Source organism: Fringilla coelebs, assembly GCF_963513975.1.
Source record: "Fringilla coelebs genome assembly, chromosome: 6".
In the NCBI taxonomy this organism is placed as follows: domain Eukaryota; kingdom Metazoa; phylum Chordata; class Aves; order Passeriformes; family Fringillidae; genus Fringilla; species Fringilla coelebs.
In genome coordinates, this window is record NC_140034.1 from 16814379 (window position 1) to 16958557 (window position 144179).

General features: G+C 37.8%; 3 protein-coding genes across 11 annotated transcripts in view; 2 read left to right on the forward strand and 1 right to left on the reverse strand.

Annotated features, from left to right (window-relative positions):
* Positions 1 to 1485: 1485 nt before the first annotated feature.
* DGLUCY (D-glutamate cyclase) lies at positions 1486 to 49640 on the reverse strand. Of its 2 annotated transcripts, XM_084207853.1 has the most exons (16): positions 49548 to 49640; positions 44349 to 44417; positions 32980 to 33053; positions 29544 to 29619; positions 26140 to 26249; positions 23827 to 23980; positions 22955 to 23153; positions 21213 to 21363; positions 19682 to 19804; positions 17310 to 17498; positions 15027 to 15287; positions 14475 to 14574; positions 12710 to 12858; positions 7791 to 7910; positions 6832 to 6977; positions 1486 to 2345 (listed from the first exon to the last, which is right to left on the reverse strand). In XM_084207853.1, the coding sequence occupies exons 5-16, from the start codon at positions 26246 to 26248 to the stop codon at positions 2202 to 2204; spliced, it is 1845 nt and encodes a 614-aa protein (XP_084063979.1). In that variant the 5' UTR covers position 26249; positions 29544 to 29619; positions 32980 to 33053; positions 44349 to 44417; positions 49548 to 49640; the 3' UTR covers positions 1486 to 2201. The 2 variants fall into 2 exon arrangements, with proteins under 2 accessions (XP_084063979.1, XP_084063980.1); XM_084207854.1 differs by lacking the exons at positions 44349 to 44417; positions 49548 to 49640 and adding an exon at positions 44186 to 44270.
* A 223-nt stretch (positions 49641 to 49863) lies between these two features.
* Positions 49864 to 118795, forward strand: RPS6KA5 (ribosomal protein S6 kinase A5). Of its 6 annotated transcripts, XM_084208473.1 has the most exons (17): positions 49864 to 50347; positions 61060 to 61131; positions 71963 to 72181; positions 75645 to 75760; positions 76543 to 76650; positions 87260 to 87343; positions 91169 to 91272; positions 99862 to 100012; positions 101186 to 101347; positions 102571 to 102696; positions 103438 to 103571; positions 106619 to 106712; positions 108900 to 109070; positions 112417 to 112608; positions 113208 to 113367; positions 114355 to 114518; positions 115478 to 118795. In XM_084208473.1, the coding sequence occupies exons 1-17, from the start codon at positions 50284 to 50286 to the stop codon at positions 115715 to 115717; spliced, it is 2361 nt and encodes a 786-aa protein (XP_084064599.1). In that variant the 5' UTR covers positions 49864 to 50283; the 3' UTR covers positions 115718 to 118795. The 6 variants fall into 6 exon arrangements, with proteins under 6 accessions (XP_084064599.1, XP_084064601.1, XP_084064604.1 ...); XM_084208475.1 differs by lacking the exon at positions 71963 to 72181; XM_084208474.1 differs by lacking the exons at positions 49864 to 50347; positions 61060 to 61131 and adding an exon at positions 65553 to 65573.
* An 11046-nt stretch (positions 118796 to 129841) lies between these two features.
* TTC7B (tetratricopeptide repeat domain 7B) overlaps positions 129842 to 144179 on the forward strand; it is a 121702-nt gene continuing 107364 nt past the window's right edge. For all 3 annotated transcript variants that reach the window (XM_084208757.1, XM_084208758.1, XM_084208759.1), the window contains exon 1: positions 129842 to 130076. In XM_084208757.1, coding sequence (XP_084064883.1) covers positions 129956 to 130076 — 121 coding nt within the window. In that variant the 5' untranslated portion in view covers positions 129842 to 129955. The remainder of the gene's footprint in view (positions 130077 to 144179) is intronic.

Here is a 144179-nt window from a genome sequence, read left to right on the forward strand (position 1 = left end):
CAGTTTAAAATCAGATGGAAACTTGTGTAACACAGGGCAGCATTCTGCTCCAGTTCTCAGCACTTAACCTGCTAACTCAGAACAGAAAGGAGGGATTTTTTTCTTCTTTTCCCCCTTTTTTCTTGAAGCCAATATTTATCAATTCTTTCTGTATTGTAACTGCATGGCTTAGGCTGCAGAACTGTAACCGACAAAACAGGAGGGTAACTCCCACTCAGAGCTTTTCCTTCCCTCTCAGTCAAAAGACATTCACTCAAGGGTCCTGCTAAGGTTGCTAGAGACATGCTACACATGCTATTGAAGTAAATGCCATGCTTGGGACTGCACACAAGAAAGCATTTTAAAAGCACACACTCGAGAAAAAGAGAAAAAAATTATTACATTTTGTATTTCTTAATGAAAACTGACTGTTAAGACTTGTATTTTGGGGCAAAAAGCTTACTAAATGAAATTTTTTTGAGAAAAATCAGTGCTTGAAAATGTCCATTGCACCTGTTAGTGTAACATGTCAGTAGCACAGAGAGAATAAAATCAGCTACTTCTTTTAAAATGATGCAAATTTCATTCTGTGACTTCTGTGCAGCAATGAACATAGGCCATCCTGCAGGGTCCTGGCTTTGGCAAAAAGTTCAAGCATTCATATGAAATATTTTACTTAATACTTATAGTTAGGAGAGTTTGGAGACTTCTAAAGGAGATATTTTCTAATTGTGAAACTTCCAAGATACTTTTCTAGAACATCCTTTGAGAAGGTTTTAGATAAAATGAATCTTAAAAAAGAAGACTGATCTACAAAATAAACATTGGGATATTTGGTGAAGCTGAATGTCTAGCAGAAGTCTGGCATTAAGATTTCTTTCTGCCATGTGTTCTACTGTTTTTTGTCTTTAAAGGCCCCGTATCCTCAGGGACTTCAGGAAATTAATGTTCAAAATATGCTGGTGTTTGTAGTATGAAATTATTTTTCTCATTCTGAAAAAGTTGTTTGTCTTGAACCGGGAAAATAAAACTCACCTGCCAGGAAGGAAAAGATATGAAGTGTTGCTCACTGCTGAAAGTCCAACTAAAGGCAGCTTCCATTTTATGACAGCTAAAGCACCAGTGCTCTAGGGTTGGTGTCAAATGTACCCTCCTCTCTCTGCTGGGAGGGCTGACAGCCAGCAGAACTGTAGTCCTGCCACTCACCTGGAGTTAAGGTAAAATTACAGCTTTAAATGACAAAAGCTGGGCACAGTTCACAACCATTTGTCATGTACTGCTTCAGGGTTAGTAATCCTATAGATAGAATTCAATGTCATTTCACTTGGTCTCGTCAGGAGCTGAACTTCTACAACAGGAATTCATGCAAAAGTTTATTTACATAATGCTATACTGAATGCAAGTGTTTATTCATTTCTAATCATACTTTAATTTATAATAATTAATTTTAATCATTATTTTTGTATTCAATTAATTTCTTTGTAACAACAGGATACTCTGAAATGTCTACAACTTTTCTCTATTATCCATAAAGTGGCAAAATATTTAAGTGGCAAATTACTAAGATGACAGGTGTTAATGGCACAGCCAACCCTTTACACAGAAGATCTGCAATGCTGCCCTTATTTTCATTAGCTCAGTTAAAATTTTCTCCTTGTCTCCTCACGCTTCCACAAACTATCCCCCACCATAAGAACACAGTGTTAGAGGGGGGCTACAGGAAGTGTGCGGTGGAGCTCTCACTACTGTAACACTGCAGTTTTGTTTTGAATCTTCCCTCTCTACTGTAGATGTTTTCCTCACCACAAGTATTTTTAAATCCAAGTTGCTATGAGAGTTACTTCCTGTTGCAGTTATGAGGTTAGTAAAAAAAGAACAGCAGTGCAATAATATCTTATTGTAATTTCATGCTTTCTTTGTAAAAGCCAGATCACCTCTTATTATATATCATTTAATATTAATTTTCCATTATAAAATTATAAAATTATAAAATTACAAAATTCCATTTTCTATTATAAAATTACAGAAAAGAAAGGTAAACCAAGTGAATGATATCCTCTTCTTGTTCCACAGAGATGTAAGGATAACAATGAAAGGCTGTGTGTGGTCAAGACACAAGAGATGAAAAGCTATCTTTTTCTGATCTTTTACACCTTGAGAGAGCCTCAAAAGTAAGGAAATTACATGGGAGCAACTCTTCATGTAGAAGTCATTAGGGGCAGTCACAGCTGTGCTTCCTGCAGCAGCTTTTCAATCAGAAGTGAGTGGGTGCTGTAGAAGGGCAGCCCATCCACTTCCATCTCCAGACTGGCAGTTTTGCCACTGCGGACCCCGAGCTGCACAAGTGTTTTCAGAAGCTTTTCTTCCTTGAAAAACAAAAAAACAGAGTACAATTAAAATTCTGAATCAGACAAAAGGCAGTCATCAAGATCTTTGTTTAAATTCTGGGAGAGACTGACCATATTCTTCATATTTATTTTGCCATCAACTTGCAAGTACTCTCTTGTCCCAAAGAATATGTTTAGCAGCTGGAGCTCAGGGAGTGTCAGATGGTTTATAATCTTAACTGTTACTTAAGCACTGAATATTATTTTTCTCCACACTGCCTCCAACAGAACATTAGTGTCAATTCAGAAACATCATTTTTTGCTTGTTTTCAAGTTCCTATATTGCACAAATCAGAATCAGAGGAACCTCCACCCAAAGTATCTCAAAAATCCATCTGTGGTTTCCCCAGCCAGGCAGCTGGCTGCAGTTGCATTTTTATAGAAAAAGACAGAAAGGAAGGAGGGTGCACCAGGAAAAAAGGTTACAGAGAGCACCTGGATGGGCTGCACACTCACTTTCCTTTCCTGCAGCTTCTCTGATCTCTCTGTGCCTTTGGCACTCTCTTACCTTTTCATTTTTGATTTTATGAGAATTCTGGTTGCTTAGGGAAGGAGTGGGGAGAAAACAACCTCGGAAATGGTGCTTCCTTGGCATGCTCTGAACTAGCATATGCTTTGTTTAGAACTACAGTTATTTTCTTGCTTAACTAATATAAGCAGATAACAAAGCATGCTCCAAGTTGAGCTGTAAAAGTACACAGAGGGAAAAAAGTCCTTTTTTGTGAGCTATGGGCCAGTTAGCATTGTGAGATGAAAAGACAGGATAAAATGAGCTCTGAAAAAAACACAGGGAACAGTGAAATTTGAAGATCTGGTTTCAAGTGAATGTATGTCTGGCATAAACTGCTCTGCTTTTCATTTACCATGAAATGTACACAGTAAAACTTCCTAATTTTTAGCATTTACTATAATGAGAATTTATTCCTTGAATTCTGTTAATAAGAGTCTAAGAAAACTAAAAACTTGGTGACTTTTTAGCTTTCCTTATGCCAACCCTGTGATAGCTTATATAAGACCTTCAAACACTCCTCTGTCTTTTCCTCTCTTTTTTTACTAGGAATGCCCTTTCTGGGCTTTGTCTACTGTGCCACTTCCATTTCCATGCAAATTGCTACTGCAACAATCCTACCAGTGTCCTTGACAAAGAGTTCTCTGGGTTTTAACACTTCATATTTGACATTACTACACAATAACCTAGCAGAAGTCCTTTATCTCCTGGACACAAATGAATGATGAAAAAAAGTAACGTTAAAATATCTAATTTTCTCTTATCAAATGTTAGCATTTTTTCTAGGAACACGTCTAAACCACAAAGAATACAGTAGCTGTGGATCTGAATTGAGACACAATATGGTTGTATTTTACCTAATGGTAAAATGGCCAAAATATAATCATTTCTGAATGAAGCAAAGCATGCCCTGTGTGATCAATTCTGTTTAATTTTGTAGCCTGCTCTCTGAATGCACTTTCTAAAGAGCTTTTATTTCCAGGTAAATCATCCTAATTCTTAGCTGCAACAAAATTAAATGAGGCTCTGGCTTTCTACTAAAGGAAAAATATGCATAGTTACATGGTGTCAGCAGTGCCACAGCTATTTAGGGAAATTATCTGCATACACTAGTAGCATAAAATTTGCTACTTTATAATTAATAAAATTATAAATGCACATCAGTTTATATCATATGGATGATCATATACATAAATGCAAATATATACAACTGATCTTTCTGCACAACAGAGGTTTCTCTTAGCACTGAGTGTATCTAAAAGGGCAAAGGAGATCTGTCACAAAAGAGACACCTAAATTGGATACACAAAATGTAATCTCTAATATGAATAGTTTGTGCTATGTATTTACATATTAGAGCTCTCTGATCTGCTTATATGAGGTAAAAAAGTTTGCTTGCTTAATACTACATAACTATGCCTGATAAACCATAGCCTGCCATAAAATGCTACAGCTTCCATTTGTAATAAGCAAATACAATGTATAGCACACTTCCTTAGCTGTACAGTGCTGCAATTTGACCACAGCTTTCTCTTTAGTAAATAATTATGTTGGGAGTGGGGTAAAAATAATCATATTAATAGAAAAATATCTCGTTAGTTTGTGCTTTACTCAAGGGGGAAAACTTCCTTATGAATGACAAAGCTAATAAAACACGCTAAAATATGTCACACCTTTATATATTTATAATATAACTCATATTCTTATAGTTCATAATTAAAAATACTATACATCTAATAGGTTGCCATTTATAAAGAGTTCAGTAAAAGAACAAATGCTTGATATATTAGCCTGTTTGTGAGATGCAATGAAATGCAGAGTTGACTGTAGGATGTTTAGCATTAGCTACATTTGGATATGTATGAATGAATTCATTTCATTACAGTCCCTTTGGTGTAAAAGCACTATGAACATCTGAAAAAAAAAGCCAATTCCATAATCAAATTATTAGGTAAGCAAAGATTGCTTAGGTCCAGTTGTTTCCTGCTCCTGCAGTTCTCAGCACAGAACAAATGCTTTGCAGCATCTCTTGCTATATTGTGTGGAATGGCTCATCCATGAAATCAGAGCAATCTTAGTTTGCTGTTCAGTGGAAGAGAGAGCTCTGCAGTTCTGGGGTTTGGCAGTGCAATCCTGCTCAAACACTGCTCAAACACCAGCCTGAAGGGAAATAATATTGGTCTTTCAGGGGAAGTCTTCACTTAGTAATTATGACCTACAGCATTCATGGAAGTGCCATTTTTTGCAGAAAAATAAAACACATTATAAGAAAGCTGTCTGGTACTAAGGGACTCCTTCAAATGTCCTCTTTCCAGTTACAATCACAAATATAAACACCGAGATGGATCTGTGTGGTGCTGCCCTTTATCTCAGTAGGGTAATTATTATAGCATTAAATGAAGCTGAATTTTGCAGAAAGTAGCCATATAAACATAAATGGTCTGATTTTTTTATACTAATGGAGTATGTGAATACTAATGTATTCAATCTTCTGCTCTGTTCATTCTAGTGTGATTTATAATTAAAGATATCATATTTTCTTGTCAGACATTTTGTCATTTTCTCTCCTCCACAAAACTGTTTCCATTAATTTTATCTCAACAGATTTTAGTATTGCACTTTCAGTAGCCCATTATTGGATCATTAATATTCCCAGCTGTATAGCTTAGTAAAACAAAAACAAGGTTTTCCTGTACACAATCTAACATTTAATTACAGTATCTCATTACCAGGAATTTGGATCACAGTCATTTTAGGATGCATTAATTTAAAGGTCAAAAACCAGTAGATGCAACTGGAAAACACATTGAAAACTGAAAAATAATTAATCTGTTTTATATAAAAGACTGTGCTGAAAAGGGCCATATAAGCTTTGTTAAGCTATATGGCTATGCCAAGTATTGGGATCAGTTTCAGTTTTATGACCTTTAGATGAAAAACTAAGATAGCAAGAATTAAAAAAAAAAAAAAAAAGTGGGATCTACTCTAAAATACTTGAAAGGTGCTTTGTTGGAATTTCATGCAGAATGTCCCATCATCTCAGGAGAAAAACTTCTTTGTTTTGGGCAGTAGCTATGGTAGATGGATTGCATTTTGCTTCGCATTCTTGGACATCACACACTTAATGGGTTTGTCCAAATCTCTGCTAATAAAGCTGAATCTTGAAATCTTGAAGCTCCTAATTTATTGCAAAGTTGTGGAACAAATTTTATTTAATCATTAGAATCATTGGGGTGTGTGTGTGTGCGTGTGTGTATAGACAGATTTTTTTTTAACCACTGTCAAGTTAAAAATAGAGGCACGTGCTTCACAGGATGAGCACAGATCAGAGTCATTTCTCACCCCTCTCAGTTATTTTACTTTTTCTCAGTCTGAAACCTTTGCATTCCCAGAATATCACACTGTACAGAACTGCATTAGTCAAAACATATTTAAAAATATTCATGTACAAGTTTTTCTCCAACTTTAATTTAGAAACATTCAAAACTAATTGTAGAAAGGTTCCAGCAAACTAGAAAAGGGGGAAGATCAGAAGTAAGGTACAAAGTATGGAGTGGCTACTGCTAAGAACTGTGACTTTTGATTTTGGAAGCAGACATCTAAAGGACACTACGACAAAGGGCTATAAAATCATGAATGATACTAAGGAAGCAAGCAGGGAATTTTAATCACTGTATCTCAATCCAAGGATTTCTTGCATTGCCCATAAAATTGTAGCACTGTTTTCCGCTTGAAGCCACAAGACATGAACACATTCATATTGGAGGACTTTAATTGCAATCTGTCTCCTTTGTGGAAAACAGTCTAAGCACAGTGTGGCTGCTCCTTGACAAGGAATCCCCAGAAGCACCCAAAGACCTTGTGAAGGTGAGGCATTGAACCGGCCAGGACTCAGCAGCTGCTGGCCACCTCCATGCCCCCGTCCCAGCGAGTGCCCCCCCTGCCCACAGGCGGTACCTTGGGGACGGAGGGCAGTGCTGGCAGCCAGGGCCTGTGGCTGGCTGGGCGGCCGAGGGCTCGGCGCAGGTAGCGCTCGTGGGTGTCACAGCAGCGCAGCACGTGCAGGGCACAGGCTATGGCGTAGCCACCCCAGTTAGAGACCCCTGCAAAGAGCGACACTGTGAAACCAAACCGCACAAATTGGCTGCTCACTGTCCAGGGTGTGCCAGAGACACCTGGGTTAGACTGGAGAAACCTGAGCCCAAGGACAATTCAGACCATCCAGTTCAGAAGCTGGTCTGTGCTGAACGTCTCCCTCTCACTGTGCATTTTATTTCATGCTGGTGTAAAACAGAATTTTAACTATAACATTCAACTTTTGTTGAACATCAAGAACATTAAGAACATACATTTGTCCTTGAGTGATTATTGGAAAAAGCTATCTCTTTGTAAAGGGGCAATATGACTAATTTATGCCTGATAGGGGCACACTCTAAACAGAAGGTTATAAATTATACTGAAAATTTGTATATGCACAGCCATTTTAATCCCCACGCAGATAATTTCTGCTGTCTTCCTTATTAATATTTGTTATTGAGTAACCTGGTGTAGTGAAAGGTTTCCTGCCCACGGGAGGGGGAGTAGGAACTGGATGATCTTCAAGGTCCCTTCCAACCCAAACCATTCTATGGTTCTATGATTTTATAAAATGCATGATTTTTCAAAAATATGCAGGATTTTCCTAACTATTTCCAATTAAGTGCACTTTGCTCATGGAACATTCTCAATTTTCAGTCAGTTCTTCTGAAGCAACATGTGCTAAATTCTTCAGAAAATGTCCATAATACAGAGATAGATCAGTTTGCTGAGGATGACTTGGAAAGGGCCAATAAAAATTCCTTGGAAAGACAAATGTTTCCTTGTCAGTTCTATTCTCAAACATCAGCTACTCTCCCACCCCACCAAAAATCCCTTACCAGCTACAACAGTAAAATCAGCTTCAACATCACAAGCTATAACATCTCCATTTTTTATGTGCTTCTTTACAGCATCTTTTACTTTGCCCATTCCTAATTCATTTCCTCCATCTCCAACACCTTTATAAAAGGGAAAAAGACAAAATTAGTATGAACACATCATATAACTGACAATCCCTTTAGAAAACATCCGGTTTCTTCCCACAGTTGCTGTGATAGTTCAAAGCTCCATATGAGATGGTTTATCCTTTTTCATCCACAGCACCTAAAAATGGAAGACTGTGAATGAAATAGCTGAAAGAATCATCTATTACATGCCTCTAAGTTTATCATGCAATGTACACTGCAAAAGCAATCACAGTTATCAAGTGGTTGTGAACTGCAGACAAAATCAAGACAGTGAACTTTGCTTATGGAAGGCCTTACATGAGTGTTCTATTTAATGTGTTATCACAAATACATCAGCACAAATAAAGAAAGAAGATAGAAAATTAAACCCAAATCAACCTGAGAAATCAGCCAGCAATTCTATGATAAAGCAAGCATAGAAAGCTTTGGCTTGTTACAAGCTTTAACTGAAAAAACCAGAATAGATGTAACAATTATTGCAGAAAGACAAGCAAGAATATACATAAGGATTTGGGCAGAAGCAGGCCTGACTGCACAGTCCATCTGTTTGATACAGATCACTAACGTGCTGCAGTACACAAAGAGCCCAGCCCCATATACTATTGCTATTTTCATTTTCCACAGTCACTTACCAAAAAAAAATAGCTAGTCTTTATTTATCTTCATTTTCTTATATACTGATGTGGGACCTTGATTTTTGTTGCACAAATAGAAATACTGTGTATTTGTCTTAGTGCTTTTAGTGAAATCAGTGGGATCTATGGAATTTCAGGAAAATTCTAGGCAACCCAGTATTTAGGACATAATGTTGTCAGATGTCATTTAGATACCTGGAAATGAGCGTAACATATAAACTAGCAGTTTACATAAAAGCTGGATAGTTCCTCAAGTCTCTTACCAATATATAAAAAACATATTAAAATTATTTATTATTTATAATTATTAATAATTTATTATTACTATTTAGTTGAAAATTAAAATTTCTCTTTCATCTGTTAGTCTGAATGGCATCTTTTTCAATTTGAAGATTTTACAGAAAAATCCCCTGACCATGTCTGTGAAACAGAACAGTGAAGAGTCCTCACTGCGAAGTATCAGATTTGAATTTGAAATGTGACTGTGCTCTAATGCATAGTATGTGTTACAGAAGAGAAATTACAATATTTATAATTTACACTTCAAGGCCTGAAAACTGGTAAATTTAACACTTTTAGTAACTGCATAAATACCTCATGTGTCTGTAGCAAATTTCTTCTCTAAGCGAAAAGGAAAGTTATTCTCGGCAGCAATTTTTATTTGATTCCTTAAGTCTATCCAGTCAAGTAGGACGTAACTGAGTGACACATAGCTTACATAAAGGGATTTGCCATGGAACAGCTACTCTTTTTTGACTGCTTTAATAATCTGCTCACATTCATTTCACCATTGGGAGTTAATGGGGCTTTCAAAAATCTCTTTATTGGTAGTATTTTCAAACAGGTATTGATATAATCCTGGCACTTCTATCCTAACACATAAATATGGAAGTTCTACCACTTTGTAAGAATCACACACAATGTTCTGCTTTTTCTTATACTCAAAATTAAAATTTTTGCTCTTAACAAAAAAGGCTGAGATGAATTCTTGTCCCATGAAAATAGCCAACAGTTTCTTTAACTGAAATATATCCATTGCTCAGGGCTTTTTCTATCTGCCCTCCTTTGCTTCTCCTGTCTTTGTGGGGGTCCTGTCACCAGGATGGCTGCACAATGAGTAGCTCTATTGCTGTGGATGGATCCCATTTGTGGGACACTGGGAGGAAAAGAACACCCCACTGAAAAGTCTCCTCTCCCATCTGTTTTCTTCTTCCTCCACACATTGCCAGAGAACTGTGCTTTACTGTAGATCTCCAGAGTGAAATTCACCTGCGCAAACGCAGCCATCCATACACGAGCCAGTCAGCTATGCTGCTTTTAAAGTCAGCAGAAAGAAACACTCCCTCCACACATTCAGTTCATCTCACCCCAAGGCAGACATCTCAAATATAGATGTCTGAAAATAGGCAAGATGAATCCTCTTCTAAAGGCCCAATTTCTTTCCAGGCAAAGGAAAAATAGTTCTGCTGGATCTTCCATGCAAGTTCCCACTGACTACATTGTTTTCTGAAACTACATTCATGAAATATAGAGGAGATGTCAGTCTTCTGTGCTAAAAATCTTTTGTATGAAAGGAAAATGTGTGACCCCATTTTTTCATGCAGTACTTTGGAAAGCTTTTAATTAGCTCCTATATAAATAGCATACAGCTATGTCAATTGTATGACAGCTGAAAAAAATAATATGTGGTTCCAGTAACATTTCTTAATCTTTTATTTCACACTTATGTGGAAAATGAGTCCCTTCTAAACTCAGCCTTTCATGTCTTCTTACTCTGCGAATTCCTCAAGGCTGCTCTTCACTCCCTGAGCTTTTAGGATGTCAGTATCCAATTGCAGGCATTGCTCATGCTTTGTCTGTGGTCAAACTACCAGATCAGATTTAAAAAAAAAACCACAGATCTTGTTTTAAATGCAACACTTGACAGCAATTAATCAGCATGTAACAAATGTTCTAACATTTCCCCTCTCCACCTACTGACACAGTGCTTCTTGCCACAGAGCACACTATATAAAGAATTTCTGTAGGCTGAAAACTTGATCTTTCTGGTACCCCAGCCAATAAGGTTATTCAAGTACTATACCCTAATTCTGTACAATATTTGCATTTATTCTGGAACTAGTTATATCCCTCCAAATTCCTACTGACCATAAAGAAAGTTGAAGACAGCCTCACCAGAAAAAATTTATCCTCATCAGTAGCAACAAGTTGCTATCAGTAATGGGAGACAAAACACAAAGGCCACAGTGGCTAAGTTAAACTACACTTGGCAGAAACACATTGAAAAACCCAACATCCAACCCAAGAAATTGCTACCCAATTAAAATAACAGACACAAAATTTAATGTGATAAGCAAAACAAGAAATGTTAACTGGATAACAGACAATGTAAGAAACAATTACTGTGCTTTCTTAGAGACACCCAGTTAGTTCTCCAGAGCAGAATATCCACTTACACAAATGCCATGTGAGAACAGAGCAGATCCCTTCATTGTCCTTTAAAGCCTCTGACTTGTTAAACTATTTTCTATGCAGAAATCTCTTTAAATAAAGTTCACAGCACTGAGACACAGTGAATCTGAATAACTGCTTTTCTTCTTTTTCACAAGCCTGTGGTATTTTTTATTAATGACATTTCATAGTATATTTGAATATTTACAGAATGTTTGAAACAAACTGCATTCTGCTGAATACATTCAAATTCTCAGCTGGCATAACACTCCAGAAAATGAATAAAATACTTTGAGCTGCTGTGGGAGATATTTGAAGAGATGAGAGTATTTTTACTAAAGGAATCAGGTTGTGATGTTATGTAAGTAGCTGGAGACATCAAATTCTTCTATCAACAACCTAAAATCAGGGACAGGAGCTGAAACTAACAGCAGCAGATGAAGCTCTGAGGCATGGTGCTAGACATCTTTACAAAACAGAGCTTTTCCTATATAATACTTATAATACTTATTCAGTCAATCTTTGTCCTCTGTTGAGACTGCCAAGACAGTGCCATCTAGAGTGCTTCCTTTTGAATGTTGGAAGGTACATCTTAGGAATAGGAAAAAAATCTAAATACAAGGTATTGCAAATTTTACAATAATAACACATATCAGTGAAGTCCTCTGATGATACACAGCTTTTAAATGACACCAAGAGAGTGAAATCCGACTATGCATTGTGTCTGCAGAAGCTCTCTAAATTCTGTGGAAACATTTGAAAAACAACAAAACTGAGAAGCCAAAGTTCCCATGCTTTTGGTAATACTTAGGAGTGAGTCCACAGCACTAAGAAGAAAAAAAGCTAAATCAGCAGATGTGTTCTGAAGTGACAAAAATCAGTCTGGCATGGATCTTATTTCTAATTTGATTTCAATATTTACAGAGATTATAGATCTCCAAAATTCTCATATGGGCCACACATGGTAGCAGGAAGCATTTGATTGTACAAGGATATTGTACAATGGTCTAATGGCGTATTTTTTCCAAACCAGATATAAATAAGTTTTCAAGAAAAAAAAGTTTGTTACCCAAAGAGAGGAGCAGAATGTTGACAAAAGCATTCTCATTCAAAGTATTAGCAAAGGCCAATGTTATTTTGGTGGGAAGGACAAGGCATTCCTTTCAAGATTCTTACTGTACTCACAGATTTTGTTGGAGAAGGCACTATTTTAATAGATGCAAATATGTAATCCCTGCTTAAAGGAATGTGCTGCTAAAGACAATATAAACAAAGATTCCATCCAGACTGCTGTTTTAACTTAAGTGTAACAATCATAAAACCAATACTTTAAAAATGAATGTTACCATCCAACAACAATTTATGTTCTATGTTGCCTTCAACACAAAAAATACAGAATAAAGTCGCTATCAAAAACTGCACTTAGAATGTATGTACATAGACTTGTGTATAGGTAATACATCTGGGCTTGCTTTTTTGTCCTTAAACAATTCTGAAATAAAATCTCTTTTTTTTTTTTTTTTGGCTGTGACAATCCTTCAGTAGAAACCTGTAATTTTTCTTCATCAACAATGTCTTCAAATCCAATCCCAGCAAACAGCTGTAGCCTGAAAGCAGCACTCAGCACTTGCCTCCTGCTCCCCTTCACTATCAGTAAGAGTTCCTGCTCTATGCTTCTCTTGCTTCTGGGAACATCACACTTACCTGTTGTTGTGATTCCTGGAATAGTTTGTGCAGCTAAAAATAGTTCATCTATGGGATCCACGAGATGTTTAATGTTCACTTTCCTGGCATTGTAATAATTGCCATCAGCTGCCATCCCAGCACGCTCTATTGCTACCAGGTGATCAAATCTGGTTAGAGGTGAGTGAAAAAACAGAGGGAAGAAGTCAAAGCCGTGATTTTCACATGAAAAATACTTCTGTTGACTGCTAGTGCTTGGTTCTACTTTTTGACCATTTGGGATTCAAGGTAAAACTTGGACACTGTTTTGTTATTTCTGAATGTAGTTGTCAATGTTTTTTTTCCCCAAAGGTTAGTTTAGGGTTTTTTTAATAGCTCTAGCGCAGCTCCCCCAAACCACATTTGCTACCAAGAAATTGAGAAGTTCCTGCAATCCTCCTAGCCAGCAATTCTTTGGGTCAGCCATCTGGCCTGGCTCTGTTTCACATTAAAGCAGACAGTACCTTGTAAAATATTAGTCTCTGTAAGTGCATTCAAAGAAAGCAAAAAAGTGGAAAATTAATGATCATCTAAATCCTTGTTAGTGCAAATATATTCTCTGCTTAAAGTACATTGCTTGGCAAATATTCATCTGTTTCTAGTTAGACAATGTTTGGGTCTTTAGATTTGGAGGATTTATTTTTAAGTCCATGGCTGCTATGGTGGTTATGAAAGTAGACAGATGTACTGCAGCTGTCCTACATTTTAAGAAGAACTATAGTACTCAGTTCTGCCACTGCATGTTAGAATTAAGTTATTTTGCTTCTGTTTCTCTGATTTTACTGTTAAGAGGTTACTAATAATGCTGAATTACTTAATGTTCTTGTGGGTGGGTATCTACAATGATTCCAGAGACCTTTAGCAGGTTAGTGGTATACTTTAAAAAAATTCTTACTTTAGCCTTTTGGGACTAAGGGACCAATTTAAATATAATATGCCTGTACTTAAATTAAGCATAGCTATAAAAGACATTTTTAAAACAACACATAAAAAATGAAGACAGTATCATGCAAACTGTTACAGTACCCACTAACCTGTGGAAAGAAATGGGAATTCAATAACTTAATGAAGCAAATACCGAGGTGAAAGACCTTTTTAGTAAAGAATGCAAACTGAGAGCAACTATATTAAAATACTTTACAAGGGAAGATCAATAAAAATGAGCAATGTATGCCTATATAAGCTGCATGCTAAGTAATGAAATGAGCATACAGCTACTTAGCAAATTCTCCAGTGCATTTACCCTAATCACACCATTCCGAACACGACATTTTATTAAGTCAGATCAGGTTCCCTAGCTGTCAGACTAGAGCTAAAGCTCTAGAAAATGCACACTTTCCACAGCACTTTTCTTAGCTCTTTCACTGACTTTGATATAATTTTCAATCTTCTCACTGATTTAAAAATTGGTAAAATAATATATAGTGTGTGTATATATATTTATACAATAACAGCTGAAAATATGTTAGAAATTTTTTGGAGGAAAAGAACTATTGATATATGAAGAATTTTTTTTTTTTTTTACTCCAGAAGTAAAAGGAATTGCATAGTAATTGCAGAGTAATGTGGAATTCTGTACCCTGTGTATGCTCCAATAACAGTGTTTGGCTTCAAAGTTCGTTCTATGCATTTAAAGCCTTAAGGATTTACTTGCAGCCATTGTGCTTTCTAAGACCATAGTCCTTATTTTTTTTATAATTTTGCACAGTAGAGGTGTGGCCCATTCTCAAAAACTGAATCCACACACCTAGGTCTTCCAGGATTCCCATTCTCACACAAAAATGTTAAAGCTGAATTGGCACTTTCCCTTTGATAACTCAATAGAGGGATGGGCTTCTTCAGGATTCCTACAGGAAAGCAAAATGAAATTCAGATATTACATTTTTTAAAATGTATCCTTGAGTAACTTTAAAAAAAAAAGAAAGCAAAATTGCTAGAACAGTAAGAATTCAAGGTCTTTACACAGTTCTTCATGCGTTCTCTATATCCTTTAATTTAAATTTGTTTAGATGTAAATACTGGTGAATGGGACCTTGAAGTAGAAAACAGGTCTACAAGAATAAGAACAGACATCCACAATTTATCACATCCAGAATCAGTACTCAGCTATGTACACATTAACTTGATGCCAGCTAGGTTAACAAAATGTCATCATAGCAATGATGAGCAGAGCTTAGAGGATGAGCTCTGATTCATTCTCGGGGGAAAAAAATGTCCTGGACTAAGTGACAGATTAAAATTGAAGCAAACCATGGCTCAAATTAGCAACATAAAAAACTGAAAAACCCATGTCTCTTACCTAGTTGAACAGCTTCCTCAACAATCTTTCTATTCAGATCCATGGCTCGCTGATCTGTAACTATGGCAACCTGTTTCCCCAAGGCCTGCAGCATGGCAGCGATGGCCAGGGCTCCCGGGGGGCCGTCGTTCTCCTCGGGCGGCTGGTGGCTGAAGTGCGTGGGGAATCCCGTGGTGATGAGCACGGAGCGCGCGTGGGACATGGCCAGGCAGGCCCGCAGCAGCTCTCCCTGCCGCTGCAGGTGCCTGATCCCCCGCTCTCCTAGACAGGTGGGGTTAAAGAGAGCAGTACACTTCAATCTATCACTCTCCTTTCGAAGTTTCCTCTAGGTGAAAGTACATACTTTAGTGACATAAAATGGGTTTAAAAAAAAAAAAAAGAGAGAAAAACCTCTGGTCAAGGCAGGAATTGGGGTAATTTCCTCAGGAAACCTAAGAGGATCTAGGATATGAGTAATGAAGATAATGGGCCATGCTTCCAGGTTAAGAATGTCAGGTTTTGAAAATTATTATACCTAGCATTTCTATGTATAAGTGTAAATAGCTATTTCTGAGAGCTTATTGCATATTGTTTCCTTTCCTTAGGCCCTCTGTTTTCCTTTGACAGTCCTGCTAGACCATGTTTAGCTAGTGAAGATAGATTGCAACTCAAGTATCCCAGACCTTACAGAAGTTCTGATGCAGATTTCAGATGTATAAACTGATCCTTTGTCTCTATGTAACTCCACCCCCTTCGGGAAGAGCTAATTCCCAAATAAATTTCACTTAATGAAATTATTAACCAAAAGTGAGGTTTCAGAGACATTTCAAGTTTCCTGGGGACTTCATAAACTCAGATAATACAGTGGTATCCAGGTGACTACTAGAAGTTCTTGTAACACTTCATGTAGCAGAGTACCATGTTATCAGACCTTGAGAAATAGGTGAACATTAACAGGAGTCTCTTCTCATGGGTCAGTCCCTAAATAGGCAACACTATTATCTGAGTATGGCTTTCATTGTTCAAACACTTCCTATAACATATTCTTTCCCTGTCACTTGGAAAAAAGTTCACAGCTCAGCTCTTTCAATTTGCTAGTACTAGTACTCAAGAAAACCATGAGTACCAGCATGATGGGCTTACAGAGGTAAGCCGTCACTGGTGTTTTCCAGTCTCCTCATAGATTCGTCCTTCTTGCTCCCCTGACCCCCACATTTTCCTCTTTTTGTCCTCAATTTCCCCTTTGGCATTCTTCCCTCTGTTCCTCCTAAATAACACACAGGCAATACACAGATAATGGACATTAAAAAAAGTTCAGAAAATGTACAGTTAACATAAGCAGAATACAAGTCTCTGAGAAGTGGGGTATATTAACTAAGACAAAGTACTGTACTCTCCTCTAGCAATAAAATGAGCTAACTTTTAAGTTAGGTCCTGAATTTCTGCAGAGCATGGCATCATGCCAAGGCAGCTCCAGAGAGTGGGAAAGGAGAAGCCTTGTGAGTAAAAATAAACAGACCCAAATGTATGCACACAGCCCAAACCCAGAGCTTGGGAGTGCTGGGCGTAAGCTGTTTTCCACTACTGCCTACAGAGGATTTCAGAAAATTTATGGCACACTGAGCTCAGACTTTACAGCAGCCAGAGGGGACTAACTCAGTGTGTATTTTAGGAATGGTTGCACTACTCAGTGTGCCTTTACTTCCCTCTCTTCCTTGCACTTACAGGCAGCCCCACCGCTCAACCTTCCGTGGTGACCTGGTCACTTTGGTCCATCATTCAACACCTCAGTGATGGATATGTCAGCAGAAATTAATGTAATTCCACCCATCAGAGAGTGGTGTTTGAAAAACACATGCAGCTACTAGAATGCTCTGGTAGGACCACAGTAGTCATGAATATATGTAAAGAAATGTGCTATTTACTCCATAGTGAATACCCATGTAGCTGTTACCAGCAAGCTGAGGCACCCTGTACTTCACATACCAACTTCATTTCTACTCAGTAACAGTTCTTATTCCCTGTGGACTCTCCAGTCTGCTTCTGTGTACTTAAGGAGCATATAGTCATCAAGATCAGATAGTCCATTGTCCACAATGAATGAATTTGGCCAGATTCTGATATTAACCACAGTAAGAGAAAATATAAGACCTAGTTATATAAACTCACTGTATTCCATAAAGAATTCTTAAAATCCCCTTTAGATTCTTACTGTGTTCTTGAATTTAAAATATCTAAAAAGGCTAGATAGGTGGTATCTACCCCATAACAAATCCATTAAAGGGAGACAGTTTTTGTTTATACCTGGATCTGTTCCAATTAGGGTCTCTAGAATATTTATCTTTCGGGCTGCTTCTGCTGACACAATGCTGAAATGCAGAGGGTCTCGAGAGATGCAGTGGACCAGTCCTCCTCCTGAGGATCTGACATTACCTTTCTCTAGGTCGGTAATGAACGTGCAGTCAGGAGAATGAGTAAAAGCTAATGGAGCTCCTAAAATGAATGAAAAGACTTCAGTTAAATGTTATTATTGCAATGTAACAAATCACAGGCATGATAAAATTTCAAAAAGCTACTTGATATAATAACAGAGTCCCTGCCTGATGACACAAAAACAGGTGATACTTTAAGTTACATTAGAGTAATTAATACACTTTGAGAAAGAAACATATACATGTACATCAGAAAATTTTTTCACTTTTAAAAAGCTCATGTGGGTTGAGATCAGTTTTTTCCACAATATCCTCTTTGGTCTAAACTTGAGGCAACCTAAGAATGGAACTCTGGTACCCTTTCAGAAGGTCTGTTGTGGTGGCATTTGTCTTCCCAAGTCACCATGACCTGTGATAGGGCCCTGGTCTCCTGGAGAAGGCTGAACACCTGCCTTCCCATGGGAAGCAGTGAATTAATTCCCTATTTTGCTCTGTTTGCATGCATGGCTTTTGCCTTCCCACAAAACTGCCTTTATCTCAATGCATGAGTTTTCCAGTTTTTACTCTTCCAATTCTCTCCCTGTTCCTGCTGGCTGGGGTTACACCGTGGCAATTTCAACTGGCAAGGAGTAATGACAAAAGTGGACGAGTAAGCGTTAGCAAAGGAAATATGAGTAGCCTCTAAAACCCTGGAGAAAAATAAGCTTCTTTAGACCTGACAGCATAGTAGCTTTCTAAACTGAAAATACTTCCTGTCTTTATACTGACTCTAAAAATCTGAATCTAGGTAATGCTTGATTTGGCAAAATTGGTACGTTGTTAGGTAAATCATAACTGGTATGCTTAAACAAGCAAAGCTTTCTGTGTTGGGAGGGTGAAAGTGGAGAAGATGTTTCTTTACTAAGTACATATGTGCTTGGTTTGAGCTACATCTGTTGGGACTCTATGGCTAGCAGTTTAAAGCACCTGGGGAACATGGTTGTTGAGGTTTACTATACCTCATCAAACACTGTGAGCAGAGTTTTTTGTGACCAGCTAGCAGATTCATCTGAAGTATGGATACTGGTGGTGTGGCAGATTTTAAATGTCCTACCTGAGAAAGTAGCACAGCAAAAAAAAAACTATCCAAAAATTTCCTGGAACACACTAATGACGACTGGTTTTAATACAGAAAATGGAGAAATAAACAAAAGTGAAAGTCTGTTCCAGGCAGGACAGGATAGATGGCCACTTGTGCAAAAGACTGGAGAAACATTGGCAATTTTTTTCTCTCTTTTCCCTACAACAAGGATGCACAAGGAAGATGAATAGGTTTGCTGAAGAACCCAGGGAAGAGTAGGATTTTCAGCATGGATTTGGGACTGGAGAAAAGAGATTGTATGTAAGAAAGAGCAAGAAGACTCTTGTTAGAGCAGGTGTTGAGGGAAGTTCAGATAAACATCTATAAGAAACCACAAGGATCCTGCAAGGAGAGAAGAACCTCCCAGGGTTCTCCCAAATATATTGCCTATGATTTTTAAGCTACTTTTTCAGTAAGAATGAAAATAGTCTTTAATTTCACACTAGTGACTTAGAGAAGTATATAATACTATTACTGTGGTTTTGTTGCATTTTCTTGCCCTTTGTGATCATACATGCAGAAATGACTGCACACAGTACAGAAAAACTGTACAGAAGAAAAAGTTTCACTTATGTAAAATGTGTCACATTTACTTAATTTTGGAGAAAACTAAAAGTTCAACATTCTCCATGAGAAACTTCAGAACCCTTTTCCATGTCAATCAATTTGCTAGCTCTTGACAACATTTTGGAAAGATTTCTGACTTCTCTCTTTTTATTCCTTCCTTTTTTTTTTCTTTTTCCTTTACTATTGCTTTACTTCAATGTAGCACAAAATAATATTTTAAAAGAAAGAAGCTTAAAAATTAATGCCTTTAAACTTCTTGTTTTTTTATAATGCTAAAAAAGATGTTTTGATGTTGCCAGAGCTGTAGATTTAAACACTTAAAATACACAAAACTGGTGAAATTTCAGTAAGAATTTTCTTTAAAGTAGACCTGTCTTTCACATCAAAAACTCTCCTGCCAAAGGCTTTTTGTTGTTTGGAGTGTTTTTTATCTTCCCCTAAAATCAAGCCTGCTAATCAGCCAATTGAGTATCCTTTTAAAAAAAGTAAAATAAAACAGAGAGAGAGAGAAAAGAGATAGAGGGATAATTTAAAGAGAGTCTCTAAGCAGCACATACGACTGTTGATAATTGCTTCCACTCCTGTTACTCCTGAGGCCCAAAACACTGGAATGTCACCAGGGTGAAGGTGAACTGGATCTCCATAGTCTGGTTTAGAAAGATCTTGTATTCCCAGCAGACCTGGAAATGATCAAAAATGAAATCATGAGTGATTCTAATTAAGCAGTAATACTGCAAAGCTGGGGGGTGGATCCCAGACATCATTCAGTGACACTGACTTAAGAGTTCAAGAGTATCAAGTCCCCCTGAAGTGGACCATTTAGTTTGCCTTTGAGTGCACATCCTCAGAGCCTGAGCTGACTTGATTTCCCTTTTTTGTACTCAATAACACCAGTAAAAATGTAGTCACCTTATTTCTGCAACAAAATGCAGTTTAGACATCTATGCTGAGTTCCCAAGATAATATAAATCTTCTGGATCAACAGAAGAACTCTATTCATAGCACTGGCAAACAAGAATAAATGATTGCAATGCAAAATGAGTTCTTTCTAGAACACATTTTCTACTGCGTTAACTTCCTACATTCTTTAGCTAGAGAAATGATCAATCTCTCTTTTCCTCTGTCTTAGATAAATACATCTCACTCTTGCCTGCCTTTCATTAAATTGTCTTTTGCTTTATTCTAACACCTACTTGTAATAATCTGGGTCATTCTAAGCACTTGCTATCTTCCCTTGGTTTTAAATTCTTCAGATGCTTTAATATACCACTCTCTTTTCTGAAATTAGTTTATATAATCTGTATATATGTTAATTTACTCTTTTGTAATGATTTATTACTAGTTTGTCAGGCTTAAGTACTGAGATATGTTACTCAAGTACATTACTGGAGTGTTGTGTCAACCAATGACATCTCCTTCTGTGGATGTAGCCCATGATTACCAAACTTCTGACAGCAGGGGGGAAATTATTGCAATCTATCTTCATATTACAGGTGTTTGTTTGGTTTTGCTCTTTTTCAAACAGCCTCCTCTCTTATTTTTTTTCATTTTTGTTCAAACTAGATTTAAAAAAAATCTTGTCATATTTCTATTCATTTTGTCTTAAGTGTTGTGCTCATTGTATGTTATTTCAGTATTTTTTAAAATAATGCAGTATTTACTTTCACATTCAACCACTAAGACACAAAATGCCTCCACATATACTTCTCCCCATGCTGTCAGTCATTGCTATCCTGTCACTGGAATCTCTGACAGCAAGAAAGTATTCACATATACATGAAACTGCACACATTTCAGAAAAATGTGATTACACTTCTTACCAAAACCACCCCGCCAGATAACTTATCTACATCTGACAACTATCTTTTATCTAAGAAATCTGTGTGTTCAGCTCACTCAAAATCTTCTTTTTTCTTTTTTTTTTCTTTCTTCCTTTTTGCTTTTATATTTTCCTGGTTTGTGACCATTAGAAAGAATTAAAAGAGATTAAGTGGTGCAGGTATTTCAGTCCTACCACTTCCCATGCTTTCCCCCTTCACTTGTATACACAGTCAGGTGCATGCAGAATGAGAAATGAAAAGCACTGACCAGGGTCACCTATGTGAATTGGTGCTCCATGGGCTTCTTTTAATTCAGACGTTGCTAGCACAGCTTCTCCCAGCTTGCTTTCAGGAATAGGTCTCATTGTGACTACTAAGTTGCAGTGAAACATAGAAATGCTGTAGCAAGGCACAGATGTCTGGCAGTTCAAAAGAATCCAGTGTTAGCAGGAATATTGAACAATATTTCTAAAATGTCAGAATAAACAAAACTAAATCTTTGTGCTGCACTTGAGTTTAGAAAGGTTGCATCCTAATGCTCATTTTAAATCCTTATTAAAAAAATTCTTGGGATACTGTATTTTTTTCCTTTAAGATTCCATCATTTAGCTGCATCGTATAGATCACTAAAATTTTCAACTTAATGCATTCCTTGTTTTGGTGCTCACAACAAGATGAGCTCAGTATGTTGAACATTGTCTGAAAACAATGGTGTGTCCCCCCTACAGAAGGTGAAAAAGCTAATAGAAAATTATGGCACACCTACAAATCGACTCAGACTGACTCTACCCTCTGTAGTTGAATACAGTGCCCTGTAACATGCCAGGGTCAGCAACTGCTGATGGTAGGACCCTCTTGTACAGAAGCTGCATGACAGTTCCATACATACAAATAGTTCATGCCTCTACAAAGGCTCTATGGAATTCATCATTCTCACCAACTGAGAGGCTGAGGCACCTTTCCTACTTAGAAAGAAAGCAGGTCAGCTTTTTAGGAAAAAAATGTCAGATTCTGAGTTGCAGTTGAACATAAACAAGACATCCAGAGAGCTAGAGCTGTCGAGAAAATTTTCATTTAAAGACTTTATAATGATAATAATAATCACACCTGTCACTGAAGAAACACACTGTGCAGTTCTTCACAGCATTAATGTGCTATAAACTATAAAATTTTCCTAATTCTGAAATTCTAGAAGCAGATACATAGTTGTATTTTTTTTTCTTAAGCTTGGTAGAAGCACTCACATATGAGATATGCTTGCACCTTCATTTTGACCAGGAGCACAGCATAGATTGTGTAATGATAACACTGAAAAAAACAAATAACCTTTCTGCAGTAGCACAGCATCTGAACTAAATGAAAAAGGCATGCAGATGCATACTTCAATGTTCTTAGTATTAAGGGGTTTATTTACTAGAGCCAGAATTATTCTAAGACTTCTGTTACCATTAAAATGTACACCACAAACTTTTTGAGCACAGTCATAATTTTCAGTGCTATGGTAGACACCTCAAGTCTTTGGGAACATCTTCTGGGTTTGTAGTAAATGTGCAGTTTAAAGGCTCTACTGTCACAGGAAAAATCCAGAATGGGCTGTCAGGCAGAAGAAACCACTATTGTCATGGTTTATAAAAGGAATTCTCCAACTGCAATCAGGAGCTGGTATGGAGAGCAGGACACACATAAAGACATGGTCAGAACAGTGCATGGATCACTGGGTGAAACAGAGAGGGCAAACCAGAACAGAATCCACATGAAATAGCTGCCACAGGAAACAGGGAAAGCTTTGTCACGGAAAATGAATAAAAAAGGAGATTGGCCTTACACTGAGCTGAGGCTGGGAATATTTTACCCTGTATTTTCAGCACTAGCACATGCCTTAAGTTACTGTGTAGGTAGAGAAAAAAAGTTCTGATTTGAACAATAGGTATATGCACCTAATCTGAATATGGGAAAAACTCACAGGCAAAAATTACAACAAAGATTATGTGTGTGTGAGTGTATACTTACTTTGTACATGCTTGCATAACATTTTTGCTCAATGTTTCTGATAGGAATGCCAGCTTTTTGGACTGCTTTTTCCAAAGAGAAGCTGCAGCCTAAATAAAAAGTCACCATGTCCTTGAGTTGTTCAGAATACTCCTTAAGGCTTTTCAGTGATCCAGTACAAACTCCATGCTCATATTTTCTGTACTGTAGGCAGTCAGTTCTAGTGAAACAAGAAGTTATCACATCTTTGTCACACTTTTTAATAAACAAGGTGAATTGGTTGAATTGACATAAACCCAGTGTGAAACCACATGATACAGCCTGCTTTATCCATTTTGTTCTTTCTGACTAATAACGAAACAAATACAGGAAAAACCCCCAGAACATCTTATTCTGCACAAAACCAAGCTGGCAGACAGAATGTTAGAGTTTGAGATTTTTTAGGTTTTATAGGTAAAGGCCCCTTATGCCTTATATCTTGTCTCAGGCTTTCAGAAATTAAGGAGCTGGTTTAAACCTGCTTTTAGTGTTTACCATAGGAGTACATATTTCAAATTTCAGAGACTCTACAAGGATCATGCAGACACCATGGCCATGTTTCTAGTAAATAAAACAAATATAAAACCCTATTATTGAATTCTGCAAGCTCAGATTGCAAAATATTTAAAAATAACACAAAATTTCACCTTTGGATTAGAGAAATTATCATAACATGTGGCTCAAGAACAAGATAATCAGGCTGTTATACATGGTTTTCACTCAAAGGTATAACTCCAAGAAAAGAATGTTGTTCAAAATCTTCAACAGTGTAACCAGGCTGTTTCCTCAAATTCTCCCAATCACCACCAGCATTCACTTCAGAATATTGGCCAGCAGAGTTGGTCTGTAGTTACCTGCTCTCAGAATCACTACTCAGGGGAGGACATTTCCAGTCACCTGGCTGGCTTCTGTACAGCAGTGGCAGGGGTCCATCATTTGCATGGCAGAACTTCTCAAAGTCATCAGCCAGGGACTTGTGCAAAATCACAACACTGGCCCGTCCATAGCCTTAAATTGTGGAAGGTAGGAATGGCTGGTTATTAATTCAGCTTTTTGTTTGTGAAACAATAACTTTTCTGTATGAATTTCTTTAGATGCTTTATAAGAATTACCTGAAGGAAATTTTTATTCAGAACTCCGTAATTAGATCAAACTTCTTGAAATGCTTTAAAAATCATAGCTAGGCCTACTCTATGTGTGAAGTAATTCAGCTAAAACAGTTGGCAGACATGGGTAGTAGCAGAATATGAAGACACCATAATTAAGAAACATTTATATTCATTTATATATAAACATAATTTCTTTTCTAACTGGGTACATTAGCATATAGGAATATGCTTTATTTGCAAATGTTAGCTCAGAGCCAAAGAAAGGCCATCACACACCACATTTTCACAATTCTTTTTCACCACACCAAGACAGAAACCAACCCAAAAGTAAACTCCTGGTATCTTGGTGTTCATAGCACATTCTTTAAAATTTCTTGGCTAGGGAATTTTAATGTGGACTGCAATTAAACAGATTACAGCTCAGAAATAAACTCTTGACTGTCCACTGAATCTCAGTAATTTCTAATTAATGTTTTGATTTAATTTCTAATTAAAAAAAAACAAAACTAAAACAGAACTGCTACACTTTCTTCACTTGGAAACAACTTTGATTTAAAAGTTCTTGACTACTACTATGAAATAGCTTCTAAAGACATTAACATTTTTGCAATGAGTACCACGAAGAAAGGTCCCATTGAGCAAAAATTTATTTTCTTAACAGTAGTAGTTAATACCAATGCCTGGTAGTTAATACCAATGCCTTAAACTCTCCTGCATGGAAATATCAACAGTTCAAATAATGGGGGGAAATCTGGAGTACAACTGGTCTGGGGTGTATATACCCAGCAATTAACAACCCCTAAATTCTGTACTGATTCTCTCTTGAAGGGTTATTACTGTCTGATATCAGGCAGGTGAGTAGGAGGCTGCACAGAAGCATTTACTTTCTTAAATACTGCAGTAGTCTGTCATCAAAGAGGCAATAATTTAGTTGAAATCAATGAGCTCCCTTCAAAGGCTGTAGAAAATGAGCCAAATCTTACTCTTGACTAAAGCTAACAAAGACATCCAAAGAGCATTCTATTCCTGATGGAAAAATGCAAAGCAAAGGCTGAGGTAAGCATGCATTTGCATACTGAATTCGTCCACAAACTGCTCTCTTGGGAGTAGTCAGCACAAAAAATCATTTTATTACTAGCAGAAGTTACTAAATACAGAACAAGATTCTTGCTAAATACAGAAAAATATTTTTCCTAAATAAACATAGAACATTAACCACTGAATAAAACATTAAGTTTGGTTACCCCTCAATTTCATTCCCTGCCATCCATAAGAAATCCACAGGCACATTCTGCTTTGCTGGTTATATTAATGAGTTCTTAAAATTATGGGTTTAGTCAGGGCATTCAACTGACAACACTGAACTTCACATACTAGTTACAGATGAGAGGCTGAATCTTCAGGCAAATACTCCATAAACTCAGGAAGCTTCATTATAACACTTTGAGAACTTTATTGCTCCTCCTGATAGCTCTCCTTACTTTTTGTATAGAACCCATATCTCCTGATGGATTCACTTGCATTATGGAGCCATCATTATGAATGTGTTCACAAGCAATGGTAGTGGAGCTGGATGTGTTGAAGCAAGGCATTAATTCAACACACTCATGTCCAAGTTCAGAGAAGTTTAGAAAGAGCTTTTAACTTCTATGGTGAATGGCAACGAGGGCAGCAAGAAAGAATTGGTTAACAACAACATAAGATAATTTGTTACAATGGTTCTTTTTGTATAATGAAACTGTTTGTTCATCAACTTGTTTTATATGTCATCATTTCTCAATGACAATTGGAAGCTGAGGGATGCACTGCAGACACTGAAAACAAAGTCTGTGTACATTACTCGGGTAGGATGGTGCATTTCCACTGATATATCTTTATGATTTAAAAAACAGAGTCAGATGCTTACAATATGATTTCAAAAACACCTAAGAACATAACATTTTCTTTTGTTTTACTTTGGTGCTTTTGATACTTCTTCAATCCTTTACAAACAAAAACCACATAGTTATGAAACTAAAATAGAATCACTTTGCACAGAGGGCTGTTAGGTTTACTTACCTTCTGCCATTCCAGAAGTATTACTAATACTTAGTCTGTTGCATCTAATTATTCTTCTTAGCACACAGGGAAGGAGAGATTTCAACCCTCCTGTCAAAAGCGTTTTCATCCTTAAGAGAAAGAGAATTATAAATTTAAACACAAAGCACCTTCACTCCCCCCACCCCCCCCACCATTTTAAATTCTGATTTTCTGGAGAACTTAGTTTACATTTCCTCCTTGTATTCCACCAAAGTCATTATCACTGGGAAATTCTAAGTTGTAGCTCAAAGGGGAGATCAGATTCAAAGGGTTATTTTACTGACATTCTATGACTATATGCAAACTGAATCTTTCAACAAATTAGCTGGAGACATGCACTTTAATATTTGGGATAAAACACAAAATTTTGCTGCCCTATAATATAAGAAACATTTATTTCCTCCCTGATAAATATTAATTTTCTAGAATATTCAGTTTTCCAAAAGTCATTGTAACTTTAAAATTGCAAAAGCACAAGTGGATTAACCTACCAGGGTATAATATCACTTCTCTAATCAAAATACTTTTAGGCAATTAGCAAGGCAGCCTTGTGGTAAAGATAGAGCTACATTCAGAAAGTGTCACTGTAATACGTTTCACATGTACTATGGTTTTCAAATATTAATTATGCAGAAGTGAATACTCCTGTGGCTATTCTTCCACTGGGAAAACACATATAGAGATGTTTAAGTCACTTGTCACACACTCTGGAGTAGGTACAGATATAAGTTTCCTAATTACAATCAATTTCTGCCTCTTTTTACTTCTTTTGAAGAGTTAAGATGTCATTTTTCTGCAAAGTTCACACTAAGCTTTTCTCTCAACCTCAACTACTAATAACTAAAAAGGATATATTACATCACTATTAGGAAAAAGTAAGAGTTAAGTCTGGCTAAAATAATAACTTGGCTGCAAATGATTTTAACCTTGGTTACTTTTAGGTAAAAAAACTGAATTATCCTCCAATCAAATTACCAACCTCCAACTTTTTCTTTCATTCAGAACAAGCCATTCTTAATGTCATTCAAAAGAAGTAATAAATATGAGAGAAGCTGGGCTGCTCTTTTTAAAAGAGTTACTAAATTAATAGTTACTAAATTAATATGTAATGAGATGTTACACCCTTCTAGCAAAAGTTAACTTTTCTGTTAAAAGTCTACAGTTTTTTGTTCTGTAACTATGATAGTACAAAGTTTCACTCTCACAATGGGAGAGTAGAGTGGAATAGTGTGAAAATTTATACCTCTGAGCAATCATTTTGTAATTTAACTTGAAGAGCAGTGATATAGTGTGACTGAAATGATACTTTTATCCTAGTCTGTCAAAAATGTTCCCCAGAGTTTGCAGAGCTCTGAAGTCGGGTGCACTGAAATTCAAAGTAAACTTTGTATCTATTCTTAATTCTGAAATCTTTATATAACATTGTCAGCCAGAAGAAAACAGTCTTTCTTCTAAACTCCAGCTTACTACTTTCTAGCTCTTCTTTTACATTATCTAGCTGCTTTTACATTATCACTTTGTATGCTGTACAAAAATAGTCTTCATTACAAAATCATGAACAATTCCAAACACACTTTAAAGATAACAAGAAGTTGGATATAGAGATGTCACCGAGCACTAATTCAGGCCCATAAGTATCAATTTAAGATACCCTATTCTTACTGTAAAGAGAATTTCTAACACCAGTCTGGAATGATTAATTCAAGAGATTTCAAACTAAATACAATGATCCTAATAAAACATTCCAGATGTGTTCGTTAGATTTTTTCAGATAATTCTTCTTTATTTCCAAGGATCTTTAGAACAACCTAAATAATCTGTAGGTTGATGGCCTGCTACTGATGAACTACTAGTTTACTTGGACTTGAAAGACAGTCTGAAGTTCAGAAAATTAGTCTGGACCAAAAGCTGTCTTTAGCTAAGTATTTTGTCACAAATGCCCTGTTCTGATGTTGGGAAAGCCTGATTGACCTCTTATAAAATGTGTGCCCAGCAGCAGAAATGAAAGTACCTAGGAGATTTTATCAGCAAACATTTAGGTCCCTAAAAGCTTTTGGTTCATATGACAGCAAGTGACTAGCAAGCTACAGGACGATGAATATCAACAATGCTGAAATGTCACCTGTAGATACCACACCGAAGCACTTGGGCCTGTTGCTCCTACTTGTGAACACATATACTATTGATGATGACTCATTAGAAAGTAATTTAAACATTAACTTTGTATAAGCGCAGTGAGACAAGACTCATCTTCCTGGAGCGATTTTATATAGTAACAGGAAAAATTCAATTTGATTAATGTTCAGAGTTTTAACTTTAGATCACTGTATTTGCTGTACAATATCTGTGATAGATTGTGCTGTTATTTTGTTTATTAATTACTAAATTTGGATAGACAATAAAACCAGTGAGATGCTTCCAGTAAAACCCAGCTTTTGCTATATGACTTGCCCACAAATAGTTGGAAATGCAGTATGCTATTTCTCTAAGCGAGGAGGCATAGTCAGGTTTAAATTTCCAACTGTCTCTAAAACTTCCCAAAAAATCTTTGAAGCTATCATGACCATGGCATGTCTGGAATGACTGGGGAGAAGTATAGAGGTAATTAGGATCTTAAAGCATCTTTTCCCTTTTTTCCCATCAGGATGCCTAATAAAGTGCACAGACTGACTTCATAGGGGCCTCAAGCAGCACTCTAGGTTAACAGTTTGAGACAGTGGTTAATCAGTTAGCAGGATCTGTTCTTTGGCAGAGGTTTCTTAATTCCTTTACTTTGTTTTGAGAAAGTTTCAGATAATGATAGTATACACCTCATGGGTGTATGCTGGATCATGACACAAGACAACAAGCAGGGTGTTCAAAAGGCCTTAAGAGAAGAGGCTGACAGAGCTTCTAAGATGGCTGTTGTTCCTGAAGGCATCCTATGTGGTGTCCTCCCAAAGAGCTTCTAAGATCTGGCTTTCCAGTGTGTTGTCTTTAATGAAATGAACATCTAAAGCAGACCAGATAGAATCCTGTGTAAACAGTGTTTGAAAATCAGGTCATTGACTGGCTACATAATAACAAATTTCATACTTAAAGCACCCAGTCTGAAAAAAGACGTTGTTCTAAGTCATGCTGCTCACATCAGACTTCCTGACTTTCAACAACAACAACCAATACAGTAAAGCTTCACAGCACTGAAGCATCAAGTTCATTCTTGAGGAACACTTTCTTAAACATCTGCTTCCACATTAGAAAGCACAGTAACCACTTTTCTTTTTAAAGTTTTCTTGACTCTAAATGTTCAATGTATTGCATGTGTAGCTTGAGTTTTACATACTGAACTTAAAGGGATAAGTATTAAAATACATTGCTGTCTGAGACATTAAGATGGCACTTACCCACTACTGATTTGTGGGCACTTCCATATCCTGAGCTGCACTTCCAGATCTTGACAAGGATGATAAAACTTCAAAGCTGGAAAGAGATGAAAATTATGTAGGGAGATGTACGATCAGGCAGTGATGACAGTTTAGCTTATGCTAGATCAGTAGTTCAGAATAATGAATCAATTTGTCAGGAACAATATTGTATTGAAATGACATTATATTATAAATCTTTATAATAAAAAGATTCAAGAAATATAAATAAATATTAAAGGGAAAAACTCTCTTTGCATCATAGTGGCAGTCAGGAAGTACAGTTTGGTAAAAGTACAGTACAGTTCTGGTAAAAGTTCTAACAGATCTTGGGTCTGACTATAATAAGTAGCATAAAACTGTTAGCTGACATCTTCATTCAGTAAATACTTGTGCAGCACGACTTCAGTGTAATTAAGCAGTTACCACTATCTGATCAATTTGGCCCAGATGATTTTCAAAATATCTCATTACCAAGACAATAACAATTTCCAAGAAAGCCAGATATGGAGGGTGAATATTTTTTTCATTAGAAATTCTGATCCCTGGTTTCCATATGAAGCTCTAAGTCAATAACCATTTCTACATGCTGTTCTCAGAGCACAGTTGAACACAGGTGACTGAGTGCAATGCTGTGCTGATCTTTGCTGAGATGACTGGAACAGGACTGGTTCTAAACCTTGTATTTGTAACTGATTGTAAAGAATATGCTCTACTTCCCCCAAACTCCACAATTCATGCAAAGAAAAAAGCATGTTGAGAGGAAGACATGAAGCAAGAAAAATGTAGTTACAGACAAGATAAAAAAGATCTTGCCCTGCATTTCAGATTACTTGTATCATGGACAGAGTAGCCTCTTTGCGTCTTCCAGGCTATTCCTTATTTTCTTCCTCTTTTTCTACAGTGTGCCTTTATCTCTGCATCTTTTCCTCCCTGAGTTCAGACCCCTATCTCCACAATTCCAAGCTGGGCTAACCTTTGTAACACTTGCTTCCTTGGTTTGTCTGACTGCATCCTCTGGCAATATGGGAGTTTAAAAGCCTTCTCTCCTCTCACTGGCTCTTTTTAATTCCTATAGTTGATGTATCTCTCAGTTGCACCTTAACATCTTAATTTTTAATCTTAAACGAGCTTTTTCTGTTCCTAGTGTGAGACAAAATAGTCTAACATCAGAACTCATAATACACATAAATAAATAAATTTACAAATGTTTTCCCAGACTTAGATTTAAGATTTAGACTCCTCTGACCCCACCTATACTCATAGGTGAATATATGTTTATATCAATATATCCCTTTAAATATTACAGACAGGCTTGGTTTAAGCATAGTTTTTCTATTTCATTCTTAATTTTTCTATTTCATTTTTCTATTTCATTCTTAATTTCTGACAGTGGAACCACCAATTGCCTTACAAAGTTATATATCTTACAAGCTACAGTTTATGAAGTGTTTTTGCAATCTGCAGAACAAAAGCTCTTTATGGAAAAAGAAAGAATGCCAGTACATGAAACATTTTCTATTACCTTAGAGCTTTCAAAATGAAAAAGTGAATCTGTGAATTTTGCAGATATTTAAATATGAACATAGATTCTTTACAGGCCCACATTGTAAATTATTCATCATCCAAGAAAATGGAAAAATGTCAGTTAAGTGTCAGAGAGATTACACTTTGAGATGCAGTGGGTGGGTCCATACTGCTGTGCTAAACCACACCAGATAAAAACGAATCAAGAAATTATGTAATAACACAAAGGATTAAAACATTCTTCAGAAGTGTCAGTGCGACTACTTTGCCTTCACACATATCAAGTGAATTAATGAAACTGAAGTAAAAAAAAATAGCATTTCTGGGGTTTCAAAAATGGAGCACATGAGAATACACAGCCTGTAAAAAGTATGGGTGGTAAGGGTAATAAACAGGTTTGAACACTGCGAAGTAGTTAACACCAGTTTCTGGTGTTATGAATTACAGGTCTGTTTCTCCAGTGGCACTGATAGACTCGTAAGAATATGGTTTGGTGCAGCATAATCTAGAGACTTGCTTGCAAGGAGCCCAAAGACTCTTACGAAATATAACATTGCATTGCTCATATCACTTTTGTCCTATTTTCAGTGTAAAGTTTGATAATAAGAATGGGTGGTGGCATGTACGGGATCGTGGGCCAAAAAAAGTGCAAGGGTCACTACTTAAAACTGCTGGGCAGAGTTTTTAGATAATTGTCACTCAGATACCTTACCCAGAGCTACTGCTGCACGAACAGAAACAGCAGAGTAACCTGAAACATGAGCCAGCCCATGGGCTGCCTTTACCAATACATAATGGAAAGTAATCTAAACTAATTATAATCTAACAAACACTATGTGTACTTTGCCTTGCCCTAGAATGAATATGGTTATCAGAAGCTTGTTAACGTAAACACACTTTAAATGACCTGCTGTTTAATCATCAAGCTGATTTGAAATTCTGCCAGCAGACTTCTGTGAAAAGCAAAAGCTCTCTGAAAATTTAGTCCATTTGATTTTCCAACAGGATCTCTCAGTTACACTTGTGATCTTTTATTTGAAGAATTAATTAATGATCTTTTTCTTCCCATCTGCTATGAATCATTTCAAAGCACAGAAGATCTTTGTGTATCATTCCAAAAGGGGAGTGTGTTGTGTATTTTCAGACAGTAGCTCATCCAGCAAATTATTATTTAACTTTACATTTGAAATATAGGGTATTTGTGTTTGAAGTTTATGCACCTCTAAATGAGGGCTGCAAATAGAAATTTAAATTAGCTTCCATTATTGTTCAGTCTGCTGCTTAAAGCAGCCAGCATATACTTGAGATCCTGCAGATTATGTCAGGATGAGAAATTGATGGGATCAATATGTCTTTGATGCAATCTTGTTTATTTGCAAAAAAGGTACATAACATCTAGTTTCTCTCAGTATATTAAGAACAAATAACAGAAAGCAATTACCAGTTTCAAAGCAGCCATTTCAGACAGCACCATATGCTGCTGCAACCACTGCATTGGTATAACTTTACACTCAGCTTTTGCTCTGGGACAAAACAAATTGTTTTGCAGGTGGAGAAATATGGGCAGAGACTAGAGAATAGTTCACATCAGACCCTGCCCTTGCATGGGCACAACCTATTCAAGATCCCCGTTGTTCAGGCTTTTTTATCCTGCAAAGGATGAGCCCTTATGACTTCACGCACCCTTCCAACCCCTTGAGTCATATCCTAATACCCACTTTCCTGCCTCATCACCTTACAAATACATATGATCAACAAGTTTTGGAACAGCCACCTCACTTACATGCACCTTTGGCAAGATGCAGCATACACCTAAGAGGAGACTAAGAAATTCATCAAGATTTCAAACTGCTACATTCATGCCCTGGACTTTGCTGACGGGAATACTCACCAGTGGCAAGAAGAGACTGCAAATGATCCACCGAAGGTTGTTTTCATATAAGATGACAAGAGTCGCTTATTCAACTTCAAGAAATTGAAAGAAAAACATGAGGATAGTATTTAAATACTGTTTCCCAATCTATGCTGAGCTACAGATTTTAAGAGTTGCTCCACAATTTTTTGGGCTGGGTCCAAATACTATTTCTCTATCTTGGCCTCTTCTGGCACCAAGACAGCACATGAATGCAGGGGAACCTTGCTGCAGACCACCAGTGCCAGCCTCTCCCGTGCCCCTGTGGCAGCACTGGCCAGCTAACACTGCACACAGCAAAGGTGATGGGCATTGGCTGGGTAAAAACTCCTAAAGCGAGGGAAATTTTTTTTCCAGTCTTATTCAGAAGGAAAGAAAGTGGAGTCCATAGGACAAAGTACAATTACTTGTACTGCTTTGTTGGCAAGGCAGCAGCCACAGGTGCTTGTTTTGATAAGAACATATGTCACCACCTAGGTTACACCCAGTCACATCATGCACGGTCACAGGGCTGATGGGGTGCTCATACCTACCAAGGAATTCCACCTGAAGGTAAGCAGATAAGTGATGTTCTGCTACCTACACATCATAAAAATAGAACCATGCTCACAAAAAACGTGCCACGCTCTTGCTGTCAGGTCTTTCAGGCTACCTCCGGGATTATGCCATTCCTTTTTTGTTCACATCTGTCAGCAGGTGCTGTCACTGCACCCACCACTGCTCACCAAGCAATTCGCCTCAGCAATGGTCACTTAAATTATTCCAGCTGATGTGTTTACACAATGTTAGCGTCCTTGAGATGTGGGTGTCTCAGCAGGCTGGGTGTGGAGAACTTCTAGTGAATTGTACCTCTTCAAACTACCAAGAACAAATATCTCCATCTCCACACATACCTGTGATGAAGAGATATTAACTTTCATTGTTCCACTGCTTCCTTCAACTCCTAGACCAAGAAGTACTGGGAACAGCTCAAAAGGACAGAGCATCATTTCCCTGATGAACCTCAAGGCTTAAGTAGTGCTATATGAATGATCAGATGAATCTGTGACAGGATCTCCAAGAATACCTCACTGCAACTTTCAGGAGTAAGTATAGGTACATTGCTGTTAGCAACTGTACTATGTGGTAGCAAATGGTCTGCATTTGGACTGCTTTTTTGTCTTGGAGCATCCACACTGCCCCCCCATAATAAATGTTAATTTGCATCAAGGATACCTGGACAGCTCTGTTCTGCAGCATCCATACTAACTTGAAGGATTCCAAGTTATGGACAAATTATGGCTGCATTACTATGCTTTCACTAATGCATACCAGACAACTGTGGTATTACGTGGTGACTATAGTTGTCATGATGATCTGGAAACTGCCCTCACTGGTCTGTTTGGTGGAGCCAGGCACCTGCAGATACATCTGTCCTCTAGCTGCAATAGCTCAGGGTGTGTTTGACCAACACTTAGTACAGCAGGACAATGAGAAGGAATAGCAACAAGCAGTGCTAATAGTAATTACACATATATCAGTGTAATACCAGTCCTTTGGAGAATACCAGTCCTTTTGGAGAAGACAGTGCTGCTTTGTCACTAGTGAAGATGCCCAAGCTCTGAAAACCACAGATGTTACTTATTTGGTAGACTGCATCACAGACTCCATAAATAATCAACGATAATCGTCACCATCCCTAAACTTGTGAACAAGAACATGTCGAATGAATGAATTATAATCCTGAACAGTCAAAGCTCCTTCTAGTGGGCTCAAATGAAGATCTCGACATCATTCCTTACTCTTCTTCCCCTGCCTGTACAGAGAAAGTATGAAGCTCTACAACATGTGAACCTTTGAGGACCTCAGCTGCACAGTAATGTGACTGATGGAAGACCTGGATGATGTGGCAGTTCAACCAAGCTACACTGACCTGATTATCCAGTCATCTGCAGGAACCAGGAATTAACTAATTTTATAGGCAAGTGGCAACCATGATGACCATGAGAAGAGACCTTCTGCAAGCGGTGCGTTGGTGCTGCAGTGTCAACAGTTGCCCTCACCATTTCTGAACTCAAAACAGTCATTCAAGACCAGCATATGATGTAATTACTCTGGGCAACTGTCCTCATCCACCACAGCAACCCTTGGCAAAGCAGAAAATGTTACACCATAGCTAGAGGCTGCCATAGGGCTTACTGCATAGGAGAAAGGTGGGCTTGAACTGAAGCATTGTGTTCTCAAAAGAAAATTCCCAATTACCTTACTTTTAAGGGCCTGAAAGGATACAGGCCCTTACTGAACCGTCCTGGGCAGCCTGATCTCACAGCATGTGGGTGTTCCTGATACAGTCACTCTGTCATGGCACCCTCGGGGCATCACCACTAGTGGCAGCAGCACCATGGCTGTGCAGCAAGTACAAGGGAGTGTGACAGATACAGCCACAAATGCAACAAGGGAGCAGCTCAGGAGCTCTGCTCTGCTGTTGGTCCCAGCACAGGCCACGTGAAGAACTTCACATCTAAGTTCCTGCTGACAGATTAGATCAGGTATCGGTTGACTAAACACTCTCACTCTGTAGCTATTCAGTGCCTTACACAATTATGTACAATACACCACTGTGTCCAGTGCATTTACAGCAGGCAGACTGAACATCTCAAACCGCTGTGATCATGAGCAGTATCAACAAAGAGCTCAAAATGTTGAAAAATGCTAGCTCATAGAGTTAATCTTGAACTTTTACTGCTTTTCCCTGCTTTTCCCTATGTTCATTGAATAGAGTAAGATCTGCACATGTATTGCCCTCAAATCTTTTCTCACCATCGAATTTTTGTTTAAAAAAGCAGTTTGGTGTTAAAAGAGATGACTCATAATGCTGCAGCATAAGTTAGCTAGCTTGAAAGGGACGCTGATGTCATAATTTTGATTTTCATTACCAAGGAATATGAAGGTAAGGGCTGAAAATGTTTTACACTTCTATCACCTCATTTTATATTTTGAAGATATAAATAAGCTATAGTGATTGGTATCTTGGTGTGCTTTAATTCAAAAATTGAGCCTATATTTTGTATAGAAGCAGCACAAAAGTTTAAGCTTTTACTATTATTATTGTTTTTTAGAGTTTTGTCCCCAGATGTGGTAGATGTAAATATGCATAAAACCTTACCACAGAGCTTACAGTTTAAGGACTCAAACCTCTAGTACTTTTATGAATATAAGTAAAAGAGATAAGCAGATAATTAGTCCCACTGAGCTCATGGAGAGATGAAGTGCTTTAACATTTGCTGTAATGTACTTCAGTTGCAGACATGTTTGCATACAAGCCATATCCTATATGCAGAGCTACGTAAAGAAAGACATGACAGAAAAGAAAGCATAAAGACAGAAAAATATATAAGCTATATGCTTGCTTTTTAGAAACACATATATGAAACAAGCTAACAATATAACTAGTACTGATGAACCGTACAGTTCAGAAATAAGGTCTAGCTCTGTTTTTGTCTGCTTAGCAACCATTGATCCTTTTTCCTGGTTTCTGTACACATGCCAGGTAGGAAATTGTAATAACATACCTTAAAATACCATATCCCACATTTGGAATTGGTAGGAAAAAGGGTTATATCTTTAAACTGAAAAAGGGTAGGGTTAGGTTAGATATTGAGAAGAAATTATTTCCTGAGAGGGTGGTGAAGCACTGACCCAGGCTGCCCATCTCTGGAAGTGCCCAAGGGCAGTTTGAAAGGGGCTTTGAGAAACTTGGTCTAGTGGAAGGTGTCCCTGCCCATGGAAGAGGGATTGGAACTAGATGATTTTCCAGGTCCCATTCAACCCAAACCATTCTCTGATATTCCTATTTAGGAGGCTCTTTTAAAGAGTCCATTTTTGTTCTTGGACTTTTTTTCACATATCTTATTATATATCCAAAGTATGGGGAGTGTGCTAAGTTTTGGTTTATTTTATATTCAAATAAGAAAAGAGTCTTGGCTTGTTTGAGCATTAGTTTTTGATCTGGCTAAATTTTCCTCCTCCATTGAAATGGATTTTCAATTGACATTACATCATAGAGACTGAATAATTTCATGGTACAGTTAATATATACATAAAGTCCAAAAAATCAAAATATCATTAAAACAATATTCTTCAGAAGATAGAATTAAAGCTACATCTAGCCCAGTATCCTGACTTTGACAGGGATCAATAATGTACACCCTAAGGAAGAGCTCAAAAGCAGAGAAAACATTCACAAAACCTAGCTGTCCTTCCAGCATTTCATGACCTCTGGTTCAGAAACTTTGGAGCTAAGGGAAACTTCTTTGTTTGTAGAAGTTAATGTAAAATCTGATATCCAAGTGGACTTTATCCCATGTAACTGCAGCTTGCAGCATTTCATATGGATTTCACCAGCTACCTCCTAAATTACTTTACTTGGAAAACTAAATGCAACTGCTAAGAATTTTGCAGGGACTGTTTCATTAGGATTCCACTTTCAAAGCCAATATATTTAAAAGTAACAAAACTGTCTTTGTATCAGAATGCAATCTACAAACACAGGCATTCCTTTGATCCTAATTCCATTAATATATTTCCTCTTGAGGCAAGCATCTTACATGAGTCTTCCAGCAATTTTCAGCAGTATCTTCTCCCAAAGAAAGGTCAGACTACATGGTATATGCATTGACAAAAGACAAGACAAATTAAAAGCACTCAGCAGCTTGCATTAATGTGCTCCAATACTAAATGTACAATTAAAATAAAGCATTCACATTTGAAAAACAACTCTGAAAAGCTGTGAGGTTTGTCTCCAAAAGATTAGTCAAATGTGTGTGATTTTGATTGTGGGGGAAAGGAAGCAATGAGTTTGGTTCAAACCTAGACTGATTTAGGTAGTTTCTCTTTTAATATAGTTAGTATAAAGACACATTTTTGGGACCACCTGGAATTTTGAAGATGGAGCATATATAGGAACAGCATTTCTGGAGAGAAAAAAATAAACCTGCAGAATGGATAATTGTTCAGCTACCTAGAAATATAACCAAGCCAAAATCATATACAGCAACGTGTATTTTGTCATATATTGCTGTATCCTAACTACCAGGAAGTATTTTTACTAATATGCAAAGATAGAAGAACTGATTTGAATTGTATTCCTGATTTGAATACAGGACCAAGGTGTTTCTCATTACAAATTGAAAAGAGAAGACTTTAATCAGTCAAAAGGAAGACGAACAGGCATCAGTTACTAGAAACTGCTGTGATTTTCAGTCAGACTGATGGAGCAGTAGGAGACTGGTATAAAAAAATAGTTACTACTACTAAAACATTTGAAGAGATGATGGTACCTAACGACTTTCAAACTCCATTCTCTACTGACAGATTTTCCTAATGGAAATTTCTTTTCTAGTCTCATAATACTTGTCTTTATAAATTAGCTGAGTTTGACATAGAAAGCTTGCTATACAAGGCTGATTTTGAACCTATTAAGCACTTCAAACTGCAGATATATGAGATATACAATAATTGTGTCCATGGGAAAATTTTCAGAAGTTATGCAAGCTCACTGAAGCATTAAATTATAAGCCTGGAATGAAGTGAGACTTTCTGCTAGACATCAAACATACCAGATGTTTACCAGAAAGTGTATAAAAGAATATGAAACCATATATAAAAATAAAGAAATTGATGTCCTTTGCATCAAACAACAAACATGGTTCTCTCCCCACCCCTCGCCCATTTAGTGGAAAGTTTAAAAAGCAAGCATTCTGAGTAGATCCAGCTTCAGTTTGGATAATATTACACAATATTTTCCACTCCTTTAGAAGGAGGAAAATATTGTGATCTCTACTTGGTTTCAAAATCTAGGCAAAAAAAAAGTGTGTATATATATATATATATATGCATTATATATGAATATATATATTCACTCCATGGTTGATCACATAAAGCAAACTGCTCCCAATTAAACACTTATTTTAAGACTGAGTAATTTAACAGAATAAAAGTCCAAAACGCGTAACCTATAATTCAAAGAATAGAATGATCAGTATGTGACTCTTCTACGGTTACTAAGTATACAAAAGAAAATATGTGAAACAAAGTGCATTAAGTGGGCATTGTTTAGGATATAAACTATGTATATTAAAAATAGCTAAGAATATTAACAGAAATGCATCTAACTTCAGTGACCTTGGGTTCAAGAGCTCTGCAGAAGTCAAGTATCTCAAATCTCTTTCTTAAAAATAAACAGGAATAGAGAAGATATCACACATATAGATGGCTGATTATGTACCTGATAGACACATACTTCTGATGTGTCTATCAGAAGACAACCAGTTTTTGACCTTTATAGTATTTATCAGCTTCCATGAAAAAATAATTTTCCCAGTTAATAGTTGTCTCCTAAGGGCTTTCATCATATCACATTAATAAGAAATTTTGGGGGGCAGCTGTTTTTACTGAGTCTGCATCCTACTAAGCATGAAGTCTGTATCTTGCCCAGCTACAGCAAGGGCTCTTTAGTATTATTGCATGGCGATGTAATCTCTCCTCTGCACTGAACACTTGTCCTGTTGTAAAGCTGTATGTTTTCAATTAGAGATTGAAATTTTTGCTGAATATAGCCTTGATACCACCTATAAAAACATTTAGAATTAATTAATTAGATATTTTTGTAATAAATCAGAATACATTCATCACTTCTTTGAAACAACTTATGAATATTGGGGGTAATTTGATGGCTGGAATATTTTATTGCATGAATATGTTGAGTTAATAGGTAGATGTAAGACAAGCAAATAATCTAAAAAAACAAGAGATAAGTTTCTCCAAAGTAAATAGATGAGGATTAGCAATGGCTATTCTACAAACAAGGTATGGTATGATTATTAAAATGGATAGGCAGACTTTCTTTAAATGTTTTGGTTTTACGGTTATTCTAGAAAAGGCTCTGGTTTAATAAGAGTATATAACTTCTATATTAGTCACACTTAAGAATTCCTACAGGAATAAAGTTTACAAAACCAAACAGAACAACCAAATCCATAAGGCCAAACCAGATTAAATTGTAGCCCAAAGCTTCAACTACCTAAGAGGATGCACTGTGAAGCTTCAAGATGGAGGGGTAAAAGCAACAATAGGAAGAGACAAGTGATGATGCGAGAGACACTTAACGTCACCTTCAGCTGTGACAACAACATCCTTAACTCTGTAATTAAAGGCAAATGGATGTCGCAGAGGCAGGGAGTGGGGGGAAGGATGCTCTCCTGGGGTGTGTGGGTGGTGTGAAGGCATTTACCTCTGCAGACAAAGAGAGGCACTGGAAAGATTAGGCAACTGCTGTCTTAGAGGAGGCATGATTACTTTTACATGGCATAGCTGAAGTCCGAAAGAGTACATAAAAGGCTACAGAAAACATGGGTATGGTCTGCCCTGTGACACAAGATTAAATAAGGGATTAACACTTGCTGTTTGCCAAAGCAGTGAGGCTCTGAAGATTTCCTCAGAAATCCTCTCCATCTCCTCCTTAAATGTCCACCAAAGGATAGTGTTCAGGGACTGCAGTGGGTTCCTGTCCAAACTCAAATGATTTATAGTTCTGTTGTTTTGGTACTTGTTATCAAAAAGTAATTATTTTATCTTATGCATAAACCAAACTAGTATCTCTACGAGTCACAGTTTTCTAAAGAAAAATACTGTCACACAGTAGAACAGTTTAATCAACTTGTTATCTAAAGAAGCAGGAAAATAATGGCAAGCATCTCACAACTGCCAAAACCAAATTCTTGGGCAGGAAGATATTATAAGGCCACACCACATTGTAGATACATGTTTATGTGCTGGTGTGAGAAAGTGGAAGCATTGCTGGCTCAAAACCTTTCACATGTGTGTGGAAGAGGCAGGTTAGGCCTTTCCCTGCTGAGGCAGTGCCCTGCCCCATACACCCCCCGGGCCTTTATCCCTGCCCCACAGCAGCCACCAATCCCCAACACACCGGAGACAACACTCCACACCTGCCCTGGAGCTCCCAACCCAGCTCCTGAGTGGCCAAATGACTGAAGTCCCACCTGGGGAAAGGGCCCAGGAAGGCCAAGGTGTATTTAAGGCCAAACATGAGACAAGAATGTCTTGACCTTCCTCCTCTTGGAATTTCTATTAGTTGAACACTGCTGGAACCCAGGAGTTGGTAGCTATATTTGTTCTTTTCAGTATCTTTTCTCTCTTTCTTCTGATTCCTTCTTGATAGAATTCTGAGTAACTTGAAATTGAATGGGCTTTGAGTTTGCTAAATTGAATGAGTGAAACTAATACTTTGGCAAATGGTTTATGTTGACCGAATGCTACTATAAACTTTTGGTCAAAATTATTTGATTTTCTAGAGTTGCCAGTAAAGTTTTCTTTGTTGATCTCTTGAGAAAATCTTGTCAGTATTTCTCCCATTAATCTAAATCAAAATCCATTAACAACTGTAAGCCCTGTTTAAAGTCTCATCAAGTGAGTTGTTTGGGGCCTTACAACTGGTTTTGACTGGGGTAGAGTTAATTTTCTTCACAGTGGCTGGTATGGAGCTGTGTTCTGGGTTTGACTGAACAGAGTGATGACAATAGAGAAGGTTTTGTTATTGCTGAGCAGGGCTTGCACAAAGCAAAGGCCTTTTTCGCTCTTCCTACTGCCATGCTGGCAAGGAAATTAGAAGTGCATGGGAAGCTGGGGGCAGACACAGCAAGGGACAAGTGACCCAAACTGACCAAAGGGATATTCCAGACCTTATGGCATCATGTTCAGTATATAAAGTGAGTGAAAGAAGGAGGAAGGCAGGACACATTTGGAATGACAGATTTCATCTTCCCAGGTCACTATCACTTGTGATGGGGGTCTGCTCTAGTGGAGATGGCTGAACACCTGTCTGCCCTTGGGAGGCAGTGAATTAATTCCTTATTTTGCTTTGCTCGTGTGTGTGGCTTCTGCTTTCTCTATTAAACTGTCTTTATCTCAACCTATGAGTTTTCCAGCTTTTACCTTTCCAATTCTCTCCCCGAATGTGCTGGTGGAGCAGTGAGTGAGCAGGTGGTTGGGCTTGGCTGGGGTTAATGCAAGAACAGTTGCCCAGAGAAGAAGTGATTTAGTCAAAGTCATACACTAACTTCTCTGCATATTACAAGAAATTCTAAGAATCTGTGGCATTTGCCTCATCTGACATCCAGTCTGAAGATGCATCTCACTAGAGTTGCAGGAAGGCAACACTGAGTTGAATGAGAGGCAAATAATTTACAACAGTTTCTGTAATCAGTGTTTGGTCTGGAATAAAATCTGCTTGAATAGGAATGTGTTCTTTTAAAAATGGAGAGAGATGTGTTACTAGTATAAATCTTTATTAAAGCTCAAAAATGCTCGGGGGTGAGAGGGTTGAAATACCTCAGTTAATGGAGTTATTTACAATGTCAATAATCTGCATTGCTGTCATGCTCCCCCCATCAATACATTAAGAAGCAGTCAAAACAGAAAAGTAAGCTTGAATGTGACATGTTGTAAGAAGGAGGATGCCAAACCTCACTCTTAGCCAGGCTTAATAAATGACAGCCAAAGGAAAATTGCTTAATGGGGCACTTGTTTGCATAGAAGTCTTTAACACTTCAGACAAAATGCAAATCCCAAGGAATTTACAAAAGGAGTGCAAAATGCTTTCTGACCAAATGAAATTTGACATCCTCTTCAAAGACTGTCACAGCACACACTTTACATTAAAAAAAAAATTATTAAAACTGAGTGTTCTAACATTTAAATAACGTAGGTTTCCCCTAGAAGTCCTCTACTTAAGAAAAATGAAAGAAATTAGGCTGTGCATGGATTATTGGAAGCTCAAAGAACTCCAAGTGCCTAGTGGATAACCTCTACAGCAGATCATCTACAGTAAATATTTTACTGGATATTTTTAGGTGGTGAAGTTACTGCTTCATATTCTGGGCTTGCCTATGAAATAGGCAATAGGGACAGATGCAACAAAATCATGGAAGAAATAAAAGGTAACAATTCTTCTTTTGTAACTAAATCATTATGGGTCATCAGATGAAATTAGCAAATGGCAAAGTCAAAGCAAACAAATGGATGTCTTTATTTAGGAACTGCATTGTTAAATCAGAGACTCTCATGATACTATGCAGCTGCTCCTGGCCACCGTTGGAGACAGCAATGCTGAGCTAGAGATATCCTAGTTTGCATCCTGTATCTAAATAAATCAGTATGGGTTGAAAAAATTAAGAAAAACAGTAATGAAATTATAGAACTGGTTCAATACCAGTTACCTGTTATCTCTAGTCCCAAGTCACACAATTTACAGTGCCAGCATCAATTATGCAGGTAAATTTAGAAATCCCCATCTTTTGGATGTATTGAAAATTTGTAATTCACTCTCATAGATTTTGCTACTTGATTTTTCACAATAGCATTTTATATCTAGGCCATATTAATGCAAATATATTTATCTACTGGTTTTCTAACACATTTTAGTTTCTTCTTGTTCTTTAAAACTAAGGGTAATCTTTCATCAAAACATTCTCCTGGTCCTTTTAAAGATGTTTTTAGTTGTAATGCTGATTATATTAAATCATATTGTATTACAAAATATTATAATACTCTATGTTAAGAGGTGCCTTCCAGTCACCTAATATAGTACTTGAAACTAATGGGAGTTTTCTGAGGAGCTCTAAGTTCCTTTCAAAATCCAGGAGATACACAAAATGAGTTTGAAATATATTATCTTAATTTATCCATTTGTTTCCAGATTTTCTTTTCCATTATTTCAATGCATGGAGCCATCTTATCTTTTTAAATATCAAAGAATAGGCTCAAAATCAAAAATCAGACAGCTTTTCTCAAGATAAAGGGAAAGGAGCCTCTGTAATAATTGTTCACTGCATTAAATCTCTTTTTGCTCTGTGGTAATTTAACAGATGCAATACCTTTAAATACATCATTAGAAGAAAACTTATGGAAATTAATTTATTATTTTTCATTTCTGCTTTTCAAAAATTGTCCTTCCCCCTTCATTTTATGTGGCACTTCTTTTCACTCTTTTTCTGCAGGCTCTCATTAAAAACTACAATGCACAGCTTTAATTTCTGCCATTTAAACACTTTTTATCTCATGTTTATGCTTCCTTTTCTGGGGTAGGAAAACAGAACCATAACTTCTGCAACTATCAGAATGTACTCACAGCCTTCATGATGAGTTAAGTTTTTTATTTTCATCATCACTAGCTTTCAGATCACCTTGATTAACTTCTCCTTTCTAAAGTCACCTTCTTCAAAGTTGACAGTAAATTTTCAAAATAGTGAGGAATTCACATGTAGGTCTTTTGAAAAGGACTTTGAGCTTACTCAGTGAGTATTACTGAGGTTTAAGGACACCATTATGTAGAACAGTCCTCTGTGTTCCCTCCAACAAATCTGAAAAAAATTCAAATAATTGTGAGTGAGGATTAGAAATCAAAAGTCAATTATTTTTATTAAACAGAAATTCCATTTCTGCCTACCTTAAGAAGCTTTAGCAGTTCAAAAAGTGAAATAAACCCCTATTTCTGTTTCAATGGCTAGTACTTCTTTCTGTCAATGGCTAGTACTTCTTTCTGTCCCCTATGGACAGCATTCATTCATTTTCCTCTTCCTCATCAGAAACTGAGAGCACATGACAATTCTTTTCCCCTCTTTTATAACCAGGCAGACTTTTAGTAATTAAACTTACGAAAGTGTTGCCTGTAATAATAGTAGTTGCAACTGTACAGTGACTGAAGAAAAAATAAACAAATCACTTTTCAGTGAAGAAATTAATACTAACTGAAACAGGACCCTAGAAGCAGTAATGCTTAAATGCACTCTTTCAAGAAATGATCCACTTCCTGACAGAGTTGTACCACTTCCGTTAAGAGAATTATTAGACTTGGATGCTTAGCATAACTTCTCCTTTCATGGTAAAAACATTAAGTGGTTTTAGAGAGATAAAACTGTTGCCCAGAGCAGTTTCATAAAAAATACTTTTAACAGCAAATATACCTACCCAGTCTACTTTTCTGACAGTTATCAAGCACAGAGCGTTCAATTAAAGGTTCAGATTAAACAAAAGATAAAAAACACAGAGAAGATATGCAAACTAAAAACTAGAACTAATACTAAACTTTCTCACAAAAGCTGTTTCATGTCATGTTTGTCATTCACAGTGAATCCTTCCCTAAATTAATTTTGTGATTTCCAAAATTTGATACTTTTTTCCTTCTGCTGTGCAAATGTTCTCTGTGGAGTGATTAAGGGGAACATTTTGTATCATCTAGCTTTCCAAAATGTGTTCTTTGAAAATAACACCTATTTCTATAATAATTCAATTGACCATAGGAAAGCACCAAACACCTTCAACTTTAGCTCCATAGACACTACAATTTCCATAAGCAGCTCCCCTTCAGAAACAAAGTAAATCTACCTCAAAACTGGCACCCTGGAAATATCCAGCTCTAGCACTCATGTTCTTCTTTTTCTCTCTCATTTCCTCTCAGACGTCTGAGCATTTCAACGTACACTGAGCATTTCAATTTCACCTCAGAATCAGCTTGGCACACCACCTCTTTTAGAACCAAAAAGAAAATGTTGTGACACTTTTTCTTTAATGAAGCTCAATAATATCTTTCCATGTGGGAATTTCCCACAGCATTTTTTTCCTCCCTCTTTTGACAATTAGGAATGGCAAGTAAATACACATATTTTTGAACAGTTGTGTTGTGGGGTAGAGAAGGGACATCTATCTTTAGAATGGTGTTACTCCATATTCCCAAACTTGCAGCACACGCTCAGCCCAAACACTGAACTGTTGGCTGACTGACCTGTCAGATTGTGTGCATGAATATGAAAATGCTGCTTAAAAAACAAAAACCATTGACACTATGGAGCATGAGTAGCTCTGCACTGCCCCATAGCTTTTAATCATTTAAACATCAAATATTTTTCCTTTTATACCAGAGGGGTATATTGTATGCACATCATACAAACAGTAGATTTTTTTCAGTGTTGCAGCAGACACACAAATGTATTTAAATGCATGTAACACTTTCTAAAAGCACACTTTACATACCAACTGTGGCTTTACTTCTCCAAACTAACAAGAAATCTCTTACAGACCAGTCTGTACTCCCTCTGGGTCTAAGCCCATCACTCTTCCTGGACTTTCTAATGCTGCTTTGACTGCAGGCTTGAGCCAAATTTCCTCCCTCATCTGACTCTGTGACAGTCTGTGCAGTGATTTAAACAGGACAAAGGCCCAATCAGTGCTGGCACCTGACTATCCATACTTCTGACTGCTGGTGTGCTTCCAGGAATGGCTGGGTCCCTGGCCAGTATTCTTCCAGGCAATGTCTTTGTACATCCAAGCTGGAGGCTAGCATAGCTCAGTAATGGTATGCTGTCTCGACAAATCCAGGAGGCAGTGCAAAAAAAGGCCACTGTTTTGAAGGGGAAAGAATTTAGCTGCACTATGCTATGTCATGCCACTTCCCTGACACCTACAGAATGAGTCCTAATCAGTTTTATTTTCTGGTACAGATGTAGCCTGTATACTTCCACTTATCTGTAATTCCAATATATCCTTAAGGCTGACAGAACTCTGTCCTTTAATAGCCACCCACAAAGCCATGTGATACTGCTGTATGATGGAAGCAATGTCACCAGCCCACTATGCCTGGACCATTCTACTGAAGGTAGATCTACTCTTATGTCAAGTATGCAACCAAGTCTAACCCTCCACTGCTCCCAAAGTTCAGCTGAAAGGAAAACTTGAGCACAGTCTTGTACTCATGGACTACTGACAGGAGGTTTAGGATTTCAGTGCAAGTATAGCTCTTTTGTCTGTCAAAAGGTGGGATTCTTTCCAAGCATTCAGCAGGGCCGCTTTGCTGTTTCTGGACATGACACAAGAATCACACTGCAAAACATTTTAACGCTGGAGAAACTGTTATATAAAAAATATTTTTTTAAATGGAATGATCATGTTTCAAATACATCAGGGGATCCCTCAGTGATAATAAAGAGCTTTCAGTTAATGCAGTAGTACTTTACAAGGCCAGTCACATCTTAAACTGAAATATACACAATAATCACTGTGTTTTATAATATACATCATCAGCATGGATCAGTATCCTTGGTTTGCTATTTTAGGGTTATTGCCCCATTTTTTAAAGCTGCTTTACCTGAAATTTGAAAGGAGAAATTTTCAGCACGGGGCAAATAAGCAGATACAGCCTGTCAAGCTTTGAACATATGAAACCAAGGCTATTAACAACTACTGGACTCAATGCCAGCACCTCTCACATTGAGTGCTCGTAAATGGAGTCAGATTTCAGCTTCTCTCCTCTAAGGCTGCCAGGGACAGTTAGTCCAAGTGTAGGCTAGTAGAGCCACTGGATGAAATATAGCACCAGGCTCTTTAAAATCTAGTATATGGGACATGGAATCCTCAGAAGTGGTTGTTACGCCTTGTAACGAGTAAGTAAATCTCACAGTCCCCACCAGATGTACACAGGAGCCAGCAGTCACAAAGATGCAATAACTTATTAAATTAATAAGTTAATAAATAATTTATTCAGTTTAATATTTCAATTTTACTTTTTATTGTTTACTATTATACTTTTTATATAATATTTACTTTCTCTGCAACAGTGATGCTTCTAAAAACAAGTGACAAAAGTTAGGGAATCAAGTATTTTCTAGTTTAAAAACATCTCCCATGTTTAGACTTTCTATTTTTATAGTCTTGATATAATACTGGTGGAAAGGCAGTAACTGGATGGACATTTTTGGAGGAGTTATGTGCGTACCATACACCACAGGGAGATACCTCAACAGAACAGCTGCACTGCTTGGTACAAAAGTTTTACCAAAAATACTATGAAACCCTTAGGTAGTATTATTAATTTCTGGGATGACAACTGCAAAGGCACCCTAAACCTAAGGTCTCCTATAGAAACAATTGCAAAGCAGAAACTCTTACTGACTTTGAATAGCCAAACTCAATCTCTCCACAGGAAACTGTAGAAATGTATACATGTATGTTGTTATTATATTGCAAGAGTTCTACTGTCATTATATTGCAAAGGTTCTATATTGCTTAGAGTTTCGATGTTTCTCATAGGCAGCTCCTCTAAGCACTGACTCTTCCTTCCTTCTTCTCGCAGTAGCCAACTGACTCCAGTTCCCCCTCAACCACCCAACCCACTCTTTTATAACACTCTTCTTCTTTTTGGCTACAGCTGCAGCCTGCTAAAGTCAGGCCTGTTCCTAATCTCTAATAATTGACTCAACTGCAACTCCTTAAGGGGTAAGATTACTTTCTATACTACCTTTATTTTCTTATATTGTATCCCCCTACACATGTACATGCATTTTTTAACATATATGTGTATAAACACACAAATATTTAAAACTGGAATGGGTTAACATAAGACATTTTATTTCATCAATCTTTGATATCATTTAATTAGATTCTGTGTGAACACTACTGCTGAGACATGGCATTGTGAATTAGCAACTTGTGTGTAAGGATAGAAGCAGTGGCATTCAAGGGCAACAAGTCAGAAATTACTGTAAATAAGAAACGGAGAGAAAAGTAATTTGAGTTATCTGTGGCAAGGAAATGAAGACAGCTTTAGAAATACTAGATTGCCTCTAAGATGTAACAGACTGAGTGGCTTAACTGAGATGAACAGACCCGATGTGTTTTGAACCGTATTTCCCCCAAAAACGCTGTCAAAGCCCTCTGCGAGGACAGCCTCTCCCTCGCAGCTATAGGGACCAGACGAACGCGCCCCAGGTAAGGCAAGGTGAACCGGGCACATGGATGTACGTCCCCAGCAACCTCGCCCACTCCCACTTTATCGTAATAAGCAAGCCCTTGCCAGGCACCTCCCGAGCTGCGATAACCCTGCAGGCCGTGCGCCTTTCCAGCGATTACCAAGGCTGGTTTCACTTCAGTACATGCGGCCTCTTCGACCTCCCAAGAGGCCACCACGCTCGCCGCCCCCTCCACGGCCCCGGCCAAGGGGAAGGCGGCACCAGGCGGGGCCTCTGCGTGCACCGGGGGCCGCGCCACCCGCGCCCCCGTGTCGTGGGGCCCCTGAGCCCGGTGACCCGAGCGCGCCGTGGGCTGCAGGCGGGCCTATCGATGTGTGTGCCGCAGCTCTCCAGCCCGGCCGCGCCGCCGCCGCGAGTCCGCACGCACCGCCCGCGCCTCCCGCGCGGGGAGGCAGGGACTCAGCGGGCGGGCGACGGGGCCCTGCGGGAATCCCCCCGTCCCCTGCTGTGCCTCGCTGCTCCTGCCCCGTCGCATCCCCTCTCGGGCATACCCCGCTTCCCATCCCGCTGCCGCTTCCCCCGCGCTAGGCTGGAGCCCAGCTTCCCCCTGGCCGCCACTGCGAGTGGGTCAGCCCACGGCCGCTCCCCCCTTGGAGTACGATGGAACGAGCCCGTAACGCGAGGAAGGGCGCCATGGCCCCTCCCTCAGGTGATTGCCAGCTCCAGTGGTCAATCAGCGCCTTCCCTTACCTCTCGGCAGCCCAGCGCCCGCCCTCCCGCGGGGGTCGGGGGTCAGCGAGAGAGGCGGGCGGGAATGTTTACAAACAAGATCGGGGAGTAGAGGGGCCGGGGGGAAGACGGGGGGCGGAGCCGGCGGTTGGCGCAGCCGCCGAGCCAATGGGGGCGCGCGGCGCTCGGCGGAAGGGCGGGGGCGGCGCGCGGGGAACGTTCTCTGCCCGACGGCCGCCGGGGCTCGCGGGCGCGCGCGGCCAATGAGCGCCCGGCCCGGGGAGGGAGGGGGCGCGCGCGCCTGAGTAGGAGCCGCTCCCCGCGGCGCTCCCGCCTCCTCCCCCCGTGCCGTTCAGCCTATCCCGGCCGCGCTCGGCTCCGCTCGGCTCCGCTCCGCTCCCCGCTGTCGGGCGGGGAGGGCGGCCGGAGCCCGGGGGAGGGGAGGCGCAAGGACATGGGCTGGTTCTGAGCGCTTGGGGAGGGAAGCCGTCGTGCGTGTGCCTCCCCAGATTTTAATAACTGTTTTTTGTTGGGTGGTGTAGGTTTGGGGTTTTCTCCCCTCACCTCCGCCCCCCCTCCCACCCCGTCTTCCAACGAGGCGGAGGGGAGAGCGGCAGACCCCAGCGCGCCCGCATGGCCCCTCTGCCCCGGAGCGCCCCTGGAAAATAGAACCCGTCTCGGGCCAGGTGACATCCCCCCGCCGCCACGCTTACACACTCACGGGAGCGGCCGGGGCGGGGGAGCCGCCCGTGAGGACATGGAGGGACCCTCGGGGGAAGCGGAGCTGCCGCTCCTCACGGTGAAGCACGAGCTGAGGAACGGTGAGCGGGCGGGCCCGGGGGTCGCGCGGGGGCGGAGGGCACGGGCGGCCCGGGCTGAGGAAAACACGGCTGAGCAGGGAGCGCCGAGAGTTGGTAGGGAAATCTCAGTGGCCGGGGGAAAAAGAGGATGAGCTGAAATATAAGGGCAGGAGTGCGCACGATGGGGGCGGGGAGGGGGCCTTCTCTTATTTCTGAAAAAAGTAGTTGATTTCGACTTCTGCTCCATGCCTGGCTTCCCTGTCCCACTTCCTGGTGGTATTTGACGCTTTTGAAGGAGATAAAGGGTAGCCACGCTCTCTTATAAACATTATAAACATTATTTTTTTTGTAAGTTGTGTGTGTGATCGACTTCTATGGCTGCGTTGGGGGTCCCGGTTTGTTCCAGTCCTAAATGAAGTCGTTTTATGTGACAGCTTTTCTCTGACCTCGGTGAAATGCCGGAATTGTAGGGAGGGGAATGTGCCAACACGTAACCACAGAGTTATCTGGGTTTTCGGTCTACGAATCTTGTAGCTCGGTAGTTACTTGACGACCCTCTGAAGAGGTAACTCAACATGTGAAATATGTATGACCTTTAAAGATACAACAGAAGTCCTCCGTTGTAGGTTTTTGTGTTGGGGAAGAGCTTTATTTCTTTTTAGTAGGGATTCTCTGCTTCTCAGAAGTTTCCAGGCAACTTGAACACTGCAGTAAATCTAAATTTTAACGTCAATTTAGAAGAGCGTGTAAAACATACTCAGAATGTATATTCTCTGTATTGATTAACAATGAAGGTGCTGTTAACCCGTGTCCTTCATTTCTTTTCTGTCATCATCTCTTTCTCCATGATGAAGTGAGAGTAAGCATATGATGCCGTTCACTGCAAAAGTTTGGGAGGGCTGCTCGCCGGGTTAATGTAGTTGACATTCTCGAGTGGGCCGGTGTGAAAGGCAGGTGGTGGTGCTGGGTCTCCTCGGTGGCGTTCTGCCTCTTGTCCCGCTGTCCCTCGGTCCTGGGGTCGGGGGAGCTGCCCCAGAGGAACACGGCTAACCCTGCTGCTTGGCGGGAGGAGGAGGAGGGGGGAAGGAAGAAAAAAAAGGCGGTCTCTTGATAGCTACAGAAATCGAAGGACTGTAGTTTCCTTCTTTCAAGAAGCAAAGTAGCTGCTGCAGAATATAGTTGTCTTAATAGGTGTTGCTACATTTAAGTATGGAAGAGGAAAAGGTAAGGGCGAAGGAAATGGGACACATTTATTCAATATATTTACATAACCATGTCTCTTTTTTTCTATATTTCTTTTATAAAGGTTGAGAACACATATCCCTGAGGGGTCATTATTTAAAGATAGTTTGAGGAATAAACAATGTAGCATAATAAGCAACTTTGATTTTAATCCTGATCATATATATAGCTGTATGAAGTACCAATTCTCACTTTTATTTTAAAAATTCTCAATCTTGTTTGCCTTTTAAGCTTCTGAAATTCAGTTTAGTACGAATAAGTTGCTTCTCCCCTCCTTGTTCTCTTCTCCATATTCAGTGTTTAGAAAACTCTGCTTTCTGAAAAATGCTTTCTAGCAATGACTTGTCTATTTCTGGAGCACTAGGGTGGAGGAGGGAGCTGCTCTGTCATGTACTCCTGGGAGACTCCTACTCCTGAAGGTGTCAATAGTGTCATTGCTATGCAAGAGGCATGGAGATACTGTTTCAGGACTTCTCTATACAATGCACAGAAATACAATAATTTGAGGAGAAAAGTTGCAGTCATCTTCTGTTGATACAGAAATATATAAAGGTATAGGATACTTTAAATGTTCAAAGGCTTTTTTGTACTGAGTCTGGTTGTGTGGATGCTTAGCTGCTGACTAGGGTGAACCCACCACATCTTTAAAGCGTATGCAGCATGTCTATTTAATTTTGCTTCATTTTGGGAAAGAGAGGACAGGCAAGAACTAGAATTTGGAGCAAGTGGATCTTTGTCGTTCCTAAATATGTTCTGTCTAATGAATATCCTTTATTGTGCAATTTGTTTAGATTCCAGTGTTTCCTTCATCCTTGTGTTCTTTCTTTGATGCTGCTAGCTCTGTGACTAATTTAATAATTTAGAATTACAGATTGAAGGTAGCTGTCAGTTGGCAGATGAAAAAGAGGTTAGTCTCCAGAGTGCTTTGAAAGAATTTACTACTGTAGTAGAAATAGTGGCTTCTTTGAGAAGGGAGTATCTTTTCATATTTTGGAAGCTGTTACTTGAACCTCATGGTAACAAGCTGACTAATTCAAATCAACTGAATGCAGGTAAACCCACAGTTACACTTTGCATTTGCAATTACTTGGTCTTGGGATTGCTTTAAAAGTATTAAATGAGTTAGGGACAGGCATTTATTATGGTCAAGTGAGTAAGTGAACATACTTTAGAATTTGAATTTAAGATGAAATGAGGATCTTAAAGAATGAAAAAGATGATTGTTGTTAGCTCCAAGCAAGTATGGAGGCATATGAAAATGCATTAAGTTAGAGCATATGCGGTGCTGTTTCTGCATAGACCAGCTGATTGTTAACGCTATCATACCACGGCTTGACTTCTTTTAAACTTTGAAATTACAATGCTGGCTTTGATATGTAGGGTCAGGTTTAATTTTAGCTTTTTATCTCATAGACTTAGAGCCCTGAAATTCCTCTGTTGTATGACCAAAAAGTAATTGCTGGAAAAACATCACTTGATAGGCATGTAGATTGGGTCTGTGATAGGGAGGGAACACTTGAGTGCCTCTGTGTGATAGCATGTGTTGTGCTCTGTTACAAATACTGGGCACTGCTCTGTGTGTATATATATGATGTTTTGCAGGTAAGACAGAGCAGTGACTTTTAGGACACAAGTCATTTAATAATTATTTTCTTCTAATTGTGTTTTTTTTTTCTTCTCCTAACACCAAACGATTTTTCTTCTGAATAGAAGGCTCACAATTCAGCCACTTCAGAATAGTTACTGTCTTTCTTGTCTCACTTTTGGAAGGAAAATTAGTCTTTGGGGAAAGTGGAATCTCTTTTCAGGAAGTAGAAGCAAAAATATGCCAAAGTTGAAACAGTAGGAAGTGGTGACTGTCTCTGATTCTCACTGAAGCTCCCTAGTGAAAATAATGAGAAAATGACGTTTTCTTTAGCATTTATTTCTGGAATCTTGTAAAGGGAAAGGTTTTATTTTTTGAAGGCTAACTTTCAGAGTTAATGCAACTTTTAATCTTTTTTCAGACCTTAGAAAATACATATTGTTTACACTGAAAAAAGAACGTTGCTGCATCTTAACGCTTCTGTTGCTTGGTAATGCTTCAGAACTGAACAATGGCAAACATAAAGCCTATGAGAGGAAACATTTTACATGATAGAGAAGGATATGGAAAGAGAAAAAAAGGCTTGTAATGTCAGAAGATAAGAAGGAAACAGAACAGTTAAGAGTGAGATTTCCTCCCCACCTCCTCTTTTTTCTGGAAAAAGGGATCAAAGGATCCTATACCTTAAGAGTGCGTGAGTGACTCATAGGAGGTTGCCCATCTTGTGGCATGCTTGTGAACTCCCTGCTTTGCCCAGGGAGAGGCAGAGATTACCAAAACTGGGATCTTGAAGGGACCTTGAGACATTCTGTGGATGTATGGGCAATGGGGTCTAAATGCATTGTTTGTTTTGCTTTACAAAAGTGAAGTGTTGTTCTTTTCCTTTTAGCAAGTCTATTTTGAAGAGGGGACTGGATTTGTTTTAATGTTACCACAATCTTTGGGCTAAAGAACTTGCTTTAGTTTTCAGTTTGGCAGACGTGCATGAGAAAAGGCATATATAGCCCAGAAGTTAATGTAGCAACAGCCTGCAGAACTGCAAAGGCACAAGAATTTTGAACTTCCCCTTGAGTCAAACTTACAATTCAGTATGAAACTATAAAAGGCTTCAGAAAATAAATATGTGGATTATCTATAGAGTTTAATATTGCAAATTCATGGTTACACCTTCTAGAATGGGATCATAGAAATTAGAATTGATTTATTTGTAAACTAGAAGGTTCATGTTACATTCTAGGGAATTGTGAAAATTCCTATGACTAAAACACATGATGGATCATGCACTGAATAGTGAATTCAGCCTTCACTGTGGAGGTACATCTGGCACCTGTAGAGTACTTTATTTTTTATTTTTTTAAAAGAAAACTTTATGAGACTTAAAAGATACTTTTAAAATCAAATTTTCTGTAAGACAGATTTTTCTTTTTACTTACTTACAATATACAGATATATTTTATTACATGCTAAACAATATATATAATAAAATAATATTAATAATTTTGTATATTGTTTAGGGATCAGGAGGCACTAATAGTTGGCTATTTCAAAGGTTGAATTGCTTTTGCTTCTACTTTTCTCTTTTGAGCACTAAAATATATGTTTTATTGGATTGTGGGAACTGCAGAATATTTTAAGTTTATTAATCATCTTTAATACCACTTAAATCTCTGGATTTTACTCTTTACACAATATTTTCTAAAAATTCTTTGTAGTCCAAGAATTTATTGTTTTTTATCTTCTGGTAGCCTTGATTATGAAGAAGGACAGCTATGGATCTTTCCTGGGTTGTGTTTGTGGCTTTTTGTTTGTTTATTGACTGGCATTTTTTTGTTTGCTTGCTTTTCTCCCTCCAAGCTTTAGAATCCAACAAACCTGGCTAAAATGATCTGTACAAGGGTCTGGTACAACTGATCATTTTGCTGTCATTGTTTCAGTGATGTTCTGTGAAATGTGTAATATAAATGAGGACTAATAGATGCAGTCTTCATTGTCAGCCTGTTTATTAGCTCTGATCCAATGTATTCTAAATGTGATGGTTGAAAAGCTCGTGCTTGATTCCACAAAAGAAATAGGAGTCTTACATGCCATATTAATACATCATAAAATTTTATTCAGAAGGCAGTTCAAAGAACACTTGCTGAAATTGCTTAACCATATGACACGGCCTGGGTATCTGAGGGTGTTTTCCCAATATATTTTTCACGTAAATATTTCTGTTGTATCCCCATCACTGCATAATTTGGTATCTTATGGTAAACATGCTGTCTCCTCACCCCTACAGAATTCCAGCAATAAGGTGCAAATTCTACTGAGATTTCTTTGCTTCTGACTCAGTCTGTAGGTAGGCAGACTGGTTTGTGAAAGACTCACGTTACATGCAGTCAGTTTATTTGGGTTTGTGTTTTGTTTTGGGGTCTATTGTGACTATTTCCTCTTCTCACTTTCCTGGACACCTGTAAATATTTTATGCCATCTTGGATAGATGGTTCTAAAAGCTTTATCTGGGAGAGGATAATTCTTAAGTTTTCTTAAGAAAACTTTCATTAAGTTAATGTCTGCATAACCAAATATGTAAATACCTTCCATCAACATGTAAGTTATCAGTTGCTCTTTTTTTGTTTTTTTGTTGATAAATTAATTTGTACTCTGTTACTTTTGATGCTGTGTCCAGGGTACCTGTGACTGATTTTTTATAAATTATTTAATTCATTACTAATGACAGAGAAACCTGAAGTTGAGTCATGTCTTGTATTTAGATATAATTTTTGGTTTGAGAAGATATGTGCAATCTTTAGATATCTGATTGTTTCAACTCTCTTCAGCATTAGATTATCTGTAGCAATTTTATTCATTAGCATCTTGTCTAATTACATTTTGTTTGGTTGGTTTTTTTTTTTTTTTTTGCAATTATGTGACGTAGAGTGTTGCTACACATTAAGTTTCTAGCTGACCATAGAGGTGCCTCAGGGTTCAATCTTGGTGACCTCATAGTGATTCAGCTGACAGTAATGATAAACCTCATGAAGTCACCTCTGTTGGAGAAAAAGGGCGGCTGCTGAATGCAAATGGATCTTAACATGGAGCAATTTCCAGTTCAAGTTTGTGTCGTTAATCTCAGATGTCTAGACTGTTATATTTATTTTAGCTTTCTATATATGAGTAATATCTTTGGTGGGATAGTCTTCTATCATCTATTTTCATGATGGTAATGACAGTTTCTTACTGTGTTTTCCACAGCATTTTATGTTTCTGAATTTCCACCGACTGTGTTCCGTGCAGTATACATGTATGCTGTTGTATATACATGTACCTACCTGTATACATACTATATTAGCTAGTACTTCAGAGGTCTTTGTCATCTTTGGCTGTGTAAAGTTTGGCTTCCAAGCCTTCTAGAATGGGATCAGCAGCTTTGTGAGAGCTTGAATTTTTTCCAAATTTTTTTTCAAGTTTTTAATTTTTTTTTCTCAGCTCAGGTGATCTTACCCTTAAGCATCTAACATTCTAGAGAATCAGCCGTTACCAGCCCAGTTACCGCAACTGATACGCTGGAGTTCAGAGCAACATGAACTGCGTATTCTTTTCTTTCACTGAGTTCAGAACTCTGTGCGTGTTTTTTTTTTTTTTTGCTCTACATTCTTTCTTTTGCCTAAGAAAAATATTCTTAAGATGTTGTGGTTTTTAAATTCCACTTTAAGCTTGTAAGACAGTACCCTGTGCTGATTAAATTGTGCTCTTGTTCAATGACGTGACACTTAACTTGGTGGCAATGGTCTTTCAGATTACAAGGACTTTAGGATACTTTTACTTCCTTCAGAAATAGTTCTAGTTGCTGTAAACAGTAACAAAATATAACTCTATATAGCAGATAAACAGTATAGCATATGCATTATCTTCAGTGTCTAATAAATAATAGTTGCATAGTTTCTGTTGCATGGTGTCGGGGGTTTTTTTCCCCCAAAAGGAGTGTGCACCCTCTCTCCACTCTGAGTAAGGCATAAACATAAAAGTTATAAAACAACATGTGTTCTTTGATGCTGTGACTTCAGTAGGTCTGATGGGCCATTCTCTGAAGTAACAGTTTAAGATCAAGTTGATACTGATACTAGACATTGCAACCTAATATTTGGAGTATTGCAGAATGTCTTCTGTTTAATTTTCCTTCTTGTTTTCTCTGTTCTTAAAATTGCCTGAGGTTCATTGTTCTGCTCAATGAAACTGAAGAACTGGTCTTGTGTTCCAGAGACAAGTTTCAACTTTCAGGCAGAGCTCAGTCTAGTTCAGTAGAGGAAGATCTACTTGTTTGTCTGCTTCAAGAGCTGTATGCAGTAGGGTCCAGAAGCAGAGGACAGAGCACTTTTTAACCTAAAAACAAACACTGTTGAAATGTTATTTCTCAAGATCTTAGAAGTGTAATTAAAAGCTTATAGAATCATTGCACAGTACCAGCTTGCACAGTTCTTAGTTCAGTCTTGGCCTTCTCAAAGTTCAGTGCAGTGCAGATGACAGTCATGTCTCTTACATCATCTGGAGATCCTCCATCAAGGAGAACAGGTAGTCTGGATAGACAGGCTGCCCTGTTCCCAGGGGACTGAAAATGACAGCGCTGGTTTTTGTGCATTGGTGTCCCTGCATGGAGAGGGAGGCTTGTCTTTGCAATGGTAGTATTTCTAGCAATTTCCTTTCTTCCTGCATTCAGAAGTGATGATGGTGGCTCATATTTCTGTTTCCTCTTTATTTTTATGCATACTATGATGTCCTGGCCTTTCCATTTGCTATTTATTTCTGAGTTGATGTGTTATCTCTTGCTGTTGCCCTCAGCTGCATACTCTCTTTAACCATGTTGGTTCAATGCTGACTGGTGTGGACTACAGTAGTATATTAGTAAATGCAGGATTCTTCTAATTGTGCCAGTATGCCAGTATGAAGCTAATCTTCAAGGGGATTTGTTAGCTTTTTTCCTTCCCACTATGTACAGCCATCCCTTTTTAGTGTCATATGTAGCTTCATATAATTTGTGGAGAAACTTTTGTTGACTTGGGCAGTGCTTCTCTTCCCATCCAAACTTTGTTCCATTCCTTGGCGCACTTCTTCAGATGATGTGTCCAGACACTTGAAGGAGAAAGCGCATGGAGTAAATTTTCTGTTTCTGAAACTACTTTCTGTTCACCAATGTACATCCCATTGCAGTCTTTACAGAGAGGCTGTGCATTTTGCATAGGCAGTTGTTGGGTTGGGTTCTGATACCATTTCCAGCACAGTGATGTCAGTGAGGTGTGAGAAGCCTTTCACTATTCTGTCAGCTGTAGTGGTAGTAGTGGTCTAATTGCAGTCCTTTAAAATACTCAGTTTTGAAACAGTTTTGTAACTGCAGAGGGCATCCCTGGTTAAAGGTCCTCAAGGAATGGCCATTCAGCTTCCTGGGAGCGATTGGTGAATAGAATAATTGATCTTTTGAGATTTATGCTTCCAAAAGCAGGTTGAAGGAAATGTTGGAATGACATCCTGGAGGAACTGCACTTCATCTCTGCTAGAGTGTCAAAGTGCTGCACCTGCTTTCAGCAGATGAAGGCAAGGGACTGCTCTAGGGGGGTTGTTAGAAAATGGCAGAAAGAGGCTCTTCAGCTTGCTTTTTTTTGCAGTATGACTTCAGAGATGGACTGAGCACTGCAACTGAGCCTCTTGAAGCAAAACCATTGCCATGTGGCAACATTGGGAGGAGCACTTTCTTGTTCATCTTTTCTTATAGCTTTGAAGATTTGTTATTCCTATTTTTTAATGAAGGATAATTTTACTTCTTGCTTTGTAGGGAGTAATTGTGAGAGAGTTTGTCTGGTTGTATTATGCAGCATCCATTAGGTGTCTTGTGTGATGGCTTTTTTCCTCAGTATGATGTAAAAGGAATGAGGTGGGTCTTATTTTACAGTTATCATATGCTTATTTGTGGTGTAATTTTCTCCTTTTACTATGAAAATATTACAGTAACCTTCAAGATTTATTATGTTTTTAGGATAAGGCCATTAAACATCCTGAGTGGAAGTAAAAATGGAATTAAGGGAAAAATGCAAAATTACAATTCACATTGAAACAAGTACATAATTCAAACTAGATAGCACTCAGCTTTTTATTGTGTAGCCTCATGAAAGTGGAAAAGGTTTTACTAATGTTATTGAATGTGAGTTTATGGTACAGTTTAGATTAATAGATTGAGTTTCAAGACTTAATGTCATTTTAGGATCACAGCCAGCACTGCAAATCTTCAGCACGTTACTGGAGAAGCAGCATTTCTCTGGGTTCTACTCTTCCTATTCAGTTCAAAGAATATGATAGGATTAAGTAACTCTTACACTTTCTAGAAGGGTGTTTAATTGAAAAGTCTTCTGCTGATGATCTTAAAGGATGTGAGGTAGTAAAACCTTTCTGGAGTAGTCCTTTGTGGAAGATCCAAATTGGTGGATTTTGAAGTGAAAACTTTCTTCCCACCCCGAATTCAGCACTTACTTAACTGGTATCCAGAGAAGTTCTGTGTCCTGAATCTCTTCAGTGATGTCCACGCATTCATTAAAAAATGGATAGTCTAGCCCTGGTCTCTTTAGAATAGCCTGTGACTTCTGATGTCCCTGGCAGGAAAGACAATGTTTTAAAACTGTGTATGTTGAGTACCATTTTCAGTACTTCTTAAGAAGAGTAATATGTAATATTAAATTGCTTGGAGACAATTTACCTTCTGTGACAGAACATACCCTAATTGTATAGACACTAACTCAGTCTAGGTTTGCCTTACTTGCTATAACTCCTTTATTGGCACATGAGAATGGCTTCCTTACTGCTGTCTTCTTACTACTGTGATGTAGCTCTAGCAGGAGTATTTGTTCTGTGTGCAATCAGGAGCAGTACAGCAAGCTTCAGTTCAGCTCCTGTGGTGCGTATTGACTCACTTGCTACTTGATGCTGCCTGCATCCTTAGTTGTGCTTATGAAGCTGCTCAGTAAAGTGGATCAGGGAACTGAACTTGTACATGAATTATCAAGCTTAGTTACTTTTTTGTCTTGCTGCTTTTCAGCCTGGATCATTTCAGTGAGGGCTTTTGCTGAATGGTTTGTAGTCATGTTGATGCAAATGGATGCATAATAGTATGACAGGAATCAAAGATGGAAAAATGGCAACTGCTTAAGGCTTTCTTATAGGAGCTTAGGAAATGGGAAAAAAAAGGGTGATAAACAATAAACCAACCCTGCACAATCCCTTTTTTCAAACAGAGGTCTTTACAACCCTGCTTTGAAAACGGTATGTTAGACAAAATAAATACCCAAAGTGTTACAGATTTGTATAAACATAGAACCTCCTGCTTCCAGACTGTGCAACAAATGACACAACTTTGTAGCAGCTTAGCTTTTTCCGTACTTATGAGTTATGTAGACTTAAGGTAATTTCTACTTGATACTAATGGAGAGTCTTTAACAATCCTGTGTTCAATGCATGAGCAGCTGTTGGAGCTCTGTTTGTCATCCCACACACTATATCATCCAAAAAAATAGAGTATTCGGGGTGCTAGGGCTGAGAGATGGCCTGATTGCTGTCTGTAACTATGTGATTGGAGATCACAGACAAGGTAGAACTGGACTCTTTTCAGAGGTGGCCAGTGATACACTGGGAGATGGTATATACAGACTAGATGGCCTTCAATTACTGTTCTGTGATTTTTCACCTTTGAGTACACTGATGGCAGCATGAAAATTGCTTTCCCTTGCTTTTCAAGTTTGAATACAGTATGAAATTGGGATGTCTTCTCAGCACTGCTTATTTAATTCAACTGCTAACTTGGTTTTACTGGGGCTGTAGTAAGATGTCAGTGATGTTTTGGTGTACTACATATCTGATGTGATTTTTTTTTTTTCCCCTTCAGCAAATTTGACAGGCCATGCAGAGAAAGTTGGCATTGAAAACTTCGAGCTTCTGAAAGTTCTTGGAACAGGGGGTAAGATGCACTATTTTTAAGTAAAATGTTGGAAGCATTTACCCTTATGTATGATTTTGTTTTCTAGCTGGAACATTCTTTAGGAAGATAGCATTCTGTATTGCATAGCATATTTTATTCAATTTTTTTCTTTAGCAGATATGCAAAATTGGAGGTCACATGTAACACAGCACTTTTGAAGATGCATTTTTTTGGAAAAAGGAAAACATATGGTTGAAAATTTGGGACAATTTAATGTAGTTTGTGAAAAACTTAATCTGCGTTAAGACATGGTCTTGATAATTATGTTGAGTTTTCAGAGTGTGTTTGGGGGAAAAAACCCAGTAATTTTGATACATTATTAAATAAGATGTTCCATTTTTAAATTAATCTGTTTTAGGGTTCCTGTTGGCTCCATAACTCTGTCTTAGTCAGATCCTAGTATTTTTTAAGATGGATAATGTTCATTGTTGTACTGTGGCTTTCAGCACAATGTTGGAGATTTTTAACATGTTGTAGGATTACTGACTGTAATGAACAAAATAACTGTTTCTTCTTTGCTAAAGGGATACACAGCCCCATATACAGACAAGACTAATGGCTTTTATTTTTAGGGTGTTTATGCTTTTTTATTTTTTGGTCAGTATTAAGTTAGATGCATTGTTGAGTAGGTTGGGATAATCATGAATGTGGACTGTCATCAAGGTATGCAGGAGTTTTATGCTAGTTAAATGATATTAAATTTTTGGGTGTTATCTGCCATTAATAGCTAGCAGTGAGGCTGTAATTAATATAGATTCTTTTAGAAATTAATTCAGCTGTTAAATCACCTGAGAGGATATTTTTCTGTTTCTTAAGTAAAGTTTTTAAAGTTTAACATGCTAAAAAATTGAAGCCTTGCTATTAAATTTAAATAGAGGTAAATACAAGGAAGCTTTAATATTCATAGATAAATGTTGCATATTTCTAGGTAGAAGTCATCATGATTTTCTGAAATGGTCAGTGTGGATCTGAGTGTGGTTGACAAAAATGAAATTATAAACAATTATGCATTTATGTGAGGATGTCTTTCTCTCCTGATGATAGAAACATTGGCTGGATTTGTAAATTTTTTTGATTTTGTCTGTTACCTTTGCCATTGGTCTGAGATCAAGCTAGTGTTACAACTATTGCATTTGGGGTACAAAGTAAGTTGGTGATTTCATAAGGGTCAGTCTTCAAGTTCAGACTAGCCTGACCTTCTCTTGTCTTTAGGCAGTACCTCTGAAATAGCCTGTCTTACTGTTAAACTGTTGTCAGTCATTCATTGCTACCTCCCATGCCTTCTTTTCTTCATGAACAGATTGGACAAATTTTTCTTGGCCCAGAATACTCTTAACCATAGCAGGTAATTGTTAGGCTTGCAATGCAAAGCTATTCTATTCACTCAGGTTAACATGAGTGAATAGAAGTCTATTCACCCAGGTTAATTTTTGAGGGACCCCTTTCAGAAAAGGCTTCTTCAGTGGGTTGACAGTGGGGTTGATTCTGTGTGTGTGTGTGCGAAGTAAAAGAAAGACGTCAAGTAAGCATGACTGTCTGACTTCATCCTGCTCTAGTAGTCTTGTTGCTCCAGTAATGTCTTTTGTCGAAGATGATCTAATCTTTGTCTAATCTAAAAGATTCCTCAAGCTTTAGGAATCCAAGGATTCCTTGAGTATCCTGGAATGGCATTTGTAGGAAGAGTAGGTGGCATTTGTTGTGGTATTTGGTTTTTTGGGGTTTTTTTCACTTTTTTGATATGCAGTTTTGCTCATAGCCTGAGGTTTTTGCTTCAGAAATCTAGACCATCAGGGCAGTCAAAAAGCTTTGTTCAGTCTCAAGCCTATGATAGCTAAGACTCATGCACTAGGTGTGTCAGAGTTTGCTGCTTGCTAATTACTGGATGGCGTTAAATGCCAGTGACCTGATCAGAATGGTGCAAGTTCTCTTTGCTTTGGGTAAGTGACCATCTGTCAGCTGGCAATGTTTGCTGCCACATGGAATTGCTGAAAACAGCATTCTGAGGAGGTCAGACCTCAAAGAGGTCCCTTAATTGCTTGGCCCAAGACACAGTCAGTTATACCTGCATCACTCCTGGTGGTGACTCATTCTTAAAAGCCTGCAGCAGTAGAGATTCTGCAACCTTCCTAAGGTCTTCTTGCTGATGAAGTTTAATTTCCTAACTTGAGAAACATTCTGGTCATTGCTATAAGCAAATAGAGACAAGCCACCTTTACTCTGGCAGTGAAAGCTTTTTCCTGGTGTGAGCTTTTAGTCGCATTCCTAATGCTCAATAGAAGTGTGATGCTGTTTTAAAATGTTTCTCTGTGGAGTTACGCAGCATGCAGTGTTTTCAAACCAATACTTAATCGATCGAATGCAAGGGAAAATGTGTTGAAACCTCACAGTTACATTAAGTGATGACTGTAGATGCTGTTGGAATTAATTACAATATTTTAAATACAATATTCTGTCATGAAGCAACTGGAATAACCACAGAAGATACTTAAAACATGTCAAATTATCCTTGCTTAAGGATATGTAATTGTGATAGTTTCTTACAGACGCAGTGGTGATTCTTTTCAGGTAACAGCTGTGCAGGTTTATTTAAATCTTCATTTTTAAGCTTTATGTTTTAAAAATACAAACATTTAAGATTATTAGAAATAGTATCTGTGTGTGCTGATTTTTCTCCTGTGGAAGCCATTTTTTGTCATAACTTTTTTCATGCTATGGCTTAGCATAATTTAATACTTACTATTTTCTTTATTTGAATTGCTTTTTTACATTCTTTTGTCTGCTTTCTTCTAATGTATACACTCAGTTGGAAGCATGCTTGTTATATTTTGCTTTTTGGTATAAAATTGTATCATACTAATGCTTTCTTCTTTTGACCTGAGTCTCAGTGGGAAGACAAGAAAACAAAAGTCTGAGTCGGATCCTTTTATGTTGCATAAAGGGGGTAGTAATAGAATAACCTTATTCATTGAAGAAATTAGTAGCACTTTACATCAGTAAAATGAAAGACAAGACACTGTTAATAAAGCTATTAATAGTGTACTTGTTGCTTTGGGAACAAAATCTTACTGGCTTGACTTCTGACTGGCCTGTGTTTTAGTCAGTGTACTGAGTAGTATATTGAAATGGGATAAATCCTTTTCGCTTTCTCTTACTGTTATAACCTTGCTAATGTGGAATTTTCAGATTTCTTGTCCATGTTCCATCCAGCTTGTCCCTCCTATCTAGTTAAAGCTTTTCTCCCTGTGACAGAGAAAACTAGAGTCTATTCGATAGAAGGCTGCTACTTTTCAGCAGAGTAGTCTAATTGCTTCCCAAAGCCAGGAAAGGAACAACAGGAGAAGGTGGCTGTGTTGATTTATGCACGCCCACTTGTTTTATTTGCTTTATTCTTTGAAAATGTGTTCTTAATCACTTGGCTTATTTGCTTCATTCTTTGAAAATGTGTTTTTAAAATAAGAAAAACACTGTAAATGCATTGTGGTTTATACATTTTCCTACCAATGGATTATTCCCTTTTTTATACTGAACTTTAATAAATGCCACTTTTGTTCACTCTTTCAGTTGTGGTTAAAAAGAAACAATACAACTGGTTCTTGAGCACGTGCACTTATAATCCATTCTACCTTTTGAACTACAGTCCACTAATGAAGACTAATAATAATGAGAAACAAGAATCTAATTACCATGTATGAGAGAATGTTTTATATGTGCTCTTCTGGATTTAAGTGCTTATGTGGGAAGGCTATTCACCTTATATGTGGAAGATCCTTAGGATCTGAAGGATTTATTTGTATGAAGGGAACAAAATTAGTGAGATGAATGTCATATTTGAATAACCATCTCAAAAATCCTGTTATACAAGAACATATAATGAAGTTTCATCTAAGAGGTCAGAAATTATTTTGATAAAGTTAAGGCTGTGAAATGGAGTTAGTGCTTTCAAAGCATATTGAAGAAAATATAAAATATTCTCTCATAAAAGGAGGAAAAAGAAAGAAATGGGGATACTGTGCTCAGGAAAGTGAAACAGAATTAGTGAATGTCTAAAAATAATTCCAAACTGCAATTAAATATTTTACTTCAGTTTCTGCTGAGGACAGCTAGAATGTATACTGAATGGTAGGTGGGATGGCTAATTGGAGACAGGGCTTGGAAATGGAAAATTGGTTTTCTGCATGAAGAACAGTCTGAGAAGAGGGGGCTGTGTTTAATCTAAGAACCTGGACAAATTTTTCCTTTTCATACACCAGTGAATTCTGAAAGAATCTCTACATTAAATTGGAGATCAATAGCAAAGATTCTTATTGGAGCTAATGCCAGAGAGAATAGCAAAACCAGCCTTACATTTAAGAAGGAAAGGAGAAAGTAAGATGATGATCCGAGGCAGCTCTTGGTTGTTCTGACTTCATCAAACTTCAGTGGTATGCATTACCTTAAAAAAATTTTTTTAAGAAAATTACTTACCTAAATTTTTTTAATAATTAAAAACTAATGGTATCCATATCCAGTGGGAGATTGTCTTGCATTTGAGAGCTGCCTTCTAAAAACTGACATCCTTTAAAAATTAACAAAAAAAGTTAGGCATGTATTGTCTACCATAACTATTTACTGTAAATTTATTACAGTATGTAGTTATGGTAGACAAAAAGGTAAAAAAGAAACAAAATCAAAATGCTGACATAAAGTACATTTTAGGACGCAACCTACCCTTTCCTGTCACTTTTTGTCTTTCATATTAATCGTCGCTCACTTGTTTAATGGGAGAGGGAATTTATTTTTGGAGTAAATAATAATGTTGAAAAAATTCCATTGATGATTCTTGCCTGTCTGATATCTAAGGAAAGATGACAGAGAATGCTTTGTTTTTAACAGTTTGTTCATAGACAATAAATTGGAAATATTTAGAATGCTGCTATTTGAGGTTTGTTAAGGATTCTGTTTGACTTTCCCCCCTATTTTTAGCTGCTAGAACTATATGCTTTTCTAACTTTGTCATATCCCAATTTTTAATTCTTATGGACTGATACTAGCACAGTAAGAGTTCTGCCTCCAAATTCCTTAGGCTAAGGCTAAGACTAAATCTAAATCCAAATTGCAGAGCAAAGATGTCATTAGGCATATATTGTGCAAAAATGCAATGAAATTTATTCAAATCCTTAAATATTTTGTACCTCTGAGCCTTTTCCTTTGTAGTCTCGTGATTATTCTTACACTGACAGTAAAAAAAGTGCTTTAATAAAGAGGTGTAGTTGATATCTGCACTTGAAAAGATGAATTTAAAAATTATGGATGCAAGTGTAAAGTTTTAATGAATTTAGGAGTCCACAGAAACCATCCAGTGTGCTATAAACAATAAAAATTGTGCTCCTTTTTCTCTGTAAGAATCAGCTGGTGTGATGCAATGCGTTAAGGTGCTTGCATTTGTACTGAAAGAGGAAAGAAGCAAAGAACACTTCATAGTTTTAACTCATTGTCTTTCAGCAAGTGTGTATTTTAGACTATTGTGATGACCTGTTGAATTGTTACTTAGAATGATATGTATTAATATGAATATAAATATTTATATATATAATTATGTTTAAGTGTACTTATATGTATGCTTATATATACTCATGATATATTACTATGAATTTGTATTCATGGAAAGGGCAGTAGTAAAAGGGAAGTTTTAGTACCCAATTATATTTTTCTATCTCACTAATTGAGTGCAAATTTGGTATAAATTGCTGGTGAAATCTCTTAGTCATCATAAAGGCTGATAACCATTCTTTAATTTTTTATTTTGTTTCTCTTAAGCTGTCAGGTCAGTCTAACAAAGTTTGTGTCTGTGTATGTAGTTTTTCTATCACTTAATGTATTTTCAATGAATTTGGGTGGTGGATATTTGGTGATTGTCTATGTTTCATTATGGGGCATATATTGCTGGCTGAATACTTCTGCCTGGGCAGTAGATGAGATGTCCATGAGATTTTTATGAGAATTAACATTAAAATGTTGCTCTTTGAGAAATTAAAAAAGCTTTACTGAAGTACAATTTTCAGGTGAGAGTATTGCAGTTAGCTTATGTGCTCTCTCCTTGCTGCCACTCAAATAAATAGCTTTTGCAGTGTTGTCTTTTAAGTAGATTTCTTGTGCTATTAGAGATTCTGGTGTTGGATATATTATGAGTAATTTGATTAAAATAGTGCTGCTTAAGATTTATTCTCATAAAAAATGCTGAGAATCGTCATCATTCTGTCAGTCCTTTTCAGATTCCTGAAGAAAGAGTTTGTACCATGGCAAAGTTCTGTGTTGCAATGTCTTTTATAGCAATAAAAGTATGGTTTTTAGAGATTCTTACGGCTTTTACACTAACCAGGTAATTTTCTCTGATACTACATGAAAAGCTGTAGTAGGTACTGCATTCTCTCACCTAAGATGCATTATTATGTTTTTATAAAATGTGATTAAAGATACAGGTAGCTGAGTGTTACAATCACAAGGCTTTGTTTATTTCAATTTAACTTGATGTTCTCCAACATTTCTGATGAAATTCCTGTTCCCTGGGGATGAGTACCTGATGACCATTCTGGCTTATGTATGCTCCAGATCTCGTAACTGCGAAGCTGGAGAATGCAACACAAAATGCAAAATCTTGAAAGACTGTCCTGCATATCTCACAGAATAGAAAGATGTCACCTATTCTGACTCTATTTGCCATTCTTGAGAGATATGTTATGAAAACTTATTTTATGAAAGCTCTTTTTGCAGATAATGAGTTCTGTAAAGAACGGAAGCATGATTCCTTAGGGTGCCATGAGTCAGGTAAAGAACTCCTTAAAAAGAGTTGTTCAGTATATGAGCAGTATCACTGAAGTAGAACTCAGATCTAGGAAAAAAGCTCACATGTAATTTGGTACTTAAAAACCCTGTATTACCCATCTGGAAAAAAAAATCCAGAAAGAAGTCTGGAGTTACACGTAATGCTTATTGGGAGCTCTGTATGCTATAGCTTTTTTAAAGGCCACCTAAATTTGAGTGTCTCACCTCAGGACTGTATACACTTGTCCAGTGTATTTTCAGGTTTGAGATATTTGAGCATTCTCTTTGAGAAGGTAGTGTGAAGGTAATTACAAGGGTTGGACAAAAAAATGAGCTGATTAGTTTTTCTGTGTCATGATGGCTTAAGGAGAGGCTTACCATGATGGTTTCCTTAGTGAGCTGGTAGCAGCCTACACTTTGGGGTCTGCCTGAGCCAGAGATTCTCTTTAGAGTTTGGCAACACTTGCTGTGCTTTCCTCTCCCTCAGGGTTTTATGTAATCTTTTGTAATTCATCTGCATTTTTGACAGCTGCAGTATCATGTAACAGTAGTTCCACAGCTTAACTGCGTATTTGTTTGTATGCTTTCCATACGTTTTAATGCTGATACCTAAAGATTTAATTTGTGTCCTTAGTTATTTTGTTTCTAAAAATAATGAAAATTTCTTCTTTACCGACCTTCTTAGAGTTTTTATTTTTTTTCTTTAATTCTCTGTTAGAATCTTCTTAAGTATTCTACTTTCTCAGGCTAAATAAAATATGGCAGTATGTTTAGTACCATTCACGTGTAGAGGAGTTCTTTTATAGTTTCCTGCATAAGGGATTTCTGGGTTTGTGTTGAAGGTGTGGGTACACTTGTATAATTTCTTCAGTACTTTCCTTGACATTTCTAACATTGTGTTTGGGGTGGTCTTTGGTAATTTCAGCTGTTTTTATCTTCTCAGTTCTAACACTATGTGCTATTATGATATTCACATGGATTAGGTGTTTACTATTTGAAATTTTCTCTGCCATTTTATTTTTTCATCTGCTTGGCATTTTGATACTGTGGTAGAGTTTTTAGCAATCGGCTTCAATATCTGTTGCATTGGATAGTTTACTAAAACAAGAAAGTTTTTTTTTTCCTCACTTATTCATATATGGTTGAATCAGGCAGGATGAATTCCTTTGGTGACTTGCTTTCTCTGAAAAAGCTGAATATTTGTTTTTAAGCTTTTAGCTTTTTGTCTTCTAATAGCTCTCAGTTTTTGAGAGGATTCCCCCCTTTGCACCCTTTTAGTGTTTTAAAGATCTTTTTTTTTTAAAGAGAACTTGTTAAGTACCTTGATCTAAACAAGTTAACCATTTCATAGTTCCTTTCTCCTGATTCTTTGAGCAATGGCTATTGCCATCTACAAAAGTAACACTCATTCTTTCACATAATGTGCTGTTGTGTCTACTACAGAATCACAGGATGGTTGGGGTTGGAAGGGACCACTGGAGGCCACCTAGTCCAGCCTCTCTGCTAAAGCAGGCTAACCCAGAACATGTTGCATAGAATTATGTGCAAGTGCATTTTGAATGGCTCCAGAGTTGGAGACTTCACACCCTTTCCCAGTAGCCCATTCCAGTGTTCTGTCACCCTCAAAGAAGTTTGTCCTCATATTCTTACAGAACTTGATGTTTTCAGTTTGTGTGAGTTGCCTCTTACCCTGTTGCTGAACACTGTTGAAAATGGTATGGCCCCATCCTCTTGACACCTGTCCATAAGATATTTGTACACATTGATGAGATTCCCCTCTGTCATCTCCATGCTAAAGAGAAGAAATTGACTTCTTCTTATTTCACGTAAGAAATACTCCAGTTCTCTAATCATCATTGTATCTCATTCTTCATGGAAGGGTGCCAGATTGTTCAAGCATGATTTCCCCTCGGTGCATCCATGTTTGCTATTCCTGATAACCTTCTTTTCCTCCACATGCATACATAGGTGTTCTGTCACCTTTCCAGGCAAGAAGGTGAGGCTGCTTGGCCTATGGTTTCCTGGATCTTTTTTCTTGCCTTTTTTGAAGACTGGTGTGGTATTGGCTTTTCTTCAGTCCTCAGGAACCTTTCCTGTTCTCCATGACTTTTCAAAGACAATGGAGAGTGGTCTAGCACTAGCATCTGCTAAATCCCTCAGCATTCATAGGTGAATCCCTCCAGGGCTGCTGAATTTGTGGGTGTCAGGTTTGCCTAACCCTATCTTATATCAAGGGAAAGCCCCCAGAGCCTGGGATTCCTGAGGGCCAGCCTTAGCAGTGACTAAGAAGCAAAGGTGCTCTGTAACTCTTTCTCTGTACCTTTTGTCACCAGGGCACCTACTTCATTGGGCAGCGGGCCCACATTTGCCTAAGTCTTTCTTTTGCTACTGATACCCTTGAAGAAGCCCCTCTTGTCCTTGGTATCCCTTGCCAGATTTAATTCCAAGTGGACCTTTGCTTTCCTTGACACATAGCTGCCATTTTCTGGCAATGTTCCTATATTCTTCCTAAGTGGCCTGACCCTTTTTCCACATTCTGTAAACTTCCTTATTGTGTCTGATTTTTGCCAGAAGTGCCTTGCCCATCCAGTCAGGTCTCCACCCCCCCCCCCCTTTGCTTAATGTTTTATTCACAGGGATGTCCTGATCTTAAACATAGAGGGAAGTGCTACTTGAATATTCACCATTTCTCTTGGACCTGCCCTACCTTCTAGAGACCTAACCTATGAGATTTCTCCAAGTAGGCCCTTGAAGATTGGTGCCAGAGTTGTTTTTCCTGAATTTTCCAGGGCTATAATCCTACTTACTGCCATGCTTTTTCCATGCAGAATCCTGAACGCCGCCATCTCATGGACTCTGCAGTCAAGGCTGCCTCCAGCCATCGCATCCCCAACCAGTCCATTTTTGTTTCTTAGTACAAGGTCCAGCAACACATCTCTCCTTGTGGGCTTCCCACCACCTATGTCAAAGTTATCAGGAACCTCCTGGGCTCCTGGTGTGCCAAGCTATGATGCCTTTCCAGCAGCTGTAGGGGTGGTTATGAGAACTCTGGGCCTGTGATGGTGACAGCTGCTCCCTGCTGTCTGTGGAAGGCCTCATCTGCTTCCTCTTAATAATCAGTTGGCCTGTAGTAAACACCCATAACGATAACACCCATTTTAGCCTATCCCTGAATTCTTATCCATAAGCTCTTGGCTCCTCCTTCATCCACTCCTAGGCAAAGCTTGGTACATTTTGGTTGCTGTCTTACATAAAGAGAACTCCACCACCTTGCCTTTCTGGCCTCTTTCCTAAAAAGTATGTAGCCATCCATGACAGTATTCCAGTTATGCAAGGTACCCCACCATATCTCTGTAACTGCAGTGAGATCCTGGCCCAGCAACTGCACATTAATTCTAACCTTTACTGTTTCTACAGGTTTGCCTGGTAAAGATAAAAAAATTATTTATGTGGAATTCCCAGGAGTCCTTTTAAGTGCAGTATGAGAGCCTCAGAAAGCTCCTATGTAGGAAATACTGATGGGAAGAATTCATTGGCTTTTCTACGGCTTTTTGTAATTTCAGTATTATAAAACCAGTAATGAAAGTATCTGAGTTGTGCAAATACGAGCAGAGTATTTTAAGAACAAAAAATAGCATCTCTTACTTGGAACTCTTGCTTAATTCTAGGTATGGGTGTTTTAGGTTATTACAAAGGACGAAATCATCAGCTTTTAAAATTGTTTTTAAATACTGAAGAAGTTCAATTGCTTTTCCCACTCTTGCAATTTTCACTTAGGAAGCTCATCTGTTTGAAATTTTGCTCAGAAGAGGTCAGTCTAAAAGAGGAAAAGTATTTTAGTAGATTTTTAGCCTGACTACTAGTGACTACTGTCTGCCATAACAATGAGTAATTGAAAGTAATAATGGCATCGTCCAAATCTGTAGTACAAGTAGGTAACTTGTGGTTTTTGTCTCTTTTTTTCTTTCTTTTCTTTGTTTTTGGGGTTTTTTCCTCCCCAATTTTTAAGCCTATGGAAAAGTATTCCTAGTGAGGAAAGTAAGCGGCCATGATGCTGGGAAACTGTATGCCATGAAAGTATTGAAGAAAGCAACAATAGTTCAAAAAGCCAAAACAACTGAGCACACAAGGACAGAACGACAAGTCTTGGAGCACATTAGGCAATCACCGTTTTTGGTCACGTTACATTATGCCTTCCAGACAGATACAAAGCTTCATCTCATTTTAGGTGAGTACTCTTCAGGATTCAACTTCTATGAAAAAAAAAAAGAGCCCTTTTATCTCAATGTTTTGTAAGGGTTTTTTAATGTGGTCTAAAGTACAGTGTGTTTGGAGATTGCATGAGAAAGCATAGGAAGTAAAATACTGTTCATCTTCAACAGTGTCTGTGTTTGTGGTTTTCCTGTTTGAGCTTGAGTAGTGTGCTACTTTGACTTGCAGAGGATAGTGGTTATCTGTGACTTATATGCAGCAAAAAATGTTTGAGTATTTATCAATAACTGGAAGCATTTGGTTCTGTTAAATGTTTTGTTATGAGATAAAATTATCTTTGAGTATTGAGATATTTCAATTTTTGGGTGCTAAGAGACAGTCCAAAATCCCACATTTCTTTGCTGAAAGTGGAACTTGTTCATAAGGTTTGGTACTACTCTAATTTTAGAAATATTTCTGCCTTTCAGATTAGCTGCAAATTTTATTGTTTGATGTATGAGGTGTATTTGTTAGAAAATTGCCAGCAATTTTTAAAACCTTCTTACATAGCGTATTTTAAAAGAATTGTAAAATGAATGATTAATATAAAGCTTGGTTTCATAATATGCTTCTCTAGTGAAATGTTTGAGGAAATAAATTGTCTTTTAACTGAAGTGCAAGTTTTGCATTCCTTTTTATCCATAATTTTTTAACCTTTATTAATAGTCTGAGTTACATCAAATTAGCAAAATTTTTTTAACACTAAATGAAAATACACTTCTAGCTGTCAATTCTTAGGTCTATGCACATACCTTAGTTTCATATACTACCATGAAATAATAAATATGTAGAACTGAAATGAAGTGTTCACTAAACTCCTTTTGAAAATGAGAGTTGAAAATTGTAATAGTTTCTTGCAAATTCCTCTGATTAGGATATTAAAGAATTAAATAAAAGATTGTCACAAATAAATAGAAATATATTGATAGCTTTGTGATTCCTGTTAATAGTAACTGTTAAAAATTAAGGTTTTGAAATTTATTAAAAGTCATTGACTAACAATTTGGAAAAAATTGAAATATTAAATGAGAGAAAATGTGAGCATTTATTATAAATATTATGGAACCATTCTTTAAGTCCAGGTATTTTTTGGTAAAATGCAGCTTAGATCCCATAAGAAATACTAAAAAAAAAAAAAAAAAAAAAAAAAAGAGGGGAAACCCAAGCAAAAAAACCCCCTCAAATCTGAGATAGATGTAGCTGCCTAAAAATAAATACATAGTAAGGGGGAAGCTTTGGTGATAAGCATAATTAGAAGGCTATAAAAGCCTCTTGTGTGAAAGAAAATGAAAAGCTTGATATTATATCCTCTTAAGAGTTAAAAAGGAGCAACCCCAGTAATTCTGAAGAACGCTGTGTAGCAGACAGTGCACATGTTCACCATAACGCAGTGTTGAGGTGATGTTTGAAGCAAGAAGTTCATAGCTAAGATATAATTACAGTCTTTTGTATTGAGTTTTGTTCTTTTTCATCCATTCTCAGCATATCTCTTTGGGCCAGAAAGGTCCTTTTTTGCTTCATTTTCAGCACAAAGTAGGAATAATTAATTAAACTTCTTTTAATGACTTTCTGTAACAGAGAAAATTTCTCCTCCTTAATGTGATGTAAAGCTACTTTATAAATCAGCTGGGCTTCACACCCTCCCTGAGGGGAAAAGACCCAAACCGTTTGTTACAAGTTTTTCATGTCTTATTATGTAAGTCAGTGTAAATCACTTTAGTTTAGTTTAGGAATTAAAGTGTTGCAGAGGCTTCTGGATTTTGAGGCAACCAGTATTTGTCTTGTTTCTGTTCTTGGCTGGATCTAGTGTGTGAGCTGCCTGCCATTTTAGTTCTTAGAGGTTTTAGAATTGGAGCCTCAGTGCATTATTTAGTACAGTTCTTCATGCTATCAGATTACATAGCTATATGAATTTAGACTGAATCAAGTACAGACATGCAGCTGCATTTCTGCCAGATTTCCAAAAAACAGAGTTGGGAGTTGATTCCAGTTTTTGTGTTGGATTTAAACTATATGGAACGAACCAAGTGTGTGTCCATGTGAGTACCATCAGTTCTATACAGAACTTGTCACACAAGGTTAAACATCTAATCCTTTAAAAAATAGCTAAATAATCTGAATTGTCAGGTGGAGTTTATCTGAAGTAATCAGAATTTTTTTTTCTATTATGCCCGTGATGCATTTGATCTTGCACCAAGAATTTGAAGGCTGTTTGTTTCACTGGGCTGTGGTTAGTGTTACAACCTGGATAGAATTTAGCTTGTCGTGCCACTCCTTGTGGTAGCTCTGGTTTGGATCTGTCACAGTCTTTAGAATAATTTAATGGCAATTCAATGCTTCTATAAGTTAGCAGATCTGGCTAGAAATATTTTAAAAACTTGTTTTCTGTTACCTTTTTCTATGTGCTGAAGTTGTTTTAGAAGAAGGAAGCAATTGTAAAATGTGGGTTATTTATACTTCATTCAAGAAATAAAAGTTCATTTGCTTGCTGGTCTAGAGAAATAATCCTTCTCATGTAGTTTGATTACATTAATACTTCTTTTCAAAGAGAGAACTGGAGAACTGAAAAGTGGAGAGAGATCAGCATATGTATAATTTGTATATATGCTTTCTCCTTCAAACTATTAACTTAAAATAGGATTGGACGCCTTTTGTGGATTTGCTTTATACCAACAATGTATAGAAACAATATTCAAGAAAATCCGGAGTAAGATTTTGTGGGCCATGTTCCCTGCTCTGTGGATGTAGACCTCAAATACAATAATGGGGGCTGTGAGGTTGCAAATTAATGGATGTAATTGCTATCATAGACAGCTCTACATGTAAAATATGTTTGTGTTACAGTGGAGCTCTGTTGTAATAATTTTTTTCCCTCTCCCTTACTGTGGGAAAATCCTTGTGTCATAGCCTCCAAAGAATGAAAGTGTGGTTTCCATGAGGGAGTGGAAATAATCTCCTGCAGTAAGTTTTGCCATCAAGGTTTCCCTTGTGAAGGGCAAATTTTGTAATTGTCTGTAGTTGATTATTCCCCCTAATACCTGTTTTCTGAATTGCTTTTCTTTGTGTCAGGTCTGCCTTCTTGCTCATCAGAGTATTTCATAAGGGTTCTGTTTGTAGATATGATTTGTGCTTTTTCTTTTCATATTCCTAAATAACTAAAAGTCTATTTTTGTGCAAAGACTTTGTAATTGAGGAATAGTTGAGGCTTATTTTATGGTTTGGATGCTTATTCAGAAGTGGGTCTTGTTCTTCCTTCAGTTCTCTAAGAAAGAAATTGAATATTGTATGGCATGATGAAATACTAGTGAATTACAATTAAGGAAAAGCATCTGATAGTAGAATGTGTTACTGAATAGCTTACAAAGTACCTAATAATATTCCAATAAGAAAATAAAATTGTTAGAAAGTGAAATTATAAGGTTATGTGTTCTATTTTTTAGACTATATAAATGGAGGAGAGTTGTTTACTCATCTTTCACACAGAGAGAGATTCTCAGAAAATGAGGTGCAAATTTACATTGGAGAAATCGTTTTGGCACTTGAACATCTCCACAAGGTAAAATAACATTACTTTGGGGCTGATTTTGAGGACTTACAGCTGTATTCTTTTTGGATCATATTAATTTATTAAGGAAAGCTATTGTTTTAGATAGTTTTAAAATGAAAGTAACTTTGTCTAGCAATGGGACATTAGTTGTATAACTAGAAATAACCCCCAGTGGAGTGCACCAGATTAAGGCCACAATTTTTTGCCTGCAGGGTGAAGAGTAGTGTTATTGACAAATGATTTGTTCATTCCTAGTAATCCTTGTGAACCGGTGTATGTCACCAAAACTAATTTGGTTGAAATGTTCAGTTTTCCTTGTTTCTGCACAACTGAGTAATAGGGTTCTAGCGCAGCTGTAGACGTGAAAAGTGTTACAGTTCTTAGAAGTAAAAAGCAGATTTGTAGACTACTACAAAGCATGCATGTATGTATGGTCTACATCTAGACTGTATAACAGAAGCATCCATTTTCATTATTGATGAAAGGAGAACTGAGTTTTGCACTTAACAGCAAGTATATGGTCACTTTTAGGTTCAAGGGATATACAGTATGTCCTTGAAATTCTAAGACATTATTGCACAATGTAATTTCTAAGATTTTAAACGTAACTTTAATAGTTGAATATTTCTTCAAAGGCTTTTAAAAATTGCCTTTTTTGAGGTGCAACTTTCATGTGTCAGATTACCTTAATAATGTGAATTTTGGTGTTTTTATATTTAAAAACATTCAGCAACATCTTCTTGATGTGGTTACACTATTTGGAAATACTTTTTCTTATATTCTGTTTGCAGTTGGGGATTATATATCGGGATATAAAACTTGAGAATATTCTCCTTGATTCTGATGGCCATGTGGTGCTGACAGACTTTGGTCTAAGTAAGGAGTTTCTTACTGATGAGGTGAGTATCTGGCTCTCCAGTAAGTGTGGACAGAATTGAGCAAGATGACAAAGTCTCGTTGAAATACTAAGCGCATTTAAAAAGGATGGAAATCCTGCATTCCAGACTCCTACATCTTAGAACAAAATCTAGTTGTCTCTGTTACTAGGTTTTAAGCTTTCAATTTATTGGTTTTAGGCCTGCCAGTGTTGTCATACATCTTTGTTCTAGTTTTCCTTGATGAGCTTTCATACTTTCTTCTGCTGCCCTTGACATGAAAAGGGAAAGACCTGCATAAGTCTGAAAAGTCACTTACGTTTTCATTTTCAGATGCTTTTTTAAAAAAAAAGCTTGACTGTGCTAATTCATTGGAATGACTAGGCAAATGGTATGCTATGACTCTTCCTTATGCTAATAATAATTAATGTATTATTATCTTGTCTTTTTCTCATCTCTTTGTGTCACTTTTAATAAGCTTAATTGCAAGCTTTTAGGATAAAAGCTTATTTCTTACTAAGTAAGTACATAGTACCTAACAGTGATCTCTGACTATTGATGTTAGCTGTTAATTATTTGTAAGGTACAGTTCTATCTCCAAATAGGCTTTTTAGATTTCAGAGAGTCAAAAGTGTGCAGGATTTTACTTCTGAGAAAATTTTAAAATGGATGTTTTTTGGCTTTCGCATTAGGTTTCACAGGTATTGAAATCTGGGACTCCAGATCTAAAAGTCTTTGTTAGAAGCAGCAGAAGGATTTTCTAAAAATAGATAGCTGGTAGTTTCCTCTAGAGCATTTACATTTCAAATGGAGTGTGGTAGGATTCAGGAGGGACCATTTTAAAAGATATTAAATTTTGCTTTCTGAAGCAGGGAAGTAGTAGAGATAATGTCAGTATATTCCTTCTAAATTACAGCACGAAACCAAGAGGAAGCTCAACTGGTATGAGAAGGGATTAGCAGCAGATTGCCACACCGGTGCCAGAGAGTAAGTGCAGAGAGATGCAGTTTTCATCAGGAAAGAATGATAGTGAAAGGTGTGGCTAGGGAGAGTGGGACCTGTTAGAGCTGTGAGAAGAACTGTGCTAGGCAGAGGAGACAAAGTCAAGTACTGGTATTCCTGCACTGAGGGGTGAGAAAAGGAGCAGTAGTACCCCAGCCTCTGAACCAAAGCTCAATGAAGCCTAAATCTTCGCTATGTTAAGAATGTTATAATGAATCAGAACCTTTAAGTCTCAAACCAGGTTTTTTTAAGAAGCACATCTCATCTGTGCTCACCTTAGGCACATCATTTACAAGCAGTGCAAGGAAAGGGGAAGACTTGGATAGGCATATATCTGTTTGTTTTATCCACACTCTGAATTGGATTCTTCTTTCTCCAGTCATTAAATAAAGTCATCTTGCTCCTTGGAAATTTCATGTTGGTTCTTCTGACTCTAATCCATTCTGTTTTCAGTATATACCTTATAAATGTGTTCATTTAACTATATTTTTTCTTTTATTCTCTTTCACATTTTATATTTGTCTTCCCTGTAAAAAATCTCAACAGTTCACCTTTCTTTTAACAAGGAAAGTAATTGCAATTGTGTTGCTTGCTTTCAAAATCTAAGAAATTGTCCTCATTTGACCTAAGTTTTCATGTGTGATATTGTAATTTAGCTACTGAATTTAAACATGATTAAAATGACCTATTACACATAGAAATTGACATTACATATTGTATTTTTGTAGATAATCGAGCTACTACTAGACCACTTAAAATTCAGTAGAATAGATGCTTAACTTACACTTCTGAACCAATGTACTTGCAGCAGGTAGAATTTGCCTAAATAGTGTTTTCATGCTCACTAGGGTAACACTTCTAAATAAAATTACACAACTGTGTAAGTGAGATAAAGGTGTAGCATTTGCAATGTAGTCAGAGCAGTGTACTTTCATTTCTCTCCCTTTCTTCACATGTCTTTCCTGGGGCACCTGCTTCTTGCAAGAATTTTGCCATTAGAAATGCGTACTTAAGCAAGTGGAATTTATTCTAGTAACCCTCTCTTTGAACTGCTTATCTGAAAAAAAGTTTTATTTAGGTTATTAAAAAGGGATAACGATTATCATAGTAGAGATATGTACTATATTTAGAGTTCTTATTAGAGAGAAATACTTCACCATGTATTTATGAAGTTTGGACAGTGGAAGTTTTGTAGTTAGTGATGCTTGCTAGAAAACATCATGATTCAATGTTTACATTATCTCTGCTATAATCTGATGACTGTTAAAGATTTCCACATACCTGGGCACCAAATGAATCAAACAGGACTACAATAATTACAGCAGATTGACTGTTCTACAGTGGAGAGGTGGGAAGCTGCTTTTCCTTAAGCACTGCTTGAGTGAAAGGAAGCAAATGCCTTAGACTTGTAGGAAAACAGAAACCTATTGATTTCTGTCATGCAGCTACTGAAGCATGCGTGAAGAGTGCATTGCCAAGTGTCCTCACTGTTTTAGTTATCTTGTGAAAATAACATGCAAGAATTAAACATCCAAGTTAAAGCAATGCAGCTTTAAGAGCTTTAAAGTATTTTATGGTATTGCTTTGTTGAAACCTGAAATTTCTTTTACAACTGAATCAGCAGCGCTGTTGCCTTGTTTTTCTTTAAAATGAAGCAATATTCTTTTACCTACATGCAAAAAGAAAAAATAACCCGACTGGAATAAAGTAGTTCAATAAAAAGGAATTTTCACATAGGGTAGGTCAGTATCACAAAGTATTTAAGTGTGAAATTACTTTCAATGCAAACTTTATTTAAAAGCTCATGAAGACCTACAGTTTTACTAGCCTAACCAAATAATGGGATTAGGTAAGAGATTAAGAGATTGAGAGATTCAGTATTGCTTTTTATGGCATTTGTATCCTTAACCCCATGATTAATTTAAAGTTAGTGTATATATTGGGATAAAAAAGACAATTTTGTCCTGATGTTTTCATACATCTCAGTCTAGTGTTTGTCTAACTGGGTTTCAAAGTACATTTGCACATTACACTAATATAAATTATTATTGTGGACATGGAGAATTGGTAGAAATTGAAACTTCTATAGCACTATTTTGTTCATTGCACAAGTGGAATCACTTCAGTGGGGGTTTTTTGTTTGTTTCGTTTTTTTCTTCTCAGGTCTTGTAATGCATTTATCTTGAAAATCCCTGGAACTCCTAAGTAGTTGTTTTGGAGTCTTTTCCCATCATATTTCTTGTGTGTTATCTTTATCTCGGGGACTTGTAGCATGTATCTTTTTACCTCATTAGTAGCTCCGCTTCTATGCTGGACTTGTTTTGATTTGGTCAATGTCGGTTTAACCTAGTCATCAGATCTGGTCTTAATTTTGATGTGTATAGCTAAAGTGCTGCTTCATTTTTTAAAATACTTCTTTCCCCTCACATTTCCTTTAGTTCTATAACTCCACAAAAAATTTTATTTTAGTATACATGGAGATCTTTATGTCTTAAGCAAAATAATATGAACACATGCATTGAATTACTGTAAAAGTTATCTATTTGATTGTGCATAATAATTGTTTTCCTTCTTAATTAAATCCAGTAAAGTACACTTTCTTCCAGAGTGTAGCAAAGTGCTGAATTCTACATTGGTACATGTCTTCTGCATTAGCTTAAGTTTTTTTCTGAAGCTTTTGTGTTTGCTTAATGAAGTTTAAAAAATTAGACAGTAAATACTGAATGTTGTCAGTCTTCAAAAAGTGTGTCTGTGAGCATACAAATGCCTTAGTAATAAATGATATAAAAATGGGTATTCAGTATGAGGGATGGTTGAATTAAAGCCTAAGACAGTTGGGTGGATGTCTATGTACTTCTATCTGATGTGTAGAATGAATAGTTCCTATACACTGAAAATCTCTTGATGAGAGTTGCAAATTTAGTTATAACTCAAATGCTTTTCACCATTGAATTATTTGTTTTCATTTATTTGATGATAGAGTGAACATTCTGTTCTGGAAAGAAAAGTAGCTTGTATTTTTAAAAGATTTTAAAGCACATTCCATTAGAGGAAAAGTGATTAAATGGAGGCTAGTCCACTAAGGGTTTTGGAGATGAACTAGGAAGACATTTGTACACATTCTTAGTGCAGTTTAAAGGTAGTCCAGAACAGAAGGGAGTGACTACAACTTAACTCATTTAGTGCTTTTGGAACAGTCATCTAACATGAGTGACCTAGATTAGCTATGCGTTTAACTTTAAAGGACCCTTTATAATTGTCCAGTTAAATTGATAATGTCTTATCATTGCAATTAGACAGTACATCCTCCAACATTGAGCATTCTCTTGCAAAAATGAGTAAAATTATCTGTACTTCAGATGACTTGCTACATATGCTTGTGTTTTAGTTAAAGGATTGTTCAGTGATGTAGACATAAGAAACAATTTTAAGAAATAGATATACATCTCTTCAAAGAGAAAAAAGAATAAACTGAATAGTGAAATTAGTCTACAGAAGTTAACATCGGTTATAGATCTGTCTGGATAATTAGTTTTGGAAAAAGAAATTGGCAACAATTGCTTTGTTTGGTGTACTTCAGTTGGCTCAGCTTTAACTCTCCTGAAATTGAATATTAAGAATGTACCAAGCACTCTGAAGGCACATCACTGAGCTGGACTAATTTAATTGCAAAACCAGGTCATTAGTGATCTGTTGACTGTTTGAGCCTTTGCTCAAGAGATTTCCCTTTTCAGTGCTTATCACAAAGAAGATTGTGCTTTTCCATGCAGAGGACCAGAGTATAAAATAGTTTCTCTCCAGATTTTGATGTCAAAATATTAAAGTGCTGTTAAGAATTTTTGCAAGACAGATCATGATTTCTTACAATGACTGCTTTAAGGATTCTGTTTTCCTATTGTAATATACCATTAAAAAAAAAAAAGCTAATTTGAGGAGAAACACCAATCTGTATTAAGTAGTCTGTTATCCAATCTTCTATTGAATATTAGGTTGCTAGTCAACTCAGAAGAATTCTGATTCTGTTTTCAAAGGGAAAACAAGTAATTTTTTGAGGGCAAATGCTCCCATTGTCATTAATTCATTCATCTCATAGATTTTTATTTTCTTTTGAATAACTGTGAATACCTTACTTCCATGCAACTTGGTCACCCAGGTGAAAAACCTTGAAAAACTTAAGTGACCAGAGATTCACAGTCAAATGTAAATGAATTTAGAACTAGATGGATTGCATTTGAGCAAAATTGTCCACTCCTACTTCTTTACCTTTTACATCTGGATCTCTATGAAACTATAAATATTGAAATTACTTGTTCTATATGGTTTTCTTCATTAAAAGAAAAAATTAACTGTTGAAGGCTTGTAGTAACAGCTAGCAGAATTCTTCCCAGAATTCTTATAATTTTGCTTATTTTTGAAGAAATATGAGTTTTTCAGTCTTTGCTTTGTATGCTGCTCTTTCTTGATATTAGGGCCTCTGTCTTCTCAAAAAGACAGTGCTTTTGAGAAGAACCTAGTACAAAATGTTCATCCAAGTTGACAGTGGTACATACTTGCATACTTGCATTCCTGCATTCCTCCCAGACAATAATACGTTGTTTCTGGATTTTTTTTTTTTTTTGGTCTGCAGAATTGAGACTTTTGTTTTCTTTACTCTTAGTTGTTTGCTTTGTCAGCAACTGGGTTAAATAATTGCTTGTAGAATTGCAATTGCATTGCACTGTGAAAGCAAGCACAGGTATTGTAAGTCTGTGAAAAGGGTTCTTGAATCTCCACTTGACATTAGATGAGAGTGGGGCCTTCCATTGGCTTCTGTTCTGGAGTCACAGAGATAGAGGTTACAGATTTCTTGCTTAACACAGGTCAAGGTTTAGCTGCCCTTGCTGTCCCCTTTAATTGCCTGTTCTGATGGCATCTGCTGGCAGGCAAATCTCATTCTTGCTTGAAAAATTCAGTAGCATTGTTCCATATGTGTTTGGGAAGCAGAAATCATTAGTCTAGCAGTGGCAAGAGGCATAGTAACCAATATGGTATTTTGGCTTAACTGGCTTCTTCAAGTTGGAACAGCCACCCGGATAGGATGTTCAGTTAATTTCCCTATCCTTTTTAAAAAATTCTTCATATGATGACATTGCAAATTGCAACCATTCTTGCCCTAGTCTAAACTTTCATTTTTATGTTACAGTCTTCATTATGATTTTGTTATATGCTGCAGAGCAGTCTAACTAGTGTACTACTGAACTGTTTTTTGCCTTTGTTATTCCCATTTTGTCTCCTGCAAAGGTCATATTTTTGGTTGTGAATCGAAGTTTACAGCTACAGAAGCTATAGTCTTCAGCTGATAGACTTTTTGGTTGAAGTAATATTTTCTAGGATAGACAGCTTAATTATTCAGTGTTAAATCTGGATATAATCACCAATAAGTTTCCCAAAATAATTGAAACTTTTTAAAAAAAGTGAATAAAAAGCAGAAACCAGTCAATATGGCAAGGACCTTGTTAAAGCAAGATTTCCCCACTCCAATTTTAAACCTATATCACATCTTTGAACTGTGAGAGGTCTCTCTGCCAATTTTCATATGTCTTCCTGAATTAAGACTGTAATTATTGTTATTCTGGGCTATTGAATGACAGCAAAGGATGTCACAGGTATAATTTCTATGGAAATGAGTTTTTGCTTTGGTGTGTTTTTATTTTTGGGGTAGATATCTATGATAGGATGACCTCTAAGGCTCACTGAAGGTACAGGTCCTATTTCTGCCAAGAATTCAGGCTTTTCAGTCTTTACTTGTGATTTTTCTGAAGTGCAAAATTCATTCAGCAGGGCAGCTTGTTAAAACAACCTCTGCTATGTGGCCTTTATGTATTACAAGTAAATTTTCAGTTATGATAGTGTTCTTTTGATTGATCCTATGGTCCTGGTTCTCTTTTTTTAAGCTTACCAAGGGAACTCTAATACTTGATCAGTAGCTTGCATCCAGTTTGCTGATAGCTAATATGAGATATTATATGTGATACTGCTGAACTCTTCAACTACTTAAATTCTTAAGTCCTGTAAGCTGTTCTTGGAAGAACTGTGGTTCTGGGCTAGTTTGTCAGAAAGCAGCAGGATGGGGAGACTGCTCCCTGCATTAGTGTGAGCCAAGGGTGACCACAGCAAGTATGGATACATGTGCTCACTGACCAGTGGTGCAAGAAGATCAGAGGGAGTCTAGTGCCAGAAAAACAGGCTTGGGCAACAGTCCAGTGGTTATCAGAAAAGTTTGTTGTGAGGAGAGAGGCTTGAGGACAAGTCAGGATTTGAATTTGATGGATCAGTATCAGCAAGATACCCAGCCAAGTACAGACATACCTACAGCACAGCTGATGGAGGAGCCGGAGCCTGAACTCTGGCTCCCAGATGAAAGAGGAGGAGGCTCTTGATGAGCTTCTGCACAGGTTACTCAGCTGCATTTTGTCAGAATTGGTCTTAAGCAGAGATGCCTTGACTCCTAGGATTGCTGAAAGAGGTTGTGGACCCTGTTCATAAGCTCAGGGCCCTGACATTGGTATCCTGGGAAAGTTTTCACTGTTCATGCTTGTAGCAAAGCTGTAAGTTATGACTTTCAAGACTCTGATTACATATGCTCACACATATACAAAATAGGAGCAATGATGATAACGAATTTCTGTATTCTAGAAATTTTGGTGTATCTTTTCTTTTCTAATGGGTGCTGTTCAAAACACTACTGATAGAGCAGAGAGAAGGTCTAATAGATGCAGCCTGGAACTTTGAAGTACTTTTAACAAAGGAAGAAAGGCAACTTTGAGCAGTTGCAAGACTTAATAACTGTCAGAGCTATTCTTGCATGTGTTGTAAAAATTATGAAACTGAATTTGTGTTATTGTAGGCTAGGATGTATGCTCTAAAGGGCACATCCTTTTGTGACAGTAGTGGCTGTTTCTCCATCAGTCAGGTCTTTCCTGTAGACATGGTGAATGTGATTAGTCTCTGCAGCAAAATGGAGTTTGATCCTTTTGCTTTTTTGGTTGCTGTTAATGTGCTTTTTTAAAATTTGTTGAAGGAGGTCATTAGGTAACTCTGAAAACATAAGACCTCTCTGTCTTTGTGGAGAAATGCTTTCTACATTTTCATGTAGTTTCAAAGACAAAAAAATTCTCAAGTATTTGCAAGATGTGCATGTTCAGTGAGCATTCACCTGTTGGTAATCCAAGTTCAGTTGTTTTTTAAGAACATCCTTTTCTTACATCTCATAACTGTGGCTTTTGGAATTTGGATTTGTATTACACAGTTGAATGAAACACAGATTTGGAGGGCGTACAAAATAAGACTTGGCTGTGGTTTCAAAATTAATGTTGAAATACAGCTTACAGTGGCATTTTGTGACAGAATCATGGAGTGGAAGGGATTGCTGGAAGTCATCTTGCCCAACCCTTTGCACAAATACAGTCACCTAGAGCTGGCTGCCCACAAGAAGCCTTTTGAATATCTCCAAGGAGGGATACTCCACAACTTTCACGGCCAGCTTGTGCCAGCACTCAGTCACACTCACAGTGAAAAAGTTTTTCTCCCTCCGGTCCTGTCACTGGGCACCACTGAAAAGAGCCTTGGTCCCTCTTTTTTTGCATGCTTGCTTCAGGTGTTTTTGTACATTGATGAAATCTCCCTGAACTGTCAGGTTTACCTCTTCAGGTGAAACAGTCTCAGCTCTATCAGCCTTTTCTCATAGGTTCCCTTAATCATATTTATGGTTCTTTGCCGGATGCTCTCTGCTAAATCCATGTCTCTCACATACCCAGGAGACCAGAAAATGACAGAAAATAAAACTGTTATTGGAGATAACATTCTTCAAAAATAGTTTTAAACCCACATGTAGCACATAACAGCAGAAACTGTTAGTGACTTCCTGGAAGAGAGCTTATTTAAGAGTGACAAATTTACCTAAGTGTGCCTAATGAAACTTCTTACTCTAAAACCCGTGTTTTTTAAGTAACAGCTAGATGTAATTGATGAAGCTTGTAACTTAATAAATCACAGCATAAACAAAGGTTTCTAACAAAGAAGTATCTGGATTTTGACTTCAGCTGTTTTGAAGTCATCACATTCTACAGCATCTTATGAAGGCAAATCTGTGTCAATCTATAGTTGAAGTCAGAGTGCTTTCCTTTCAGACAGTTGTCTTGATATCTCACTTTGGCTGCATTATCTTTACTCTTTGGAGAGGTAGTCAGTGGAGAGCAGTTTCTTTCTGTGTTTTCCACTCCCCTTCCTTTTCCTTTTCACCCTTCTTCCTCCCTCCCTTCCTCCTACCCTCCCAGCTGAAGGAAAAAAGAACAGAAATTGAATAGGTTTATATCCTCTGATGGAGGGCTAGGAAATTCTGACATTTTTCTTTGTTTATGCTTTCTATCACACTATATTTCTTTAAGATAACAGGTACTAGAAAAGATTATCAAATAGAAACAATAGTTGTGTCAAAAGAAAGTGGAATCATGAAAAGCTCATTTTTATATGGTTTTGTCTCAGAAGTTAATATTTCAAGTTAATATTTAAACAAAATGAGGCCTTTTAACTATTCTGAACTCAGAATTTTACCCCAAAATACCAGTCACAGTATATGTATTTTAAGAAATACAGTTTAATAATATGCTGCTGGACTGTTTTATTTTTATGCCTTAGGGTAGCACAGAGCACAATTTCTACTTTTAGAAGCTTCTTCTCATTAGTGTAGTCTCTTATATAGCACCTGTTTTAAACTCCAAACCTGAATCTACAAATGTAAAACCTGACTTTTGAAATATTTGCTTTTTTGAACACTCTTCTTTAAAGGACCTATCAGGATCTCTCCCCAAAATGCTAGAAGCATGAAGGATAAGGGAGGAACAATGTTGCATGGCCCAAACACATGTGCTTTCGTCATTAGCAAGGTACAGCATGACCTCATGTTGACCTCAAAGGTAAATCACTACCAGGGAACAGTTATACATGCCTGTGAAAGCAGCTTAGTTTTGAACAAGAGAATAATTCAGTGTATAGAATAAAATTAAATTGACAACACTGTCTGCCTTTCTCCTTCTCTGTCTTGTCTCTCTCCAAGTCTCTTCTTGAGAGAATGTTGTTTCTTATATATGTGTTTGTTGCAAAAGAAAACAACTTTTCTAGAGGTCATAATGAATTCCTAAATATGGGGAACTCAAAGGATCTTGTATCCAATTTAGTCAAATTGTACATCTTACAAGTAATTCCCTTTCTAATGAAAAGTTTCATTTGTTATCTAGAGTATTGGTATTGCAGCCTTCAAAATGTATATCTGTGTTAGTTGGGGAATCTTGTGAAGTTCTGAAATGTGTAGATCATTTAGACTTATGGGAGAGTTTTTCTAAATATTAGTAGATAAATTTTTGTGTGCTTATCTTAGACTGCAACACAAACTTATGACATTTTATTTTTTCATAGAAGACTAAATATTCTGTAGCATTTTGTGATACATCACTACATATGATGGAATATTATTTAGCTAGCAGTTCTGAGCTATTTGGAGAAGAATTGCTGCCAGCATCTCGGAACTGTTAGCCATATCTATCCCATATTATTTGTGCAATGTAATTGTTTGATGTAATTCTTTTTTTCCTAGAACGAGAGAGCATATTCCTTCTGTGGAACAATAGAATATATGGCTCCAGATATTGTAAGAGGGGGAGACACAGGACATGATAAGGTATGTTCTAAGTGTATTACTGAAAAGAAACTAATTCTTCAGTCAACATATTGCTCAGCTTGAGGGGTTTTTGTGAAATATGACGTGTCTTATTTAAATATGTGTTATTTAAGGTTGTCCCAAGTTAGATTGTTTCCTGTGTCTTCAGTTGTATGTTGATGTATTATCCTTTTCTGATCTGAAGTAAAAGGCATGTTTATAAAGATATTGAGGCTTATTTGTGTTCTGTTCAAAATTTGTTCTAAATATGCTGTGGGACAATAAACTTAGTTAACACTTATTTGCCTATGCATAAAAAACTAGTTCAGAGTGGAAAACGGTTTGTGGCTAATTCTGATATACATTTTAAACTGGACATCATAGAAATTTGTTATCTTTATTGAGGTATGGGATGGGTCATTAATATTATGTATTCTCATACTGTGAAATTGTTTGGCTTGTGACTCAAGTTTTATTGTGCAATAAAGTGTCAGTAAGTGATAGAAAAGATCAAGACAACAGTGATTAACAGATGATGTTTGAAACAAACAAAAAAAACCTACTATCTAAAATAATTCTGCAGTATTCCTAGGTAACTTATTCTGATTGCTCACTATAATGGGAAGTTTTGGAGACTATTTGAGCTCTGTGTTTTTTTCCTGTAGACTGAGTTGAGTTGTCTTTGTTGTGGATCATGAAATGTAGTTGATTGTGGTTCCTTTTATAGCAGCTTGTGTAAGAACTGGAAGAGTCTGACTTTTGCCCAAGAAAGTTCTTTCTTTTCCTTCTCTATGCATTCCGTGTCTCTTTTGGTCTGAGGTTACCTTCAGTTAGGGAGCACTGTAGTGGGCACAGCTGGGATCTGGCAGTTTGAAGTAGAGCAGAATAACCTCCCTGATTATTCTACTACACATAGAGTGTGCTTTCTTTTCACTTAGTCATTGTCTCACACCTACCTTGAATTCCACTGTAACCTCTTCATCTTTTTCTACTGTACTGCTTGCCTGGTTGCTATTAAAAATGGAATTTAAAAAACTTACAAATTGAAGCTCTTTCCTGCACTCTCTTAGTTTAGTCATGCCACCTCCAGAGCATCTCTCCAATTTCTCAGTCACCTTGAATTATGATTCTGGCTTCTCAGAACTTAAAAATTCAATCTTGTCACTGACTTAGAGAGGAATCTCTGTTATCTTTGGTTCTGTCTGATACTTTCATCAGATGCCGTGCAAAGTCATACAGTATTCTATAAGGAGTAACTTCTCAGTTTGATAGCGACTGTTAGCTGATCAATGGGGAGAATTTGCAGTTATGTATATGTTAGTTGTTTACACCACACGCTGACTGCCTTACCATTGACAATGTCACATATGCTAATTTTAGAAGATTTTTGGTGTATTTCATACTTACTGCATATCTAAAACTCAAAGACCTTACAAAAAGAGAAAATGAGATTGCTTTAATGTGCTGTGCTTTCATTAATCAATATTTATCATCTATAATCTCTTCTAGATAATTACAGTGTTTATCTTAAGGACTTGCTCTAGTATTTCAGTATTAATTTTTTTAAAGTTGGATTTCTGATTCTGCAGGTCCTCCTTTTCTTTTGGAAAAACACATGTCAAGAAGAAATTCTTTGTTATTTTCTCTGAGAATTATTTATTTGCAAAGATAATTAGTAACAGTACAGAGACTTCATCAGGTAGTTCCTCTAGATACTCTTGGCTGAATATATGATACATCAGATTCTGTATATTTTGAAGCAAATCCAAGTACAATATGTGGAAAAATTGTTGGGATTTCACTAGTTGTCTTCCTGTATTATATTAATATTGCCAGTGCAAGTAAAGCAGAAGTTTCATTGATTTTCAGATTTCATGGCTGTAAACCTGACAAGTTCAAACACCTTTAATTAGTTTTGTTGAAAGGACTAAACTGCTTCTTTTATTATTTGTAGTAGCATCCTTCCTTTAGAAAGAAAGAAGTATTTTGGAAGTTATGAGGTATGAGAAATATGATTAGTATCTGGGAAGCCAAATATCCCATGTGTTACCACAACCCATCTCTCTAAGGCCCCTGAGGTGCAGCACTGGATGACGGTAACTGAACAGTGCCTGTACCGTGTGGAGCTGTCCATGCCATGGATAGCAGGCAGAGGAACAGGAACCAAAATGCAGTAAACTCTCCAAGTGGGAGTAACAAGGCTTGTGCTAGATCCTTACTAAAGTTCCTTAACATGCAAAACCACTGTTTTACCCATGATCCATTGCAGCAGTAGGATGCTGGTGACATGGTTTTCCCCAAAGCTTTGCCTGTGTGAAATAGCAAACCGGTGAAACGTGAACCGGCTGAATTTGTGTTCAAGGTTGGAAATGTCATAGAGCTAATAACAGGAAGGAACTGTGCTTTTAAGTAGATTCCTTGAAAATCTGTCAGGTTTGGAATATCTGACAGAACCAGATACTACCTAAGTGAAAAACTTCAGGAACTTAAATAGACAAATGGTGATTCAAATATTTAAACATTTAAAAAGTTGTTGGTGGTGGTGTTACTAACAACAACAACCAAAAACTGAAGGATGGGATACCATCCAGTTCAAGAACTGGGCATGCAAATCTCATGAGTTTTAACAAGACCAAGTGCAAGGTGCTGCATCTGGGGCAGGGCAACCCCCAGTGTCAACACAGGGTGGGGATGAACAGATCAGAGCAGCCTTGCTGAGAAGGACTTGGGGGTGCTGGTGGGTGAGAGGTTGGACATGATCCAGCCATGGGCACTCACAGCCCAGAGGGCCAATTGTGTCCTGGGCTGCATCCAAAGCAGTGTGGGCAGCAGAGTGAGGGAGGGGATTCTGCCCTTCCATTCTGCTCTGTTGAGACCCCACTTGCAGTGCTGCATCCAGCTCTGGGGTCCCAGCACAGGAAGGACCTGGCCCTGTTGGAGCAAGTCCCGAGAAGGGGGCACCAAGGTGATCAGAGGGATGGGGCACCTCTGAGGTGAGGAAAGGCTGAGAGAATTGAGTTCAGCCTGGAGAAGGCCTCATCATGGCTTTCCAGTACCTGAAGGGAGCCTACAAGAAGATGGAGAGAGACTTTTCACAAGGGCATGTAGTGACAGGAGAAGGGGGAATGGCTTTAAACTAAAAGAGGAGAGATTTAGATTAGGTGTTAGGATGAAATTCTTTACTGTGAGGCTGATGAGGTACTGGAACAGGTTGACCAGAGAGGTTATGAATGCTCTGTACCTGGAAATGTTCAAGGCCAGGCTGAATAGGGCTTTGAGCAACCTTGTCTACTGAAAGGTGTCCTTGTCCTCCATGACAGGGGGTTAAAGAAGATGGTATTTAAGGTCCCTTCCAATCCAAACTGTTCTATGATTTCATAGCATTTTCAGGTGCCTGTGCTGACTGTGATTTTAAATTCTGCTTTTTGAACATTCCTTAATTTTGTTCTCAAGATCATAAAACTTCAAGTTCCACTACTTCTTAGCAATCCTTAGGTTCCTTCGTTATTTTGATTGTGTATTAGAATTCATATCACATCACAGTAGTAAAAATCAAAATTAATTCTGTCAGGAAAACAAAAGGAAATTTAGTAGTCAGTAGAAAGCTTGAGAAATTAGTGAACAAGCTAAATGCAGAGATTTCAGTATCAAATTAATCACAGAAAATACCTTCAGTCAGTACCACAGTTGTTTATGTTTCATTGTATCCCATTTTTGCCTTTGTATTTGTATATAGGTAGGTTCTTACTATGCTAGTTGCTTTCTATTTGGATTGTTCTGTTCCTTCTTTTGTTAACAATTTTACTTCAGCGTATCATAACATACATAATTACTGTTGTTCTCTAGGCTGTTGATTGGTGGAGTGTTGGTGTTCTTATGTATGAATTATTAACTGGAGCATCACCATTTACAGTTGACGGAGAGAAGAATTCCCAAGCAGAGATTTCTAGGTAAGACTCAAAGCAGTGAAATATATGTGCTTGCTAACAGGTGATCCTTATGCCATGATCCATGTTTTGTGAGAGTTTGTTAATTTAAAATTTAGGAAGAAAGTGCTGCCATGGTAACATTTTATATGCTCCAGTTCTGTTCAATAGAATGATATTGGAAAGTAGATAGCTTTTATTAGCTAGTAGGACTGACTTTACAAAAGGCCTGTTTTGTTTAAACTACGGTGGAGCCACAGCCTTGTAGGTACTTAGCCCTGTTGCATGTTTACTGTTGAAAAGGAACTCAAACAACATACCAAAGTATATGTAAATAGAATTATCACATTCCAAATCATAATACATTAGAGATATCTTTAGCTAGAGACACTTTTTTATCAGCTCTTGCTAGGTTGTTCTGGCAGACTGCAGATTTAAAAGTGTCAGAATGTACCCTACTCCCACCTTTTTCTTACAAATTATGTTTATTTTATTAGTGTATAGCATGAAACAAAGATCTTTTCTTAGCCCATTTGCATATCTGAGAAGAAATTAATATGATACTTACAGAAATGAAATGAACTATACCATTCTTATCTTTTACATAGAAACTTTTTGTTACATTTAGTAATCTCCACGCTTCAAAGGTTTGTTTTCAGTACCTCTGTAAAAGCACTGGAGCATTTTTAAAAGACAAAGCAATAAGCTTCTCCAAAACACATTACTGAAATCTCCCCCAAAACAAAAATTTCCTTTTACTGGATTTCTTTTAGAGCAGGAAGTTGAGGTCTTAAATTGCTCAAATTGCTAACTGGTGTCAAAATGAGCTTGTAAGTCCAGTCCCCACACTAAGAATAGTCTTGCTTCTGTTGGAAGGTATTGCCCTGGTTCTGACCCTCACCTGAAATCACTTGATATTTAAGGTTGTAATGGATGGTAGAATATACCTCAATTGTTAAGAGAATTTATTTTACTTATGTTATAAATTCAGGCAATTTCTTGGGAGATTAAAGCCTCTTTATTGGTTTTTACTTCTCTACCACAGCAAACAGGAAACTTGAGTCAGTAGAAAAAGTACAGGGGAGAGAGGAGTCCATTAACAAAAGAAAATTCAGGACTTGACCTGCTTGGTTATTATATTGCAGTTAAAACTTCAGTTATCTCTTTCTGCCCTATTTAAGGTTAGAAGTTTGGTTTACTGATTACTTATGCCATGGTTGAATTTGGTAATTGTGATTCCCAAGATTTAGTAGATGGGACTCTGAAGGAGTAACAATTTTTTTTTTTTTTTTTTTTTTAGAGATAACCTTGAACTGAACTTTACAGATATTGTTTCCCAAAAAATGGGAAACTTTTTAGTTATGTATTCTACAGGACGACTTTCTTTTGGTAGGCTCTCCAGTGCTTTTTAAGATAGTAATATTTCTGATAATTTGAATGACTACAAGGTTGTTAACATCTGTGCTGACAGCTAATAACTTGCTTTCTTTAGTTGTGGCAAGTTTACTGTGTTGCTGTTCAGTCTGTTTATATTCTGGTGGATGTTTCTGCTATGCATTTATAGACAGCAGTCCTATGGTATTTCAGTTTTTATTTTGATAAATTTAGAAGTTAAATTTTTACAGTTTCCTATATTGAAAATGTTCCCCAGTCTTGCTGTTTCCTGAAAAAGCCGTTCCTTAACTTAGCTTCTCTTGTTCTTTCTTACATATGGACAATTTATTCTTGTTGATGTTTCAAGGAGATCTTGGTTAACGGAAGGGATAATTTACTATCTGAACAAAAAAATACTTCCTTTTACTTGGGTTGCTCTTGTTGATGCCAGTGCTGGTATGATAGATCTAATTTCTTTTCTTCTTCTGTCACTTTCAACTGATGACCCTCTGGTTTGTAGTTCTTCCTCCCAGCTATATAGCTGAAATCTTCTTATTCCCAGTTACGTGATTGCATTTCAGACTAGATTTCATCTCTGTTGTATTACTCCTGTACTCGTAAGACCCAGTGGTTTATGAATCCTTTCCACTGATAGCAATTTCTTTGTTGGATCATTTCAGTGTTATGTGTCTGCAGTTTGTCATGAGTGTTCTGATCCTTTTAAGAACATAGGAGAGCATTGCTGCTGCCCTGAGTTGTGTGGAACCTTCTGGGGTATGGTGACTGTTGCATGCCTTTGGGAGAACCAGGAGTGTGTTTGGAGCTTTCCCTGTGGGTAGTGGAGAGCAGGCAAACAGAAACCAAATAGTGACAGTTGCCCCTGATAATGAAATTACTGGCACAGAGATAGGAGTTGGTACAAACTTCTTTCTTGATAGCAAGGTTGTTCTAACCAAAAATTATGTGGGTTAACCTGAATATGCCTAAACTTGCTGATTGCAACAGACTTAGAGAATTCAGTTTTTTACTTGCTCACAAACTGTTGAAGGCAGGGTTTTAGTTTTCTGAATTTAGGGGAAAAAAAAGTTGTCTTTTAAATGGATCCTATTAAAATACCTAGGTATTTTATTTTACCTAGGTAGGGAGTAATCTTAGATATTTTTAGATAATTTTACTCGCTCATGTGGCACAATGGTTGTCTGGTGTTAAATTTGAGAATGAAACTTTGTTCTAAAATATCTCTCCAAGGAAGAGTTCTATTCTTGTGTTGGAAACAGTATATAGTTTCTATTTTTTTTATCTTTTTGATGAGAAATTGTGTTGTTCTTCTATAATAATCTTTTTGGTGACACTGTAGACTTCTTTCATGGAAAATGCAAGTTAAGTGCAAATGTTGCCTTTTATCACTGTCTCTGAAGGCTTCTCGTTCACATGCTTTGTGTATGGGTTATTAAACTCAAATTAAAAAAAGTCACATAACTACTCCAATCTCTCTCCTTTTCTAGTGTGCCCTCTCCCCTTTCTTTTCCCTTGTTCCCAAATTTTCCTTTCATTTTTGAGAATTCTGAACTTCTATTGCTGCAGAGCCAGGGATAAGAGCCATCCTGGAAAAGCATAGGCAAGCAAGGGCTGGGACTGACGACACAGCCAGTATTTTCACTTTGACTATGAGTAGTTTGTAGTGCTGAATTGAAAGACAGACAAATCCATTTTAGGGGGCTGATTCTGAGGGTCTTGTCATGTATAGGGTATAAAATGAGCAGGAAGGTTTTGGAGTACTAGTTTGCAACTGTGCAGCAATTTAAAAAATCTTAGCAGCTTTAGGGTTATGAATAGAGAGAAACTTTTTTTTTTAAATGCATATATACATCTATAAAATAATCTATAGAAGCGTATGATGCCATATTAGCATACTAACACTAGTAGCAGCCCGTGGACTTTAACATAGTTGGTTAGACTTTATTTAAACTTCATGGAGGACAGCTGGAATCTGACAATCTATTGGATCCTGTGGAGATACTTCATTTGTGATCCTGCAAGAAGCCTTTTCTTCATTGAGCTGTTGGGAAGACACATAACAGCTTTGTACTGGGATGCCTTTCTTTATTGATTTCCTTCTTAAATCAGTGACTTACTCTAGTGATTGCTAGATCTTTTAAAGGATGGAACAATCATTAAATCCAACTTCTAATTTGTATGATTTCTTCTAGGTATTTTGTCCTAGAGCTTTTAGCTGCCTGTCTGTAATGTACAGCATTTTTTATGTTTAGATGCACATTAGAGTGCATGAGTGAGTCTGCCTATAGATCTGTTCAACCATTCAGTAAAGCAGATGATTTAAAGAAAGTTTTAGGTATTGTAGCACAGTTTCTGACTTGTGTAGAACCAGAGGTGTGCATACGTGTCTGACTGCTCCAAGATGGAACAAAAGAACTAGAGAGTTCAGTTCAGAACAAGAGGTGACAGGGTCATTCTCAAGTATGAGGGTGAAGACTGCTTTGGAAGTCCTGTACATTTGCCCTTTAACAGGGTTACAGCTTGGGGTGGCTTTCTTTTATTCCCTGTATATCCAGATGGATATGTATCTTTTTGATGGTGCTTATAACACAATGTCTCAGTTTAGAGACAAGCTTAGAAGAAAACACTCTGGAATGAGTAGTTTCCCCTAAAAAGGGTGCCAACAATCCCTTTCTGCCAATAGGAAATGAATACTAGTGGATGAAAGTGAAAAAGCCTTTTCCAATGGTTATTTGACAAACAGAATTCCCACAAGGAATTTACAGGAAAAAGGTAAATAAATGCTAGAGATAAAAGTGTCAAACCTTACCCCCTCTCCCCACTGCAGTGGAACAAAAACCCAGAATGCCAGGGGGGAAAAAAAAACCAAACCAAAACCCCACCAGTTCACCACATGGTAGGTGGAAGATAGTGGCTTCTCTCTCAGGGAAAAAAAATCCAGAAAACTGAACAGGAGAGTCAAACAGCAGTTTGGGCAAATAAGTGAGAACCTGACTCTGTGGTGTTGGTCCCTTCTTCACAGCAGATGAAGCGCCTGGGGCTGGTGTGCTCTCTCTCACTGGCTCGGCTTTTCTGAGGTATGGAGCCAAGACAGAGCCCAATACCTCAGGCCCCTCTACTCTTGCTGGTCCCGACCAACTCCTGTCTTGCAGGTCCCTTTTTCTCTCATCTCAGAATTAAACAAACTGTCCAGTTTACCTTGGTAAAGTTGCCAAAGGATTGCTGCTGCAGCTTCTCCAAGGCCAGGAAAAGGGAAAAAAACTTCTTGCCTGGGCTAACAAAAAAATCAAGCTAGTCAAGCAAAAAACCACACTCCTTTGGCACCTGGATACCTGGGGAGTGAGGCTTTGAAAAAAATCTGCCAAAGAGCCCAAGGTTCCACTGCCTACCCTGACCCCCACTTTAAAGATACAGCACCCATTTTTGGGCATAAAGCAGAGGGCCAGGGAATAGACTGTCATTATAAGACATGCAATTCTCAAGGTACTGTAGAATTAGATTGGGCATCCCCTTTTCTTCCTTATCATCCATTAGTATGTCCTCTGCATTATCATATGTATTCTTGGTCTGTAGTTTTTATGGGGAAAACTCATCAGAGCCCAAGTTCCTGAAAAACAATACCAGTGGCATTGCTCCTAGTTCTGCACAGTCTGCCACAGAGATGGGTAAGATGGAAATGATTCATGCAGAGTTAAACTTTTTGACATCTGCAAGGGGTGGTTTCTCTGAGTGCTCAGTACAGCCAGAGTTCTCTCATCAGCAGGGTAATCTCAGCTTGCCCCGGCTCAGAGGGCTTATACCAGGCCAGGAAAAGCAATAAATGCAGCAGAGTATTCCTTCAGCTTTCCCAATTGCCACTTAGGATGCTTAATTCTTCCTGCTTGCCTCTGTCACTGTTACTGGATCACTACCATAAACAATGTGGATAGCCCCGTAAACATGAAATATACAAAAGAATGGTGGTGATTGAGAAAAGGAAAGGACTGATAATCTAAAGGCAATAGCTTCTTTACAGAAGCACACACATCCCAGAAAGGATTTTGATACATGCAGCTTCTGTCCTCTGAACACTGCATGGGCTACTGTTAGGGCCTTGAGTAATCCTCAGTACAGCATTTCAGTAATGCTGAACTAGTGAAACCAGACTCTCTTCACTTGATCAAGCCGCTTCACAAATTTCTGCTCTCTCACACGTTGATCCAATCTGGTCTTTCTTTTCTAGCAGCTTGATTTCCATCCTAATTCATGTGGTTGCAGCTTCACGTACTTCAATTCCATGATAATTTTATGTGGCTCCTGGTACTTCTAAGGAAGGTAGCTTTGGTCTTCACTACCTCTGTAATATGGTTCTGTGAGCCAATCCAGAGCATCATCAGTGTTTTCCAGTATCAGTCAACCTCAAAAGTATTTTTGAATTAAAGCCACTGGCAACTTATAATGGAACATGGCAAAATGCTGCCTTTTCTGCAGTGGGTTCTAGGATGGTCAAGAGATGGAAGATACTCAATATAAAGCTTACTGTACATCTGCTGGAAATACAGTACAGCAGAGAGGAAACTGTTTAGGAGGTTCCTGGAGTGTGTGGAAAAGAACTTGCTCTAGAATTTCCCTTTTGATTTCTAAGGACATCCCAGAGTTTCAATCTCATTGCTTTAGAAATCAATGTCAAAAAATACTGATTGGAGGGGTTCTCTTTGGGCCCTTCTGAGAGCCCAAAGAGAACTTGTTGTTTTCCAGAATCTTTGTTTCATGCCTTCCTGATTCTTTTATCAGAAAAGTTGATAAAGAAGCTTCTTCAGACTTCTCTAACTGCAGTGATTTTCAAGCTATGAAAACATTGTAGATTTCATTGGCCCTCCTGTAAATAAAATAATTTTTCTATCAAGGTGTCCTGTCTTCTGTCTTTACAACAGGAAGGTTTTCTTACTTCCTTACCTGCTTCCCCTTTCTGAAACTGGGTGATTTCAGAAGAGACCAAATCTTTACTTCTCCACCACTCCTGCAGTGTAAGAATACTCTGGTTTAGTGATGTTTAAATTTGGTATTAACATCCCTAATTAAAAAGACATATGATAATATTGTGTCTTCTTCTCCTGTTCCGTAACGTGAAATGTGTCCAGAAGTTGAAGAGAAGTCTTATGGTTGCTGTTACTTCTGCTAGTAGAAAGGGTCTAAATCACAGCCCTACTGGCAGATATATATCATTTTAAAAATAATCCTGGACCTTTACACCATCTTAGAACTCAGACTGTGTTTTCCTAACTCCTTTCAGCATTACTTAAACCAAGAGGTTAGCTTGCTTTGTCTTTTTGTTTGCTTGAAATTGCATACTATGTCTGTAGAAGCTACCCCTGGGATATGCACATTTTGAACTTGGTTTTCTTCTTCCACACTGCCAGAACAGGATTATTTAGGAAGCAATCTGTTTACATCTATTTTTGGACTAATCCAAGAAGCTAGAGATTTCAAAATAAAAATTTTCTCATGGGATAGCTAACTCTTAAGGATGTGTCATGCAGTAACTCTGAACAAAATTTAGGAATGTCCTGCAGCGATCAACTTAAGCTTTGGCAGAAACATACAATAGTTGAGATCTTAGTATTGCCACAAATTCATTTCATTTCAGCCTCAGTCTCTCATGGCTTCAATATCTTTCAGTTTGTGTTTAGTGGAGGCACTGTAAGCCGAAGTCACCACAGTGACTATGCATCAGGCTATGTAGACACCAAACTGTACCTGAGCCAACAATGTGGCCTTGTGGCAAAGGCAGGAAATGGTATCCTGGGCTGCATTACACAAAGTGTCATCAGGTTAGGAGTATGATCCTTCCTCTCTGCTCAGCCCTGCTGAGGCCACATCTGGAGTCCTGGCTCCACTTCTGTCTCTCCAGTGCATGAGAGTGATGTATTGGACATACTGGAGAGAGTCCAGCAAAAGGCTGATGACAATATGAGGAAAGGCTGAGAAGGCTGTCACTCTTCCACCTGGAGAAGGGAAGGCTTAGGGACACCTCATCAATGTGCATAAATGCCTGAAGAGAGTAGGCGAAGAAGAGGGAACCAGGCTCTTTCAGTGGTGTTTGGTGACAGGACCAGAGATAGGGCCCACAAATTGAAACACAGGAGGTTCCCTCCAGCACTAGAAACACTTTTTTACTGCAAGTGTGACCAAGTACTGACACAGGCTTCCCAAAAGAGGGGGTGAAGTCTCTCTCCTTGGGGGTACTTGAAGAGTTTCTGGACGTGGTTGTGAACAACTGGCTCTAGGTAACTGTTTGAGCAGGGGGAGTTGGACCAGATGACCTCCAGAGATCTATTCCAACCTTAACTTTTCTGTGATTCTGTATGCTGAGAGGTTTTTTGTGTCTCTATTTTAAACCTGTTCGTGTGTCTTTGGGTGTGTTGCTTTCCTTTAGAGTCCTTTGCTTCAGTATTTAGATTTGGAGTAACTGAAGGAAAATTTTCCTACCTGTTTATATCGAGCTATGGGAACTGCAGATATAAAAAATAGGAATTGAAATATGATTCTACATAGTCTTCCAAGGTTTTGACTTCCACTGGCACAATGTAATGGTATCTAGTTTTTGTATTGAAAAAGTGGTGAGGTCTCTGTTTACTTTCTCTTTACTGTTTTGAGGGAAACACTGCCCAGCTCCCTTGAGTTATCTTTTCAGTAAGCTAGATAGTCCTAGCATTTTTATAAAACTTTTTATAAAACACATTCTATGTCTGATTAATCTTACTACTGTTCTCTAAAACTTTTCCAGTTACAATGCCTTTATTTGAGACAAAGCATGAGCACTGCACACAACACAGAGGGTGAAGGCAATCTTCCAATGGCCCAAAGATGGGGTTTTTTTCTTTATTTTCTAGTACATTTTAATGTTGGAATTATTTTTGGTTTGACTACTATTAGGCATCAAGTTGACTTCTTCGTGGAGCTATCTGTTTCAACTGTGATTTCTTTTCAATAGTAAACTCAGTATGTGAAATGAGGATTGTTCTCTTTTTGTGGATTGAGTTACATAATTTATCTCTTCAGATGTTCAGTTTCATGTCTGCAATTCCTTAAACCTTTAAAAAAAAAGGTGGTTTTATATTTGTCATCTTCCTGCTTTTCGGTACAATAGAAGTGTAAGTGAAATGTTAATGCTTCCATTAATATGGTAACTCTTTAAACATTTTAAGTGACTTCCACATTGTTATTTTGTTTGTTTTAAAGGAGAATATTAAAAAGTGAGCCACCTTATCCACAAGAAATGAGTGCTCTGTCTAAGGATATAATTCAGCGTCTTTTAATGAAAGACCCCAAGAAGAGGCTAGGTTGTGGTCCCACTGATGCTGATGAAATCAAACAGCATCCCTTTTTCCAGGTAAAGCAAACAACAAAACACAGCAGATCCCACTTATTCTGCATTAGTGCTTATGAAATCAAAGTCTAAGGAAATTGTGTTGTTCTCTTAACAGAACAACTTAGAGACCTATTAGTTGCATGAATAATTGCATTGAAGTTAGTAAAAATATCCATGTGTTTGTATGTATGGATTTTGTGTGTATTAGAAGGGCATGCTAGGTTTTTAATATATTCTGTCTGTATCTATCAGTTACTTCAGAAGCCAAAAGATGCACTGCTGAAATCAAAAGGCTTAATGTAAAACACTGAAATTGTGTTGTTGTCTGTTGGGTTTTTATTTGAAAGGCTTTTTTTAAAGATTGCCACTAGAATTATTAGTAAAATTTTAATAATAATAAAATTTACCAAACTCCTCTATTTTCCTTGGCCTAATTAAATCTTTAGTCTTGTATAGTAAATTTTAATTTTGTTAAGATTTCAGTGTATTAACATTTGCTTTCAAACCATGATGAAGATTGGATTTGCATACAATATCTTTAGTGTTCTATTGTGGTTAAAATGGTGTGCTTTCTTTGAAAAAAACAAATTATGTGTTCATGGTGCTTCTGAAGTAAAGTGGAGTTAAATAGAGTTAAACTTCCCTAATTCACTGTTTGTTTGGGTGATGCATTTTGCTATCATATAACTTAATTTCAGTTCCAGTCCTTTACAGTAACAGGGCAGTTTTCTCATATCTGCTATTTCTATACTTCCTCTTTCTAGTCATGCCTGCAAGTAAGAATTTGGAGGTTTATGCTCTCAGGGCTCTGAAAGCTGACATCAGTTATTAGCATAGAAATTGGCAATGAAAACTTGAAGATACTACATGCATGAGCTGTGGCTTACAAAAATATAAACATTGCTTATTCTGAAATAGAGGAGGAAATTCAAGGACCATCACATTAATTGTTTGGCACATCTCTACTGTTAAATTATGTTGAATTTCTTTTTGGATTCTGTCTATATACAAATAGCTATGATACTGCTCAGCTTGAATTAAGCAAATTAGTAGAGCATAATCTGAATGTTTTTCATCTGCCTGTGGAAAATGGCAAAGGGAGTTAGAACTGTATGTTGGGAAAAAAACTTGCTTTCCAATATCTTTCTGTAAAATTTTCATTTAATTCAATTTATTTTCCTATTTTTTGTTTAGAATATGAATTGGGAGGACTTAGCTGCCAAAAAAATACCAGCTCCATTTAAACCAGTAATCAGAGATGAATTGGATGTCAGTAATTTTGCAGAAGAGTTTACAGAAATGGATCCAACATACTCTCCTGCAGCAACCCCTCAGACTTCTGAAAGAATATTTCAGGTATTTTAAAAACTCAAATTAATTTTTTTAAGAAAATGATTTTTGAACAATTCCTAATGTATAGATAGCTTATTTTTTTCCACCTTCTGCCTATTAAGTTTTTGGAATTAATTGTGTACCTTCTAGTCCCAGTTCCCAGGGCTTTTTGCTCAATAATTACAAAATGAGAAAGGTGGAAACAGTCCTACTGCAAATACGAAATTCCTTGTTTCTCCATTCTCAGCTGAATGTCCTACTTGTTGGACTAAAGTCAGTCTGTTCTTTATTGACTTTTTTGTACCTCATGAGTCTTGTCATCTTGACTCCATCAGCCTGGGCTGCCAGCTTCGACAAGAGCAATTTAATTCACCCATTTCCACATTATGTGCTAATTGAAGTAATCCTTTGGAAAGTGGGAGCTGAAACTCCACGTTTTGTAGGAGGACTCTAGTTACTTGACTGATGTTTCCAGATGGGTAACTAAGCTTTCCTTACTGTCCCTTCTGTGCTATTAAAGAATGATCCCTTCTTAGACTACACAGTCTGGATGTCAAATGGGCAGAAACAGCTCATGTGCAACCAGCTTGGTACCAAAGCTGCAGAGGTGAACAGCGGTTTGGATTGCTTTCTCTTCTCCCATTGTTTTGCTTTGTTGCTTTTTATTGTCTGTTTTTGAGCAGCTTAATCATCAGGGTAGAGGAATGTAGTGTCATATTTTGGATCTTATTAGATTCACAGTGACTGTATCAAGAAGGTTATGTGTGTCTTAATAACACCTGATTCACCCTGCAGTGGTAGTCACAGCTGTTATTATGATACTCAAACTGGGCACATTGTTGCCCACACACATTGATATAAAGTTTATTCATTTAAAATTGTTTGATGCTTACATCACAACATACAAACTGTTCCATACCTTACCTTGAAGATATCATGGGAAGCTGGCTAGCTTGAAGTGCAAGCCTTTATCACTATTGTAAAGCAACTGTAGCTGAGCCAGATTAGCATTAATTAGAATTCTTGTAGTATTATTGTTTTGTCTCTAACTGTTGAGGATCATATAAATAATTTCAGGCAGACACCTATTCATATTGAACAGAGTAAGTTACAATTTCTCTATTATGATACAAAAATTCTGATTTATTGAAAAATTCTTCTGAAACTTTTGTTGTTTCCTATGTATTATAATAGTTTATGTGCAACAGTATCAAGCTCTAGCCTTTTCTGATGTTTTAATTTCATAGGGATATTCTTTCGTTGCACCTTCTATTTTGTTTAAACGCAATGCAGCTACAGTAGATCCTTTCCAGTTTTATGTGGGGGATGAGCGACCTGGAATGACAACTATTGCCAGAAGTGCTATGATGAAGGTAATAATAATATAAAAATTTAATTAATTTGGTTAAATTAAAACTGTGTATAACTTCCCAAGCAGCAATCATAAGCTAGGCTGTGGATTACAAAATAGTCATCGTTCATTTATCAACTCTCTGTAATGGCTCCTCAGATGATTCAAGCATCTGATGATCCATCACATTTTGCATGTGATACTATGCTTGAAGTTTAATCTGAAAAATGAGATGATTGTCTAGTTTTCCAGAAGACTGAAGTATAGTAGTAGTAGTAATAATAATAATATTAATACTCCTGATAGTTCTTATTCAGCCAAACACTTAGATATTTCTGAAGCTACTTTATTGTATAATAATTCCATCTATGTTATATTTACCCAAAAGAGCATATAGTTGTGTGAAGCCTTATAAGAGCACATGCTATTGTGATGTCCTCAAATGAGCACATAGTTTTGTGGATAAATGTATGTATGACCACCTTTGATCCTGTTTGTCTGAATATTTTGTATCTTCAACTGTTGCAGTAGTAATGATTTATTTAGTGATTGTTTGTTTAATGTAATGTAAGCTTTACTTTTTGATTGTTAGAATAATGTTTATGCATTTTATTCAGTAAAATTTGATTCTGTTTTAATAAAAAGAGAGCTCTTTTACAGTTTTAAATATAGATGAAAAATTCTCATGAAATTTTACTCTTTGTGTTTGACTGTGTATACTAAAAGTATTCTGCAAAACTAAATACAGACAGTTTCCTAACAGGACTCTCCATTTTATCATCATTATGAACTGGATCTGAAAGAGAAACCATTGGGAGAAGGAAGTTTTTCCATTTGTCGAAAGTGCTTACACAAGAAAACTAGCCAAGAGTATGCAGTAAAAATAATTAGCAAAAGGTATATTCTATAAGACAATAAAAATATTTTCTTTTCTTACTGTCACCCATGGAGTAGAATAATGTTCACTACATTTTTGGAAGTGGAAAAGTAGCTTTAAAATTATTTCCTGTTCTATGAATCTACAGAAACTTAATGTAGCCTTTTGACTGTTAAAAGATTCTGAGAGTCTTTTGAAATAAAATGTTATTCTAGTTGGGACACAAGAAGAAACCTAGAGAGTACTTTTGTGGTTCCTAGTTGTATTCTACCATTATTTCCCCTAATTTTGTTCCTAACAAAGTAAAGGTATAAGGTTCTTTTATCTTGACACTTAAATGAACTGAATGTAGGCTTTAGCTAGCTCCCTGTCTTTAAGCAGCCCAATTGATTGCCTAGGATACTGCTTTTAGGAATGGTCTGCAGTGTGGGTTGCCTCAGATCTAAGAGTGTGTGTGTGTGTGTGTGTGTGTGTGAAATGGAATTAAACTGTGGAATTGTAAGTTGTATCCTGTTTCCTGGATTTTCTAAGAGAACACCACAATGGAAGCAGCTGACTTGCTTTGTACACGGGTACCATCTGGTTCTCTTCCAGAGTGGATTTCTCTGTGAGTTTCTGCTCAGGGAAGAATAAAGATAAGGGATTCTTTGAGTAGCAGATGGATTTTTGCCTTCATTTTGCAGAGTTCATTAGTAAGTACATCCCTAGTATGTTGCAGAATGCTGGCAGGAGAGTAGAATCATTCTGCTGTCAGAATGATAGTTCAGTGATCTCTTGCCCAAGACATTTGGCTGTACCTCTGTTTTTCCAGACTCTAGAAGAAGCTGTCTGCCAGACGTAAGTGTCTGCCATTTCATCATCTGCTTTTTGAATAGGACAGGTTCAAGAACAAGAAGCTGAAGTAGGTGTCTGAGTTAGTTTTCTGAGCTCTGCTAAATTAATGTAAGCCTGCCTAAAACTGTCTTGCACTAGAAGTGGGATTCAGTAACTTAAACATAGACATCTGCATAGGGCCATTTTAGCATCTGTTGGTGTCTTCTCTGTCCTCTGGTTCCCATCAGTCTTGTGACTGCTACCTTTTTGTAGATGTCTTCATGGCTGATGTCATCTTCCAGGCTCTTCTTCCTATGCTTAGGCCACTGAATCCTACTCTAGGTATGTATGTTACAGTGAGGTAGTTCACCCTATAAGATGGATTAATGGGAATTTCTTATTATAATGACACCTTAAGTGGTGTGTGGTAGACACCTACTTGGGTATTTTAATGTGGAGATCTCTTCCATGTGTCTACACTCAGAAGTTTTTTCTGTGGTACCAGCAGAGCTGTAGGTTAGTGCTCCCATCTCATCTTAACATAATGTGCATTTTATTTCTGGATAAGTGAGCAGACCAGTATTGACTTTTCCCCCAGAACTTAAGTTCTAGAAATTATGTCCCTGAATTATATTACTCATATATTCTTTTGCTCTTTCTCCTTCATCTTGGTGGCTCAGGCTAAATGAACGTAAGAAGTGATCTGTACACAGAGATTTTTGAATTTTTTTTAGGATTGCAGGGTGTGAGCAGACTCAGCATGTTTGTACAGTATTTAGACTTAGCAGTAAACCCACACTCTGAACAGTTGGCCAAAACCAACTTGAATTAGAATCTGTGAGTAATATTGCTCTGAGGATCACACCACTAAATCTTACTAAAAGGAAAAGTATAATAAGTTTCTAGGAACTTCTTTGCCTCAAAGTCAGTCTTTCATTCCTACCAGGCAAACATGCCCAAAAAGGGAATCTTACATCTAGGGAAACCTTTTCATGATACTTGAGGTGAAAGCTCAGATGAACAGTTCTGCTGCTTTTTTAATAGTGCTGGACCTGCCCCCAGCCAACATTTTTAGGTTTCTCTGTATGTCTGTTGACCACTGAAGCAATGTGAACCTGCTTGAGTTACTGTTTTAGAGCATCCCATTTGTTTTTCACAAGGTTGCTTAAAATCTGAGATGGTAACTATTTACTGAGGGGAGATATTCAGGAAAACCCACATACAAACTTCAGAGTGCTCATGATACTGAACCTTTTTCAGCTGTTTCCAAGGTCTACTTCCTTCTGATAGTAGTTTAGGGGGAAAGACTCTGTGAGTCAGGTTTTTTAATTCCTTAAAGGACCAGAAGTCACTTTCAGTTAAAAAATTTCAGCAGAAGAGATGCAGGTGGAACAGCTTAGTTTACTTGTTGGTTATGTGAAGCCTACAGAAAGACAGAATTCTCTTGCACAGAATTCTCATTGTGGTTCTCATCCTAATTAGGGAAAAAAAAGTCAACCAAAAACTAAGAAAATGTACGGTGAGAGATTGTATCTGTTTGCATGTAAAGCCAGTCTCTAAATCAATACAGGATTAGCCTTTCTCAGAAAGAGTTTTGGCAGAAATTTTAAGGCATTATTTGCCAAAAGTAAATCAGTATATCTAACTAGTGGAAAAAAATGTTCTGCTCTGTCACCATTCATGTAGTTTTTATCACACTTACCATTTTCACTTTTTACGGCTATAGATTTCAGTACTTGAAAGGGAATTTAGGCAATGATTTTTCTCTGGAAATAGTCTCTTATCTCTTCCATTTCAGATTTTTACAATGCTCTGTTTAAGGGTTTATTTGTATAACACTTTTCATATATAGATGATGTTACTCTTTTTCTAGTAGTTTCCATATCATTTTGGAAGTACTTGTCACCATTGAGAATGGAAAAAGATTGGGCAAAGATAAAGGTGAACTAACAATTATTGTTAGTAACAGAGGTGAAGTCAAATTGCTCTGAACTATTCTGTATCACATCAGCTTTTGCTGTAGGAAGTTGCAGTTGCATTAAAAACATTGTTTGAATTGGGTGTGGGTTTTTTAATGGTCTAAATTGCAGGGTTAGGAGGAGAGTTTTTCTCCACTTAATTTTAATATGTATTTAATTGTGTTCAAGTGGTTGTAATAGTAAAAAAATAATGATTGCAAACAGTTAAAAAGAATATTTGGAATGTGCAATTTGCTCAGTAAAATTGGTACAAAATGACTGCTCAATTTTTCCAGAATGGAAGCCAACACCCAGAGAGAAATAACAGCTCTGAGACTCTGCGAAGGACATCCGAATGTAGTGAAGTTACATGAAGTTTTTCATGACCAGGTATTCTGAGGAAACTGTAATCAGCACCTACCAAACATTGCCATGTGTTTTCCCAAGGACTTTTTGGACTTGAGCATTCTGTAACTGTTGAGGCAACTTTTTTCCTAGGTCTTTTGTCTAGTCAGTATGGAAAATGAAGCAGAAATTGTGCATTCTAACAATCTTGCAGTTACCAAAACAGTATGTGAAAAAATTAGAGGCTTGAATTCTGTTCATTGTTCTGTTTTGTCTTTGTTTGCCATCATCCAATGTGTTCATGGCCCAGTTTCTGTAGCTATGATACTGAAATGTGTTATCACCTTTCCCCCAGAGTCATTATAAATCTTAGAACAGTATTTGTGAATTAATTTAGAAATGTTGCATATGTAGATTATATATGTAGTATCTTTTCCTACATATTAGTAAGTTAATGGAGATAACCAAATAGCTTGCCAGATTACCAAATGTGAAGGTATAGCTTCTATTTGAAAATCTATTAAGATCAGTTTACTTAGATACCTCAACTGCCTTTTTCCTTTAATGTAATACAAACTCCACAGCATGGAGTAAACAGTAATTTGATCTGACTTGGAAATTGGCTCTGGTTTGAGCTAGGGTTTTGGACCAGTTGTCCTGTAAAGCTCCCTTCCAACCTAGACTACTCTGTTGTTCTATGTTGGTCTATAGATTTTGTAATGGAACGAGGGGTCTCTTACCTCTCCACATATCCCAGTCTGTCCCCCTCATGCTGTTTGTACAGGGACCAGCAGAGAGCTCATGTAGAGCACTTCAAAATGCGCTGGGAGGATACAGTGTCTGTACTGTAATTTTTAAGGACAAGAAAACCCTTTTTTTACATATATGCACAGTATGCCTGCACATGTGTAGAACAAGACATTTCTTTAGTTTCCTTTGAGTAAAATGAATATGCTAAATCTAAAAAAATGGTTGTCCAGACTGCTGTGCCACTGAATAGGCTGCTCTCAACCAATCAACCCACTGTATTTTTAGCTACTTCTGGTAGCTCCCAGGTGTTAACTTTCAGATTACTTGTGCACAATATTCTGAAGACCAAAACTGATGGGAATTTTCTAGCTTGACCTTTCTGCAGTTGGTCTTAATAAAATGAAGTTCCAGTTTTATACTTGCTCTGATATCAGTCTGTTGAAATTCCGCATTAGTATTCCAACCATATAATATTGGGTTGCAGTCTCTTGGTGAGCCAGAAATTTTCTAGCGAAAAAAGTCTTTTTATCCTTTTTAACATCCCTGTCAGATACTCCCAAAGCATAAAGAAAATTTGCAGGAGAGGATATCGTTCAAGCACTACTAGACATAGCTCTCCTTCTGTTCTTTGGTATATAAAGTGTGCACCTTCTGACTATTGCTTTGAATTCCATTTCTTGGCCACTTCCCAGAACTTTTTTGCTGTGCTTGCAAATACTACTTTTGTTACTGTCAGTTCAGGGGAGGGAAGGGCTTAGAAGCCATGGCATGCCTACATCCATTGACTTTTGAGAATGCTGACTCTGCTTCCTTGTTCTGAGAAGTGTGCTGTTTGTTTAATGGCAAGACATTTGAATTGCAGTTGACTGTGTGCCAATGTTGTCTAAGCCCCTGCTTATTTATTGCCTTGAAGAGAGCAACCTTCTAAAAACTCATTGCTTTTTTAATTTTAAAAAATGCTCTTTAATTTTTGGGAAGTTATCTATTGTAATTTTAATAATGGAGTAGTTTTGGCTACTACTCCGTATGGGATAAAATTGCAAGTTCCAGATAATTTTTGATTTCAGAGGTTAAGTTTCAGGGTGCTTTTAAAGGATTTTGTAACATTTAAGTGTTAAGTCCTTATGCATATTAATAGATACATATCCTTATATCAGAACAGGCTTAAACAGCAAAAGTTTCACTTTTTCCAGCTTTACTTGTTAACCTAAGTAAAGCTTCTTCATCTCCCTACAAATTTATACATTTAGCTGGTGGCATTGCATTTTTGTTAATAAATATGGGTGCACATGGGGAATACATTATTCTTCAGTCTCAACAAGATTGATGGGAAAAATGCCGTCTGAGATTTGGTGCTTTTATTTGGTCTTCCAAAGCAGCAGTGCTATTTCTTCAAACATTGAGAACCTGTCAGAATAGCACCTGAGTGAATGTTGGTTTGCAATGTTAAATTTCTAAGATGCTATTTTTTAATTGTTTCAGCTTCACACATTCCTAGTAATGGAATTGCTGAAGGGAGGGGAATTGCTTGAACGTATTCAGCAAAAGAAACATTTCAGTGAGACGGAAGCCAGTCACATTATGCGCAGACTTGTTTCAGCCGTGAGCCATATGCATGATGTAGGAGTAGTCCACCGAGATCTGAAACCTGAGGTATAGTGACTTGTATATATATATTTAGACAATAAGTTATTGAACGTCTGGAATGTAATTTACCTCTGTTTCTCCAGCCTTTGTTACAGAGTTTTCTACTTCTGTATTTTTAATTAGAAATTACCACTTTTATTTAGGAAATTCTGTAGATATTTTTCTGTTCATAGGTTAAAGTAACTGTAAGCAATCTCTACTCTTAACTTGTTCAAAAACATTCTTTGCCTATATGGGGACATTTTTCGCTACCATTAATTTATTGTGTGAAACAGTTCATAAGCAGAGCTAGGTTGCTTGGGTATTTTGCCTGTACATTTCCATCTTTTGTTTGATCATAATTTCCTTAGTAGGACTTCTTTTCCAGTTAAGTATGAAATGAGCACTAAGATGTGTGATTTGAATTCAGTGAGTTCAGTAGTTTCCCAAAAGAAGCAATTTATTAATATCTATTTTTCAGTAACTGCCTTTCTGATATTTTTGTTGTGCAGCAACATCGTACCTTCTAGATGATTCAGTTTACTCTAATAGATTGAGCACTGGCTTTGTTCTGCTTCCTGGAACCAGGGTTTTCTGGGGTGCTTTTGCAATGGGTCGGGATGTACATTTTCTCAAGCCTGAAAATAGTGTAGATTAATGTTGATTCATCCAGTAAGGATGTTTATTGTAGGGTGATGACAGCCATCATACCCCAGGAAATAGCTGCTCCTTTTGTAGCTGGAGTTAAAAAATAATCCACCATTCCTACTGATGTTTTATCTTATTGTAACATACTTTCTGTGATATGAAAGACTTGCTATTTTATAGTAATTCCAATTCAACTGGTAAAGAAGTCTTCTAGATGTTGCTAGTTGCTTTTGAAAACCAATCCAAAATATGAGTTTGAAAGAGTCTCTGTCCTGGGCTCCTGTTCTAAGTAAACCGCTAAAGAGGGACTATTTTGAAATTCGAATGTGTGAGTTGAAAAAGTCATCAGAGAAACTTTTTCCAAGAGTACCAGGGTAAGAAAAGCATTTTTGAAACAAGTAATTATTAAAAGGATGAAACCAACCCCTCTTTTTCTCTTCTATTCTTATCATCTTAGTCTTACTTCCACTTTGAATATAAAGGCACAGTAAAGCAGAGCTTCAGCTGCATGGTAGGTTAGGCAGTCTTCAATTCTACATTATGTTCAAAAACAGAAGTCTGGGAAGTCAAGTAATGAAGGGTTAGCAAACAGCTTGCAGAATCCATTGCCTCCACAAAGCTGGACTTAAGCTGCTTGTCTCCTTCCTGCTTGTGTTGAAAGTTACTATTTTAGATTCTGACATGAACTTAGTATGGGATATACAAGTTTCCTAGTATAGATATGGTTAGTGCATTTCTCTGTAAAAATATATATTGGAAATTCTTCTTGCTTTTCTAAGAATTCCAGTCAGATTTTTTTGCTGCATAACTTTGCAATCTAATGTGCTACTGGTAATAATTTTTTTAAAAGTCTGGTTGGTTAAATGTAACGAAGAGTGAGACTTTGAATTTCATGGACTGGAAGACTTCTGTTTATCAGTACTAATTAGATCACATATGTTGGTCTACAAAAGAGAGGAAAAGTACTGGATAGAAAATAGAGAATTCATAGGAATAAAGAGTTTGTGTAGCATATGTAACTGTATTTGGAACTTCTCAGTAGAGTATTTGAGGACTCTTTCTGTGATCATAAATCTGTGAACTGGGTTCTAAAGGTATTACAGCAATGCATTACAAGTGTGTGAGAATGTTGTTTATATATCCTAAAATATATGTGAAATATAACTATAATATCTGGGGGATGGGAGAGTTCTGAAACACACTTTATTTGCCTCATTAACAGAAATACCTGAACCTGGTGTAGGATACTTGGACTTTACCTTTCTTTCCATGCATAACCAATTTAATTTTTATCATAAGAAAGGTCTTTTTAAACCAATGTTATTCATTCTTTATTTACTTGTAAACTGTATAACATCACCATAGGAAAAAACCTATTATATTAATCACTTATCCTTGTATGAATATTTTTGCTGTAATTAGGCTTCCTGTAGATCCATTTGCACAACAATTAAAAACTGACTTCTCTGAATGTGCATTAAGCTATAACAGCAGTACAGAAAGCAAAAATACTAAAATCCTATTTTGTAGCAGCTATTTTCTTTTGTCCATAATGAATGGTCTCAGGTTCTCCTTATTGATCTGCTGGCAATCTAGCAATCATGTTTTACCCTTGCTAATGAGTTTGAAATTAATTACTTTGTGTGAGTCACTCACCTTGTGTATTGCAAGGTTAGGTAGGACTATAGGATTTCTAATATTGAGATTTTTTCTAGCATTCATAAATTGAGCAGTAAAGGCAGTAGCAAAATGATGCTCTTCTCTGAGAAGCTGAAGGGAAGAGTAGAATTAGCTTATAATTCATCTTGGCCTCAGACAGTTTTTCTGTGACTTAGCTTCCTTCTTGTATCTTTCTTGGCAAATACAAATACTCAGGGCAGAAAAAAAGAAGCGGATTGTCTTATATTTTCCAAACTGAGAACAGCTTGTCTGTCCTCAAGTCCAAAGTGCCACATTCCAGTGTGTAAAGCTGGAAGTCTCAGGGACTACTGTGCCAATGTCTCTGCCTTGGTGTAAGGAATAGTTTTGTGGTGGGATTGTTATGTGACCTTCAGTGCTTGAATGCTGTTGGTCCCAGGTTCCTTTCAGAACACATATCCATACTGGCTTTGCCACCCGTGCCAGACAGCTCTCAGTGAAACCTCTGAGCTCTTGGTGCACTCTTAACACCACTTCATACCGATGTGCACCTTTTTATCACCATCCTTCTCTTTCAAAGGACTCTTGTGTGTTGTTGTCCTCATGGCAATACTGTGGTACCACTTGAGTACCAAAGACTGTTCAGTCATAAGACAGAAGGAGCAGCGGGAATCCCCCACACAAGAAAGCTGTTGTTCACAGCATGCCAGAAGGAAGTGGAAGCTTAAGAAGATTTGCTTTTGTTTGAGGAAGAAGGCAATTATCCCATCTCCAAACATGCTGATGTCTTAGGGGTTTTTTCTTGTCAAAGTTCCCAGAATTCTTTTCTCTACTGTTCTGTGCCACATATCCATTTTCATTAGTAATCTCAGAACTGCCCTGACTTGCAGATATGCAGGGGCAGGTAAACATGTCACATTTCTTATAATCCAGAGTATTGTTATTTCTGTTTTTCTCTTCCCTCAGTGTCTCGCAGTTCACCTTTCCTCTAGATAATGGAAAATTTTCTGTAGTGATAGATGTAGCAAAATAATTATAACCAATTTTGTACCCAGTGCTAATATTGATTTTTGTCTTTGCTTTTCAGAATTTACTATTTACAGATGAAACTGATAATTCAGAAATAAAAATAATTGATTTTGGATTTGCTCGTTTAAAACCACCTGATAATCAGCCTCTTAAGACTCCATGTTTTACTCTTCATTATGCTGCCCCAGAGCTCTTGAATCACAATGGTTATGATGAGTCTTGTGATCTGTGGAGTTTGGGGGTCATTTTGGTGAGTGATTGAGGTTTTTAACTATAATTTCATTGCATGTATTTATTTTTTGTTAAAATGCAAGGGACTGGAGATGATTTCATACATAAATCGGGTACATGCTGAATTCAAGGGAGGTGAAAGTACTGCTGCACAAATAATATGTTCCAAAGACAGATCTTTTCCAGAAGCAGAATTTTTTTTAGCAAGTAGGAAATAAAATTTAACTTTTTTGAGAATGGAAAAATTACTTGATACAGTCAGCTTCTCAAAAAGGTAAATGCTTGTTAGGGGATTTTACATGCATCCATATAATCTGACACTTTCAGTTCAGAGAAGAAATCAACCTGTATTCTGATCTACAGCAAATTAGTGTCATGGGATATAAATGGGGTAGAAATATATTTTGTTTATAGCTTCCTGGAATAGATTAGTGTTTTTTCTAATGAGGACTCCATAGGAAGTCTTCTATATTTTAAATATTTGATAGCCTTAAAGTAATGTTAGGCCAAGTTTTACTGTGTAGCATTGGTGATGCAAACAACAGCCCTTTATATTGAGCAGCAGAGTAGTCTATAAATACCCTGTGTTTCCTAAGGCTGCTTTTGTTCTTGTGACAGTACACGATGCTGTCAGGGCAGGTACCATTTCAGTCTCAAGACAGAAGTTTAACATGTACCAGTGCATTGGAAATTATGAAGAAAATAAAAAAGGGAGAATTTTCCTTTGAAGGAGAGGCTTGGAAAAATGTTTCTGAAGAGGCTAAAGAACTAATTCGAGGTATGTATTTACAAGTATTTAATGTACATTGTTTTTATTTTAAAAGATAAATTTGGAGAACCATACAATATCTGGATGCTCCAAAGTGTCTAACCTGACAGAGCAATATGCACAGCTTGAGCTGTGTATTGACCTCTAATACAAGCAGTGAGTAGCTATGGACACATCAGAATGCATTAAAAATTGCTTGTACACCTAGCAGGGTTTTCTAATATGGTAAGATGCTGATAAGGTTAGTGGGGTTACAAGGAACTGAGGAGCTTTAGAAAAAGTGAACTCACTCTTATAACATATTTAAAAGCAGAGTTTTTCTATTATGTTATTTTTACTTTTCTAAAAAACCAAAACAGTTTAGGAGATAAAGGTCTTAAAAGCTGAGCTTTTGCAGAAAATGAATTTATTACTGTTTCTTTTCCATTGGCTATTTTTTAATTCTTGTACAAAGACTACTTACTGTATTTCTGAACTACTTCCTTGACATTTGCCATGCTTTGGTTCCCTTAAGCTTTTGAGCATCTAATTATGTTTTCATCATAAGCTAGATACCTACCTTAATGCTACTTAGATGGAGTTTTGAATTTCTGTAGAAGCAGGTTTGTAAGGAATTTTTCTGCCAAAAATGTAGGGATTTCCAGATTCAGACTTGAGTGAATTGTGCAGGGAATCTGAGTCTTACTCTTTTGAACTTTATCCTAGACAGGCTTAAAGTGAAGAAATAATTTGGTAGTTCTGAGTTTGTGTGAAGAGAGATGTGAGTTATCAAACAGTTAAATATAAATTTTTTGCTTTTAAGATTCTTCTGGAGAGGATGATAGTATAACACTGTGTGAGTCTTATCTAAGATAAATATTGGCTTATCTAGGATAAATATTGACATTAGTTACTTATCACAGCAATGCATGAGATTTTATTAAGAAATATTTGCATTTTCTATTGACTGAAGATAAATAGCTGACAGGTTTAAAGAATGTAATGTGTTTCTATTAGGACTTCTCACAGTGGATCCAAACAAAAGGATTAAAATGTCCAGCCTGAGATACAACGAGTGGCTTCAGGATGGCAGCCAGCTCTCATCCAACCCTCTAATGACACCTGATAACTTAGGCTCTTCAGGAGCTGCAGTGCACACATATGTCAAAGCCACTTTCCACGTAAGTTCTGAGAAATTTTTTGTTATGTTTTGTAATATGTTATCTAGGTTTGTGTATGTTTTCTCTTAAAAACTACACATATCTGTCCTTATAATTCAGCACATGCTTATAGCTGGATTTTTTTCCTCAATAACATTTCCACATAACATCTCTGATAGAGTACATGAAAATGGGAATGATGAAGCAAGCATAAATTTCTTGGAGATATTTATTTTCATGAGGATTTGGGCATTGAGTACTGTTTGTGAAACAGCAATTAGAAGTATTCTATTTCTTAGCGAAATCTATTAAAAGGTCTTCAAACTTTTATTTAAAAAACCCAAAACTTTGTATTTAACTTAAGTAACTGTTTGACTTTTTGTCCTTATGCTTACTAAATTGAAGTAGAATTTCTGGAATATACATAGTTCATGTTTTTTACATCATGTAAAAATGTGCTTTTTTTAGTGGACTTGCTTGTCTACTATTGCTTGTATATTTATTATAATCATTTGAACTGCAACTGTATTTTGCAAACATAGTGTTGATTCTCATGATCCCCTCTACAGGGAATAACTCAAAATTGAGCAGATCTATGCTGAAATGCTTGTGGGTGCTTTTTAGGAAGCAGAGAAGAACAAAGTAATTGTTTCTTGGAGAGGTCCTGACAATGCAACATAATTTGGGCTGAAAGAAAAACTCTAATTTAGCAGTGTCCTTTCTGAAAATGTAGTAGTAAATTGGTTAAGGCTAAGTAAAAAAATACTTCTAAACAGAAAAGAACAAGAAGAGGAAGATGCCAATCAATAATGCTATGTATTGGCTCTTATGTATCTGTAAGGGCTGGTAGAGTTGTTACAGCTACAGTAGGAATTAGTAAGGAATTACATTTTATCTTGTGATGTACCGTAGACCATTCACAATAAGTAAAATGTGTTCAATATCTTGAAAAACTTAGATTAACTTTTATTTTGAAACAGGCCTTTAACAAGTATAAAAGGGAAGGATTTTGTCTCCAGAATGTGGACAAGGCACCTCTTGCAAAAAGAAGGAAAATGAAAAAAACGAGTACAAGCACAGAGACACGTAGCAGCTCCAGTGAAAGTTCCCATTCTTCTTCCTCTCATTCTCATGGTAAAACTACACCCACAAAGACATTGCAGCCCACAAACCCTACAGACAGCAATAACCCGGAAACCATCTTCCAGTTCTCCGACTGAGCAGCAGAATATCCTGTCTTGAGGAGTTCAGTGGTTACAGACTTGGCAGTACCTGTATTGTCTTCTCCTGCCCTTCCTCCCTGTGGCTTACAGGCTGCTACAGGAAGACTTCTGTTGCTTTAGAAATGTATTTTAGTCATATCTTTTTAGCTCTGTATTTCCATACATTTCCTTCTCGCGTTGTTTGGTATCACTGGATATAGTGTAATACTGTATACAACCAGCATTGTATTCTCTGAGGGCTACATTACTGGTGTGCAGCCAAGCTCCAGGTAAGTAGCTGTGCTGCTCATGGTACTGCTTGGAAGAAGACTGTTCCTCAGTGTCACAATCTTCCTCCCAGTTCCTTCCCCACTGCTCAAAGAAAGGAAAGCTCTGTAACATATGTAGAACTTCGGGATCTTCTGCTCTTACCCAGCTCTGTGAAGAATATTGTAGAATTTGGTTCTTAAGCATGTAAACTATCATTGGTACAATGCACCAAAGCAGTACAGTACTCTAAAGCCTTTTAAATTTATGGTTATGATCTGTCCCATTCTTTTGAATTTTAAGATCAAAATGAAGCACTATGGAACTCTTACTTTGTTTAAAAAATAGCTCCACATATCTTGTTCTAAACAACTGAGAATAGAAGTCTTAGATTTTTTTTAAAATTTATTTATTTTTTTTAAACACTTATAGGGTAAAAAATATCTGATAAGGTGAGATATCTAGTACTGTGATACAATAACTTTTATTTTTTGAAGTTATTAACTTCTAAAAGATTTTAAAGATTCTAAAATGTAATGCTATAAGAGAAAATTAAATTTCATATTTGATGCTTTGGAAAATGGCCACGTGTTAAAATACCTATTTCAAGATTTAATTATAATTTATATTTTCTTTTTATAATTACACAATAATTTTAAAATACTAAGATTTTTTTAAAGATGAGAAAACTCCAGTTTCAACATTTGTTATTATAGGGTCCATAAAAATGCATACCAAGTTATTTGAATTTTGCGTTGTGCAAATATGGCAGTCTAATAGTGACTGTAAAATATTAGAATATATGTTTTACTTTTTGCACTTTATAACATCCAAAGGAGATGTTTTAGAATAAAGTGCACTCAGATCTCTCTTCCTACAAGGTGCTGAGCACTGTTTTAATGGGCTGAATGACCTGAAATCCACCATATGTGGTGGTCGTGGTCATAGTGAAGGAGAATTCTGTACTTTGCAGGAGTGAATCCCTGTATATTACCCACTGTTTTCATTCCTTACTGTAAAATGCAAAGCTCTTTCTATCTTGCTTTTACATTGTATATAACAAATACTAGACCTGGGCACCTTGTGTAGTGTAGATGTTAACAACTTATGCACTGGGAATACTAAAGGGAAATTATATTGAACACTGTGCTTCACGACTTGTTCACTGTGGTGTTCTACAGTGAAGTATTTCCTACTGTGATAGTATAGTATGTACATAACTGTTGGGAATCATAAATGTGACTTAGAGAAACATCAGCATAAACTTTTAAATCAGTATATTTTATAAATTTATGGAGAGCTCTTTTATAGCTTGTATTCTCAATGACTAGGGGTAACTTAAGTGCTAAAAATGACTCCAGTTTTGCAAATGCTTACATATGTAAGTTTCCACTGAAGTCAGAGAGGCTCCTTGTCATATGCCTAAATTTGTGTGATGGAAGACAAATTGACCAGAGGATTTTGTTAACAGCTGTCTCTATCCTAAAGTAACCTTAATCCAAACCCTATGCAAAAAAAAAAAAAGGTTATAGAAATAGTTTGTATCAGTGGTTTTATTTATAGAATTATATCAGATATCAGTATTGACAAATACAATAAATCCATGTTTACAGGGATTGTGTGTATCAAAACATGGCTTTGAAGCCCAACATGTTTGTTCTGTGTTTCTTTAATATTAATAATGGCATTCTGAGGTTTTGGAATTGCTCATGTGAAATAGTTTACTACTTTCTTGATGTGAATGTCAACAGTAATTGCAGCATTAATTTCAGGTTGATGTGAATATTGAGATTTGCACTGTTTATGTAGAAGTAGTATATTTAAAGATCAGTCTATGTGCTAATAACACAACCAATTTTAAGTGGCCTATGTTAAAGTATTGAAAAATAATTGTCAGTGTAATATATTCAGGTTTGCTTTCTGAATGCTCTCTTTGGAAGTATATCTCAATAGTGAACATGGCTCATTTGTAAAAGAATACTTTTCCTCTCCCAAATAAACTTGCTGTAAATACAACAAACAATCCACCATTAATACTTGTTATGCAGACAGGGTAAGTGAATTGGGAGATTGGAGAACAGGTTGCCTATAAAGTTTGCACTTTGAGGAGTTCGTAGAACTTGTCTTCGGGATGAGGACAAGAAAAAACTATTTCAGTCTGATTTCATTTAAGTGTAAGAAACTGCTGGACACCAGGTGGATTTGGAATATTGTGACCCAGCTGAAAGAACTTAAATGTTAGGAACACGGGACGTTAGGAAATGTTGTTTCCCTGTTGGAAAATTTAAACTGTTTCTTGACAAACTGATGAAACAACAAGAATGTTTGCACAAGATACTAAATGCTAGAGATAATGGCTGTATCTTTATTTCTACACAGGTTTTGAGAGACTGTTGTGAGACTAAAGTTATTAGAATACATCAATTGTGTCAAAGACAACTTTTATAGCTGAATATTTCTGTGTCCTCTTTGTGCTCTCACGGTAGTTGTTAAATAAAAATTTAAACCCAGGGTATTTCTTTTGGGCAGGGCTAAGTACATTTAGGTGTCATCTTGTATTTGCTTTGAACCAGTTACCCAGGGTGGCTGAAATGTTTATGGCTGCCTGCTGCCTCCAGGTAACAGAGCTTTCGAGGACGTGGATTTGACACTAAGCTGTCTGAATTTTTAGATTAGCATTACATAAACAACTGCTGATGTACATACACCTTGATACTTTGAAACTTGAGTTGCAGACTAGGCAGCTCAAGAATAAGTTTACTTCTTGTTCTGATGTCCCTGCAGGAGGGTATTTACTCTTGGCAGAACAGTGTTTTAATCTGTTGACCAGCCTGGAACCATGGGCTCGGTTTTTCACATTCAGACCACTGGTTCAAATTTGAAGTGTACAGTTAATCTTCACTAGTACTATAAATACTTTATATTGTCTTGGTGAAGGGATGCTACACTGTGAATTATGTGTTTTCTTGGATTAAGTTTTCTTCACAGTGCTGCTATGCCTCAATCAGCTTTAATGTGTGGTAATGATATCTGTCTGCTGTCAGAAATACAACGATGTCAGCAATGTTGTAGGCAGATTTGTGTGAAAAGTCAAATTTCTAATGAGTAGAGATTTCAATTAGTGTGGATTTTAATCTAATCTTCAAAGTACTCAGTATCTGGTAAAGCCATTTCTTTGTAATGCTTTTAGAAACACAAATACTAGTATTAGCAGGTAATTCTGTGAAAGGATTTAGAGAAGTACAAAGAAAAGAACATAACTTACAGTTCCTCTGGCTTAGTGAAATTTCTATACTTTAAGGAAAAGAATCAGTGTATTTGGCATATGTATTGTTTACTGCTATAAAAAAACCCTATTAAGTTCTTCATTAAACAGTTGGGGGCGAGGGGGATCATGTACTGCATCACAGAATGGATTGAGACTTCAAATTTGCTTTGCTGATGGATGAATTTTTTCAGCCTTTTTTCATGGCTACTTTTCTGAACAACATAACAGCTCCTGCACAGCTGTATCCCTTCTCAGTCATCTGAGAACAGAATAATTCTCAGCAGAAAATGTGGTTGTTGGTTATAATGAAATGTTGCACAAGCATCTTATAATCTGTACATGTGTTGTGTGCATGCATGTAGATACATGCTGGATTGCATGTCTAGATCTCAATTTAAAATAATATGCCTGGAATAAGGGAGCTTGTATTTTAAAAATGGGTTCTGGGCTCACACAGATTTGGAGGACCAGATAAGGCTGCCACAGAAGAGGAAGAAGATTATAGGAAGTCAGAGGTGAGAAGCTTCTGGGCAGATATTTTCAGGGGTAATTTTCCCCTGGCTATCTCCATGTGCATGTGTCATTCACTGACAATGAATTGCAAGCTTTCTTGCCAGTTGTCCAATATAAACATATTTCCTACCTTTGCAGGTCCCTGAGAATGTGTGTGTGTAGCTTTATAAGATTTAGTTCATCATAGTGAAATTATTTGTAATGTCTCTGGTATCATTACAGGTGTTTTTACTAAATTAATGGTTTTTATTCCTTCCCCCATAAGTGACAGTGTTTTTCAAAATACAGTTTTTACATGGCAAAACACAATATTGCCTTCCTTCAGCTGAGATAGTTGACTCAATATTCTGGATTGATATTCTGGATTGATATTCTGGATTGAGAGAACAGAATATAACATGGGTATTTCAGCTGTAAAGAGATAAAAGTACTTTGATCTTTGTCTGCTAGTGAGAAACACTTCTCAGTTTGATCCTTTGGCCCACAAGGCACTGGATTCTCTAAAAGTAGAAGAAATTCAGAGCGGTTCACTAGCTCTCATCTGCCATCACACATTTTCATGTATCACATATTAAATAGATTCTGAATGTTCAGAACACCTGTGTAGAAAAGAAAACCCAGACTGATTCCTGTCATGTGCAGTAGAAAATGAAGTTATGCTTGCAGTTACATAGACCAGCTGAAACAGTCTGTTGTTTGTTGTACCCAGAAACTGCATAATGGAGAAATGCAAGAGACCTGCAGTAATGTAAATTTCAAAAAAAACATGTATTTTGACAACCTTCATGTTCTGTGTGATAGAAATGGAAGACAGCAACTGGCTGGGAAACAATTTTAAGTGTTTAAGCAGAGATGTTATGGGCTGGTCTGACTAATACTTTATTCAGTGGTAGAAAGGAATCCATATTATTCACATGTAAAATTGCTTTTAAAAAATTGGCAACCAATCTAACTGTATTTACAAGAGTCATGCAGAAGTCTGCTAACTTCCTTTGAAATGCCAATAATAAAAGAAAGAAAAACAGAACTCTTCTTTAATTGCTTCAGGAACTGCCAAAAAACCTAACAGATGAAACTGCAAATTGATTGCAAACTTCCTACAGCTTTCTTAACACAAAGATATTTGTCAACAAATCCTGCATCGAATCTAAAAATTGGTCTCATTTATGTTCACCTGATGTTCCCTAGTTGTTTTTTTTTATTTTGTTAAATATGTAGTTGTCTTAGTATGATTATGACCAAAGGTCTATTTGCAGGAGAAAAATCAAAGGATTTAGGATTAGGCCTTGTGAATAACCAAAATAAATCTGCTTGGAAAGGTAACCATTAAATATGCATATACATTAATGGTATTTGCTGGTAAAACTATGTCTAGCCAAGTACATTTTATCTAAGTTAGGGGTGATTTTGTGTGACATTCAGCTATGCTAAAAAAGCTTTCAAGTTTAGAGTCTTTGGAGTTTAGGAAAGTGAGAAGAAAAGGGAAAATCTAAAGATGATGCTGCAGAGAGGGGACAGTGATTGAAATTTGTCCCTGAGTTACTCGACGTGACTGCTTATAGAGGTATCATCATATGGTCTGCAGATGCTCACTCAATAGTACATATGGTTCTTTTCCTAGAAAAGTAATATGCAGTGGGGAAGAGAAATTCAATTCCCAAAACCAGCAAATACCTCAAAGCTTTTCTCAGGTGTCTCCTTGAGGAGTGCTCATCCTTTCAGCGGATAACTCCGCTGTACGTGGCAGTTACTCTTGAAGCTACACCTGCTTGAGGGAACAGGATCTCACTTTCTGGTCATGTGTTCACTGTAGAGGGATGCTACAAATTAGAGCTCAAGGTGCTGTGTCCCTGCTGCTTTTAAGTGTTCATAAAATTCTGCTTAGTATGTATCACCATGTTAGTCCCGTTGATATGCAGCTGTGGCTGGTCAGTTCAAATTTTAATGCTGTCAAATTAAAAGGAAGACTTGAGATCTACTTCAGGCCCAAGTGAGAACAGGCTTTGAATCTTAACGTGCATCTGGATTACAAAAATGAATAAAAGTTTGGCATTGGCTTTCAATCTTGATAATCTTAAGATGCTCCTGCAGCAAATATGGATGTTTACAGATATCTTAACAGTATTGATCTCTTTCCCCTGCAGAGAAACAAACCTGCAAAATTGTTTCTTTCCAGCTAAAAACTTTTGCTGGAGTCCTAGTAGAAGAAATCATCTGTAATTTCTACCTTTACCTTTGAAGCTGTAAAGGCAAAAAATGAATTGGTGACAGATTCTGACAGCTGGTTATAAAGGAGCAGGCTGTGTTAATTTGCAGTGAGAGGAACAGGGTGTTCTAGTTCATGTGTCAGTGTGGGCAGGGAGTGGGGAGAGGGAAAGAAATGGGAAGAAGGGAATGCTGAGTGCTTTCCCTCACTGTAATTTACAGGACATTCTGGTTGCACACCATTGCTTTTGAAGGACCAATGATTTCCACATTCAGTTAAAATCTTTTTGAATAAAAAAACCCCACAGAGATTAACCTGACAACGTTTTTTCTTGGAAACAGTGCCGTTTTCAAGTGGCAAATACAGCATTATGGACATTGATTCCTTTTTTCCTTAATGCCAGTTATCTACAGATTACAGTGGAATTTTCTTTCTGACAAATACACACCTCTCTAAATTCTTTGTCATGCCAACATGCAAAACCTTGTCATAGAATTTTATAAAGAAGCAAGAAAATTAATTGAATTGGTTTATTTTGCCCAACATTCAGAAAATGAATGAGGATTCTTGGAGTGAGTCCAGAGGATTATTCTGAATTTGATGGGAAAAGTACTAGAAGAAAGGATAATTTTGTGAATACAGTGGTGAAGAAAATACAGGAAAGCTGTGTTCTAGAATACTGCTCAGGACTTGTGGAAGACTAGTGGAACCAGATGTCAGGTGAATGCTCCTGTCTCTAGAGCTGTTAAAACCTAACCATGCTTGTTTGAAGGATGATAAGCCCAGCCTGTTGGCCAGTCCTGTCACAGCCACAGGATTTGTGCCATAACCTGTTCAAAGGCACAGGATGAGCCCCAGGGGAGCCAGTCTTTGTTTAAGACTATTTTGTACTAACTCTGGATCTGCTGATTTTTTAAAGACTTCTCTCCAGTTATTAACATAATTGAAACATCTAATTTAAATGCATGATTTTTCATTCTTTCCAAACAGAACAAAAATAGTTGCTGAGCACTCCGTTGTCACCAATATTTTTCTTGCCTCTGGATAGTAATGAACTGATGATGCTGCTGAAATTATTCATTGTCCTCGGCAACTTTCTTAACCATTTGTCATAGTATTCACACTATACAGTGTTTTCTGTCAATGTTTTAAGGTACCTACGAGTTTAGAAATTTTCCGAAGTTGGATGTAGCTTTCGACTCCCTCTGGTGGTCTGGCAATGGAGCTGGCAAATAGTTTTGTCTGTCACTGACTGCAAAAAGCGAACGCTTGAATGCAGTATGACATTGTATTTTATTCTTACCCTTAAAGAATAGTAAAAAAATGGTACATGGCTGGTTTTCTGTTTTAAAAATATAGCCCTAATGAAGTGCAAAGCCGTTGTATCTTTCCAAAAACATATAATTACTATTTTTTAAAAATCCCTAATACTATTCTGGACACTGTTGTCATAAATCAAAAGAATAGGAAAACATCTTTGCCTCTGAGGTTCAATTTGCCTAGGAAGATTTTCTTTTATGAGTTTAAGGTAGAGATTAAACTACAATCTGGATCACATTTAGAATTTAGCTGAACTGTGTGTCTAAGTTTTGTTATTGTGCAAAGACGGTGAGGGGTCTCCCTCTTCACCTGAATCCCTACAAGCACTCTGGGACACCAGTTTGAAATAGAGCAGGAAAAAGGCTTACCATGAGAGTAGCACAATGAAAAACTCATGATTAGACCCTACCCTGGTTTTTCCCTGAATTTAAAAGTAGCCAAAGCACTTATCTAAAATCCTTAGATCTTTGAACAAGACAGAAATATTTTACACTGGCACAATAAAAACAAAACAAGCTGTGGCATTTTTCTTCCCGTTTTGCTCCCTATTTCTTACTACATGTTAATATAGGATAGCAAATTTACTGACACCATACCATTGTAAAAATACAGTTGTGGAGCAAGTTGCAATTCAGATATAAATACATTTATTCAGCCTCCAAAAAGTGGAGTGGGTTTTTTAAAATTCTGGGAGGTGACTCTTTTTTTTGGTGTGTGTAAATATGTTCATTTGTGGTGCAGAGGATATTTCCAGGCATGGTGTGGCAGATTTAAAATGTAGTATGAAACACTGAGCTGGAAGAATATGATTTTCATTGACAATGCTGGCTCCCATTTCACACTGGTGGGCTTAGAAAGGACCTCTTTTGGAGTGTGACTTTTTTTTGCAGGACATTTAGTAATTAAACTTTGGATTCAGACAATCAATATCGATGACTGCTAGCCCCTGTTATTTCTTAAAGACTGTGAATTAATATCAAGGGATTTAATAAAATAGTAAAAAAATATGTTGCCTGATTGTACAGGCATACATTCCATTTTCAGTATCAACTGCCCATTGTTTCACAAGTGCAGTATGAACTGAATCACTTTGAAGGCAACAGACAACAAAATCAAAAGTCCATTGTGAAGAAAGCTTTTTGGGTTCCTAAGTTTTCTTGAATTGTTTTGTCTATGACATTAACTTTCAAACAGCCATAAGGGCTTAATGGTTTACAAAATAATGTATATTTGCAGATGTAACTATCTCTAAGAAAATAAACTCATCTAAGTACAAAACCTTGAGATGTTGAAATAATTTGATAAAGTTTATTTCACTTTTTACATGGCTGTCTTCCTTGCCATGAGGCAGGGGTGGCAGGTTTTTTAATGGGCTTTTTGTCAGACTGTTGATTTAGTGGATACTCTTCAGTCTCACTTCCCTTCAAAGAGCACGTTTATACTTTCAAAAAGAAGACAAGTGTCACTGTGAAATTCTTTCCTCAAAAAATTTTCATATGGTCTGTTCTCAATTTCATAGAGATCACTGACTTCAGTAGGAATGGAGAACTGTGTAGTTCCTCCTTTTGCCAACAATGTTGCACTAAGTGAAAAAAATGATGACTTGGGTTCCAGTAAAACTTTTGCTTCTGTTAATGGTTATGAGCTGTGCTCTTCACTGTAGAGAAATTAATTATCCCACTAATGAGTTTTGGCCAGAGAATTTTTGCACTTCACATTCAACAAAATAGCAGACGGTAGTAGGAGTTGATTATGATTGCCTCAAAATACAAATCGTATTTGAATTGCATCTCTGATCACTTGCAGTAGGAATATTTAACATTCTAATAAGCATTCCAATGTTGATCTTAATTGAAAGATAAAAGATTGATAAAATTACCATTTGTGCTGAGGAAAAGCTTTTTAATGTTTACTTTTTATTTTATTGTACTGTGGATAGAAAAAAAGGACTTTATACTATCTTCTGTAGCATCATATTTCCCTCAAAATTGTTTTTTTTTCTTTCTCTGATGTATGCTATTGGTAGAAAAATAATTTTAAGAATCAGCATTATGACTAGCAGTTTCAGACAAACTTTTTGGAAAACAACAGCATACCACTGGTCAGTGTGCCAAACTAAAACCAGAGTAGTAGGTAAACTTGCATATTAAACACTTTTTCTTTAAATAGTGAAACAACACTGGCCATTAAGCATTGCTAACCTTTGGCACAAGGTGCCGGGTAATCTCGGATTCTTCCTCACCACTTCAGTGGTGAATAATATTTGTCTAAGAAGCCAAAAATTCAGCCTGTAATATAAAAACCCATTGACCCTGTGAGTTTACTTGCAGGAGTTTTTTTCCTCTCCTCTGGGTTTTGAGCGGTCTGTTTTCATATGTTGCCTTTATAAATGCAAGTACTTTTTGAATTGGTTTTTCTGATTATAGAATGTCTAATATCTTAGCAGAGATTAAAGTGCTGCTTTATTCAAGTCAGTTTATAGTCTCTCTAACATTGTCATCAGTTTAAAGGCCCAACACACCTGTTTCTCATAGATTTGTGTGGAGTACTAGTGCAGAAAGTTTCTTTACCAGGTTTATTTTCAGGTTATGAGAAGTATAAGAGTGCCATATATGAGTGTGTGTATTGGGTTTGTGTGGCCAGGTTTTGGTAGTTGGAGGGGCCACTGCAGGCATGGCTTCTGTGAGAAGCTGCTGAAGCTTCCCTCACATCCAACAAAGCCAGGGCCAGTTGGCTTCAGGATGGACCCTCCTCTGGCCAAGGCTGAGTTCATCAGAGATGATAATAAAGCCTCTGTGATAACATATTTAAGAAGAAAAGAAAAGTTATTGCACAGATGTAATTGTGACCGGGAAGAGAGCAGTGAGAATATGCGATAGGAACAGCTCTGCAGGAGCCAAGGTCAGTGCAGAAGGAGGGGCAGGAGGTGCACCAGGCACCGGAGCTGAGATTCCCCTGCAGCCCGTGGTGCAGCCATGGTGAGGCGGCTGTGCCCCTGCAGGCTGGGCGGGTCAGGAGGGGAGCAGAGATCCACCTGGACCAGGTGGGTGTCCAGAACAAGCTGTGAACCCATGGGAACATGCTCCTGACAGGGACCTGCAGACCTGTGGAGAGAGGAGCCCATGTTAGGGAGGGTTGGATTGTGACCCCATGGGGGGCCCACACTGGAGCAGTGGGTTCCTGGAGGACTGCATCCTGTGGAAAGGGACTCACACTGGAGGAGTGGGTTCCTGGAGGACTGCATCCTGTGGAAAGGGACTCACAGTGGAGCAGTGGGTTCCTGGAGGACTGCATCCTGTGGAAAGGGACTCACAGTGGAGCAGTTCATGCAGAACTGTAGCCCATGGCAAGGACTCACACTGGAGAAGTTAATAGAGAGCTGTCTCTCATGGGAAGGCTCCCTGAGTAGTGGCAGAAACAACAGGGGATGAGGTGACTGCAAGCCCTGTTCCCTGTCTGCCTGTGCTGTTGGGGGGAGGAGGTAGAGCCCAGGAAATAGGGAAGGGTGGGGGGAAAGTGTTTTCATCATTTAGTTTATTTCTTATTATCCTGCTCTGATTTTGCTTGGTAATAAATTCAATTAATATCTGCAAATTGAGTCTGTTTTGCTCGTGACAGTAATCAGTGAGTGATCTCTGCCTGCCCTTATCTCAGCTCATGAGCCTTCCGCTGTATTTTCTCTCCCTGCTCACTTGTGGGGGGTGATGATCATGTGGCTTTGGGGAGTACCTGGCACTCAGCCAGGGTCAACCCACCACAGTGTGTAGCTGGGCAGTGGAAGGCTCTGTTTCCTCATACCAAGCTCATGAAATTGCCCTGAACAATCCACTGTTTCTCTTCCCCCTGTGTTTGGGGGGATTGGAGTGCGAGAGATGGCATAAGGCAAAATGATAGACCAATACATCTTAGTTATTTTCCTGCATTTTGAATTTCCCTCCTTTTCACAAAGCAGGTATCTCTCTATATTTACTAGCCAGCAACTTCACCTTTAAAGCAGACTCTTTCTAGCCAAGTACACATTCACTTTGGTCTGTCCCAACAGTGTAATAAAGAGACCATTTCCAGAAAAGAACACTTTGTTTAAGGTTGAAAAAATAAGGGACATTTGACAAAATATGCAGGATTGTTTTTCTTTTCTCTCTTACTTTTATACTATCCATTCCAAATCCATTATTGAATTCCACTATGGGTCATCCACAATGGAATCTTCTCAAAGCAGTCTTGGCTGTATGGAAGTTTCATTAATGTTAAAGCAGACTTCCTAAGCATTTCAAAATGTGCTAATTCCTTTTGCATAGATGTCTCACTTCATAAATAGGAGCTGTTGAGATAATAAGCCTGATGAGCTGTAATGTAAATATTTTAATACTATTGCTGGTAGCTTTTAGTGAAATGATGTGATCAGTGCTAACAAAATGTGTTAGAATTGTTGTGAAACAATATGAATAATCTTCATAGGCAAATTAGCTCTTTTAGAAAGTTGAAATTTTAGTTTTCATACTCTTATCTGTAAAATAACTAGTAGTTATAATATAAACCATTTTGAATTATCATTCTTTTTCTTCCTAATTTTTAACTTATCTTTTCTCCCCAGTTAAAAAACATGTTATAATCAGTTTGATGTTCTCTGGACCCTCTGAAAACTCATGTATGCAAAAAATGCTTTATTATTTATTTATCCTTTTGACTTTTGTTACATTATTAAGTCCTCTCTCCAATCCTGCAGTAGTCCATCGCATTTTTAAAATGCTGTTATGTTCTGCTACCATTTCATTTCACTTTTAAAGCCTGAAGAATATTTTGTTTGAAATGGGACTGTAACCTGAAGTGCTATAAAAGCAACTTGACTAAAAGGCAAATTACATTATCTGAATTTTGTGTTGTTATCCTTTTAATAACACTGGGAATGAAAAGTAAATTACTTGAAACACTGAACAAGACATTTCAGGCCTGCCATAGAGTTGCAATAGCTGTGATGGTCTAAGGATGATGGAAGCAAAACAAGATTTGTTGGAAGTAGTATTTATTACATTGAGGATATAGCTGGGAAACACACTAACAAGCTTTCAGTTGTGTAAGTCTGAGTCTGTTCCTGGTCAGTTCAATGGAAACTGCATATCTTTAAAAAGATCCATGCTCTTTCTCGTGTTTCAGCTGATGATCAAAACCAAGCAAAACTTCAGAAAGCACCTGTCTCTAGTATATGTGAACACACATGAAGCAGATAATTGTTTAGAAATTCTGTTGAGTAAACAACTCGCCCAATGCCCACAGGCAATGACATGCTCGTATTTAACAGATCTATTTATAGAACAGCCAGTTTTACATTTGCCCAAATGTGACTTCTTACTTTGTGAACTCGCAATTTCTGAAGACTAACATGTGCTAGATTCAGAGGAGTGCAATGCATGTAAAAGCAAAAATTGCATCCAGCCTGTTTTTTGAATCTTTGTCATCATCTGTGACAGCCACCCTCACAAACTCAACAAAATTCCTGTAGCTTCACTGACTTCTCATTTCTGTGGACGAAAGAATTAATTGTAAAGTCTGCACTATGACCCAAGGATGTGGAGTGAGACACTTGAATTATTTGCATTCGGATTGTATGTAGCTACACCATATCTCTGCAAAACCTGTTCCTTCTATCAACGGGCTGTATCCTTATTTTGTGAAAAGTCAGTAGCAATTTGTGCGATTTTTTTCCCCCCAGCTACGTCTTCTTGCTACTTTTTCAGTGAAAATCAGTCATGGCTGCAGCTTTGCAAGATGTCTGTAAGTTTGTGGAATAGCAGGGTCACGTTTGTGTGAAGCAGTGCTTGATAAAGAGACACAGAACCATTGGAATTATATCAGCTAGTTGTTTTTATTCTAGCCAAATACTGGAAATCCATTTATTTTCTCGAAACATAGGGCATAATCTCTGCACCTTTCTTTCCCTCTGGTTTTTGACTAAGGCACAGGTGAGTCCTGAGCAGGTGGCCATGCTGGGGTCTGCTTGCTCTGGAGCATGGTCTAGGCTCTGGGACGGCAGAGACCACGGTGTGAGCACGAAATGGAAAGCGCCATTAAAGGACGAAATAAAACCCCTCGACAGAGCGGGGTCAATGCTTTCAAGGCGGGCGAGGAGGTGACCAGCGACGGGCAGAAACGAATTTTGCGTTACCTTCTGTGGAAGGGGAAAGTGTAGCAGAGGGAGGCGGTGTGCGCTCATCCCCCGCCTGTGGAGGAACAGAACCAGCCGAAGGTGCCATCACCACCCCTCGTGTGAGCGGGCTCTCAAGGCCAGCTCCTGCCGGTGCCCGCGCTAGCGGCCCGCTACCAGCGGCACCTTCAGCGGCGCGGCGCTCGCATTAGAAGACTCGTTCTCTCCCTCCCTCCCTGTCCCTCCTGCTCTCCCTACGCCTCCCGCGGGTGTCCGGGCAGCGCTGTCCGGCGGCGGGAGCGGGGGAACGCTCCCTCAGCCCGGGCCGCGCTCCCCGCCAGGCCCGCCCGGCCCCGCCGCTGGCCCCGCCCCGCCCCGCGCAGCCGCCAGGGGCCGCTGCTCCCGGCGCTCCCGGGGCCGCCAGCGCGGCGCGGCCGCGGCGCTCGAGTTCCGCCGCTCCCGGGGCCGCCGCCGCCCGTCCCCGCCTCCCCCTGCCCGCCGCCCCGGCCCCTTCCCCTGCCGGGGCCCCTCGGCCCGACCATGGCCACCAGGAAGGCGGGCTCGCGGCTGGAGACGGAGATCGAGCGGTGCCGCTCCGAGTGCCAGTGGGAGCGGATTCCCGAGCTCGTCAAGCAGCTCTCGGCCAAGCTCATCGCGAACGGTGCGGCGCGGGGCGGGCGGCGGAGGGGGCCCGGCAGGTGCAGCCGGGCGGGCCGGCGAGAGGGGCCTGCGGAGCCGGGGGAGGCGGCGGGGCCGCCGGCGGGAGGGCCGGGCAGCGGCTCGGGGCGGCCCGGCCGGGCGGGAGCAGCGCGGAGGGAGGCGGGAGCCGCGCCGGGCCCGGCCCTGGCCCCGGCCGGAGGCTCCGCGCACATCCCCGGGAGCCCCCGCGGAGCCGGGGGGCCGCGCTCCGTCCGGGCGGCTGCGCGGCCCTGTGCGCTCCCGGCCCGGGGCGCGGAGCAGCCCGGGCTTTATCACGAGCGCTGCAGTTTGCAGGCGCACATGCTGACAGTGTGCATAAAGCCCGAAATGTCCTTCTGCCTTCTGTGACTGCCAGAGGGTCTGTGCCCGGCGTGTTCTGTGAAGGCTTCCGTCCTTTCTCTTAATAGCAAACCTCAGCAATATAGTGCAGCTTCATTTATTTTGTTGTAGAAACTATAAACATTTTGCTTGTTCGCTTAATTCTTATGTCACAAACTTCTTTATGTTTAACTGAAGGAGGCGAAAAGCAGTCCTTCGTTCTGAGGCATGGAAGTATGTAATGAACGAAGGAGATAGAGGGAAGTTTTCTTTGGCATGGATGCTTTAATTCTGTGTGAGAAAAAATATGGAGATAGTATGTGCCTCTGGGCTCGCTCATCTGCTTGAGGTGGACCTAGGGATATTTTCTGAGAGCAGTCAAGTCTGTGAAGACAGAATTCAGAGGTGATAAGTTAACAGAGAGGATGAGGCATAGCATTGACATCACTGGAAGTTTGTTGTGAAAGCAGTGATAGCTTTGCATGTTTAGATGGGGAAGAAAACTGCATGATTCAGCTCTATAGAAATAAAAATAAAAGAGGAAAAGCCTGACTCAAAGAAAAGAATTTAAGAATAAATGGGTAGTAAATAACATTTAAATGTGTTTGCCTTAAAAACAACTGAGTGATGTTCCTGACACTGGTGTTATGCTAACTAAAAATAAACAATCGTGAAAAGATGGAAGGTATGTTTAGTTTCAGGACATGCATCATTGAGTGATAGACTATGAGCTAGTTAGAGATCACTTCAAAGAAAGGCAAATATCTTTTTTTCTGTCTAGTTGGGAAGCACGATCTTCATAGTTTCAAGATGTACTTAAGTATTTTAGACTGGCAGGGAGAGCTAGGCAGATGTTATTGACAGTTTGACTTAAATTTCTCTAACCTGTGTATGTTTTACCTAGCTGAAGCATATCAAGAGAAAATTATGCAATCTGCCTAACTTTACACTTTAGTGGTTTTCCTGTGAAGGCATCTTCTAAATTCTGTACCAGTCAAAATACAAATGATTGAAGCATTTCCTGATCTTTAAAACATGGAAAAATATCATATGCAGATTTTATCACTTTTTGACAGCACATGAAGGATTAAGTCAATGGGCATGACTTCCAAGCCTGGCTAACTGAGAACATAAACAGGAAATTAATTGATCATAGGGGACTGTTCTTCTGTATTGAAGTAACACAGGAGGAGAGTAATTTATTTAATGAAATGCCTTCACCTGCTGTTGAGAGTGTGGAAAACTGGAAGTTTGTGTTCCAAATCCAGGTGTACCTAACAGGTTGTAGGCCAAGGTTATCAGCCAGTGAGACTACCAAGGAGAGGCAGTGCCTCTGTTCCCCCCATGAAGAGAGATGTGAACTGAAAGGCACTCTGATGCATATCCCTGTTATTACTTAATCTGAAGCAATTAACTTAAAAGTTCAGTACCCTGAACTTTACTGCATCCTTGTGTACTTATGTTCAGTTTTGACTTGGGAATGGATAACAAAAATCTGGTTTTTGGCTGAATGTGTAACAATATGTCATAGAATTGATTTAAAAGCATGGGGAAGAGGGAAAGGGAAGAGGATCTTTATTCTAACCATGTATTAGGGAATTGGCTTCAACTCTTGAATGCTGGAGCATTTAAACAGAGGATATCAACATTGCTAGCAGTAGTGTTTATTGCTCTTTGAACACAAATGGGAATTAATCCTTTTGGGAAGCTCTCTTGTAATCTCTTCAATCTTGCACTATTGCAAAAGAACAGACTTATTTTACTAGGACTCAGTTACAGCTCCTTTTAGGAGCTGGGATTAGACAACTTGATAAAAAGTTTAATGGTCCAAGTTATTATTTGGGCTGTTTTGCATTAGCAAATTCCCATCTCTTGAAGCTGCAGCCTAAATAAGATGCAGGAAGAAGCAGCAATGACAGCTCCCAGGACAAAGGTCTGTATGGCTACACAAGGCAATAGTGTGTACTTCTGATGAAATGCAGCACTTGAGAGGTGCAGTGTTTTGAGTGGACTTGAGTATTGTATTGTTTATTCTGTTTAGTTCTGCTGATGGATCCTATCTATTCCCTAACAGAAGCCTGTGTATAAAACCTGGCAGTAGATCAAATATAAACAACAGTTTAGGTAGGATTTTGGATGCATAAAAATGACCCTAGAACAAATTTCTGTGTCGGATTAAAGGCATTTGAAAGGTTTTCTGAGCTCTGAACTTTAAGTAAAAGACAGGAGAGATTTATTGATGAATTGCTATTCTGTATGTAATAGTCACAGTTTGGATCACAGAAAATGTGTGTACTGTGTCAAGCCTGTGACTTGCATTGCTTTTCACAATGGATAAATAGATAGATGGATGAAAAAAGGGTCTTTAGCCTGACTCAGATTTTGTTGGCCACTTAGCCTGTTTGTATTGTATTTCTCTACTTCAGAGCCAGGACTCAGTAGCAGTAATGAGATTCATGCCATGTAACACAAATCTTGGTCTGAGCTCTTGTTTCATCAGCATTCTGCTAAAAGATTGGGTTAAAACTGTTATGTGCAGGGTGCTGAGTTAGCCTTGGCTAACAGCACATGCCCACCCCCACCCAGCTGCTCAGTCTCTCCCCTTTCTTAGAGGGGCAGGGGCAAAATGTAGAGTAGGATTGGAGCTTCACATAAAGACAGGAAGATCACTTACTAGTTACTGTTCTGGACAAAACAGAGACAGTTCTCTTCATTTGGAGAACTGAATTTAATTTGTTGCCAGTTAGAATATGGTCAGATACTAAGACAGAAAGACAGACATGAAAATAACACTTTTTCTCTTCCCTTTCCCAGGCTGAAGTTCACCCCTGTGCCCCTCCCCATGTGGTGCAGGGTGCAATGGGGTCGGGGTCGGGGTGCAAGACAGTTTCTTTCTGCCTCTCCTTCCTTCTCACGTTTTTGCCCTGCTCTGGCATAAGCTCCCCACTGACATCAGTCCTGCTTTGGAACAAGCTCTCCACGTGGTACAGTTCCTTCAGGGCATATCCACCTGGCTCGGGTCCTCCCTGGCACCTTGGAGCACCTCTGTCCCTCTCCTTCTCTGACCTTGATGTTGTGTTTTTCTGATGTTTCTCACTTCCTTTGTTCTCTTTTATTTTGTTCTGTGGCATTTTCTGCCCTTTCTTAAATACACCTTCCCAGAGGTGTTGTCAGTTGTGTGGAGGGGCTCAGCTGTGTGTGCTGTGGTACTGTTGGAACCAGGTGGGCTTGGGGCTGGGCAACCCCTGGCCTTTTCTCCCCAGAGCTGCTTCTGCAGCCCCTCTGCTGCCAGCACCTTGCTGGTTATAACCAGTACAGCAGGATTTTCCACAGTTGTAGCAGCTGGCAAAGAAATCATGGTGCTGCCCAGAAGGTCACAAAGATGCAGTCTTTGGATAATCAGTGCCGTCCTCAAGTGTTCGGTGTTCACATCCCGAGTATCACCTCTTGAATGGAACTGAGAAAAACCCCAAGTTGTTAGAAATAAAATCTTAGAGCAGTTTTCACTAATGAAATTTTGTGAGTTTTCCCAACTGGTTTAACTAACTTAAAAAGTTCCTTCTAAGAAAGTGAATTGAAGAAATTTTCATTGCTGGTTGAATTTTGTCTAACTTCAAATGAACAGCATGATGGTGAAGCATGGTCATGACAACTAGTGGATGCTTTGAGTACATAATTGCTTGCTCAAAGGATATTGGAAGAGGTTAAAATACTAAATACTGAATATCTGAAACTAATCTGAATGTATTTTGAAGTGCTTCCAGAACCAAGAAACACAACTGGAAGCTAACAATCACATTGCAAAGCTGATTGTGAGGCCATCATGTGTTTTTGATGAAAGAGTAGTTTCTCATAGGAAGTGTCTACAATGGAATTCAGTATGAAGGTTGTATCTGCTCAGGGCATTTTCAGGACATCAGTATTCTCATGTTTTCTTTACTTCCTTTGGAAACAAAGTGAGGAAACCTTAGGCTGGTTCAGTAGCCAGCTGAATGGATAAAATAAAGGATCCATGAATTTCCATGGGTGTTTCCGGCCATTCATTGTTGCCGTAATTGGAACGTGACCTTGCTCAAGTTCAGTGAGATGTATGGCTCTGTCTGGAAAAGTACTGAGGGGGCGAATTTTTATAGCTCAAATGAGGTAGAATGGTTTAGTTCTGGAGAAACCTTAGCCAGTGTGAAATATTGCATTACTGTGGGGAGAGAATGCATGGCCAGGAAGTTCACGGATCTATACGCTACCAAAAGCATTGTGACTGCCATGAAAATAGAACATTACCTACAGGTATCAAGTTTGCTCATGGAAATATACCAAAATGGTAACACAATGGTTTTTTTACCTAGTGAATTTCTTACTACTTTTGCTATCCCATTTCTGTTTGATTTGTCTTGTCTGGGATCTCTTCTCTGACTGCCTTTCTTCTCAACACCTTGTTTCTGTAGTCTCCTATTAGACCTAGCCTCACATTTATCCTGGCAGAGCAATGGAACACAGAGGAGTTAGGAGCAGAGTAGCAAACCCAAAGGATTATGAATTATTTTACGTGTCTAATTTTGCTTGTCACCATCTATGCTGCTCCCTTATCTTGATATAAGTAGGACCTAAAAATAGAAACACCTTATCAGTTTTCATCTGTTTTGCAGCCTTGTGAAATACAAGACCTCAGATGTATGGTTAAAGCTTATCCTCAGAATAAACAAGGGATTTCTAAACCTCTTAGGACTCATGCCCTACTTAGGAGGTGTTTACCAAATTTGTTTGTTTTTATACATAGAGTTTGTAGTGTGATTTGTATATGCAAAGCTTTCCTAAGAGATTGACATCTACCAGAAAAGTTTGCAGACCACATGACGTGCCTTTTTGCATATCCACCACAGCAGAAGTGGAGGACTCTCTTCATTTGTTATCTTCTTTGTTTTCCTCCTATTGCATTCACTGTCACATTTACAGAACAAGATAACTAAGGACAGACATTTTTCTGAATGAAGAACAAAGGTGGTGACAGTACTTAGATGTGTTGTCTTATTTTTGACTGACAGCTTAGTTTCTTCAGATAGCCAGGGGTGTTACAACAGTGTAAGTGATGATGTGGATCATCTGCTTGTACTCACACTGCATGTTCATCTGGAAGAGAAAATGCTAGCGTGTGATTTCACAAGTAACCAAGCTGGTCTAACACCTCCCTGCTATTATGTAGAGTAGTTCTTCCTTCCTGCCTTTAATCAAGCTGCTTCTTCTCTGAGCAGCTTCTCCTGGTTATGTGTTCCTGGCCTCTCCCTTGTGTTCATGAACACCAGAGGTGGGAATTGCTGTGCTTGGCCAGCAGAAAACTCTGAGCTTCTTGTTCTGGGGCCTACTGTGTTTGCTGGCTTGCCAAGCTCATTTGCCTCCCACAGGGGTCGGTCTGAGTAGTGTAACAGCTGGTGGAAAGAACAGTAGCAGCAGCCAGTGGAGGGCAAAGGTGAGGGGAACTGTGAGGAAGCATGTAGTTGGTCTTAGTAGAATGAAAGAATTTTGGGGCTTATAACTGATTACATTTATAAGGATATTTTTATATATTGTGAATGTAATTATTTTAGAAATTGGATGTCTCGTGTAGTAATGTTAGGTTGATTGCACTTTTGCCTTGTTAAAAGTTAAAAGAAATGGTAACCAGATTTATCTGTGAATATATACTGGTAAATATCTGTACTGGTATATATCTGTAGTATAGCTGCTCTCAGTTCCTTTAAACTAACTTCAAGGGTTAAGGTTAGGATTAACTTTTCTATAGGGAAATAAATTCATTCACATAAATTCAGGGTCGTTTGATACCACTTTTGTTTGGGTTTGATTTGCATGATAGTAAAGAAGGGGGCAGAAGGTCCTTAACTTACCAGATATGAGCCATTCTCCTTCCCTGCCAAATCTGGGCCATTCCACCTCCCCACAAATCTGTCTTTTAAGAATAAAATATTAGAATTTAGTGGTGCAGTTCTTGACAGTTTTCTCTGCACTGAATACTGTATAATTTGAGCTGATAATGAGTGACTGAAGATAATAACTTTGTAAAAAGCAAAGTGGCAGGATGCTGAGATAAGTTGGAGGAAGTAAGGATGTCTGGCTAATAGCGTGAGGTAGGTAGCCAGACCTTTAATAATTGAAGAGCATTTGATCTCTGCTCCAGGCTGTGGAGGGAGATGCTGAATCTGGGCATTTCTCTGGGGTTAGCAAATGTGTGGCAGAATGCATAGTGGCAGTTTTTAGTAGCTGCTCTGATCAGCGATGTTATCAGTTGCTCAGGAGTTATTTCAGGAGGTGTTGCATGAATTTCTGCTAGTTCCCACCCCACTGATGACCTGTGTGTGATTGGTATGACTCCACTCAGAATTTGTATGCATAAGCTGAAATCCTTAACTATAATCTCATATTATCTAGAGTTGTAAACTGCGCTTCTTCAACAAAAAGTGGGTTGAAAATACCTTTTATTTCTAGAATTTTGAATGCAGCTCACTTGAGACCAATAACTTGGTTTATCTCCATAAAACTTTTGTACAGGCAACCAAGATATGAAAACAACAACACCTTACAGGCCCTCCCATATTTTCTGCAGTTAATTATATGAACAAGTTGTAGCTCATCTTTTAAGTGTGCCATATCTCAAACTCAGATTTGCGTGGGCTTAGCTTGCAGCTACACTTCTGTTTTTCTTTTTACTATTTAATTGCAGTCTCTTTACCTTAATGGGAAGAAAATGGTGTGCATTAATCAAGGCTTTAATGGGACTGCATTAGAGCTGCGTTTAAGGCAGAATAGGGACCTGTTGTTTTTAGAACAGCAGGTAGAATAAAAACAAAACAAAAAAACACAACACAAAATGAACCCCATCAAAACACCAAACAACCAAGCTGCCAAAAGGTACTTTCTGTATTAACACTGGTAGTTAAGTACCTGAGGCAGTTGTCTCTGAGACTGACAAATGTAGGGTACTGTCTTTCAAGAATTTACTTGAGGCTTCTGAGGCGGACCCGGAAAGCTAGGAGGAGAAGATTGGAAAAGGTAGAGGACTGCAAGATCTTGACTTCTAAGGAACAGAGGCTCATCTCTGTGCTTTCATCTGGGCTTTGGGTCACCCCAAGGACAAAAAATCGCTTTTCTGACCTGGCAATTAATTAGTGATTGCTTTTTTTGTCAGTAATTTTTTCTTTGTCATTTTGTGACAACAAAAGTCATCATCTCTCAAATTTGCACAGTGCTGCAATATAGCTGTTTGGTAGAGAATGGACAAGAGCCGCTGTCCTTACGACATGGCTTGGTTTTTGCCTTCCGTCTAATTGTCTCTAGTATTTTATTGTTGTTGTTAGTAGCAACAGGAAAGCTGTTTTATCCTTTGAGAAATAAATCATGGCAAGAAGCAAGATTGAAATTAATTCCTAGCTATCAGAGCATGTGCTTTTCCTGTTCTCCCAGTCATTCCTTGATCTTTTTAACCTAAACAAAACATACATGGGAAGAAGCTAAATTTTGATCATTCTTCCTCAGTGTGGTTGATAGAATTATTTCCAGTTAAACACTCAAAGATGACGGTGGTCCTGTTTCCCACACTCTGTGTTCGCAGTCTTGGGTTTGACACGCATTCTTATTTCTTGGTTTTACATTGTATTGAACTGAAGGGGCCAAGTTTTATTCAATTGTAAGCCTGTAATCTTCTAGATGATACATTGTGACTTTCCTGGCTTGTTTATTTACTCTTCTGATGGCCTTCACATTTCACAAAATTCGGTGAGCTTGAATATTAAAAAAAATAGTTTGAAACAGTTTTCTGTTCTTAATATGTGTCATCATAAAATAAATTTCAGTAGTAGTGGTACTTTGAAAGTAAATTTGCCTATGCATAAATAGATTGGAAAGCCTGTAATATTTTTTTCAAAGCAAGTTTTGGCTGTCAAGCAGGAAAATTGTGTCCATACTATATAGTTGCTCAGTTAAAAGGTGCCATGCCCACTGTGTGCTTAAGAGCCAGAGAAATGAATGACTGTATTTAATTAAAGGTGTTAGTGAGTAAAGTTAAATTTCTTTGAACAGCTGACTGTATTTTCTGCTTCTGGTTTTATATGTGTGACATCTGCATCAGTGTGAAACCTTTCTACCAGTAGTACTTGCTGGGCTGCATGTATTCTCTGGATACTTTTCTGCTGTCTCCAGAGACCTGACTGGACAAGATCCTGGGCAACCTGCTCTAATTCATCTTGCTTGGATTAGGGGTATTGGATTAGATGATATCCAGAGGTCCCTTCCAACCTCACTCATCCTCTGATGCTGTGAATTCTTGCTAATAAGTAGTCAGTGATGGAATCATAAGTGACATCTCTGTATATATGTATATTGTTTTTCTTGTTTTTAATATAAACCTTGTAGAAATCTAAGAATAGTTTTAGCATTCATTTTGATTTAAGAAGCTCCTGGTCCAGGCTTACTGGGTGCTGAGCACGAAGTTGAATGGGTACTTGGAGACTTGTACTGACATTCCTCTTCAAGCTAATGCTCTCACTCATGGTTTGATACATTGTGAACAAAGGAAATGTCTGCTTTAAGTGCATAGTCAATTTGTTCCTGGGTGGAAAACCTATGTTTCATGCTTTTTCTGCCAGATGAATATGAAGTCAGTTCTGGATCCAGGATTTCCAGATCCTTCTCTGGAAGAAAGCTCAATTTTTAAATGGCCTTCTTAATAACTGTTTTGTGGGAGGCTACAAAATTTTTCTTGTTTTCAGATGTTTTATAGAAACCTCACTCTGAAATCTTTGTCTGGTTACTATTTAGAGCAATTGACCTGTTTGGGATCCTTCATTCTGCATACCACTCCTAGATAAATTCCTTAGGGGTTTTTTTGTTTGTTTGGTTGGTTTTTGTTTTGGTTTGATTTTTTTGGTTTTTGTTTTGGTTTTTTTTTTGGGTACAGTGATATTCCAAAATGTTATAGGATGTCTGAGTGAAAAATCATCATAAAATACTGCAGCATTAAGCCCTTCAGGTGCTCTGAGCTTTCAGTTTTACCTTTAGAGAGACTAAGAGTTTTAGGGATTGAGTAGGAATAGTTTCTTTTCTCAGTCCCAAGCTAGTTTACCTCTGGGAAGGCTTGAAGTACCAGAAGGGAGTTTACAAAGCAAATCAACTTCCTGGAATTCTGCACATCAATGTACGGTCCCTTTGGGATCCTGGAAATCTCATATTTCTCTTCTTTACCCCTTGTCCCTTTCCTACCCTGATTTTTAATTTTTTTTTAATTTTACCTTTCTTTTTTTAATAGTCCTGAGTTAGGACTTCAGTTTTTCATCTTTTTTTTTTTTTTCTGGGCTCCAGGACAGAGCAGTTGAAGCAGCAGCATCTTCTATTCTTACAACTCCATGCTTCATCTAATTAATCTCACCTGATGGAGTGTCTTCATTTGAGACTAATGATAACTGTGATCTTTAAACTTCAGTGCATTTGGACAGTTGGGCTTTTTAAGAGTCTAAAATATGTTACCTGAAATATTTAAGATTTTGGTGAAGAGTGGGTGAAATAATACAACATGGGATATGACATGCTTCTAGATTTATCTGCTTGCTTACAAGGAAAGATTAAAGTTTGTTTGTTTGGCCAGTCAGATTCTGTAGGTATTTTCCTCTGTATTTCTTATTCCTAAATACATCCTATTCAAATTCAGATCCCCAGGGCCTGAGTCTGAGTTTGAGCCGCTTTGCTTAAATCATTATGGTAAGAGATTTTATCCCACTCTTTTTCTTGCAGCTGTGTGATTTGGAGGAAAGGGAAATGAAACACTAAAAATATTTCTTTTAATCTATGCCATTTGGCAAATAAGGAAGAAGGAGGGCTTTTCTGCATAGTCTTTCTTGCTGTAGATGTTGAGCTGTCAAGGGAGGTTCCATAAATAACATGTAAGTATTGATAGCACAGGATCATGTGTATTCTTGCCAGTGTTCCACAGCAGCATGATATGGGTGTTTAATTGCGGAGAAACATCTGGTGCATGGAGACTTGATAACAGGAGCAGGGCTGTTGATAGTTGTTGCCATAGTTGTGATAGCTGTTGTTATCCAAGAGGTGTGTTTCCCTTATACCTTCCAAGTAGTTCCTTCAGAAAAAACTAATTATCAGACCCTTAAAAAATTTTGCATTGATAACAGGAAGACTTGAGAAACTACATATATAGCAGTCATGATCTGGACAAATGTCAGTGTTTTGCTTTGGTTTTCATCTGAACCTCCACAGGAAAAGTAATACTTCAGCAGAACAGTTACTTGGTGCTCCACAGAACAACAGGTAGCAAGCAGGTTCATTAGTTCTATTAAGACCACATCATCATTCACTGTAATGGATCTTGGTATAGTCTGGAATTGAATAAACTTTTAAAGTCACTTGTTGGAGTGAATTCTGAAGGCAACGGAGAGCTCCTAATCTGTATTCAGCCATGCTTTTTTGTTGTTGTTGTTGTAGCTGTATGCAATGTTGCCATTCTTCTCTCTCTCTCCTTCTCCCTAACCTTACTTTTAGAAGGGAATTTAGGGCTAGATATTCCTCTCACCTAGCCTGCTAACAACCCCTGGAGTCTTCAACAAGTGCCTGGAGGTTGTGGTAGCATTCATCAGAAAGATGACTATTTTGCATTTTAGGATGTGATTTGGTGGATGGTTCAAGATAGACCATGGTTTTAACCTAAGTAAATATTAGTATTGTAAGTAATCTTCATCATTCTTGACCAAAGATAAAAGAAGACTAATCGTCTATTTTAATTCTGTTTTTCTGTGAGTATCTGCTTCTGATCCTGATACTGTGGTGAAGAATTTGCTTCAAAAAGCAGATATTAAAAATAAAGTAGCAAAGTGGCTTTCATGATGGTATTTTTAGAGACTGTGTTACAGAGGCACATCACTGTGTGCTTTTTTCTATCCCATATTTATGCCAGCCTGTATTCTTATTTTGAAGATGATTCATATTGATCCATATTGCACAGAGGGATAGCCGTGTGTACACAAGGCTCTTCTCAAACCATTTTCTGTAAATGTCTAAGCTTTCTCTAAGCTGAAGGAAAGCAGCTTACATGAAATGTCTGTTTTTTATTTCTGCTTTGAATGCTAAGAGAAATGAGCCTTTCACCTAAAGCATCCTTGAGTTTGTCTTGGAGTTCCAAGGTGCTGTCTTTGATTGCAGGCAGAGGACATCCTGTTAGTCAGGCCATTGTTTCAGTGGTACTGTGATGTTGTAGAAGCAGATGGGCAAGTTTGGCTGTTCTTGTCCAAAATGGTTCTGCAATGCAGTTATGATGTAAGTCATCAAATAGCCCCTTTATCTGCTAAGTAATTGTTGATGAATTCTTCAGCAGAGAAATAGATGAATGAGAGGGAGTCTCCTTTAATCAAGAATTTTATACTAAGCCATAACTGTGTGAATTTTCTGAAAGTGGGATACTGGATTTCATGAAACTGTTTTTGAACAGTTTTTCTTCTGAAACATCTGTTTAAACTGGCTGAAGGAACACCAAACTTTATGTTATCAACTTTACATAGTTTAATTCTGTCTCTATAAAGTGTCTACTAGAAGAATGTAATCTAGATCACTCATACTGTGCTGGAAGAAAAAGAAAAGTGATTTCTTCTCGAACAGTTCTTACGTTATTTCAGGATGTCTGATGGAAAACTCTGCTAGAGCTATGGCTTCATAAATAGTTTCCTTCAGAAATGTCCCTGTAATTGGAATTTTGTTACAAGCAAAATTGAATGTCATTCTTACTGGCACAGAATGGTTGACACGTAAAGTCAATGCTTTGTTAATAAAGTACTCGCTCAGTAATAATTGGATTTAAAAGTTTGTTGCCAATATCTGGCCCTGGTTGACTGACTTAGCAGATGAGAGACTCAGTAAATAAGAAAATTCTGCTTTTGCAGTGGCTTTTATGGTTTGCAGTCTGTGACCTGTTGTTTCAAGTGTTAGTCATCAGCAGCTGCCTCAGTGCAGCGCTTCTGCCATGAAAGCCAGTCTGACAGTAACTCTGCCTCTCTGTCTCTGATGGTGCTGTCTCATGATCTACAGCACTGCTACAGGGAAAGGCTGAACTGTGCCATGTGTGAGTGACCTGGAAGAGCAGCTTTTGTTTTGTTGCTTAGTCAGATATGTGTCTAAGTTGCAGCTGGTCTTATCTCCTCTCTCAAAGTATGGGCTCTACATGTCACTGCACTGTGACTGTCCCTAGCTCTGTGTGGATCATTAGCTTCTCTGAGTGGCATCAAGGATGGGAACAAAATACCTGGGTCCTGTAGACTACTTTGATTCTCATCTTAAGGTGCCAGGATAGCTTTAGAGTATGTGCCAGCTTGAACTTGAGGCTTTGTTTTTGCTTGTGTCCTGTCTTTAGAAACATTAAATTCTAAAGTTTTGAAGTCATTATCAGGGAGGTAAAGCTTATCTTAGGGTCAAGGTGAGAGATGAGAGAGGAAATGGAGAGAGAGGATAAATTGAATTTTCCAGAGGTGGCTTCTTGTTTCTCTCCTCTTCCTTTCCCCATTGTGAGAAATTCTGCTGTGTGTAAGAGAGGAATAATCTTACAAACTTTCTGTAGAGTGCTAGATCTATGCCTATCACTGTCTTGTTCTATTGTGGCCCCAAAAATGGGTGAGAAGTTGGTCTTCCTCTTTCTGTGGTGTAGCTGATATGGCTACACTTTGCTCTTGCATGTGCTAGTGCTGTTGTTTGGTTACTTTTGCCCATTGCTAATTTCCCCATTACTGATAGAGATGATTTCAGCACTTTGTTTTACAAATCCTCATGCCTCAAGGTATGCGTTTTCATACCTAGCAGTGAGACGTTTCTTTTCTTTTTATTTGGTGCCTGTCCTGTTGTTTGGCTCATGTGTTGTAAGAATCCAAACTAGTTGTTTCACATGCTTCCTTGACAGTTTTGCAGTTTGCAGTTTATATAAACAAAGCATATCTGGCAGCTGGTGCCTTTTTTAGCTCAACAGTGCAGTTGTTCTTACCTCTTTCTCCATAGAGATAGATCTACTGTATTTAACTTAATTAAAGAAATGCTTGTTACAAGAATGTGGACCAGAACAATTTTTAGAACATACTTGACAGGCTGCATATGAGAGTGAAAGGTACCTGTGATACTTTGTTCTTTGGCACTCCTGAAGTTCTGCTATTTGAAGTGTTAAAGAATGTCAGTGATAGACCTCACTCTTTTCGTTGTAAACAGCCTTGGTGGTATTTCAGCTCCTGAACGAAAGCACTTGTTTTAGAGTGTCATTTAGATTCCTTGCTATGTTTGACAATCTTGTTTCCTCAACCATCTTTGGAAATGGAGCTTGCTCAGTGAAGCATTAAACTGAATAAAAGGAAAGAGAAATGTTAAATGAAATGTTTTGGTTTCCATAAGTACAGATCACAGAGAAAGCATCAACTTGGAAATCCCTTAAAACATAAAGTAACAAGTTTGACATATTTTCACCCGTTTAAAAAGTTGCCACTTAGCTTTAAAAGTACAATTAACAAAATTAATCTTTATTGTTCTTCTCCCATGTGGGACATTACCATGCTGACCTAAAGTATTATTTTCAAATTTCACTCCTGTTTATTAATCCCCTTTTTAAAGGGGCTCATAAAGAAAAATAGTTTACTCAGAACAAGACTCTGGAGTCTTCTGAATATTATGAGTAAAATACCTGTCCTGAAAGGATCTGCCCATGACTGACTCTTTGAAAGGCAAT

Bases quoted from the DNA above. Each gene is read 5' to 3' on its own strand.
- DGLUCY (XM_084207853.1), bottom strand. From the start codon at position 26,248: ATGAAAACGCTTTTGACAGGAGGGTTGAAATCTCTCCTTCCCTGTGTG. The intron at 19,805-21,212 runs GTCAGTGCTTTT...GATCATTTCCAG, and splicing joins AATTCACATAGGTGACCCTG to GTCTGCTGGGAATACAAGAT. The intron at 14,575-15,026 runs GTAAGAGACATG...GCTTTCCTGTAG, and splicing joins TGAGGAAGCTGTTCAACTAG to GAATCCTGAAGAAGCCCATC.
- RPS6KA5 (XM_084208473.1), top strand. From the start codon at position 50,284: ATGGAGGGACCCTCGGGGGAAGCGGAGCTGCCGCTCCTCACGGTGAAG. The intron at 100,013-101,185 runs GTAAAGCAAACA...TTTTTTGTTTAG, and splicing joins AACAGCATCCCTTTTTCCAG to AATATGAATTGGGAGGACTT. The intron at 109,071-112,416 runs GTATAGTGACTT...TTTGCTTTTCAG, and splicing joins ACCGAGATCTGAAACCTGAG to AATTTACTATTTACAGATGA.